This window comes from Triturus cristatus, chromosome 5_2, assembly GCF_964204655.1.
Source record: "Triturus cristatus chromosome 5_2, aTriCri1.1, whole genome shotgun sequence".
Classification (NCBI taxonomy): Eukaryota; Metazoa; Chordata; class Amphibia; order Caudata; family Salamandridae; genus Triturus; species Triturus cristatus.
In genome coordinates this window covers 416,598,833-416,743,011 of record NC_140588.1, presented here as the reverse complement: position 1 = coordinate 416,743,011, position 144,179 = coordinate 416,598,833, and the positions used below count along the sequence as shown (strand labels likewise).

Genomic DNA, 144,179 nt, shown 5'->3' with positions numbered 1-144,179 from the left:
CCTGGGGAGTTAGAACAGTTAGTTTACCCCCACCACGGGCCACCACCTTCCCTGAGGCAAGCACATAGTGGAGTTAGAATAGTAATTTTGCACCCCCAACTGACCTGCACATTCCGCGAGCCTCAGTAAGCACCCTGCAGTGTGGTGTTAGAATAGATTTTTGCACCCCACCACTGACCAGCACCTTCCCTGAGGCAAGCCCTCTACGGAGTTAGAATAGTAAGTTTACCCATCAACACTGACCTGACCAGCACCTTCACTGAGACAAGCACCCTGAGGAGTTAGAATAGTAAGTTTGCCCCCCACTACTGACCAGCAGCTTCCCTAACGCAAGCACCCAGTGGAGCTAGAAATTTTGTAGGTGCTGGTCAGACTTACACATCTGACCAGCACCTTCACTGAGGCAAACAACCGGCGGAGTTATAATAGTAATTTTGCCGCTCACCACAGACCAGCATCTGCCCTGTGGCCAACACATGGTGGATTGATAATAGTAATTTTGCCCCAGAACTGACCAGCATCTTCCCTGAGGCCAACACCCGACGGAGTTATAATACTAATTTGGCACCCTACCACTGACCAACATCTTTCCAGAGTTAAGCACCCTGCTGAGCTACAGTACTAATTTTGCCGCAGACTAGTGCCCAGCATTTTTCACAATACATATTAATTCTTTAAAAATGAAACGATCTTAATTTTTTTTAGCTTATAAAAATACTTTTGCTTAAACTTACTGATGGATTAATTTTGGTATGTCTCATCAAAATCTGTGAATGTATTAGAAAAACTAAAATACAGTGTACGTTCAAGCTTTTTTTTACTTAAAATTAAATCTGATTTATGTTAAACATTCACTTACTTTATTTAGAAGATGAGTACTGATTTGCTGTACCTGTTTCTCCAAGATTTGTGAATTTACTATATATGGAAAAATTGTTTAAGGTTTACTTTTATTCATCATTTTATGTCTATCTAGATGTGTTAAGTGCACAACTTTCACTTACTTCAGTTAATAGATGGCAGCTTTTGAAGTTGAAGCTCTCACAATTCTCCTGTACTGCAGATGGGTGTGGTCATCAGGGAAGTCAGCATACCACTGAGCACAAAATTGTGGTCGGCTGAATTTATACGTTTGTTTAGGGTTAACGAAAATGTAAAAGAAAATATATATTGAATTCTATTTTTCTGCGTCATTCAGAACCTGACAGAATGTTTATTTATTGTGTTGTGTGTAAAATGTTCTTTTCTAATGTTCTGTTTTCAGAATGGTCAAGATTTTGAGTAGATGATGGCTGGGCTGTTGTAGTGGAAATAGTGGAAGGACACATGTTGTTAATGATTTGTATGTATGTGCTTATTTTGTCAATAAATGAGCTTTTTTTAATGTGATTTATATCGAGGAAATTATTTAGTCTTTAAGATATTTTTGCGAAGTATTGATCTTTGGGGGGGGGGGGGTTTCACTACTTTTTTTCACACTGAATATCTGCCTTCATTTAAAACAGTTTAATTATTATGTGTTGTGATGGTATTCGTTGTATTGGTATATGTAGTAATAGTATGCATTGTAATGGCCCTTTTTATGTATCCTTATAGACATGCGTTATAATGGTTCTCGTTGTAAAAACGTGTTGTAATGGTAATTGCATTGTAAAATCTGTGTTGTAAAATTCTGCGTTCTAACACCATATATTCTGTCTAAGGGGTCGATTAGGATGGCGGTCGTAGGCACATCCTCGGTGCTGGCGGTGGCGGAGAATGTCCTTTTCCGCACCCCATCGGTGGTCCTTGCGTCCGCCATTTAACGATGGGCAAAGATAGCCCATTTATCGTCCACTGCAAAGTTTCGAGATACGCCAGAAAGATCCTTCAACACCGGTGGCGGACAGAGCCAATAGAGAGGGACCACCGTGCGGAATGCGGTTACGCCCGCCGGAGAAATCACGATGCCTCAAACAGTGAAATGAAATTAAATGAAATGAAAAATGGGTTTTTGTAGAGAGCGTGTTTGCAGTGGCGTCTTAGCGCTTGCTGCCATAGAGTGCAACCAGAAAATCAACCCGCCGATTAGGTGCAAGTAAATAACCAAGTTTTAAGTTCCTTCCTGAACTGTAGTAGGTTGTTTTGGGTTCTGAGGTGCAGGGGCATGGAATTCCATAGCCTTGGGGCTAAGTATCGGAAACTTCTGCCACCCCTTATCAGCGTTTTTACCCTTGGGACTTCAAGCAGGGACGCCGATGCTGAACTGAGGCATCTCTGTGGGGTATAGCGCTTAATGTATTGGCTTATCTGCACGGGTCCCACCCCGTGCAGAGTCTTGTGTAGGATACACATAGATTTAAACTCGATCCTAGCCGAAATGGGCAACCAGTGCAGTTGTTCTCAAATTATTTGACTAATGGGACTGAATTTGTGTCGTTTTATTAGTAGCCGGGCGGCCGCATTTTGCAAAGTCTGTAGTTTATGTATCACACTCTTTTTGGCTCCAAGGTAGAGTGAGTTACAATAGTCAATTTTTGACAAAATCAGAGCCGTAACGACCATTTTCCTAAGGGGCATAGGGATGAAAGGGAGGATTTTCCTAAGGATTTTCAATGTGTAGAAAGCAGGATGAGGTAATGCTGTTGACCTGGTCTGATAGAGAAATATGATCATCAATCAGAACTCCAAGGTTTTTTACCTTCCTTACGGGTTGGGGGCAAGGCCCTGCTGTCCCGGGCCACCAGTTGGAGTTCCAGAGTGAAATGTCCCTTCCAAACATGCCCACTTTCGTCTTCCCGGTGTTCAATTTTAAGCAGTTGTTCTGCATCCAGCTAATAATATGGCTCATGCAAAGATTAAAACGTTCTGCCACAATCTCTGGTTTGGCCGCTGGAGAGACAACAATTTGCGTGTCATCAGTGTAACAAATGGCCTTGAAACCAAAAGAACGAATAAGTTTAGCCAGTAGGGTAACATATATGTTAAACAGGGTAGGTGAAAGTGCTGATCCCTGAGGTACCCCACATGGCATGACGAAAGGGGGAGATTTGTGCTCATCTAGCATCACAGATTGTTGTCTGTTAGTTAAGTATGACCGAAGAATGTCTGCGGCCTTATCAATAATCCTTATTTCCGCCAACCGCTGAAGTATGCGGTGGGCCACCGTATCAAATCCGGCAGATAAATCAAGCATTATTAGTATGGCCTTCCCACCCTGATCTAATTGCGCACGTAAACTTTTGGTAGCTGCAATCAATGCAGATTCGGTGCTGTGCCGTGGCCTGAAACCAAGCTGTGCTGCATCAAGTTTGTCGTTTGATTCTATAAAAGACCGCAGTTCCTCATTTAATACTTTTTTGAGAACCTTTGACGGAAATTGTAAGCTAGTAATAGGACTGTAGTTAGCGACTTCCGAGGAATCAAGGGTTGGCTTTTTTAGGGTAGGTTTTATCAGGGAATTTTTCCAGTCAACCGGAAACTGTCCTAGGTTGAGAATGTTATTCAGAAGAGGTGTCAAGTTATTAGCGATAGTATTAGGGACCATATGATGGACAGGGATCCAGAGGAGAGCATGATTTAATCTCCAAGTTAATTTCTTCAACTCTATCCTGTGTAAGGGGACTGAACTCTTGTAAGAAAGCTTGTGTGTTAGATTTGTCCATCTCAAATTCGTCTTGTCTAGTTCCATTAGTAGCAGTAGAGAATTCATTGTATACTTTAACCACCTTGTCATGGAAAAATTTAGCAAGTTTGTCACAGAACTGTTTGGTTATGTTAAACGGTTTGGTATTACCAAAGGTGGCTAATTTAGAGACTGTCTTAAATAGCTCTCGGGGAGTGGTTTTGGACGCCATTATTTTCTCAGTAAAATAAGTAGATTTTGCCTCATTTATGGTTTCTTTGTATATAGCTAATGCCTCTCCGGAGTGTTTTTTTCCAGACTCTGAATATTCCTTCCTCCAAAGTCTTTGTTTGGCTCTACAGATATTCTTTAGGTTTTTTAACTTAGTGTTATACCATGGGGCTGATGACAATCTATTGTTTGTTCGTATACAAGTTTCAAGGGCTAGCCTTGAGACTGCCTGTTCAATCCAGCGGTTAAAATGTACTGCTGCTCGCAGTGCAGTTTCAAGATCAGGACTGCTTATTTGTTTCCAAGGGCGTGATACCCCTGTTCTGTTTGTACCAAGGGTTCTATTTAGGAATCAGTTGGTGTAAACTTCAAAAAAGACAGCACTGTGGTCTGTCCAAGGCAAGGGTAGTGTTTTAGTAAATTTTGTATGTGGGTGATTGGTAAAAATGCCATCCAAAGTATGTGTACCCGTGTGTGTATACCTAGTAACACTTTGCTTTAATCCTAAACTGAGAAGCCGATCTATTAACTTCTTGGTATCAGCATTATTGGTGGATTCTAAATGAAAATTGAAGTCACCCAGCACGGAGAAATTAGAGTGTACCATACAGGATTCCATAACAGTTGTAATGGATTCAATAAATGTGTTCCTGGGCCCAGGTGGTCTATAAACTAAAAGTCCATTAAGGACATCGGTACTGGTAACTTTGAAGCTAAACAAGATGGCCTCCTCCTTGAACTGGGGAATATCAGAAACAGTGGCTTTGATGTGTGAACGGTGAGCAATGGCCACCCCTCCCCCTCTTTGACCTTTCCTATCAATCCTAAATAAGTCATAACCCAAAGGTATGGCCACGTTTAGGTCAGGTTCAGGGGCACTGTGAGTCCATGTCTCAGTGAGGAATAGTATGTCAGGCATATGAAGTTCAAAAAAATCAGCAAGTTCGTGCCTATGCTTGGGAAGAGATCTAGTGTTCAGTAAGACTCCAGTTAAGGTACGCTTATTACCGAAACGTGTTCCAGACCGAGCAGTCGGCATTATTTGGAAGATGGAAGACAGAGTGACTGTTTCCCAAGACAAGATTACAAGTAGGACAGTGCAGGTCCTGAGAATCATTTCTCTAGAAGATAGGGTGACATTTATTGCCCTTACCGTTGCGCTGAAGGTTCATCAAGGTTGATTTGGCATAAGTAATTGCATAGTTTTGATCAGGGGGGGGTGGCGCATGGCGCAGTCTGGCCGCAGACGGGCGCAGACGGGCGCAGATGGGCGCAGACGGGCTTGCCAGTTGCGAGAGCATGCCCTCTTATGGGATAGCCTGGATGGAAATCGCTCAACTACTAGAGTGCTAACCCCACAGAAAGGCGGCCCACCCAAGATTGCGGGATCTCAGCAAAACAAAACGTGCGTCCAAGACGAGAGGTTCTTAGAACGCGAACCCCAAGTAAAATACAATTTTTCAGTTCGATCACAGTAATTCAAACAGTGTTAAAACAGAGATAAAAGATGCTCAATAAACAAGGCACATTAAATCAGGTTAAAAATATTGCTCCGTTTTAAAAGAAATTTAAATCTAGCAGATAACAGTGCCCCCGAGCTGTGTTCAATTCCCAGTTACAAGAAACTTTAGGCAGTCCATCACTGCGCAGCGGAGAATCAGGCCATTCGGGGACGGTGGAAGCACTACTGCGGATAGCGAACATCCACTTCCTCGCGTTCCTGACCGCTGGGCAAACGGCGGTTTTGGGTCTTTCCGCAGCAATTCAGACCGCAGCAGATGGATTTTCAGCTTCTCTGGACGTTCCCGGCGGTGTATCTTGATATCCAACCACTGCAGTAGGATGTTTCAGACAATGCATCCTAATCTGACCTCTGGTTTTGCCGTGGTACCTGCGGACGGTAATTTTCCGCTACCACGGCGGTTAGAATGCTTTTCCGACCGCCATCCTAATCGACCCCTAAGTCTTTTTCTGGCCCTTTTTGTAAGACCTTTTTGTGGATTGGAACAACTTGATATATTTTGCACCTGGGTTACCCCACTTGATGACAGCAGCTCTGAATGTACATTTTCAATTGCATTAAGCTGTTGGACATTGATTGTGGTTTCATTTTCTCCTGCTCGGCGTTGGATAGTCTGTTCGCTAATAAACTAATCCTGAATTTGATAGATACTTTGTCCCAAATGTGGGCCGAGAAATTGATTTCCCCCAGACTTTGCCCTCTGCAAGGTGGCCATACATTTAACGTCGTCCAAAAGGCAGCCAACTATCATTGGAAGATTTAAGACATTATCCAACATACGGTAACAGGTGAATGATACTAGTTGGTTATTTGTATCAGATTGCACTTTTACTACTAAATTATTCCGTTTTTGCAATGCGGAATCTATCCCTGCAATAAAAAAGAGCAAGAGTGTTCACTGGCGTAGCTAGGGGGGGGCGAGGGGGGCGGTCCGCCCCAGGCGGCACAATTTAGGGGGTGCCCGCGCGGCACTGATCGCCCGTTGCGGCCGCCTTTATAATTTATTTGGGTACACTGTGTCCCCAAATAAATTATAACGGCGGCCGCGGCCCAGTTTGAAAGTGTGCGCTGAGTGCACTTAGCACTCACCAGCCTGCCTCCAGGGCCGTCAATCACTCTTGTAGCGCGAGCGCTACCAATGACGGCCCTGGGCAACATAAAAAAAACATGAATTTAATTTGGCCAGCCCTGCCCTCGCGATGAGAACGACGTAGGACGTAGCAGTGATGCGTCACGCGCTTCACGCTACGCGCTCTCGCGCTCATTCTGGCCTGGGGCGGCATCAAGAGCTTTCTTTTCTATTCGCAAACAAAACACATCTGCTTCTGCTAATGAGCCTGCCTGCCTCTACTCACTGAAAACAAGGCTTGCCTCTCAGCACGGGGGCTGTCACTCACGCTGCCTATCGAGTGGAGTTACAGGCAATGCATGTTTCTGTTGGCTCAGACGACAGATCCAATATTACTGCGCTGATGTAGTTTCCACATCATCTTGCTGCTGCAATTCAAGGTAAATGAGCCACTTTCTCAGTTAAATTGCATAGCGTCCTTACCTAACAGGGAAAAACTGCACCTGTGAAACATGGCCTGACACTGCTCCAGCTTTCTTATAGCTACTTACGATCTCATTGTGCGCTCTAGATATTTTTTTTGTCCTCAGCCAGAATAATGAGCAATAAAATAAAGATTCATAAATATACTAAGCTGCCAGTAGTTTGATTAATGTGTGGGCGCTGGGAGAGAGCCTAGAATAGACTTGAGAAAGGGATCAGGAAGGAGGACAGTGGCTTAAGGAAACATCATATCTGAGAGTATGGTTTTTTTAATCTGGTTCTTTCAGTAAAAAGAAATACAAATGTTTTGCAGGACCAATCATTTTGTGCATGAATGCTGGTAGAATTAGGAGCTTTATAGATAACACAGGTCTTCCAGAGGGAGGGAGACAGGGAATAGTTGATTGTAGGTTGAGCAGTTAACCAGGGAGAATGACAATGAGGGTATTCAGGCACAGAAGAGCAGGGCAGAGCTGGGGCCTAGGTGAAGAGCCATGGCTTCACAGTGGATGAAGCTCTAATATGTAGGGTCAGGTCATTTCAGTCTTTCGGAGTGAGGTAGGAGAAGGCACAACTGCTGGCTCTTGTTCTGAGTTTTCAGGGTATCAGTGCAAGCAGGAGTTTGGCTGTGTCTGGTTGGTGTGTGGAAGTTGATGCGTCCAGTGAGGAAGGTAGTGCCAAGGGTGTGCAGGGCTTTGTATGTGTGTAAGAGAAATTTGAAGAATGAATGTTTGCGGATGGGAGTCAGTGTTGGGTGATGTGAGTGAGGGAAGGGACCCTGAGTGTGAGTCTTGCTTCTGTGTTTATGGCATGAAGTCTTCTGGTCAGTTGGGCGGTGATGCCGCCATTTCTGTAATCCAGTTTTCAGGTGATGAAGGCCAGGGTGACTGTTCTGCATGTGTTGACCAGGAGGCATTTGAAGTTTTCCTTGAAAATTTTAAGGGTGTAGAAGCAGGAGGCAGAAACTGCATTGACTTGGCAGGTCATTGTGAGTTGCTTGTCCTCCACTATTCAACAGTTCTTGGCTGGGGTGTCAGACCGGGTGTGAATCTGAGATGTGCTGTCCACTTGGTGAAGTTCCACAGTAAGGTATCTCTGCTGAAGAGTACCACATCTGTTTTATCTGTGTTGAGTTTTAGACAGTTGATCTTCAACCCCATGGTGTTTTTGGACATGCAGGAGGAGATGTTGGTCTGGGTGCTCAGTGAGAGGATAAGTTGGATGTTGCTGGTGTATGAAATTATGTTGATTCTGTGAATTTGGATGGTGTTTGCGGGTAGGACCCTGTAGGTGCTGAAGGGTGTGGGGCTGAGAGATGATCCCTGGGGTATTCCGCAGATGAGGTTGGTGGTGGACGAGGTGTGGTGAGAGAGGCTAACTGACTTGGTGCAGTCTGCGAGGAAGGAGCAAATCCAGCAGAGTGCAGGCCCTTGTATGCTGGCTTTAAAGAGACATTCAATGAGGATAGGGTGGTTTATAGTGTTGAAAGCTGCAAATAGAAGGATGAGGACTGCAGTGCCTTCTCTGTCCATGATCAGTCGTATGTATTCTGTGGTGGTGATGAGGGTGGTCTCAGTGCTGTGGTTGGGCCTAAATCTGCATTGAGTGGGGTCAAGGAGGTGGTTGTCATTGAAGAGGGTCGTTATTCACTTGTTGATGATGTTCTCCAGGACTATGGCCGGGGAGAGTAGTGGGGATATCAGGCAATAGTTGTAGAGCATCCGCTGAGGGATTTTTAGGAAGGGGAGTATCGTGGCATACTTCCAGGCATCTGGTAAGGTTGCTACGTGGATGGTGCTGTTCAGTACTGGGGTTAGGGCTGAGCTGATGGGGTTCAGTCCTTTGGTGAAGATGTGGTGAGGGCAGGTGTCCAAATGTTCTCAAGGATGCATTGATGGTATGGTTGTTGCAGTTCCTGTGTGGTGATGGTGGGCCAAGAGGTCATGGTCCATTTCAGGGGGTTTTGTCCCGATGGGTATGAGGGCTGCAAGGGTGGATGGGTCTTGCTGGGGCAGGAAGATGCACATGTTGCTGATCTTATGCCTGAAAAAAGGGAGAGCTAGGTGCAGAGGTCCTGTGATGACATGATGCTAGAGGAGCTAGCAGCAGGAGTGTCAAAATACTTCATGATGGTGAAGATTTCCTTAGCATCCTTTGTGCTGTTGTCAGTGCATTGGTTGAGAGCTGAACATTTGGTGGGTCTACTTTGTTAATTATACAATCTTAGGACTCACCTGTAGGTGCTTTTTTCGGTGTCGTTGTGGTTCTGCCTCAATCTGCATTTGAGCTACTTGCAGTGGCGTTTTGTGAGTCTGACTTATTTTGTATACCACGTTGCTAGTAGGCTAGCCGTAGTGACCAGTGGCATAGCTAGGGTGGGGCGGTGGGGGCGGTCCGCCCCAGGCGGCACTATTTTGGGGGAGCACAAGGCATTCAGATAAGGCTTGGTTTGCTTTCGTGGACGCTCGGGGACGGGCCGAGAAGGAATAGGACTCGGGCAATGTCCTCTTCTTTTTTGTGCTGGCAGCTCTCCCCCCCCCTCTCTTCCTATTATTCCCTCTCTTTCTGTCTCCCTCCTCACTTAGTAAAAACCGTGACTTGAAGAAACGGTTCACAACCTCTTTCCTTCTTTCATTTAGTTGCTTCCCTGTGAAATGGATCCAAAAAAGAAAAACACTCTTGCGAGAAATGCCCTTTTTCTGACATTTTTCTATTCCTAAGTGCAGCGGGATGGAGAGAAATAGAAGGTTTTAAATATGAAAAATAATAAATACATAACTAAATAAAGCAATACAGAGTGGTTGCAAAGTGGCCAGATTGGTTTTATTTACATCCAAATACATCACCATCACTTTACAGAGTTTGCCAGTGAAGCGCTACTTTTGTTTTCTCGTCTTTCTTTGAACAGCATTGTTGTTCCCAAAGTGTACCATTCCTGGAGGTACTGCAATACCTGGTTGATGGGTGGATTGGAAAACAAAATGTGTACCATGGCTCTGTGTTTATGGATGTGGTCTTTTTAAACCATACTGCTTACGTTTTGTAAGGATATAAGCAATGGACATTGAAACGGTTCCCTTCAGGGCCCTCTAGTCATGTCCTTAACTTTTCAGGTAAAACCACTCGCTGATTTCTGAATAGTGAGTGAGAGATCGTTAAGGTAACCATGTTGTTTCTGCTTACATTTCACATGCTTTACTTAATCTTGCATTCACTAAGAGTGGTTGCTTTTACATTTTTTTTAGGCAGCATATTACTCTTATCAAGTGCATAATTTGAATTGAGCCACATCCAAGTGTTTATAGCGGACACAATTAGGTTATAGCTGAAGACAGTGCAAGTTTCTCTTTTTTAGGAAGCATGGTGTTCAGTGGGGGAGAGGATGTGGCACTATGGCCAGAGCTGTCGAATTTGGATCTGGGGAACCGGGTTCAGCCTTCATGACCAGTCCACCAGACCACTCTACTGAGGGAGCACATTCCCATGCTAGACCTTAGAAGGCCCCACTAGACCTTAGAAGGCTTGATGTCTTAGCACAAGCAGGTGTACCCTAGTGGTGTCAATTGTGGGTTAACCTTGAAGGCCTGTCCACCACAATCCATACTGAAGTTCATCTCCAGTCTTGCGGGCAGGCCTACACAGCAGCACACCCTAGAGCAACAGTGATCTAGTCGCTGTGACTCTGTCACTGAGGTCACATGAACCTTGAGCAGGTTAGGGTGATGCGAACGGTGTGACCGCACTGGGTACCTATTTCGGGTGGGTGCGTAGTGTTTGCAAGTATATTATGGTTTAAAAAAAACTTGCTGCCTCCTTCCTGGCCTCCAGCAATTTTCAGAAACAATAAAAATGTCATGATAACTTCGGTGATTAATGTTCTTCCTAGAGAGAGATCGGAGTTTTGTCTAGTGGAAGGGTTGACTCCTGGAAAGGTAGCACAGAGGGTTAATGTGCCTCCTGCAAAGAACATGAACCATGCAGATCACAAAGAGCACAGCTGTAATGGGGGAACCATGATGAATGGTCATTTAATGTCCGCTGTAGATGATGGATCCCTGAACAGTGTCGTGTGTGCATGTTTGCATTGTGCTGAGGGGATTACCAGGTAATTATTCACGCAGCTCTCTGATGGATGTCACGTGCGTTTTTTTCTGAGTCCCCAGATAGATCATGCAGTCTGTGTGTTCTCTTTTGTACTGCCAGTCACTGGTGTATTCAACTGTGTAGCCTTGGACCGTGTCATGTATGTGCATGTAACTTGCATGATCGAGGTAACTATTAGCGGCGATACTACGTGTCTCTCGGTCCTCTTTCAAGTGCTCGCCGTCCTTTTACCCAGCAACCCCCCCTCCCCAGGGGCGGCAATCTGAGGGATAGCCCCGGGCGCCACAAGCTCTAGCTACGCCTCTGAGAGTGTTAAGCAAATTGTGCCAAGGACCTAAACAGTCCTGATGACGCTCTTTAGGGGGCTTCATAAATTCATAGTTAACTGCATCATATTTTGACATTAAGGAGAGATTAGCAGGTTTTGATTGAATTATTCATAAAATCCCAATGATCAGCCATATGATCAACCATTACTAAACTTTACTCAGTTGAAGGATGCTCATTGATTTTGGTAATATTTTTAGGAGATATATTTTCAGAGTTAATTTTCAACGGAGTTATGTTCGATTTTGAGTTCGAATTTTCCAAAACCTATGGATGGAACTGGGATAAAGAGGTCTATATCAGCCTTTTCACCACTTGAGTCCAAGCTAGGTAGATCCTGTCCATAAATGCTACTGGATATGCTTCTATGTTTCATTAACATTTTTGATACAGGCAGGACCAAAGTGGGGAACGTGTTGGCTCATTTCAATTGAAGGGAGAGAATTCTTTAATGGAAATGTTAATAAACTGAACTCCAAGTCAGAGCAATGAACTTGTGCCTTTACAACCCTCTTATGAGAGCCTAGGTCATTATTCAACCTTACTGTGCGATCTAAGATTTGCTAATTTACTGAAATGCCGAGGATCTGCTTATTTACTGGATTTTTTTTTTAATACAATATCTTGGGAGCCTGGAAGCTGGTCAGTAGAAGAAGCCAAGTTCGGGAGGCTCAAGGCCAAGGTTCCCAAATGTTTTAAGTTGGCTTGTTTTTATTTTTATTTATTTGCAGAGTTTTATATAGCGCTGGCTAGACCCGGAGGTATCAGAGCACTTTACATGAGGCTCAGTGAGTTACAAGTTAACAAAATTACCAACAGTTACAGGAGCCAAGTATAACAAATGGAAAACAGACAGTGTTACACAATTACATGAGTTACTAGCGAATGGCATAACCAAGACACACGTCCAAGAAGCACAGAAGGAAGAAGGGGGGAGGTAAAAAGGGGCAAGGAAAGCAGATCGGGTCAGGCAGACCGGCAAGGAGGAAAGTGTTTCAGGGGGTGGATTCGTCAGAGGGGGGAGGAGACACAGCGGAGAGATGAGGGAAACCATGTCCAATGTCCGGCTGGGGATGGCCAAGGGGGTGAACCAGAGCCTAATCTCCTCTATAGCCGCAAAAACAGCTCCACTGGGATTGTTCGGGCTCCTCAGTTAGCAAAATTCAGGGTCCCGCGTAAGATCACAAACCAAAATTGCGGGAATTGGAGAGTTGAAGGGCTGCCGTCCATATAACCTCATGTGCGTCCGAAGGTTCAAGGAGGGGGTAGAACTCAGGGGTTTAGAGCTGGAAAGGAAATCCCTAACCTGGGAGCTCCCGGCCGGAGCTCCTCACATGTCGGCCATCTTGACCATGGGAGCCTGCAGGTGCCTGGATGGTCTACTGCGGGAAGAGCAAATGTCCGAGCTCATGGGCGTGACCATGTGCCGGGACTCGACCTCAGGGCACAGTGAGGGTCCCCCTGCATCGAACAGAGGCAACCGGCCCAGTCCGATGTTCAGCCATGACGCCGCCTTCAAAGCCCGAGTCTGCCAGACCTCCGCCATTTTAGGGTCAGGCAAACCAGGTCTTGTATTGTTTTCCCTGATTATTTAAAGTAATCTGCAATGGTGGATTGAATAATTATGCCCTCAGGAATAATAGACTTTGTAACATTGCCCGAGAGCGAATTCACAGGGCTTGAGGATAAGGAGCCTGCTGGGTTCTTTAAAATTACTGGTGATTTGATAGTGGAATTTGGACGTTTGTTCTTCATTTTCTTCTGCTTTTTTAGTGGCACCGGAGGTCCATGAAAGCGACCAGGCCTCATTATTTACGACAGCCTCGATTAACCAAAGAGACTCATTGATGAATGAGCCAGGTGCTGGGGAGCACTCAAGGGGCTTGCAGACCACACCTGGACCTAGCCAGACCATCTCAACTTCCCCTCAGCCAAACTCTCCGGCAGCAGTGCTTCAAACTGCTGTCACGCCAGGCTACTCAAAGTTATTATGCGAACAGCCAAGTCTCTCAACTCCAATCTGCTCCACTTCATCGCTTAGCCTCTTTGCCCGGTAATATTAATGAATCAACAGTTAATTTGTGGATTGGTCAAGCATGGGGGAGCACACAAGAGTATTGCAGACCACACTTAGACCTAGCCAGGCTGTCTCCACTTCCCCCAGGCTCTACTCTCCGGCAGCAGTGCCTAGAAACTGCCACCACACTGCTTGAGCCTCAAACTCTTCACTACTACTCCTCGCAGTTAATACCGTATTCGTTTGACACACTACCAAGGGTTACCCCAAAACTACAGCCATGGCGTGATCTTTTTATACTGCATTATACTGCACGTAATCACAGTTGATTATCACCCCAGAATGGGCTACGGTCGTGAGTTCAATACATTCAATGAACAGCACCAGGTAAAGGCAATGAGTCAATGAGGTAAAGTCAATAAGGTAAAGATTGAACACAGTGCTCGCTCACTGTCTTACTGCTCCTTGCTACACTCCACATGCCCACCCAAGGGATCCCCTGCAGGGATGAAACAAGATGAAGTTAGAGGCAAAAGGATTGACACAACTTCAGCACTGACCACATCTCCACCATGAAAAAAAAAATGCAACATTTCTGGGCCACACAGTTGAGCACAGAACAGGAATTACCCGCAGCAACCGCTACAGTCACAGTTGCAACGTCATCCTGTTCCAAGCTCTAAGCCGATGCACTGCATTCCCATGCTCTGTGCGGCATGCCTCTGTACTCTGTGTTGGCCTGCCAAGCCTACAAGCCTACAAAAGGAGTGAGGGGCATGAGATGGCAAAGCGGTAAAGGGGAAAAGTGGTTTCAACCGCTCCACAGCTCAAACTCCAAGCGCCGTGTCTTCGCGCACTGCCCTCACAGCACGTATGTGTGTGCACCACTCTGTCACCGTCTCTGCCATGTGATCAGCTTACCTGCTCTGTTTCCTAGTCGTGTATAATTTGTTTGGCACCCCTATTTAATGTGCCCTAGCTTCTTCTGGCATAGCATCCCCTCTCCTTTGTTGTAACCTTGGCTGTTTCTCACACGAGATACAAGCTGCCTAGTTTAGTTAGCACTGACTCTTGGTTCCCAAGAGGGGCATAAACACACAGCACCATGAAGTGCGAGCTATCCAATGTGTCTGTGATCATTGCATAGCTATCCTATGGGAATAACTGATTAATAGTGTCACTAGTGCAGACATAAACAAGATAAACACTACATACAATATTTTGAGATGTACAAGTGGGCAGTTCATGTTGGAGCAGGACAAAGACTGATATTCATATGTTTGGTCTCTGTCTAGAGTAGCATAGTGAATGGAAAACTATGGTACGGTAGACTGCTCAAGTGATCACCAGTGTCTGACATAAAATTCAAGCTTTCCTTCCATCATTTCATTCTTTGTTGCAGTATACACTTAAAGATTGACAGATATGCCCAGATGTGGATCCTGTGCACACTGTGCCACAGACCTCAAGCTGTAACTCACTGACGAGGCCTAAGTAGGCCGAAACTGGCATGGCTTTGCTTGTGCTCCCTTCTGGAGGGCACCTGGCCTGGCTGTTTGAGCTGGAGTATTTCTATTTGATTACAAGACCAAGCCTGATTTGCATTTGGGTGGTCTCTGCCTAGTCTGACAAAGTGGGTGAAAAATGATGGTCTGAAATGCGCCCCAAGCGATCCCAGTGGCTGAGATAAATTCAAGTATTCCTCACGTAGAGCATCTATTGCAACAAAGAATGAAGTAATGGAAATAATGCTTGAATTTATGTCAGCCTTTCTCCCTATTTGTTTAGCACTATTGGATCCACTGTGATAATACAGGTTATGGTGATTTTGTTTCCAAGGTGCTTTCTTCTGCAATTTAATGGATATTTGAGTTTATGATTACACTAAAATAAGGTTTTCATGGTGGTACCGTCCATTATTAAAGCTTTTTTTGGTGCCTTATTCTGGTGACTGGTTGACACGAACTGCCTTGGCTTGGGTTTGCCTCATAGAGTAATGACTGGAATAAGGAAGTGAAAGAGGAATTAATTTCATTATCCTGAGACCTTTCTTCCTCTTTGCGGTCAACCCTCCCAGAAAGAAAGGGGGCATTGGTGGGACATGTTTTATTATGACCTTGGTTAAGTACAGGATTTCCATTAAGAGATGTGGGTTATCTTTTATCCACAGGATGAACGTGTATAGCTTTTACATTCTTAAAAGAGAAATAGGACAAGAGATATTCTTAAGGAGATAGGTATTTCTCATGAAGTAATTATTGGAACAAGGAAGAAAGGGCTGAAAGCAATGAAATTAGCGGTAAGCACGTGTAGCATTAGGCTGGAAAAACAGAGTAAAGAAAGAATCCCCTTACAGGTCAGATTTCTTCTAGGGGAGGTTATGAAACTCACCGGTATAAGACATAGACCCAAAGAGAGTGACGACGGGGAGTGCCTAACTGAGGACATTCCTTGAAATGCAGACTAAAGATGTCTTATACAGAGGGAATCTTTCTGTTTCAGACAACTACGTCTTGCTTTTTATGAAAAAGCATCTTCGACTGAGATGATATACTGAACCGAACCATGATTGAGCCTCGGATTCTGCCAAAGGAATTAACCCGATAGGCTACTTCTAAAGCATACAACACTGTCCTATATAGGATACTAGACACTTTGCTGAGACTAAGGGACTGGTGGAGCGGAGATATTGTATTGTTTGCTAAAGAGGACTGGGACAATGCACTTTCACAATCTAGGAAACTAGCCATTCAATACAACTTTACAGTCATCCAAATTAAGAATTTAGAAAGGATGCACCACCAAAGATCGACGCGTTACATGTGGCTGATTGATATATAGTGCAAAAATGGACATTAGCACTTCCTATGATATAACATTGGGCCGTGAGGTAATATGCTCATTCTAGGAAGGAACACCTATGGAACTGGTTATGATTTTAGAGGTTGAGGTAGTACCACCACCAAATGGAGCACTTACGAATGTAGACTGATACAAATAAGCCCAAATACAAATTAATCCTACACATTTTAGGCCTGACATTGGTACAAAGCTCTTCTCCTGAGAATGGGCTGGGAACCCACTCTAGATATATGGAGGAAATGATGTGTGAATTTCTGAAGAGGAAGAGTTGTATGACAGCATGGGTGCCCCACAATAGGATTTGAGCACCCTGGTGAGATGTAGAGTGTCTATAGATAAAAGATGACGGGTATGGTTGAGTGACGGGGACAGTGTAATTAGTGGAGGTTGCCATAGAGAATTAAGGTCATAGTTAAGGTTTCTTGTGTTTCCTTGACCAGATGCGTATGACTGCTCCATAGAACTACCAATTTCTGTTGCATTTCTTACACGCACCAGGCCTGGTGCTGAAACATGTCGGAACAGGTTCTAAAGGACTAAGATGTTGCTCAGGCATGCTGTTGCTACTCATATACTCTAGATGTTTGCCCCAACTATGTTGCTTATCATTTATATTAAGAAGCCCAGACTCCCCCACACCCTCTTATTTGTTGGGGCCGCATCCTTGGTGTCCTGTTAACCTGGAGCACCCGCTGTAACTCCCAGTCAAGAAGCTACAGTGAGGGCAGGGGCGTAACACAACTTTCAGGGGCCCCCATGCAGCCCAAAGCCAATGAATATCTGTGAGATATGCGAATTCAGTAGACCCCAGTCGTATTCTGCAGCAGGACCCATCATTTTCCGTTATGTCACTGGGTGAGGGTTATGGAGGACCCCTGTTAGAAGGAAAAGAGAAATCATTCCTCTATTTCCTAAATCAGTGGTTCTTAACTTAAGGTTCTAGGACCTCTGGGGGTCCATGAAGCCTACTCAGGGATCCATGAGAGGTTTACAAAGCTAAATAATATTAAAATTAATACATTAAAATTAATAAAGTATATACAAATAATGAATAAAAACTGAATATTTAAAAGCTTTTCTAAATTTAATTGTGGTATTTGAACATTTCTTTGGTGTAAACTATATGCATTATTTTGAGGTTCAAATCATAGAATTTGCTTAGGCTGGGGGTCCCCGACTACCAATGATGACAGTGGGGACCCACAGAAGTCGAAAAGTTAAGAACTGCTGCCCTAAATAAAGCTTAGCCATCAGGGTAAAAGTCAGAGGTACGCGCGGGTAGCCGGCGTCCTCCCACTATTTTTACAGGTTGAACGCCTTCCATCCTGCAAGAAGATGGACACCACTGAAATATGCTGAACTTGTCCCGGTGTAATTTCCAGGCACCAGGACATATTCAGCAGGGCCTACACATTGTCTACTTTCTTTCAGAGCAGCAACGTGCAGGCGGGAGGGAGCTTTCATATTTCAGACTCCAGCTGGGCCCATAACAAAAGTCGAATTTAAGGGGCCATCTGGCCTCCTTTTTTTCTACTAGCCTGGCTGGGAGCTATCTGAGCATTCACACCTAGATTCAGGGCAGGGGGAAGCAAAGGCTCCCAGCTTGTTATCTCTTCACAAATACTCGAGAGGAGTGCTTTTTAGGTCTCGCCTGGCTATCGCGTAAGCGATCGCACAGCGAGACTTATGTAGGGGCTTCAGAAAATGCTCCCAAAGGCTTCCCAGGCGGATCAGGTGGCGGTTACACGCACAACCACGCACATTCCATTTGCCACCAGCTACTTCCTGCACGTGCGCCGCCTCACGCTTTCAGAGAGATTTAGTAAGGGGCACAAGACCTTAGGAATGCGGTTTATGGCCAGTGCATGTGAGGCATTCAAGCGCGAAGCTGGCATCTGGCATCGGACTTGAAAGCAGCAGACTGCTTTCGCCAGCGCGCGCTCGGCCTCACTTCCTGCATCCCCTCTTACAACAATTAACTTTCGTTATAACTCACACCCCATATGCTCGTTCCCTCCCACCCTTCCTTTGATGTCTGCTTTTCTTGTTGTTTACAAACCACGCCACACACTGCTGCACGCCACACACTGCTGCACGCCACACACTGCTGCACACCGCACACTGCTGCACGCCGCACACTACCGTACACCACACACTGCTGCACACACTGCTGCATTACACACTGCTGCACGCCGCACACTGCTGCACGCCACACACTGCTGCACGCCTCACACTGCTACACGAAACACTGCTGCATGCCTCACACTGCTGCACGCCTCACACTGCTGCAAGCCACACACTGCTGCACGCCACACACTGCTGCACGCCACACACTGCTGCACGCCTCACACTGCTGCACGCCTCACACTGCTGCACACCGCACACTGCTGCACGCCTCACACTGCTGCATGCCTCACACTGCTGCACACCTCACACTGCTGCATGCCACACACTGCTGCACGCCGCACACTGCTGCATGCCACACACTGCTGCACGCCACACACTGCTGCATGCCACTCCACGCCACACACTGCTGCACGCCACACACTGCTGCATGCCACACACTGCTGCACGCAGCACTCTGCTGCACGCCACACACTGCTGCACGCCGCACACTGTTGCATGCTGCACACTGCTACACGAAACACTGCTGCACGCCACACACTGCTGCATGCCACACACTGCTGCACGCCACACACTGCTGCACGCCACATACTGCTGCACGCCGCACAATGCTACACGAAATACTGCTGCACGCCGCACACTGCTGCATGCCGCACACTGCTGCACGCCACACACTGCTGCACACTGCTGCATTAATCACTGCTGCATGCTGCACGACACTGCTGCACGCAGCACACTGCTGCACGCCGCACACTGCTGCACGCCACACAGTGCTGCATGCCTCACACTGCTACACGAAACACTGCTGCATGCCACACACTGCTGCACGCTGCACACTGCTGCACGCCACACAATGCTGCACGCCACACACTGCTGCACACCGCACACTGCTGCACGCCGCACACTGCTGCACGCCTCACACTGCTGCACGCCACTCACTGCTGCACGCCGCACACTGCTGCACGCCACACACTGCTGCACGCCGCACACTGCTGCACTCCACACACTGCTTTTATTCGAGTTTATGCTACTGACATTGTAAATGACAATGCCTTTTATTTGTTTTAAAACCAAAACATAAATAAAAGGCATTGTAATTTTACAATGCCAATAGCTCAAACTCTTATAAATGCGAGACCTATTGCATTACAAATGCTTGTTACTTTCTTCAATCCCTGCATTTAAGGGATATGCATGCCCTCTAAGAACGTCAAATTTGCTGGTCTGTCCCAGTATCTACACAAATAACATTTTAAATACCCTTATTTTATTTTTTATAGCCTCAAGATATTTAAAAATGTGGGCTTTGCATCCAATTAAGCAGAACACATTTACTGCCATGTTTCTCCTTGTTGCCAATTTCTTTGAGCCAGAGTTTTTACAAATAAATGTATAAGTGTAGGCTCAAATTTTACTTCGCGGATCTCACTTTTTTGGCACAACCCTGACTCAAAATCTCATTTATTAAACCTTGTAATGAGCTCATGGCAGACCTGCCAAACATATGTGTGAGGTGTTAGGATTTGATGTCACTTCCTGTGATGTCATGGGTGGTGATGTCACTCCATGTAAAGCCACGCCAAGATGTCGCTCTGTGATGTCATGCACCATGATGTCACTTGCATACTGCCTAACTTGATTAGTCCCCCCACCTTTTCTTTAGGTCTAGCCTGGCGATAGCAGCGCATGCGCTGCATTCGGCATCTGAAAGATGTACATGCACGCGTAGGGATGGACAAAAATGGCTGCTCTCGCCATTTATTTAAACCTAACAGTATGCGCGTGTACATATGGACAGTGGACAGTCTGACGCCATCTTGTAAAGCTTTCATTGTCATGGCAACTAAAATCCGCTTCACGTATGCAGCTTGCCGCGTATTGGTGGACAAAATTTGCACACGTATGGACCAGAGATGTGTACACACGCACGCATGGCGGCGTGCTTTCGCTTTCCCTCCCTCCCCCCATCGGGCCCCTCCTTCTTCCATTGTGTGCGTGCTTTCACTTGGCGCCGTGCATGCATGCACCGGCAGTTCGTGTGTCGCACATGCCTGGGCGCTGATGCCCACCTCCGCACGGGGGAGCCCGCCTCTCGCCGCCGGGGTCGCAGCTTTCGCCGCATGGCCGGTGCGGATATTCAGATGGTCATCCTGCTCATTGCCACCTCGGTGGTCGTGCTCATCTGCTCCATACCGCTGGTGGTGAGTACAGGGCTCCACTTGGCTCCTTCCCAACACCTCCAAGCTGTCCTGCGTCTCTTTGTACTTTCTTATCTGCTCCACGCTACTGGCGAGGATGTGCATATTATTCACCCATTATCCGATCATCCCCTGAAAAAATATAAATAAGAGAACCTTTTCCATTCCACTGTTGGTAAGAATGCATTCATTGCACCAGTGGTGCGTTCAGGCCATCTACCTTACCACTCCATATGCCTCATAGCCATAGAGCAAGCAGTGCGTCTGCCACCTCTGCAGCGCATCCTTTCCTGGATTTCAAACTTCCAAAATACTATTTAACTTAAGCATATTGCACCCATATGCGCATACGATTCTATCCAAGACACATAATTAGCAAGGATGCCTCTGACATTAACAGCCATCCCAAGACTAGAGACGGCCAACGGCGCATTCTAGCAGAATCCCAGAACCATACATACTACCCATTTTCCACAGGTGATTTTGGACCACAGAAAAGGTGGTAATGTGCTATACAAATGCACATAGTAAAACATACTGCCAGTGCTGACAGCATGACTGAACGATTATTACCCTACACTTAGCAAACTCGCACCTGGCTGATCCAGCCTCTCTTTCACCCCCTCTCTTTAATCCTCTGGTAGTTAATACATTATGTAAAGGCCGTTTTTAAAGGCAACCCTTTCTGTTTGTCAAAGGATGTTGGTTAAACAACCTGTGAAAAGTTCTCAATCTGTTCCCATATCCTCTCCAGTATTTCCTCATCCTTCCCCCCTTCTGCATATCACCTCTTATTGTGAAATGTGCAAGTTTGTAACTTCTAGTGTTCTCTCTCTATATCTTGCTGTTATAACTTAATCGTTTATGGCCTCGACACATAAATGTTATCACCCAAATCTGTTTATTTTTAAGTAATGTGAGACACGTCTATTGTGAAGGCTGCTACGCGAAACTTCATTTTTTTAAATAAGTGCCATGCATAAAGCTTTCAGAGTTGTCAAGCACCGAAGGTCTGTGTGTGAGTACCTCACCCCGACCAGGTTTGTTGCTTTGCATTCTGGGACTTAGTTCTGATTTTATAAGTGGAGGACAGAACTACAAGCCCCATGATACAAAGCAAACACCTGAGCTGTGCACGGACCTAGCAAACTCGAGAGCCCCTGGCTTTACTGAACCAGCTTTGCAACAGCGTGCAACATCATAAACTCACTCTATGCAATTCTGAAGTGTAAGCCGGCAATGTTTATGCATATTCAGCGCTTCTTGGTGTAATACATGGTAGAACTACCCTGCGGACACATCAGGAAGCGAGGCAAGGGGCTTGATTCTCTCGTGTCACATACTATCTGTCTGAGTCGCAAATAAGGGCTAGATTTCATTAAAGACTCTTGCCTAGGGGCACCCGTGTACTATGAACCTCAGGCGTCTACCCAGAACGCCCTGACGGCCGATGCTTCAGCTGCTTATCTTACCGCCAATCAACCAATCAGATTGTCTAGCCAGCGGCCTACATACAGGATTCCGCGGCACAAAAGCAACCACTAGGCTCATCTACTTTAATGCTTGGATTAGTAAAGCACTTTACATAGCAGCTATCTTGCCAAGGTCACACATGCAGGCCGCACGTCTTTTAGGTACAGCCCTTCAGGCATTGTCTGTTCTGGTCAAGCAGGCCACGCTAAACTCTGCCATATTCACTGGCAGATATATATACTGCACAGGGTGTTCTTCATGCGTGCATCCTGCTCGGAGTCTAACGCGCCATGCACAAAAAGTCCTCAACACCCCAACCAACTCCATCGTCATTGATACTGCTAGCAATAACAACAAGCATTGAAAATGCAATAGGTCTCGCCTTTGATTAAGGTCCCGCATTCAGCTGTTTTCTGCCTGTTTGCTCCGTGTGGTGGGGGCAAGCACCACGTCCCTTTGCGGCAGGAGCCGCCGCCATCCAATTGGAGCGCTCTGAGGCGCCTTAAAACTCAACGCGGGCTCCCAAAGCACGGGTCCCGCACTCAACTGTTTTCTGCCTGTTTGCTCCATGTGGTGGGGGCAAGCACCACGACCCTTCGCGGCGGGAGCCGCCGCCAGCCAATTGGAGCCCTCAGAGGTGCTTTAAAACTCACCGCGAGCTCCAGCAGCGCGGGACGCAAGCGGGTGAAGCCCATGCCAAGGGCGGGCCAGTCCTTGCCTGTCATCGCCCGGAAGAGGCTGGGCTGGGCTGGGCCCCCTCCCTAACATCTGTCTCCTGGACATAAGGTAATCACCCATTTTTCAAATTTACCCTAACAGCGCATGTGGACATTATGGGGAGAAGGAAGGCACCGGTGGAGGAGGAAGGGGGCGGGAAAGTAGTCACAACTCTCAACGCGTTTCTGTCAAGAGCTGCAAGCGTTCTCTCCCACGAGATCGAAATAACAGAGAGACGCTTATCGATGGAACCATTACTACACCCTAACAGGTCACCTTTATTGAGCACTCAAGAAAACATCTTGCAGTCCTCACTAATTTTATCGGCTCCATCTGATGATCTCCCACCTAGCTAACGGTTGTCCTCACCTTCTATTGAACCGTCCCCTGCTCTTAACGGGAGGACTGATGTGTCATCATCCCCCGTTAACCTTGCTGTTAATCTGTCAACAAGTCGATCCAGGGCACGAGGGGGTGAGAAACCCAAAGCATCTAAAGTTACCCAAGCTACAAAACCTAGGGCTGCTCGCACTAAGACGATCATGGCAAATAATCCGACAACTGCCCCGCACCCTCCAGCCAACATCTTGCCCTGTGACATAGCTTTGGACAAATCTTCATTGGCAGGAAGCAACTAAACTCATGTCCACCCTACTCGATCCTATTATGCTGAAGCTGACTCAAATTGAGGAGAGACTAGCCAGTTTAGAGACTCAAAATCTGCGAGCCCCTCCAAAAATGGCGCCCCTCAATGTTGAACATCTCCGTGCAGTCACAGATAAGCCTAAACCCACTCCGCCCCCTAGTCGGGGCGCAAACCTTTCATCGTCCTTGGGTATTCCAACATAGCCATCTGTGCAGGGGGTTTTGTTCCCCCAGCCTGTGCACCATCCATTGACCAACTTGAGGTCGGCGCCCCAACTCCTCCTTTGGGCACGGGTAGAAATGACCAACGGGCTCCAACCGGACCCGGTGAAACAATCCAGAGACCTGTTCCATCAGAATCTCAAGTTCCTCCCCGGGAAGAGGGGGTCAATCATCAACATCAACCCTTTCATCTTCCACCAGCAGCCTCACCTCTTGTGCTGGTCCTGGCAAATGCGGGTCCAGCAACGTGAATCAATGACACAGTTAATGGACAAATGTTTGCACTGGCTATCTAATCATCTTATGGACCGGGGCACGGGCGCTACCAGGTAGCAAATAAGATCATTATGGCAAGAAGGGTGTCGTGGGTTGGTAACTCTAGCAAATCCTTTGCAGGGGACTGCGTGGTAATACATTTTAATCAAGCGCACTTTGGCAGTGCGCTTCTTAAAAATTTACACAAAACATCTCTTAGGAACACACAGATAATTCCCCTGGAACTGGAGTACTTTTACAGGCAGGGTTGTAGGCAGAGTGCTTTGCCAGGATTTGTGCAGCAGGGTGAGATGAGGCCAGCGATAAACATTCCACGAGATCTTGATTATGAACACACACGCTTTGTGTCAGGGGTTGGCCTATTAAATACATATACCCCCCTCTCAGACCTGGAAGCATGCGATTGACCATTACCACCGAGTGATTGTCTGGCTCTCACCTTAGAGTAAGTAATCCCTGCTCTGCAGGTAACTCCCATGCCCCTTTTAACACAGACGCTGGTGGATGGAAATAAGATCAATTTGGCATCATGGAACGTGACAGGGATCGTTTCGAAGTTGGGCAATGCTGAGTGGCAAAACTACTGGTTAAAGCAGGATATCATTTGCTTTCAAGAGACATGGGCCAAGGACCTAGTGTATTTTAATAGGTATCGTACCTTTTATACACCAGCTGTGCCCTCTGCATCAGGTTGAGCGTAAGGGGGTTTATTAACCATTATTTCTAACACCTTACCGATTCAAATAAAGCAGATAGGCTCAACGAACAATCACTTATTGGATTTTAATTAATTCTTATAATAACGAATTTGGGGGTAACATGAAGAGACCAGTAGTCGACTTGGGCAACGAACTGGATCGCCTTAACCCACGCACCTTTAAGCCCTCCTGCAGTTTAATATGGATGGGGGATTTCAACATACACATGTGCAAGTATAATGAGGCTAGGGTGTGTGGGCTGGGGACCATCAGGGCAACCCTCTCTTGCACTTCGCACACACTGAATATGGTGACACTCTAAACCAATCACTTTTCTCGAGGCATCTGAGCGTAATTAATAGCTCAAGGACTGGTCAAATGGAGAGTACTTTTAGGAGAAACAATACAGAGTCAATAATCAACTTTGTCTTAGTTTCTCTGGCTACACGAGATAGAGTAGACCACATAGCCACTCTGTTTACTCCCTATAGTGATCACGCTATTTTACACTCCCATTTGACCCCCCCATATAAAATGAAAAGAGACCAGCAGGTAGTGGATGACATTGTAGTAGCCACGAAAAATGGTTAATAATTAAAATGGACCCAGGTTGTTAAATTAAATTTGACCGACTCTATATCCTCAGGCTGTTTAAAAAACAGTTAAAAACCCTGCTATTTAGGTAATACCATTTGGCATTTGCGCCAGGACACTTTGGAGTAGCCGTGCGCGCTATAAATGGAGGCTAACATAACATAATAGCCCAAGTAAGCGATAACATCTTATACTGCCTGGCAGAGGACTTTCCACCCTCCCAAATAGTCACACAGTTTGGAGACTTATTAATAAAATTAAAAGGTGCACTTAACCGTCTCAAACCAGCCAACGACTCCCTTCTGAGCCACTGGTTTGATACAGTTGCTCTAAAGCAAAGAGATACTTAGTAGGTGCCTTAAAATCTAACCCCAGAAACCCGGTACTAGTAAGAACACTGAGAAGTGAGTACAAGCAGGCGGGATCCAAAAACGAATAAAGGACATAAGGGAGAAGGCATGGGAGGACCTTGAACAAGCTGCTAGGTTTGAGAACAGCCGGGAGTTCTGGAAAATCATAAATACGGCCTACTTCAAAGACATACAAGATCCGTCACTAGATACGCATGTAGGGGAAGAGGCGTGGATAAAGCATTTTTAGGGCATTTTTAGTTTAAAGGCCATCACAGAATCCACGCAACCTGTCCCAGTACCTCCCCCTAGTAGCTCCTTGACTTTTTCGATCCATGAAGTAAGAATAGGTTTGGCAGCCTGCGTCCCGGGAAAAGCCCCAGTCCCAGACGGGGTTCCCATTGACCTCTTTCAGGTAAATGGAGACATGTGGGTCCCACTTTTAACAAACGTATTTAACAGCATAGCCATAGAGGGCCCCCCCCCTCCTGGAAACATAGTGTTCTAGTCCCCATCTTCAAGAGGGGAGATAGGGGCTGTCCGACCAACTATAGACCCATCTCCCTTCTGGATACAACGGCAAAATTAATGGGGTGGCTATTATTAGCCAGACTGGAGGCATGGGCACTGGAACAAAACTTCTCAATGCAGGCACAATATAGCTTCCAGAAGGGAAAGGGGACGGTGAACCAATGTCTTAATCTTTCGCTATGCATAGACAAGTACACAAAGGCCAAGGGCGGAAAGCTATACATGGCCTTCATGGACTTGTCAGCCGCGTTTGATTGTGTGTCCCATCAGAAGTTGTGGCCCATGATGGTGGAAATGGGGATCGATCCTCCAATCATTCACTTTATTTATCAGCTACACGCTAACGCCACGGCCTATGTGAGATATGGCCGAAATGGAGAATGCACACGTGTGTTTAAAATCGTGAAGGGGGTTAGGCAGGGTTGTGTCCTCACACCGTTTCTTTTTTCCATCTATACTAACTGGGTGGAGGTGTCCCTGTCTGGCTCAACTCACGACGTTCCCTGATTTGATGACTCCCCTTACCATTATTGGCTTACGCTGATGATGCAGTGCTACTAGCAAGGACAGGCGTAGCTCTCCAGAGCCTTTTAACTGCGTATGCTGCCTTTATGGCCTCGCTGGACCTCCGTGTTAATGAAGGTAAATCTTTTATCATTATAGCTGGAGCTACCCGAGGTGCAAAAGTGCCTCATTTTCATTTAGCCTCCCAAAAAATCGAAGTAGTTGATTCATTCGTATACCTGGGCATTCTGTTCGACAGCAAACAAACTTGGTCAAAATTGGTGGCAGCCAGCGCGCTGGGAATGGAAAGAAGCCTACTAGCGATAAGAGGCTTTATTAAGAAGCTGGGGGCCAGCCCCGTGGACACGGTTTAAACTATCTACCTAGCCAAAACAAAGGCGGCGGTAACCTACGGAGCTGGAGTCTGGGGGATGGCTCATATCAAGAAACTGCAGAGAATGGAAGACACCTTTTTTAAGTCTAGGGTCTCACTACCACCGACAGCATCTAATATCATCTTACAACTTGAATTAGGACTCCCTTACTTGTCTGATTGCATTAGGTTGGCACCGATCCTACTGTGGCTCTCCATCTAGCGGAGATCGGCGGTTAATTTAACCCAACGCATTATTGGCGATTGCCTCAAGTTGGAGGGTCGCAGTGGGATCGGTTGGCTCAGTTATGTAGAAGCTGAGCTAAGAGCCATCGGGCAGGAGGAGCTGTTCAAAGACCCAGCTTCCTGCAGGAACGTGTCTAAACAGAAATTGACTGATCTATACATGCAGAGGGCTGCTTTTATTCGCAGGGGGAGGATTTGTCACCAACAGGCGCATATCGCTTATGCCTCTGGTCCGCCTAGACCTGCGGGAGAGCATCACTATTTCTATCTCTCACATATTACTATAGCTCAACACAGATTTATTCTGGTGCGTTTTCGTCTAAATTGTATCTCCCTGATGCTTGGGTTCCCAGAGAGGAAGTTCAAGCATGCTGATCTCATACCGTGTCCGTGTGACAATGTCTCACCCCAAACTGACTTACATTTGGTACGGTTTTGTAAATTTTATCACAGAGAAAGAGAAGTTTTTATATTACCCATTTTAAAACTTCAAAACTTTAAACAATGCAGGGTGGCACTGTACTTTTTGAAGTCTTTACCCAATCAGTACATCTATTTTTCAGTAGCATCTTTTTTGTGGGCTTGCATGAGAAAAAGAAAGTCGATGGGCACTCTAACTTGAATCCTTGTAAAGGTCACTTAAAATCATGATCGTAAATTGTTTTATGGTTTTAATGGTTTGATATGATGAACTTGTGCTTTTATGATTTTGGTTTAATAGATTGAATAAAAGATTTTAAACGAAAAAAGAAAAAAAACGATTAAGTTAAAGCAATTTGCTTTGCTAATGGTATTGTATTCTAGCTTTGTATTATTTAGTGTATATTTGTGCTATGTGCATATATTTGCACTCCCCTCACCCCTTTCGTCTGCCTCATGCTATTATAATCCTCACTATATAAAATACACATACTATTTTTCTATTCATTCACCTCACAAATCTGAAACACTGCTCTTTTCCTACTAACGCTATGCTTTAAACAACTACACAGCTAACAAAGCAATTCTAAATACATACAACTACAACATATCACAAATATACACTAAATAATGCAAAGCTAGAAGACAATATCATTAGCAAAGCAAATGGCTTTAACTTAATCAAAGGCGAGGCCTATTGCATTTTCAGTGCTTGTTTAGGACTTGTGCCCTGTCAGCCATCTTTCCTAGGGCAGTCTCTCTGCTGCTGTATCTGTAGCTGCCCTCAGCATCCGCCCCCACTTAATTGAGGGGGAGACTTAAGCCCTGGCCCTCATACGTCAGGCTCGATGTATGCAGGTGCCACACATTGTTCAAGACAACACCCACAGCACATCCTGGTCATTCAAGAGCTTCAACAGCAGCAAGGGCGGCTTCTAATACAAATGTTTGCACACGGATCGTCTGAATTTATGTATATAAAGCTTTCCAACAGGCAGTCCACGCCCTGCAGGTAAAATAAATAAGATGAAAGCAAAGCATGGGCACAGCACACTAAAGCAATGCAATCTCAACAGTGTTAATCTGCATTCAGACCAAAAGTGACATTGCAATGTATTTGTATTGTCGAATATAAGAACAGACACTGCCCCGTAAAGTAAACCAGTGTGGTAGGTTCGGTGGGTTTATGCACTTGCCGCTGATGCCCATGTATAACCTGAAAGTCTGAGACTCGGAGGACTGATTCTTTTTTTCCTCCTGAGCATGGTAAAATATATACCAATTAGGAAATACTTAAACCTGATATTAGTGCTAAAAGACTAGTGCTTAATTTGTAAAAAAGATGAGTGCCATGGCCCAAAGTTTTGCTTAAAAGCCCCCGAAAGGCGCTATCGAAGGTGGGGGTGCCGAAGGCTGCATAGTCTGGATTCCAACAGATGCCTCTTTAACCAACCACCAGACACTGCCTGCCTTTTAATTTGACTCTTGCAAATTCCATCTTTCTTTTCCTCCTTCTCTTCTCCCTTTGTCCTTTCCTCTCTTTATCTGGATCAAAAGTTGCTGAGTATAAATAAGTGGCGATCCCCATAAATACCTCTAGGTGGGCACCGGCTCAAGTTAAGCACATGAAATCACATATTGACAGAACCTAGATTTCCGGTTTCTTAGGACTTTAAAAGCAAGATATGTAAGTAAATGCCTTTATATTGTGCTCAAAGGAAGAGGTGGGGATAAGGACAGAAGCAAGGGGATTGCCAAGTGGTGAGCTGCTGGGGCCAAAGCTACTTTACCCATTACTGTGTGTGGTGAAGTCAGAGTGCTGTAGGGAACAATGCAAAGGCTCTGGGTTGGCAATGGACTGGTGGGGGGTCCAGCGAGCAGAGCGCAGCAGCATCATGTGTTTTGATGTTAATGATCGAAGGTTGTTAGTAAGAGGTGGGCAGCCTAAGTTTCATGGTACTTGTGTTTTTGGGGACGCACACGGCAGAATTCTGACCATCCGGCATTGCTGGTTGCAGTTTCTGAGGATAGTTTCCAATAGAACAGGTCCATTGGAATCATGTGGGTCGGCAGCACAGTGCTTTCCACATAATTATGGGTTTTACCGCACTTCCTAAACAATTTACCATCTGCTGTATAATTGGGAGATTTCAACAAAAACAAATGAGCCTGGCTAAAACGGATCACACTTTACTCAAAATCTACAGCACATGATGCCACGCAGTGGCAGCGCCTTTCCAAAGGTTAACAAGTCACCTGCCAGGTGGGGATTTCTTGTATTCAAGTGGAGAACTGGTTCTAATAAAGCAAACCTTTTGCTAAAACAGCTTGAGTTGTTAAAATTGCAAAAATGGCAAATCCTGCCACGTGATTTGCTTCGATAAGCCACATAAGGTGTCTTTTCTGTCCACATAATTAGTCAGATCAGCTACTTAACTGGGCATCCATATTTGCATAATTCCATTGGCCCTGGAAAAAGAGTCATTGGTTCAGCTTTGGCCTCGTGGCTGGTGGGCGGGTGTTCCAAGGTTTTAGCCCTGTGCTCCTAGGGTTCTGATGTGATGTCTGTGTTTCAGTTTTTGGTTGACCAGTGGTCAGAACATTGCCTGTGTGGAGGCTCGTACCTACTTCTGCGTGCCTTCTCGATGCTTGTTCCAGAAAGTTCTGCCGATTGTGCATGTAAATCTGAATTTGAGTCTGGCTCCCACCCGATGACGTTGGAGTGATTTTTATGCTCTGCTTAAAGGAGTGACAGGATATTGCAGAGCAATGACAAGTGGAAGTCTGTTCACTTTGCCACAGCATCGATTGAGGGCTATATCAAAATTCTAAGACAACCATTACTTCAATAATCATCAACTTTGTGCTGTGTTTGGAGATCTTTCCAAGGTGGAGACCACGTGAATGGGATATAAAAAAACGTATCCTATGATTCTAGTGAGACACAGGAAGAGTATCTTCGAGTAATTTAGATGGTTCAATCGGTCAGTGACGTCACACTGCTTTGGTGAGTCATCCATCATGAGTTGCAGGCCGCTTTGCTAATTTAATAAGGCCAGTTTGTACATATTTATGTTAAAGAGTAGTGGCGATATGGATGAACCCTGTGGCACCCCACATGCAACCCTCCTCCTAGTGCAGCGGCCGGAGCGATTTTATTAGTCAATTTTGTTATTTTGAAGAGTGCTCACTTCTGACATATGGAAACTTCATAGGTTGCAATTGTGTTGTATGTAGGGATACGACCTACAGAATGTGTGTGTTTGTTGGCCTTACTCTATGACAATAAGAATGGCCTTTCTGGTATTGGCTTTAGCAGTATCCAACCCTGCCCTGGCCTGGCTTGGATTGATGGTCGTGTGGTGTCTTGTGTTACTTCACATAATCCTGCAGTTTTCTCATGATTTCCGCTTCGAGGATTTTGCCAGGGTGGATCACTTTTGAAAACAGTCTGAAGTTGTTTGTGCTGCAGGATTTGCCATTGGCTGCTTCGGGTTCGGAGTGACTACTTCTTGCTTGAAGTGTTCAGCTCTACCACCTAAACTAGGGAAGCATTCATGGGGTCTCTGATGAGCTGGACAAGAGTCAACCAGTACTTTTGAGGTGGTCATTATTTCTGTCAACTTCCTTATCTCCTTTATTTGTGCTCAGTCATTTGAAGGTGGACAATCATGGGTCGAAAGCAGGCAGAAGTATGTGAGCTTTCAATGAAGTTCGTAGGATTTCTTGTGAAGCTTTCGACGATTGAAAGTAGCTTATTGTATGGCTGTAGCGAGATCATGGGTGTTCCCATAACCTATGGTAAGGCAATCTCATTCATCAAGGTAGGCATTTGTGTCTTTGGACCTTCTTGGACCACATTGAACTCTATTCTGCATGTGGATTCTATATACTCTTTGAAGATATCTGACCTCTAGGCGCCTGATTACGAGTCTGGCGGTGGCGTGGCGGTGACGCTGCGGCCTTGAGACCGCAATATGCTTGGCGGGACCGACGTGGCCCAGCCAAGCATATTATGCGTTTACTCTCCTCCATGGTTTTCATATCAGTTCCACCTCCATGAAAACCGTGTTGGAGAGGAAAAAAAGGGGGCCTTATAGGGCTCCCTGGTGCCTCACGCAATGTGGATGCACACAGAGGGGCACAACATGTGCCTCCCTTGTGTGCATGCACCCCAGTTTCTGCACAGCATGGATGTTACAGGCTGTTTCATGCAAGAAACTTGAGATGCATTCCCATTGCAGTGTCTTTTACAAAGGCACGGCTGCCTTTGAAAGAGGCACCGTCGTGGGACCGCCACACTGCCGCTTGCCACCAGACTATTTTTAAGTCGTAATCTGGCGGGCGGCCTGCAGTGATTCTCGGCGGTGCGGGTTCGTGGCGGTCCGACTGCTCCAGCACCGCCAAAACTCATAAACAGACCCTTTGTGTTTTAAATGAGGATTCTCTCAAAGGCATAGGATGCTTGTCAAGTTCAAAAGATGGAAAATGATCAATGAATGGTCTGACCACATATGGGGTTGTATTATAAGGGCCTTCTAGGGTGCTATCTGCTATATTTTGATGGTTATTGTGTGCAGCACTAGAGTTATAGAACGATGTGTGTGATCTGTATGCAGTAAATGTGAGTGGTGTGGGACTCAATAGTGTGTGTAGTGTGAGTGCTGTAATGTGCCGTATGAGTGCTGTGTGGTGTACAGTAAGTGCTTGGATATAGTACGAGTGATGAGGATTGAAAGAGTGAGATATCGTTGATTTGCAGTGTATTGTCAGTAATGTGATGTCAGTGTGACAGCTGTTCTGTATTCTAAGATTGCTTTGAGATCAATTCTGAGAGCTGTGGGTTGTAGCGTGTAATTATGTTTATCTTTATGCACATCTGTACAGCACTCAGATCCAAGTATATATAAACACCATACTTGAGCGTACAAATCGGGAGGAAGCACAATAACATAATAAATAAACACATATTGGGTGTTGAACAGGGCATTTACATGCAGTACGTTACAGTGTGAGGGCAACAGTGTGCACAGTGACTACTATGAGAAGTGTATGAGAAGTTATAGATGTACCGTGTATGTGTATTTATCAGTAGATATGGAGCTTTCCAGCTCTCTCCTCATGCAGCTCAACGCAGCAGCTTTGGTTGCTACGCAGCGATGCATGACGTCTTTGTAAATCTGCTGCCAAGAGTAAGAGGGTGCAGCAAATCTTCATTTTATGCCATGAGAAGCTACAATTCACTTACAATCAATCAATCATTTGTAGAGCGCACTACATACCTGTGAAGGTCTAAAGGCGCTGGGAGGGGGGGCGCTACAGATCGAACAGCCAGGTCTTGAGTAGCCTCCTGAAGGTCAGCAGGTCTTGGGTCTGTCGTAGGCTCACATGAGGGGTTCTTGGATCATTCTAGCAAGGGCAGGCTACTTGCTGGGCACATTACACCAAAGTATCCATGGCTAGATGTGTGTAGCAGTCATACTGGCTTCCCCATATATGTTTGTCTCACATTGCACTGAGTCTGACACTTCCTGACAGTTCTCGATTCCCGCTCCTTCCAAGCAAGTCGCGCAAACCTTGCCTTCAGCAGTTATTTAAGTACATTTTAGGCGGTATTGTTAATGACTCCCATTACCATGCCTTCCCTCAAAGTCAGGAATGACATTTTAAAGGGAGAAGGTTGTAAACAAGTAACACTGTTTCTAGGGCTCTGTTCCCCTGTGACAAGAAGAGTGGTACCCTCTTTTGATGTATATATGAATGCATGTGGTATTTCTATAGTGCAAACCTAGCAAAAGTGTAGCTGAGCACTGTACAGAGTCACAGACAAGCATAAGGTAAACACGAGAAAGGACATGTACTTCTTTGTGGACAGTTAATGCCTTTTGATGTATGTAGGAAGGTGGATATCTGACTATGGTTACCCCCAACTTTTTGCCTAGTGCCTAGCAGGTTTTTCGACTTAGTTGGCCTGAGATCCTGCCATTCAGGGTCTCAGGCTGTCTGCTCTCTCTTTAAAATGGACTCCATGTACCCTAGGTACATACACAATTGGTAAGGATCACCTTATTGGACCCTGTACAGTGTACCCTAGGTACCCAGGGCATAGGTGTACCCTAGGCCTCCCAGGGGCTGCAGCATGTATTATGCCACCCCTGGCCTGGCCTTCCAATCAGACACAACTGGCTGATCCCTCAGCTGGGGCAAGGTTGTGTAATCACCCCTTCCTTAGATATAGTATACCTATATCTACCCTTAAAATAGACACATGTGTACCTATCAGCCACTCCTATAGCAGGCCTTAACAATCCTGGAGGCAGAGTGCTTGGTAACATGTGAGATGGTGCTCTAGCATGAGCTGAGCCTGTCTGCAGCTTTCGGAACCATGTCCTTATAGCTGTTCTACGATATAGCCTACCATATACTCTTAAAGTGCCTTATAATCTTAAACGGTTATGGTAACTATGGTTTGGCTTTATCAAAACATGTCGTGTAAGGTGTCTAACACTTTGGAATAATACCCCCATACCATTTCTGGTGATGAGGATATTATTCCCCCCTTCTAGAGGGAGAGACATGTTAAAATCCTACTTTGCTGTTTAACTGTAACCAAAGCCTCAGCATCACAAAATGGATGCTGCTGCCACAGACACGAGTCTGACCTCCTGCTGCTGGGAGTGATCCCGGCAAGGGAGGCTTGGACAATAGGTTTCCTGCTTGGGGAGGTGCTAGCACCTCCCCAGACAGACTTTAGTGTATTGGGGCAGGGAGGGCTGAAAGGAATGAGACATGCCTGGGGTACACAAGTTGTCCCATGCATAGTCCAGTTCAAACCGGTGCTGGGGCACTCCAGCCCCAGTCCTGGTGCGAAACTGGACAAAGGGAAGGGGGTGTAACCACCCCCCTCCCAGGTCCCACCCATAAGGCGTGACCTAGCAGGCAACCCAGCCCCCCAGATTAGTATAAGTGTGGTAGCTGGGCCCCAGGAGATTAGATTATCCTGAACCTGCAACTTGAACAGAAACTCTGGACCTTCGACATTCGACGAAAGAAGAAGACTGAAGAATCTCCCTTGTGGCCAAGGAGTGGCTACCCTGTGCAAACAGGCACCATCAAGAGACTACCCTTTGCTTTGCTGAAGTTCTACGAGGGACCGACTGCAGAGCCCGACCAGAGCCTTGACTTCCAGACTTCTTCGACCCTGATCCACATCCACAGCCGAGCTGAGATCCGTGGAGGCGACGAGAGACGTGGGACCGGCTACCTGGGAAAAGTGGCGAGTATCTTCCAGCGCAGCTTTTGAGGTACCCTCGAAGTTGTGCACCGGGGATTGAGAAGCCCCAACCCCAAGCACTATCTGCATCGAAGATCAGCCCCCCACACTCCATGAGTCCTGCGTGGGGCCCTTCTGCATTTTCCTGCTTGCCGCGTCTGTCCGGTTGCTTGCCCGTTGGCTAGCGGCCTTTGTGACGACACACCTTGAAATCTTCACTGCTGGTTTGGCTCCTCCAGACTGGCTCCCGCTTTTTTGCAAAAGAGAAGCACCCCAGACCTTCCTGGTCTGCACCAGAAGCAAGTCCTCCGTTCTTCGTGGGTTCCGCTTGCCAAGGCTTGGTGAGTCCTAGTAAGACTTCGACGCCGCCGACAGCAAGAGCCTTCGTGGGACAGCTCGCCTCCTGGTCCTAGTTGTCCTCGACGTCTCCTGGTACCCGTGGCTGCAGCGACAAGCTTCACCCTTCACCTGCAATCTTCACGACATCGCCTGGTTCCTTCCTGGTTCCACGTGGTCACTGGATAGTGACCTTGACTCTGTCCCTTCTGCTTGCAGGTACCCTTCCTTCTTGATCCCGGCCTTGGGATCCACCGGACACTCTGCACTGACTGCCTGTCAGCAACTTTCCTTCAGGCATCCATAGAAGTCCACGACGAAACCCGACGCAAGTTCACACCTATGCACCCGCAGCCCGTGGGCTAGGTAACTTGGGTACTTCGGTGCTCACAAGGGTAGTGACTATCCTAGGGTCTAGTTTCCGAGTCTCGACTCTCTAGCTGCTTCAGAAGTGTCCTTAAACTGCTTATTTCAGAACTGTACTATTTCTATCGACTATACGCATTACGCGTGAGTGTTTCCACTCTGCACCTGAATCCCGTGGGCCTCCCACTTCCTAACTGTCGGTAGTGTAGTGTAGCCCCAGCGATTCCCTAGGCCTAGGCCTTTCCTATTTCCGTGACAGTGGTCCTTATACCACTTCTTTAGTATATGGTTTGCGTGGCCCCTAGGGCTTAACTGTATTACTTACCTGTGTGACTTAATGTATGCTTAAATAAGACTGTGTTGTACTTACCTCGAATCTCATAAAGAGTGCTGAGGGTTTGACTAGAATAAATACACTTTATTTTATATATATATATGTTGTGGTGTCCTTTCATTTGGTATTCAAGGGATTATATATGGTATCACAGCTGGCTTCACATGCCATTCAGAGTTTAGCCTAAGACTGCTCTTGTCCATGCTACCACTAGGATAGCTGGTCTATAAGGTTGACTTTACAACCAATCACCATAAGGGTTGTTTGGACTGATATAAGGTGTACACTAGAATTAGTGACATCATACATCAGGCCAACTTCTCACAATGTAGTGTTCCCCCCATTCCTATCCCGGAGTGAAGCAATGAACTGGAGGAAGGTTTGTAATCAGTAGTAACCAGTGCATAATTTGTGCAGTTTGTTTACAAATGTGCTCACTTTGGGGACCAGGACTTATTTTTGTTCCTTAGACTTTTGCCCAGAGCAAGACATAGAAAGTCAGAAAAAAGAGAAAAAGACATAGAAAGGTAGTAGGACAATGACTAGGGGAGAAATCAGGCATTAAAAAGAACATGTAAGAATGAGATAGAGAGACAGGAAGTGTGGAATGGTGGAAAAAAGAGACATGAGGTGAAATCAAAGCAAGGCAGCCTTGGTATTTAGCAACCGTGGCAATCGCCAGTATTGGCAGTAGGCCCCTAAGAAAGACTCCGAGCCCCTGCATAATTTTTAGTTTTTTTTAGTAAATCAACCACTGCTGGTAGTGTTCTATAATTGTATGATTTCCACCTCTACAGCCCAAGTTTCATGTATGTGAGCTCTTATTTTGGCCCTGTCCAAACAACTGTTGTGTGCCTTGCTTAGCTTATGCTGTTGTCATGATTGCTGTGTTCCACCGGGCCCTGCAAGCATAGAGGCAGGGACGTAGCTTGGGAGTGAGGGGGTTAGGGGTTTACATCCCCCTAAAGTTCTATTTTCCAATAAATTGTTGGGTACAGGTTCTTTCAATCGGGTATCACCAGGAATTTTTACATACACACAGACAAAAATGCACACACGCTCTCTCCCTCTCTGTTTTGAAAGTCCTCAAAAATACTGGTTATTTTACAAAATATTGTGTTGTTTCTCTTAGTACTCCGACCAGTCCGATTCTTCTCCATTTGCACTGCGCCTTTGCACTCTCTAATGCACCCTGCTAGTCATATAATGTATTTAAGAATTATATGCTAGCCTGATTGTAGGAAAATCTGAAGCTCTCACCCCAACCCCAATCTTACTGACCAAGTTATGCCCCTGCTTAGCAGATGCTTACTAAATCAGAGTGGCTGGTTAATTGCCCAAACAGAGTTTTCAGAGGTCATTTGGCAAACTCAAGTATATAATGAATCACTGACATGCTTTTTCAAGGTGTGGTTTCCAGGTCTTCAAACTCTTACCTCTTCACTGGAGTGCATCCATTCCACTGTCTAGGACCTACATCTAGACAGCTGAAAAGAAATCCCTTACTTAAGCACTCACTATACTCCTGAATGTGGGTGAAGGCACCCCCTCCCCACCCAATGCTCAGCATCTGAAATAGAGTAATACAAAACACATTGGGAAATCAAACTAGTTGAAACAGCTGACACAAAAGCATGCATAGGTCAGCCACTTAAGCTACACACAAATAGGTTATACCAGACTGCATGCAGGGCTCTTGATTGCTATCGCCAGATGAGTGGCACAATAATTGAGCAGATGGAGGAATGAGTACAACCACATACATTATCATATTATGGAACAACATTATTGCTTACAGTGTAACTGGATAGTGGGGATGGTTTGTAACAACATATCTACGTGGGCATAGTTAGTAACACCATAGCTATCTCAGGGGATCAGGGTTATTGTTAAAAGCAAACTCTGTCATGAGGGCATGAGTACTTGCATCATAACAGCAGGGAGCCCAGTTCCAAACTCAGTCACAGTCTGAAGGGCACCCCTGGGTGTGACAGGCTTCACCATGCAGAAAGATCAGGCTTCAAACAGCAAAAACACATAAAGGTTACACCAATCCAAGCAGGTCAATAGCCTCATTGATTGCATCCTTTGTAAACGCAGGCTCAATTCAGCAGGGATTGTTGAGGCTTGTAGGATTGCTTGCCAGGAACCTATCTCCATTGGCTGAAAGAGCTCTGGTTAGATTTCACTTACGCCCTCTTTCGGGGTGGTAATCCTGTACCCTGTAAATACTCAAACGCAGGGTATATTATTTAGTTGAGTTTTTCCGCTCAGAATGAGGGGCGGCCTGAGACACGGAGATCAGTGCATCTCAAGTCATAGATTTTCTCTGTTCAAGCAGTTTTTCTCGATCACATTTTGGCATGGTTTTTCTCAACATAATGTGAAGTGGAATTTTTGGGGAATATCCAAATAAATGGGGATTTACACTGTGCTCAAAATGATGATCTGGTGTTTTTTCTTTCTTGGTAAGGGATCTACAGTTTCTGCAAAATGTGGTAGACTGAGCTTCAAGGCGAGAGACACGCATCGCACATGTTGGGAAGTCCTAAAGCGATATTTGCTAAAACTGTGTAAATTGTATAATACATGGTCTAGTCTTTTTAGAATGCACTTATGTAAGAATCCTCTCTGGACCACCTTATTTACCACACATTGCGAGGGATTTCTATGGATCCCCGATATCGACGGACAAGATGCTCAGGATCAGGCATTGTAACAGTCACACGGTCTGCCAAACCAAGCTTAAAACATTCGATGAGTAAACGAATTGAGTACTCTGAGCTAAAAAGGATCTTTTACAGCAACGCTTGGCTTTGGAAAATGTAAATGTGACGCTCAATGTAACATTCATCACTTGCTTTAGCATATCTGGCATTACCCTGTTTCTAAACACAGCCCATTTTGACAGGCAATTGAACAAATATATATATATATATTTTAAAGAACAAGGGAACCCAAAGGTAATGGACCAGGGACCTTGGGAGTTAATTATTCTAGACAACAATGGTCCCTAGAAGGAAGAATTTTTGAGAGCGAAATTAATATAGACTCAGTCGTTACTATATTGGCTTGACTTGCCCAGCCGGGCAGAGGTCTAATATTTACTTTTAAACAATTTTAAAAACAATTAGTACAAACAGTACATAAAGTGGGACACAAGCCTGTGTCCTACTTAGCCATGAGGTACAAGAGAGAGCGGTGAACAGCAGGAGGCTCAGGCAATGCTAATTGGTTTGTTACACATGAGTATACACAGAATTGTGAGGAACAAATCGCAAAAAACACCTTTACAAAGAAATAAATACGACGGCGTTTCGAAACGTGGAGAGAATGAGCGGTTCATCATCAGGACATAAGGTACATGCCTGTTAGGTAGAGCCTATTAGCCTAAACAGGTTTGGGTTAGGGAACAAAAGGTGCTTCTGGAGCGCTGCTGAATTGGCGGCGGTTTGGGGTGAGAGCGCTGCTACAATGGCGGCGTCCGTAGAATTCTTCGGGAATAGCCGGTAAAGGATAGGTACAATTATGTATCTTGGATGGCTCGATCGCCGATTAGAAGCTGTGGCTCGATGGCGGAATCAGTCTAACAGGCATGTACCTAATGTCCTGATGATGAACCGTTCATTCTCTCCAAGGTTCGAAACTCCGTCGACACCTTGATACACCTTATACGAAAAACTGCTATTTATTTCTTTGTAAAGGTGTTTTTTGCGATTTGTTCCTCACAATTCTGTGTATACTCATGTGTAACAAACCAATTAGCATTGCCTGAGCCTCCTGTTGTTCACCGCTCTCTCTTGTACCTCATGGCTAAGTAGGACACAGGCTTGTGTCCCACTTTATGTACAGTTTGTACTAATTGTTTTTAAAAAAAATTAAAAGTAAATATTAGAACTCTGCCCGGCTGGGCAAGTCAAGCCAATATAGTAACGACTGAGTCTATATTCATTTCGCTCTCAAAAATTCTTCCTTCTAGGGATCATTGTTGTCTAGAATAGGCAATTGAACAAAAGCTCAATGAGATTAAGTGATTTCTCAAAAATCACACAACCTGGTTGGCAGGGTAGCCATAATTACGACTTGAGTTTTGTGCTTAAATAGGAAACCGCGTATCTACTAGACCACGAGTATCATGGGAATACCAGATCCCAAAAGTTCCTTTCCTCCAAAGGCCCTGTCAAATTTAAAAACACTCTTTTTAATTCCCATGAGTTCATGTATGTTTTGTGGTATTAAAGAACAAACTGGCTCAAGGGCATTAGAGCGCTTTACATGAGCACAGATTGCTTTACAGAAGGTCAAATTACCTCTGTTTTTAGGCACGGGTAGATTAATGGGCTAATTACAAGGTAATTTATACATGTGAGTAATTTGTTACACCTATGAGTTACCTCACTGCTTTTGGCTATTCACAAAATTAAAGTGTTTACTCGCAGGTCTCCACTGCCTAAAAAAGGAAGGGTGTGAAGCCAAATGTATGAGTTATTACTAAAAAGAAAGTAGCAACTCCAGCACCACATATTGCCAACCCCTGGTACTGCAACACCCTCCGGAGAAAATAATGGAGGCAGTGGCTTAAACATAAACCTTGCAGGAAATAATGTTAATTTAAATTAAATTCTTTAAAATAGTTAAAAATATAAATAAATATAATTTCATGCAACACATATAATTACAAATAGTACATATTTAATTAGAAAAGATTGTAATAACCTTTTGCATTTAACAATTATTGTAACAAAATGCATTATTTATAATTAAATTACATTTAATCAATTTTGTACATCACTTTTGATAATTATTAATGCACACCAAACAATATTTTAATTTTTTTACTTTATGGTAGGTTGGATGTTTTTTAATAAAACTTGATAAAAAATTATTTAATATAATGCAGTATATTTACATGAAATATTTATTTTAGAATGTAGTTAATAGTGCTGATGCTTTTTTGTTTAGTTTAACATTTAAACTACCTATATAAAATTTATTAAAAATAATATTTAACATAAAATATTTCCAAAAATGTGTCAAACTTTAATAAACTTTTTACTTCTCCCTGTATTTTACCATGTGGAGATCTCCATCAACGGTGTGGAGAACTGCCTATGGTGAAGTATAAGAAACATCTCCATATATTTTGCCACACAGTGATCTCTGCCTCAACTGTGGAGAACTCCCTATGGTAAAATGTAAAGTACCTTTCCCCATAATGCACCATACATAACTCCCTACATTAAAGTATAGAGAAAAGTGAAAAAGTTTATTAAAGTTGGAAATAGTTTGTAAAAATCTTTTATGTTAAATAGTAATGTAATTTAATTGATATATTTCTTTTACATGTAGACCTAAAGAAAAAAAAATGCTACAGTACTAATAACTACATTTTGAAATAAATATTTAATTTTTGTAAATATAATAAATGATGTTCAATTTTTTTTTCTCAAGTGTAAATTAAAAAATAAATTCTTGACTAAAGTAATTTATACTTTATCATTATTAAAAGTAATGTATTGAGTTATTTAAAAGTAATTAAATTGTATTTAGTAATGTATTGTTAAATTAATTGTAAATTGAAAAGAGATTATCAAAACATTTTATACTTAAAATGTGTAACATTTGTATATATTTTTAAACATTACATTTTAACAATTTATATGTTCAACTATTTGAAATAATTTCATTCAATTTAACATTATTTCGTATGGGTTTTGATTTTAGGTCTCTTACTCCATTACTTTCTATGGGCAGAGATGAAGCACCAGTTGCTGGCCATGTGTGGTACTGGACTTACTTCATCTCTGAGCTAGGGTGATTTACTACTTTTTTGGGTCCATTTTTGCAGTAGTAATGTTAAAATGCAGTTTGTGAATAGAAATGGGCTTACTCTTTTTGGGTGGGTACAAGTCCTTAACTTAAGCCCTCCATTACCTGTATTTAACGCCTAATTATTCATCCCTATTCCCCTTCACTTTAGTAGTAAATAATCTCCATTTTCCACCACTGCCCTGTTCATCACACATTTACTACTAGACCATATACTCCACACTCAGGCGGAGATGTGAAAACACAGAAAAAGGTAGGAGAGGTGGAGGCGTAAACTCCACATGTAGGTTTGTACATAGCATTCTGTGGTGAGATTTGTAGTACTACCAAACATGCTACAAAATGCAGTTTGTGAATCAGACCCTAAGTGATTTTCCCAGAATCATAGGATGTTAGATCAACACTTGTACTTGAGACTGGTCCCCAGTTCCAAAGTTGGCAGCTCTGGACATTAGGCCACATTTCCACCATCTTGAGTAGTGTGTTTTTTATGTCAGCAACTAAAATGCTTTCAGTAGCTTGGATTTCAAGCAGCCATATTACAGGAGTCAACATACCTTTTCCTCTGAACTTCAACTCAGCTCGATGAAAGTATAACATATGTTGTTTATGTAGTAGTGGCTAAATTGTTTTTGTTGGTGTATAAATAAATCTGCTAAAAATTATATTGCAATAAAATGCAGGTCATGACACAATGCTTTGGAGTAACTAAAACAAACATGGCGGTGTGGGACACCCTAGACAGCAACTGATTCAGTCTATCAGGGATAGAAAGGCCTAGCTGTGTCCCATTTAGCGAAATATTTTAATTCAGTGGAAATCAGAGGTATTAACCCCTCCAGTGCCCACGAAGAGCTGGACTCGTTATGGAGCACAGTCGCGCTGTGCCCATGACGAGTCCAGCTCGTCATGAGGCATTCCCTGGGGAATCCCTCTGGTGCGGGCACCAGAGGGATTCCCTTTAATTAAAAATAGCCTCGGGAGCTGGGGAAGAGCTTCCCCAGCTCCCGAGGCCCCCCCCCCCCACCTTTCACTGTAATGACGATCGGCGCGCACGTCGCGCCGACGTCATTAAAGTGAAAGTGAAACTGAAATGAGCCAAGAGGCTCATTTCAGTTTCACTTTCTACGTGCTCAGGGGGCTATCTCAGCCCCCTGAGCACGTAGAAAGACGGGAGAGGTATCGTTGGAAAGGGGAGAATCTCCCCTTTCCAATGGTACCCCTCCCCAGTGGATCCCTGCTTGGGGATCGCCACAGGAGGGCGATCCCCAAGCAGGGATCCACCCACTAGACACCAGGGAGGGGGGAGCGGCCCCTTGGGCAAGGGCCCTTGCTCCCCCCTGGTTACTTTGGTGCAATTTAGCCTTTTTGCTCCCCCTGGGGGGCAGATGGGGGCATTAGCCCCCAATCTGCCCCCCCCCGGGGGGGCAAAAAGCCCACTAGACACCAGGGAATTAGAAAAAAAAAAAAATAGGGGTGGGGGCTGCCCAAAATTAGCAGGCCCATGCCCCCACCCCCCAATTACTACAGTCTTTCTGCCCCTTTAGGGGGCAGAAAGCCCACTAAATACCAGGGATTCGTTTTTAGGTTTTTTTTAGGGTGGGGGCTGCCCGCAACGGGCACGCTAATGCCCCCACCCACCCGCCACCATTACAGCCTTTCTGCCCCCCTGGGGGGCAGATTGGGCATCGGCCCCCAATCTACCCCCCCGGGGGGCAAAAAGCCCACTAGACACCAGGGAATAAAAAATAAAAGAAATAGAGGTGGGGGCTGCCCAAAACGGGCAGGCCCATGCCCCCACCCCAACCCCCAATTACTACAGTCTTTCTGCCCCCCGGGGGGCAGATGGGGCATTGGCCCCTAATATGCCCCTACGGGGGGGCAGAAAGCCCACTAAATACCAGGGATTCATTTTTAGTTTTTTTTTTAGGGTGGGGGCTGCCCGAAACGGCCACGCCAATGCTCCCACCCACCCGCCACCATTACAGCCTTTCTGCCCCCCCTTGGGGGCAGATGGGGCATTGGCCCCTAGACACAAATTTCCTACCACCCAGCGTTCCCCCGGGTCTCCTGATAAAAATGGTGCCTCACTGGTTTTGCAAGGGGGGTCACTTGGGTTTTTGGCCCGGTGCTCGGCGGCCACCTAGGGAAACCTACCAAACCCACACATTTCTGAAAACTAGACACCTGGGGGATTCCAGGGAGGTATGGTTTACGTGGATCCCCCAACGTTTTCTTACCCAGAATGCCCTGCAAACCTCAAATTTAGCTGAAAAAATAATCTTTTTCACACATTTTTGTGTGGGAAAGTTGTGGCATCACCGGGCTGACACAAATTTCCTACCACCCAGCGTTTCCCCGAGTCTCCCGATAAAAACAGTGCCTCACTCGTGTGGGAGGCCCAAGTACCCGCGACAGGCAAGGGCCCACAACTTAGTGAGGCAACATGAAAATTGCCTATCTCAAAACGACCTGGTTTTGCAAGGGGGGTCACTTGGGTTTTTGGCCCGGTGCTCGGCGGCCACCTAGGGAAACCTACCAAACCCACACATTTCTGAAAACTAGACACCTGGGGGATTCCAGGGAGGTATGGCTTGCGTGGATCCCCCAACGTTTCCTTACCCAGAATGCCTTGCAAACCTCAAATTTAGCTGAAAAAATCACCTTTTTCACACATTTTTGTGTGGGAAAGTTGTGGCATCACCAGGCTGACACAAATTTCCTACCACCCAGCGTTCCCCCGGGTCTCCCGATAAAAACGGTGCCTCAGTCGTGTGGGAGGCCCAAGTACCCGCGACAGGCAAGGGCCCACAACGTAGTGAGGCGACATGAAAATTGCCTATCTCAAAACGACCTGGTTTTGCAAGGGGGGTCACTTGGGTTTTTGGCCCGGTGCTCTGCGGCCACCTAGGAAAACCTACCAAACCCACACATTTCTGGCAAGGGTCCAAAACGTAGTGAGGTGCACTACGTTTAGGACCCTTGCCTGTTGAGGCGTAGGAAATTTGTGTCAGTCCGGTGATGCCACAACTTTCCTACACAAAAATGTGTCAAAAAGGTGATTTTTTCAGCTAAATTTAAGGTTTGCAGTGCATTCTGGGTAAGAAAACGTTGGGGGATCCACGCAAGCCATACCTCCCTGGAATCCCCCGGATGTCTAGTTTTCAGAAATGTGTGGGTTTGGTAGGTTTCCTTAGGTGGCCGCCGAGCACCAGGCCAAAACCCCAAGTGACCCCCCTTGCAAAACCAGGTCGTTTTGAGACAGGCAATTTTCATGTAGCCTCACTACGTTGTGGGCCCTTGCCTGTCGCGGGTACTTGGGCCTCCCACACATGTGAGGCACCGTTTTTATCGGGAGACCCAGGGGAACGCTGGGTGGTGGGGAATTTGTGTCAGCCCGGTGATGCCACAAGTTTCCCACACAAAAATGTGTGAAAAGGTGATTTTTTCAGCTAAATTTGAGGTTTGCAGGGCATTCTGGGTAAGGAAACGTTGGGGTATCCATGCAAGCCATACCTCCCTGGAATCCCCCGGGTGTCTAGTTTTCAGAAATGTGTAGGTTTCATAGGTTTCCCTAGGTGGCCGCCGAGCACCGGGCCAAAAACCCAAGTGACCCCCCTTGCAAAACCAGGTCGTTTTGAGGTAGGCAATTTTCATGTCGCCTCAATACGTTTTGGGGCCTTGCCTGTCACGGGTACTTGGGCCTCCCACACGAGTGAGGCACAGTTTTTATCGGGAGACCCAGGGAAACACTGGGTGGTAGGAAATTTGTGTCAGCCCGGTGATGCCACAACTTTCCCACACAAAAATGTGTGAAAAAGGTGATTTTTTCAGCTAAATTTGAGGTTTGCAGGGCATTCTGGGTAAGGAAACGTTGGGGGATCCACGCAAACCATACCTCCCTGGAATCCCCAGGGTGTCTAGTTTTCTGAAATGTGTGGGTTTAGTAGGTTTCCCTAGGTGCCGGCAGAGCTAGGTTTCAAAAACTACAGCTAGGCACTTTGCCAAAAAAAGTTCATTTTTCATTGCAAAATTGAGGTGTGTCCACAATGCGTTTTGCGCCATTACCTGTCGCGTGCACTAGGCCGACCCACACAAGTGAGGTACCATTTTTCTCGGAAGACTTTGGGGAATACGGGGTGGGTGGAAATTTGTGGATCCACGCAGATTCCAGAACTTTCTAGAACAGAAATGTGGGGAAAATGTGTATTTTTTGGCAATTTTTTAGGTTTGCAAGGGATTCTGGGTAACAGAACCTGGTGGGAGGCAGTCAAGTCACCCCATCTTAGATTCCCCTGGGTGTCTAGTTTTCAAAAATGTATAGGCTTGCTAGGTTTCCCTAGGTGCTGGCAGAGCTATGGTTCAAAAATAACAGCTAGGCACTTTGCCAAAAAAGGGTCATTTTTCACAGCGAAATTGAGGTGTGTCCACGTTGCATTTTGCGCCATTTCCTGTCACGGGCACTAGGCCGACCCACACAAGTGAGGTACCATTTTTCTCAGAAGGCTTTGGGGAACGCGGGGTGGGTGGAGATTTGTGGATCCACGCAGATTACAGAACTTTCCACCAGAGAAATGTGTGGAAAATGTGGGTCTTTTGGCAATTTTTTAGGTTTGCAAGGGATTCTGGGTAACAGAACCTGGCGGGAGGCAGTCAAGTCACCCCATCCTGGATTCCCCTGGGTGTCTAGTTTTCAAAAATGTATAGGTTTGCTAGGTTTCCCTAGGTGCCGGCAGAGATATGGTTCAAAAACTACAGCTAGGCACTTTGCCAAAAAAGGGTCATTTTTCGCTGTGAAATTGAGGTGTGTCCACGTTACGTTTTGTGCCGTTTCCTGCCGCGGGCACTAGGCCGTCCCACACAAGTGAGGTACCATTTTTCTCGGAATACTTTGGGGAACGCGGGGTGGGTGGATATTTGTGGATTCATGCAGATTCCAGAACTTTCCACCAGAGAAGTGTGGGGAAAATGTATTTGTTTTGGCAATTTTTTAGGTTTGCAAGGGATTCTGGGTCACAGAACCTGGTGGGAGGCAGTCAAGTCACCACATCTTAGATTCCCCTGGGTGTCTAGTTTTCAAAAATGTATAGGCTTGCTAGGTTTCCCTAGGTGCTGGCAGAGCTATGGTTAAAAAACTACAGCTAGGCACTTTGCCAAAAAAGGGTCATTTTTCACAGCGAAATTGAGGTGTGTCCACGTTGCGTTTTGCGCCGTTTCCTGTCGCGGGCACTAGGCCGACCCACACAAGTGAGGTAAAATTTTTCTCGGAAGACTTTGGGGAATGCGGGGTGGGTGGAAATTTGTAGATCCACGCAGATTCCAGAACTTTCCACCAGAGAAATGTGGGGAAAATGTGGGTTTTTTGGCAATTTTTTAGGTTTGCAAGGGATTCTGGGTAACAGAACCTGGTGGGAGGCAGTCAAGTCACCCCATCCTGGATTCCCCTGGGTGTCTAGTTTTCAAAACTGTATAGGTTTGCTAGGTTTCCCTAGGTGCCGGCAGAGCTATGGTCCAAAAACTACAGCTAGGCACTTTGCCAAAAAAGGGTAATTTTTCGCTGTGAAATTGAGGTGTGTCCACGTTACGTTTTGTGCCGTTTCCTGTCACGGGCACCAGGCCGACCCACACAAGTGACGTACCATTTGTCTCAGAAGACTTTGGGGAACGCGGGGTGGGTGGAAATTTGTGGATTCATGCAGATTCCAGAACTTTCCACCAGAGAAATGTGGGAAAAATGTGGGTTTTTTGGCAATTTTTTAGGTTTGCAAGGGATTCTGGGTAACAGAACCTGGTGGGAGGCAGTCACGTCACCCCATCCTGGATTGCCCTGGGTGTCTAGTTTTCAAAAATGTATAGGTTTGCTAGGTTTCCCTAGGTGCCGGCAGAGATATGGTTCAAAAACTACAGCTAGGCACTTTGCCAAAAAAGGGTCATATTTCGCTACAAAATTGAGGTGTGTCCACGTTACGTTTTGTGCCGTTTCCTGTCGCGGGCACTAGGGTGACCCACACAAGTGAGGTACCATTTTTCTCGGAAGACTTTGGGGAACGCGGGGTGGGTGGAAATTTGTGGATCCACGCAGATTCCAGAACTTTCCACCAGAGAAATGTAGGGAAAATGCATTTTTTTTGGGTTTGCAACGGATTCTGGGTAACAGAACCTGGTGGGAGGCAGTCAAGTCACCCCATCCTGGATTCCCCTGGGTGTCTAGTTTTCAAAAATGTATAGGTTTGCTAGGTTTCCCTAGGTGCCGGCAGAACTATTGTTCAAAAACTACAGCTAGGCACTTTGCCAAAAAAGGGTCATTTTTCACAGCGAAATTGAGGTGTGTCCACGTTGCGTTTTGCGCCATTTCCTGTCGCGGGCACTAGGCCGACCCACACAAGTGAGGTACCATTTTTCTCGGAAGACTTTAGGGAACACTGGGTGGGTGGAAATTTGGGGATCCAAGTAGATTCCAGAACTTTCAACCACAGAAATATGGGGAAAATTTGTTTTTTTTGGCAATTTTTGAGGTTTGCAAGGGATTCTGGGTAACGGAACCTGGTGGGAGGCAGTCAAGTCACCCCATCCTGGATTCCCCTGGGTGTCTAGTTTTCAAAAATGTATAGATTTGCTAGGTTTCCCTAGGTGCCGGCAGAGCTATGGTTCAAAAACTACAGCTAGGCACTTTGCCAAAAAAGGGTCATTTTTTCGCTACGAAATTGAGGTGTGTCCACGATGCGTTTTGCGCCATTACCTGTCGCGTGCACTAGGCCGTCCCACACAAGTGAGGTACCATTTTTCTCTGAAGACTTTGGGGAACACGGGGTGGGTGGAAATTTGTGGATCCACGCAGATTCCAGAACTTTCCAGAACAGAAATGTGGGGAAAATGTGTATTTTTTGGCATTTTTTTAGGTTTGCAAGGGATTCTGGGTAACAGAACCTGGTGGGAGGCAGTCAAGTCACCCCATCTTAGATTCCCCTGGGTGTCTAGTTTTTAAAAATGTATAGGCTTGCTAGGTTTCCCTAGGTGCTGGCAGAGCTATGGTTCAAAAACAACAGCTAGGCACTTTGCCAAAAAAGGGTCATTTTTCACAGCGAAATTGAGGTGTGTCCACGTTGCGTTTTGTGCCGTTTCCTGTCGCGGGCACTAGGCCGACCCACACAAGTGAGGTACCATTTTTCTCGGAAGACTTTGGGGAACGCGGGGTGGGTGGAAATTTGTAGATCCACGCAGATTCCAGAACTTTCCACCAGAGAAATGTGGGGGAAATGTGGGTTTTTTGGCAATTTTTTAGGTTTGCAAGGGATTCTGGGTAACAGAACCTGGTGGGAGGCAGTCAAGTCACCCCATCCTGGATTCCCCTGGGTGTCTAGTTTTCAAAAATGTATAGGTTTGCTCGGTTTCCCTAGGTGCCGGCAGGGCTATGGTTCAAAAACTGCAGCTAGGCACTTTGCCAAAAAAGGGTCATTTTTCGCTGTGAAATTGAGGTGTGTCCACGTTACGTTTTGTGCCGTTTCCTGTCGCGGGCACTAGGCCGACCCACACAAGTGAGGTACCATTGTTTTCGGAAGACTTTGGGGAACGCGGGGTTGGTGGAAATTTGTGGATTCATGCAGATTCCAGAACTTTCCACCAGAGAAATGTGGGGAAAATTTGTTTTTTTGGCAATTTTTTAGGTTTGCAAGGGATTCTGGGTAACAGAACCTGGTGGGAGGCAGTCAAGTTACCCCATCCTGGATTCCCCTGGGTGTCTAGTTTTCAAAAATGTATAGGTTTGTTAGGTTTCCCTAGGTGCCGGCAGAGCTAGGGTTAAAAAACTACAGCTAGGCACTTTGCTAAAAAAGGGTAATTTTGCATTGTGAAAATGTGGTGTGTTCACGTTGGGTTTTGAGCCATTTCCTGTCGTGGGCACTATGCCTACCCCTACAAGTGAGGTACCGTTTTTATCGGGAGACTTAGGGTAATTCAGATATGTAAAGGAACTGTTATTACCTATTGACTTTCGATGCATTTCTGCCTTCCAAATGAAAGACATTGTGTAAAAAAGAAGTCATTCTAAAAAATGACTGATAATTCTCATGCTAGTATGAGTATTCACAATTTTGGAAATGTGCAAATATCTACTGTTTCTAAACTCTATATTTTGTTCCCATTTCAGAAATACATAGGTGTCTTTCATACAGAATTTTCCATGTACACATTTTTACAGAATAATTACTATATACCCGGTACATAATAAAAAACCATTGTAAGTTGCTCAGTTTTTGGCTCTGGGTTCGTCGGGTTCTTGGTGAACCTACAAGTCTTATATATCCCCACAACCAGTAATGTCCAGCGGATGTAACGGTATATTGCTTTCAAAGAGCTGTCATAATTAGAAGAAGTTACAGGTGAAAACGTTGACACAAAAGGCTTTTTTATTCAACACATTTTTAATTTATCCTATATTTAACTGTTAGTTTCTATAAAAAAAACCTTGATGGATCTACACAAATCACCCCTTGCTGAATTCAGAATTTTGTCTACTTCTCTAAAATGTATAGCTTTCCAGGATCCATTATTGATTTTGTACCCATTTCTACCATTAACTGGAAGGAGGTTGAAAGCACAAAAAATAGCAAAAATAGGCTATGTCCCAGAAAAATTCCAAAACTGTGTAAAAAATGTTGGGTTTCTGAAAAAAGTCTGGTATCCCCTAAAAGCTGGGAAAATGGTGATTTCAGCCCCACAAACTCTTTTTTGATAACGCTTGCAGGGAAAAACCCAGAATCGTTCATTTGCAGCCCGTTTTTCCCATTTTCCCCCAAAAAACTACATTTTGCTGTATTTTGGCTCATTTCTGTGACCCCTCCAGGGGAATCCACAAACCCTGAGTACCTTCAGAAGCCCCATGTTGTTGGAAGAAAAGGACGCAAATTTGGTGTGGATACCTAATGTGGTCAAAAAGTTACAGGGGCCTCAGCGCGCACTACCCCAAATAGCCAAAAAAGGGCGTGGCACAGGAGGGGGAAAAGGCCTGGCAGCGAAGGGGTTAAAACCTCTGGAATTTGAATTTCAGATGGAACCAGAAGGTACAGTCCTTTTTTGGTCCATGAACAAATAAACTAAATAGATACTTCTGCAGTGTGGCTCTATGAACAAAATCACATTAAGGTTCCCCCTTGTTTGTGGGTGGGTTGGGATTGAATTCATTAAACATGAGTGCTTATGTTTTCTGATAGTGGAGGGGTTGGCCTTTGGTCAGTGCTTAATTTGTAAATATTAATAAGTGCAAGAGCACAGCGTTTTCTTAGAAGCATGTTGCAGGTTTTGCTAAATGCCGAGGTTGCGGAAAACCAAGGCACCCTAGTCTTAATTAATCGCCATACTACACTTCCTGGAGTCAATACACAAAGCAATATATGAGTACATGAAGTAATATCCCATAGCACTTCTACGTGTACTCTTAAATGTAGCACTCCACATTCTTTTAAACGCCTTTATGAATTGGCAGCAAACCACATAAAAAAGAAATATTCTGGGAATATTCTTATACTTTGATTTACTAACAGGGAGTTGGACATGTCAGGCCAATTTACAAAGATATTTATGAGCATGTTAAGTAGTCATTCAGGAACAGTACTACTTCAGGCACTCAAACGTACTGTCACAGAGTTTCAAACTAGTGTTCTTACTTTACTCTTGCTGGTTCCTTTTCATCCGTGCTTCCTCCCTTTGCCACTGTGTCCCTATTCTTCTTCCTTATATATTAATTTTCTGCTTTTCAAGGTCTTCCTGTATTCCATACTTTCACAAGCATTTTCCCCTTTCCTACTGGATGCTGTGTTTTCACTTTGCAATCTTGTGCTTGTGATTTGTTTGCTTCTCTGTCTCTACTGTGTTTGTCCCCCACACCCTGAGCTTTGATCTTTCACCATGTTTGTGATTGGTTTCTGTGTTGTAGCCTTCAAGCATCATGGAACTATTATTTTTTGTATTTAATTAGCACTCCAAGAGAGGCTGTTTCTTATCTTCATAGCCCAATGATGCTCTATATTTTAATCACCTCATTTCCATCCCTCCAGACTATCCCTTCTGCCTTCTCTATGACCCTCGTGGGTGCGCCAGACAGCAGCCTTCGTGATCCCTTGGATGTCCACTCAAACCCCCCAGTGTTCTGTGACCACAAGCGGCTATGTTAAAAGCCCAGAAAGCAATGAAACTTTGCATTCTGTATTTTCAAAATGGCCACCACCCTGTATAATGCAACATACATTGCCTTATCATGTGCGTTGCGACAGCATGACAACATATGTCATGCCATCTGGTGGCCATCTTGAAAGTATGGAAAGCCATGTTTTCTTTGCTTTCTAGGCTCTTAACATACCTGCTGTGGCATTGGCAAAAGCCAATTGCATGACTCTATGAACATTGGTAAAATGAGTATCAATGCCCGCCACCTGCTCAAACTGAGTACTGACCTTAGTGTATATGGACCTTTGGAACAAGCAGTTTCTGTAGTAAGGGTGCTTGGTCTACAAAGCATTCACCTCCTTTTGAAAAGCGGCGGATGGGGGTAGGGAAAGAGGTTGAACTCCAGGAAACGTTTTATAAGTGAGCATAGGGAGAATCCAGATTTCCTTCTTATCTAAAATGGGTGAATAAAATGAAAAGGACAAAAAAGTTTGAAGAGGCCTATGCCAAAAGAGTTGGGGCAATGAACAAGTTTACCAGAAACTGGAATTTTTTTAATAGTGATCAATTAATGACTGGCACCTAGCACTTTAGCACAGGACACTTTATCTATATAAGAAGTCCAGGATTAGTAAATATGCACATCTTTTTTGGGTTGGCAAAGGGAAACGATAAGAATTATAATGTAGGGTTGTCTACATATCCCATGTCTAAGTATTTTGCACCATTTGTATCTTTCTGGAATTGTGATTTTAGAAACAACTTCATGCTGCACTTTTTTACCGGCTTCCTGCTCTGTATCAACCATAATTGCTAAATGCTATTAATTAATTAAGGATTTTATTAGATCTTGTTTGATGTTTTCATAATTTTTTTCTATCCTTGTTTATTGATTATTGTACAATGTTTTTATGCCCATCTCTGTTGCTCAATAAAGAATTTTAAAAAAAAAAAGAGAATCCAGATTGTAATTTACGAATCGTGTTTTCAGATATCTTTAGATAGTAAATGCTGCGGACAGAGACTATCCGTGCATGCCTCATTCTGCTATCCCGCACCATGCAGCAGTGATATAAAATGATAAGATCATTAATCGGGAGCACAGGAAGGAAAGGTGGATACAGAGCTCTACCTCACTTTAGAGAAAAAAATAGAAAACACCTGCCTGACATCTCCATGTTGATTAAACTTAGATTTTGTGAAATTCCAAAATGAGGAAAACCATTTTCCTCAATTTGAGGAAATTTGATTGAAAAAATCATTAGCAAATGGCCACAGGGAACAAGAAACAACACAAGAAAGGATCAATACTGAGACATACTGCAAATGAATTATCACTCGTGTTGGTGTGTACACCAGTAGTGAAAGATCACTCAGAAGGAAGGAATACTTTAAGGTATCTTAAGTGAATAAGTAAAAGGGAGCGACTGATATATCGAAGTCATCAAAGGTGGATTATCAGCCAGTAGGGAGGTTGATTAGAGACTAGAGGAAATTAATGATCACAGTTACTCTTTGAGGCACCTGGAGTGAATGGTCATCGAGAGAGTATAAACGTTTGGAAATAGCAGAAATGTATGATTACCATGAAGATGTTAATGCTAATAATTCTTTGTGCTCTAAATAGGCAGGGAATGACAGGTACTGGGTACCAGCATTCCTTCATTCAAAAGGGAGAGTACCAGTGGTTAATTTGAGCTGCTGGTTTCCGGTGCTCGGCACCGGCACTTAATTGTCAGCACCAGTGCTTATGACAGTGTGCCACATGGTGGTGCTCTCTGCCTAATTTAAGTATGAGCACAACAAAATCTATACATTAACAAGCATTGGCATAGCCAATAGGTCTCACTTTTGGGACCTTATAAGTATTTAGTTATGCAGCACAATATCCTTGGTGCAATAACATCAACTGTTGCATGGCAAAAAACTTATAAGGTCCCAAAGGCGAGACCTATTGGCTATGCCAATGCATGTTTTGAACCTGGATCTAGATTGCCTGTCTTATAACAACAATATTTTACCTGGAACTACTTGATTAACCAGCCTGTTCCCCAACTTTTGGAAAAACAGAAGAACGGTAGCTTGGTGGAAATAAAATGTATTCATATAGCACATGAAATGCCAGCTTTAATTCATAACCACAAAGGAATCCCCTTCACAACTGGCATTATTTTTGCAACTGTGAAAATCAAAGCAGTGTAGAAGAGGATTTCACTATTCCATCTGGTGACAACATATATTTTTTTCTATAATTCCCATCCAATATCCCTCGTCTCCCTTTCTATGTGTAGGCAACTCTGGTTAGACAGCAACCTCTGACTCTGCTGAGTGAGAGACATGGGGGACTGGGAGACAGGAGAACGAAAGAGAGGTAATGAGAATGGCATAGTCACAAAGGTGAAGTTCATGTAGAAAGGAGGTAGATATAGAGATGGGGCAGAGGGATAGGCGAGATAGGAATAGATGCAACGTAAAGAGAAAAAGATGAGATAATGAGAATGGAAGGTGCAAAGGAGGGAGAACAAAAGAGAAGGAGTTTGAGAAAGAGAAGAAGATGGCTATGTAAGGTAGAGAGATTGTGAGAGCTAGAGATAGGTAGAAGAAAATGTAGAACAAGAGAGTGAGGAGTGGGTGGAGCAGAGAAAGCTGAGATAGAGTGTAGATACATAGAGATGCAGGTGTAGAGAAAGAGATGGGGAGGGAGAGGGGTGAGATAACAGAAATGATATGAATTAGACAAAGCAGCATGAGCAAAATAGGCAGGTGAAGCACAGAAAGAGCGATAGGGAGTGGTAAAGTGTTTATTTGTAGGTAAATGTAGTAAGAGATGCGAAGCAGACAGAAGGAAGTGTGTGAATTTAGTGAATCTTGTTGTAGCGAGGAATCGGATATAATAAAGAAAAGAGGTAGAGAGAAAAAAATGAAATAGAGAAAGGTGCAATAGAGAGAAGTGGACAAGGTAAATATGGCGATGATGTGAAAAGTGTTTACAGGGGGTTCTACAAAGAGGCATCACGGCTAAAATAGGATGTGGGTGGAAGAGAAATACGAAGATAGACAGAAAGGTATGGCGTGGTGAGGCAGTGATAGGTAGAGAAAGCCAAAAGTCAGAGGTAGCTGTCGGCAGGGAGAAAGAGAGAAGAGAAATGTGATAAAGACAGAGAGAGGTCACTTTACACGTCAGAAGGTGAGGGTGCTTTGCATTTGCCCACTTTGTCCTTGCCTAAAATCGCCTCTGCTTCCAACCCTACAGCAATATTAGTGGCAGCCTGCCTTTAGTAAATGATCTGGTAGCCAGAGGTGACGTGCTAGTCCGATCGTTGCATCTTCAACAGCTTGGCTCACATGCTCTGAAAGCGAAAGGTAATTAAAATCCTCCCACTTCGAATGACCAGCGCAATACTGAGAGGCAATGTAAAGAGGCATCGCAGGAAAATGGTGGGGACAGAATTAAGTAAATTTACACCTGGATAGTGACCATGAACCGTATTCACACTACAGGGAACGAAATGGTTGAACTGGACACAGAATTTGGGAGTTCAAATGGCTGGCGATCGACAAAAGTAGATAGATCTTCTAGCAAGTTCAACAAGCATTGGCCGCGCGATCGTAAACGCGCGGCCGCGAAAGTGAAAGTGATCGCCTTTGCGATCAAGCGCGGCGAGCGATGCACTTAATGAGCATGAGGAGGAAAGCCTCTGCTCGTAAGCGCGCGCCCGCGCACATGCATTGTAGCTCTAGGCCGGCCATGGCAGCAATTTTTTTAAGCCCTCACAAAAAGTCTCGCCAGACCAGCGCATGCGCTGGGTCAGGCGAGACCTAAAAATGACTCATACCTGCCACACAAGCTATTCTTGTAGCTTTGGGGGCCTGGAATTTAATGAATTGTCACACTTGAAAGAGTGTGATGGTTAGTAGTCATGTTAATGCTGTCACTGGCAGAGCAGGCTGGGGCAAGGGATGGGGAAAGCTGCAGTATCCTGACGAGGGCCACGGCACCTATTTGTTTTTACAAATTAAGCACTGGAGCGTTCCTCCAGTCCTCGGCAGTGATGCAATACATTTAATGGGACAGTACCTGAACTTCTCAGTGGGAACCAGATACTCTGGTCGAGTGTGCACCTGAACTTCTATATTTCCTTTTCAAGCATCGGTGATACTGGAAGTGATCAGTGACTGAAAGGAATTAATGTTCAGTGGGACTAGAAGTGAATGGTCACATGAAAGACATGGATGTCTGTAATTCACCAGTTCACTGTTTGAGCAGCAGCTGCAACCCCACCCCTGCTCAGTGCCTTGAGACCCTCACGGGTGATTAGTGCGCTATACAAATAAATGATTGATTGATTTATTGATTGACCAGAAGTATGCTGTCAGCCAGTAGGGAGGCTATACTGGAAGTTAGGGGATGTGGCTGATCACATTGCAGAGCTTAGCGCAGTGATACTCAAATTACGGCTCGGGGGCCCTTCTGACCTTTAAATGTGGCCCCTGATAAACACTGGGCTGCTGTTCACTCTACTCAGCACTAACATTAAAAAGATGTTAAATATACAAGGAAGCATTTAATTAAAGGTTAATAATTAACGTTAAAGAAAGAAAAGAAGTAGTTTGTCTTGCACCACTTAACTTCAGGAATACATTCACTAATTTTTAAAGCCATCTTGCAGCAAAAGTGTAAAAATATGATACGGTCTCTTCAAAATTCAGAAAGTGTATTTCATTAACATGCAGAACAATTTCACCTTAGTATATCAGATTATATCAGTTCATTAAGAAGTATTTTTTAGCTGATAGTTTTCTAGTATGAATTTAGAAACATTCATTCTTCCCCCTCACCCTGACAACAATGCCAATAGTGAACTAAGAAGCAAGTCAATTGCTATGTGCACTCTTAAGGTGGCCTAAGTTCCTAATATACAGGAAGAAAATTATAGTTTATTAAATCAAATACAGGAGAGGGTTTTGTAAAGCGCACGCCCTGAATTCATGTATTTCGAGATCCTCTTATATGTGATAATAAAAAAAGTGGGGAAAGTGTAATAAAACAATTGCCTAGGATCACACAATTTGGTAAAGTGGGGGAAGCTGGGATCTATCCCAGGTTTCCTGGTTTCACATTGTGCAGTTCAGCTACTAGATATACATGCTTCACTTTCCCTATACCCACTTTACTAGTCCCCATCCCCATCTGGATCTACACCCTGCTGGCATCGATGTGGCCCTCGTTCACATCACAGACCAAACGTTGTGGTCATTGGGAAAAGATTTGTGAGTACCCGTGGCTTAGGCGTGGACATTGTTGTTGGTATCACCTGGACTTTTTGTATACAAGCCTGATCTGTATTTGTATGTCCCTGAAAGAGAAAACATGTAAAAAAAAATCCTGCATTTTTACCTTTGGCACTCTAAACCTAAAACAGCAAAAAGGTGAAGAAATCACTTTAAAGGCGTTTAGAACTATCTATATTATGTCTACATGATTATTAAAGCAAACTGTGGGATAACAGACAAATTTAAAAAAGAATATTGAGGGTTTTACACAAATTCATTTTCATCTACCAACTCTTGCACATACCAGAACAGCGAAACTGAAACAAATGGCCGGTATGTTTGCCAGGGAAAGGTGGCGACCCTACCAGAATGTCTCTCTGGCATGAAGCAGAGTGTGCGCGGCCGCCCGCCCAGCCCTAGTTCCTGGGCACCGCTCGGCTGCTCATCTTCACCAAGGGATGCTGGCCCCGCCCCTCTCTGCAGGCCACGCCTCCTCCAGCTCCGTTCAAAGGGGAGATCAGAGAAGGAGCTGCAGCAAAGTGCAGCGGAGCAGCCGCCAGCGCGGGGTCTCAGCACAACCACCGCATAACAGGACAAGAGGCGGAGAGAGACTGGGGAAAGGGGCTGAAGAATAGACAGCAGGAGGCAAGAGAAGAGACAAGCGGGAGCCTGGGGAAGTCACAACAGACTGGCAGACGGGAACACGGAGGCGGCCGAACATACAGAAGAGCTGGACGAAGAGACACGAAGATCCTGGGAAAAAAGGCAGTTTATAGCAGTCGAGCAGAGCGGCTCAGGCTACCCTCTGAGCCGGCACTGACTTCCTGCCTCTGCTCTCCGGACAGCGAGCGCCTGAAGGCGCGTGTTGTGGCGCTATACGAGCCTCCTGATTTACTCTGGCACGTTGAGACAGAGAGAGCACAGGACAGAGCGAAAGCCTGGGCTGGGCTGGAGGGGAGAAGTTTGGAATACAAGGCCGGAGTGGTGCGGCTGCAACAAGGACATGCGCTCTATAAATTCGTGCGTTGTATGTATCAAAATTAAAAGGCATACGAACAATCAGTGGTCCTGATAAGCACTTGTTTCAGCTGCTGCTCGCAGGTGCATTCCTCACACGGATCGCCGGTCCGATTCCTCTGCCCCGAGGTCTCTGCGCGCTGCGCCTTTCAAAGGAGAAGGCGGCATTTTTTAAGTCTTTTTAAAGTTGTTCTTTCCTCTCAGACGAGCCTTGGCATCTAACCTCGAATACTCACCGGGCCCAGAAGCCCCCGCGCAGAAACCCCGGACTGCTTGTGTTTTTTTCTTTCACCACCTGAAGGAGTTGTGGAAAGTGGTCAGGGTTTCCCCGGAGGCCGGGAGCCGTCCCTGTCCCAAATAAAAGCCTCGAGAGGCCGCGACGCCTTCACCATGCCATCGCACTACGTCCGTCTGGTCCAGTGCCTGCTGCCTGCCCTCTTCCTGCACGGTAAGCATGCTCGCACTCACGTGTTTGTGTGTGTCTGTTGAACACTCGTACAGCTGGCTGCAGTGCCCGGTGGAGTTTTACAACTCATGGGATGAAAGGGTGAGGCAAGAAAGGAGGAGCAGGACCTCTAGGGGTGCAGACCGCTGCCCTGCAGATCTCTTTAAGCGATGCACTGTCCCATTTGGCTGCCTTGGATGTATTTTTGCAGGGTTCTTGTCTCGCCAATAAACACCTTCCTTCGCCCCGAGTTATCCCCGCTAGGGCCGCACACTGGCTCCGGGGCTGTCTCACTAGAAGGGTCAGCGAGGCACGTCGGCGCGTCTTTCATCCGGGATTCGATGACCTGAGCCTGGATAGCGGCGATAGGATGGGGCCTCCCATGGGAGCCCGGCGGGGGTTAGTGCCACGAGCCGCTACGGGCATCCACAAAGAGATGTAGTTGATATGAGAGCGACTCGTGCGCTGACGTTTCTCCCACTCCCTCGGGTCCTTTCCACACCCGACGCCCCGGGCCTGGCAGGCAGGCGCCCGTTTCTTTTTGTGACTCCCCCGGGACTGTTGTTTTCCTTCTCCATTCTAATATTTCAAAACAGCGCTTGGGAAGACATTCCCCGACGCCGCACTTGACATACCAACGGCAGGTTGTGGGCTATGCTCTGCACGTGGTAATTCTCCCTTATTCTACCGTCCCTCTTGTGAAATTGGGAAACAGCTGCCTTTGAAATGTGTCAAGAGGCGATGTAAGTGGGCGCTATCTGCAAAAGATAAACAAACACGCAATGCAGGCTTACCTTCAGCCTTATGCAAAAAAAAACCAGCAGATGTGGTGACAGCATGCTTCCCATTTCACAGAGACTTGAAGCATTCATAGACGCCTTCCAGCAACCCTCGGAGCGCTAGACATCGGTGGCTGTAGGTTTCCAAATTATAATTAAAAGCTTTCTTTCGCAATCCTCGCTGTACAATTTGTTCTAACTTGGCTGTCCTCGCGGCACCGCAGGAACACATTTCTGCGCTCAGGTGTGTGCGCGCGGGGAGGAGCAGGTTGCGTGCGGCAGAAGGCATTCTTGGCCAGCGGAGACCAGCTGCGGCTCGCCAAGTGCTGTGCGGGGGGAGGGGGGGGGGGGTCGACAACTGCACAGACGGATCAGACAACGAAACGTAAAGTCTGATTTTATTAATGTGGCTTATTTGCCACATAATGCATATCTCATGCCGAGTGGGAAGTTGGGAAATAGCACAGTACTGTAATGTGGACCTTTTCCGTAGATATAATTATCTGGTTTTCCAGATAACAAGTACATCTCTTGGGTCAGTTTCTCGGGTCACAGGGTCTAATCATGATCACGATGGACGGAGAGAAGGGAGAAGCTTTCTATGGAGTGTTACCTGCACCTGTTGTTCATAGCGCTGCAACGACGATCGGCTGCACCCAAAGCGCTATCTAAGAAATGCACTACAATTTAAAGAGTCTGTTTGAGGGTCGTGGACGATGCCTGTCGTCGCTGCTCTTTGCAGATTTACCCTGTTAATGCTCTGGGTGGTCCCCAGCTCAGGCACAGGGCTGGCAAGGAAGCCGCCGCCCTCTGCCCCGATGAGCCCTTTTCATCTCGTGTGCCTCCATGCTAGACTGAGTTAGGTAGCGCAGGAGGTCTGTACACTGCTGTCTTAACAACAAGAAGCAGTGGCACCGCCAAGAACGCGTCTGCACTGAATACATTAAGGGGTGAATCTGGCGGGCATTTACGGCCTGTAATTAGAGGGACGAAGTCAGGCAGGCAGGTAGCAACCTCGTTACCCCCGACTTCTCTCCATCCGGAAGTCAAACAAAACTGAATATATTTGTTTATTCGACGTTTTATATAGCGCGAAATCGACACATAGGTATTGGGGCGCCCTACATGAGCAGCAGTTACACAAGGACATACTCGTTTATTGTAGGCAAGGGGAGATGACGTGATTTGTCCAGAATCACAGGATGTTGAGGCGACGCCGAAACTCGAACCCGATTCCCCTATTCCAGTGTGGGCAGCTCTGGTTGCTATGCCACATTCTCAGCACCTTGCGACACTGTCATGGTGTTAGGATGCCGAGCATCAAAGAAACGACACAGCAATTGATACCCAGAGGCACGTTTTATTTCTCACAGTATGTGCGGGGGGGGCGGGCAGGGGGCAAAGCTGCACGCCTTTACAGCAAAGGGCTGTTGTTAATAGCGGTTACAACAGCCATCAAAATGGCAATCACATTGTCAACACAGCATAGAGAATGGGAGCATAAAGATTGTGCTACTGAATATGGAGCTATGCATAGGTGGTGCAAGAATACCACGGACAAAGTATCGAAGGCCAAAATATCAAAAGGTATGTGCATAAAGAGGAAGATATATATATATGGTCAAGGTACATCGACGTGGTATTATGTATAGAACATCTCTATTTACTTACCTTTCGATATTTTGGGCTCAATATTTTATCCTCGACTCTTGCCTCACTCGATATTATGTCTTTGATATTTAGGGTGCACACCGAGCATAAGCCACCGCGGAGAGCCGTCTTTTTCAGTGGAAATAGATCCATTATGTGAAGAAAAACAACCCTTGCACGTAAACATTGGTCTGGTGTTCTTCCTGATAAATTGTATTAAAAAGCATACAGTGCATGTGGCTTGTTTATGTAGAGTTTTCTGTAAGGTTCAGAAAACTCTTGAGACTGAAGTTTCCAGGCGGAGCTTTATTTGAGCTTGTCTCGAAGCAAGGGTCGTGGTGGAGTAAATTTGACACGGTGTCCCCATGGACGCTAACCGACCATTTCAACCAATCAAACGTTACCTTGCACCTTCGAGAGTTCACACACTATAAACTGACTCGATCACATGTAGCACACACTGAAAACTGATTCGCCTCTAAGCTCTACCTCTCGAAGTACTGATCACAGGGACAGCACACACTGCAAACTAACTCGCCTCTAAGCGCTATCTCAGGAAGTACTAATCACATATAGCACACGCTGCAAACGGATTCGCCTCTAAGTGCTATCTAAGGAAGTACTAATCCCACTCATAGTACACACTGAAAACGGACTCGCCTCTAAACTCTACCTCTCGAAGTACTGATCACATATAGCACACACTAAAAACTAACTCGCCTCTAAGCGCTATTTCAGGAAGTACTAATCACATATAGCACACGCTGCAAACTGATTCGCCTCTAAGCGCTATCTAAGGAAGTACTAATCCTACGCATAGCACACGCTGAAAGCTGAAAACTGACTCGCCTCTAAACTCTACCTCTTGAAGTACTAATCCCATAAAGCACACGCTGCAAACTAACTCGCCTCTAAGCTCTTCCAGCGGGAGTACTAATCACACAGATCTCAGTCGCACTACAAACTGACTCGCCTCTAAGCGCTACCTCTGGAAGTATTGATCACACAGTTCGCAGTCGCACTACAAGCTGACTCGCCTCTAAGCGCTACCTCTGAAAGTATTGATCACACAGATCGCAGTCGCACTACAAGCTGACTCGCCTCTAAGCGCTACCCCTGAAAGTATTGATCACACAGGCAGCACACACGTCAAACTGACTCGACTATAATCGCTACCTCCCGAAGTAATGATCACTCAGATCGCAGACTCACTGCAAACTGACTCTCCTCGAAGTACTACCTATGGAAGTATTAATCACACGCATAGTACACACTGCAACCAGAATCGCCTCTAAACTCTACCTGTGGAAGTACTCAGAAGAGAGCTATCATTAGCCTCAGATTAAGCGGGATCTTGTTGGAAATTCCAATTGACCAGTTACAAATGTTTTTTCTGGCTCGCTGTGGCGTATGAGATTTTGAAAACTGGGTTCTGTATGTCAAGCAAAATAAAAAGGCCAATTTAACTGGTGAAATATATCAACCGAGAACCAACATACACAATTAAACTGGAATAACTAGTTCCGAGAAACCAGTGGAGTAACCTGGACATTTCTTAACAGCGACTCAGATGTTGAACAAAAAGCTGAATTTCAGTAACCAAGTGTAATGTAAGTCCTTTCAAAATGGTCAGTCCGCTATGGAGGCTGCATGGACCCACTGGCATTTAAAGCTGAGAACGAGTTTTAAAGCAGATATCGGCAGCGCCAAACCCACTGAACTATCTTACCCATCGCCACCAATGTAAGTCAGATCATTGCTAACTGAAAGTAAAGTCCACTGGCGTGGACCGAGGTTTGTGTCTCTTACAATTCTCCAAAACACACATGCCCTGAAATCTGAAAAAGTCCCGAACATGTCTGACATGCATCTCCACCATTTTATTCATCAATACATTCACAAATCACAGTTTCTATAAATCCAAGGCCCAGATACCGATGATAGTCGGTCTTATGGTACTCCTTTTATCCATCTCGAAGGGTAGACCGACGAAATTTAGCATTTGTCTCATTGTGGTTACGCATTTATCACAGCAGTGAGTGCATTAACCCATTGAGCAATCAGACATGGTTAGTGAAGCAATGCATGTTTGAACGACTCCTAACCATAGGGTTGGATGTGCCAGAGACTGCATGCATATAAATAGAATTTTCTTTTTTCACATGTTTTACTTTTCCTTAGGTGCACCAAGCCTCAGAACCCTGAGGTTATAGGCAGGAGAGCTCAGAAGCAGGGGCACTTTCAAGCACTGAATCCTAATTCTAGATAGAACTGAGGAAATCACCAACAGGGTCATATTGCCAGAGCCACAGCGGAAATGACTTCACATGCCCTTGTGATCACATGACATGACATTGCAGGAAGTCACGTCATACAACCATCAACCCTCAATTACAGACCACTGAACACTTTATCGTCATTCTTTACTGACACAGTGACACACAGCGTGCACAAAATACTTAAAAACAAATAGCAATTAGAACTGGCAGAAGTTGAAGGCCTGTTTCCTCAGATTGGTTAATATACATTTTGGTGACATGACCTGTTATTTTTCTTAATGTTTGCTCTAAACAAGAAGGTATTCTCTGGGGCTCTAATGATGATATCAAACATAAGGATCCACCCCTGGAGGAAGAGAGTGAAAGGAAACAGATAACCTGGGTTCAAAACACCAAGGTAGTGATGTGTGCGTATCCCACTATGGTTGGACACACACTGCATTACACATAGCACTTTATCATCAGTGCTCCCGCGTAGTCGCAGGTCGTAGCACGTCCCGTCCCGCAGCGGGGCGGGAAGACCCCTATGATGAAGCATGACACCATGGGCCATTCTTGGTGTGTGAGGGGTATTTAAACAACACAGTGTGTGTCCAACCATAGTGGGATACGCACACATCACTACCTTAGTGTTTTGAACCCAGGTTATCTGTTTCCTTTCACTTTCTTCCTCCAGGGGTGGATCCTTATGTTTGATAACTAATTTCATATGGAGGATGTATCCACCTCCAGTGCCCGTGTAGGGCTTTCCCTCTGCACTCCCTAATCCTGTTATTATAAGCTCTAATGATGATGCCATTTTGTGCAGCTTATTTGAACGTAGGTTCACCACAAAAAATATTAGTGAGTGTAAAGTCACATGAATGTTTCACAGTCATACATGTTGAGTGTTTTTCTGCAAATGTTATTATGCAATATGAATATTCAATCAATATGGTGGATTTTCCTGATTTTAAAATCCGGGGTTAGGGAAGGGGTTGTTGGCGTTTCTAGGTGGGTGGAAAATCACAAACACTGTGCAGGTGGTTCTACATCATGAAAAACCAAAAGTCCTACAGCTGTGGAGGAGAGGAGAAAATGGGGAGGGAACACGCCCACAGTTATGAGTGTGCAGCGAAGGGTTTTCTCCTCCAGCAACAATATGTTCTCCATGGAGAAACAGAAAAGAAATACGTTTGCTAATGTACATTTGCGCTCAATGTAAGCATGTAAAACCCAACAACTTTCAATTGCAGAAACATACATAAGCATTCAAATATTCAAGGGAATCTATGACTGTCATAGCTGTCACTCACGCTAGAATCATTTGAGAATGCTGAAAAAGTCAGAAATGTGCTTCCAAGTTAATCGTAAACTCACTGAAACAGATTTCTGACTTTCCATAATCATTTGTGAATCACACCTTGGCTGCCTTCGACTGTATTTTTATGTTTAGTGGTAGCCAAGACCTTTTGATTTTACGAAAATGTTGTGTATAATGTATGTATAGGGGTTTCAGCCAGCCCTCTTCACCCATTGGTCTGCTGTAATGCCACTCACATTCTTCTTCTGCCCACTACAGCATACAGTAAGGTGCAATGAGACGGCTAACGTCAGCCATTGGCTATTTTCACTGTGAATGACCATTATTCCCTCCAGTCACAAGGAGCATATCTGCACATCATGCAGTTTCCTTCAGTACCAAAGACGTCTGTGGAAATGAGTGTTTTTTGAGACCCAAAAAGTATTTTTGCTTTTGCCGTTTTTTTTATTTTTTAGACTGACAGAGAGCCCAGCAGCATCCACAACAATACAGTTTTGCAAACCCATGGCAAAATGAAACAAGCATCGACAGATACAAACAACTGTTGACCAATGCCAGACCCTTTGACTTAGCCAATGCTTGTTCTGTTGTGTGAACTGAGCTGCTTAATCGAATCCATCCTTGGCCCAATTAACTGGGTCTTCAGTGCTTTTCATTCATGATGCTGGGCATTGCGTCATTTTAATGTTCTGCATCATATAATGCTCATTGGTATCTACACAACAGTATTCTGTTTTCTCGCCCATATTCACATACTTGCAGTAAGAGCTTTTTTTCTAATTGTTGTGATTTAACCAGGAAAGAGAACCGAGGCTCTGGCAGATGAAGTGATTAGCACAAAATTACATAATTTATTTAGAGGAATAAGCTGGTGGCAAATGTTAGATAACACTATAACCCCTAGACAGTATCTTCTCCCCCAAACTTCTGCCCTGCAAGAGTGAACCCGAAGTGTTAAGAAATTCAGTTAATGAATACATTTGCAAGTACTGAGCACTTGCTTGGGACACTAAACTATTGCCTTTGACATCCTTTCAGTTCTGCAACCGGTCCAGCCCTTATACATTTCACTGGGAAGGGGTTAGGCAGGATGCTGAGCAGTGAGTGGGTGAACACGTGCATACCCTTGCATGTCACAGTATTAAAAGTCGGGTTCCTGGTGATACCTGGAAGGAGAGCTGGTCTGGACCAAGGGAGGGATACTCACGAGAAAAGACAAGTATTCGGTGAGAAAGAGCTATGTGTTATCAATCAATCAATCAGGATTTATAGAGTGCGGCTGCTTCACCCGTGAGGGTCTTGAAGCGCTGTTGGATAACTCTGCCTGTTGGGCTAGGGGTTACAATCAGTCAATCAGGATTTGTAGACACGGCTGCTTCACCCGTGAGGGTTTCGAGGCACTGTAGGATAAATTCTACTTGTTCTCCTATCAATTGCAATAAATCAGGATTTAATAGAGTGTGGCTGCTTCACCTGTGAGGGTCTCGAGGCGCTGTAGGACAAATTCTGCCTGTTCTCCTATCCATTGCAGTCAATCAGAATTTGTAGAGCGCGGCTGCTTCACCTGTGAGGGTCTCGAGGCACTGTAGGACAAATTCAGCCTGTTCTCCTATCCATTGCAATCAATCAGGGTTTGAAGAGCGTGGCTACTTCCCCGTGAGGGTCTCGAGGCGCTGTAGGATAAATTCTGCCTGTTCTCCTATCCATTGCAGTCAATCAGGATTTGTAGAGCGCGGCTGCTTCACCTGTTAGGGTCTTGAGGCGCTGTAGGACAAATTCTGCCTGTTTTCCTATCGATTGCAATCAATCAGGGTTTGAAGAGCGCGGCTACTTCACCCATGAGGGTCTCGAGGCACTGTAGGACAAATTCTGCCTGTTCTCCTATCCATTGCAGTCAATCAGGATTTGTAGAGCTTGGCTGCTTCACCCGTGAGGGTCTCGAGGCGCTGTCAGATAATTCTACCTGTTGTCCTATCGATTGCAATCCATCAGGATTTGTAGAGCGCGGCTGCTTCACCTGTGAGGGTCTCGAGGCACTGTAGGACAAATTCAGCCTGTTCTCCTATCCATTGCAATCAATCAGGGTTTGAAGAGCGCGGCTACTTCACCCGTGAGTGTCTCGAGGCGCTGTAGGACACATTTTGCCTGTTCTCCTATCCATTGCAGTCAATCAGGATTTGTAGAGCGCGGCTGCTTCACCTGTGCTGGTCTCGAGGCGCTGTAGGACAAATTCTGCCTGTTCTCCTATCGATTGCAATCAATCAGGGTTTGAAGAGCGCGGCTACTTCACCTGTGAGGGTCTTGAGGCACTGTAGGACAAATTCTGTCTGTTCTATCGTTTACAATCAATCAGGATTTGTAGAGCTTGGCTGCTTCACGCGTGAGGGTCTCGAGGCGCTGTCAGATAATTCTACCTGTTCTCCTATCGATTGCAATCAATCAGGATTTGTAGAGCTTGGCTGCTTCACCCGTGAGGGTCTCGAGGCGCTGTCGGATAATTCTACCTGTTCTCCTATAGATTGCAATCAATCAGGATTTGTAGAGCGCGGCTGCTTCACCCGTGAGAGTCTCGAGGGGCTGCTGGGTAATCCTGCCTGTTCTTCCCTGTTACTGTAGCAAACTACCACATGAGGACTGTTCTGATGTTCTCACCCGAGGGCTTGAAGCCCTGGTCGCCCCAGAAGACGAAGCATGTTTTGGGTAAAGAAAGTAATGCAGCTGTGTTTAGGCCTCAGAACTTCAGACCCTGAACTCGCCTGGAGTCAAACAATGTTTTGGGTACAGATAGTAATCCCGCAGTAGTTTGACAGCACCACTACCCTAAGGGAAGAATGCTTGTTTTATATACAAAAAGTAGTTCTGCTTTAGTGTTTAGGACGCATCTCTTCAGGCCTTGAACTCCCCTCGAGGTACCGCTTGGAGGTAGTTGTGCGGTAGTGTTTAGACCTCAGGCCTGCGCTTATCTTGTGCAGTCAGAGAGCCCGTGCTCTGCCAAGGCTATTATGAAGGTCAAATAGGTAGCAATTGTGTCTTGAGAATCGCAAGAATGGGGTAGCATGTCACTGTGGTACTGAAAACTACCTGAGAGGGGAAATATGGGTAATGGGTAGATCGTGGTCTTCTTACCATTCATGCAAGTGGCTAATATCATGTCAGGACTAAAAATGTACAGATTGTGAAGCGTATCTACCAATACCTGAAAACTCAGGCCTCAGTCGATGTAGCCTGCGAATGGCAACGGTGTGTGCTACTGAAGGCCTGGTTACAAGTGGACTGGTAACACTGTTTAAACGAAAGAAGAGCCTTTACAGGTGAAATGGGACTATATGTGTTGCGGTATTCCCGGGTACATGTTCCCCTGCAGAAAGCAAATGGAGACATTCCCACAAAACAGTTCCAGAATAGAGGAAAAGCATGAATAAACTGGTGCTTTCCCGTGTTATTCCTCATTCCAGATGTGAAGACTCGGAATCCCTCGGCGCAGGTGCGATGATACCACTGGGCATCGTTAACTGCACCAGGCCACTCAAAACGGGGCACTTTTCGGGGGTGCTGATTAGGCACCTGCCACAGGTGGAAACAAACGTGTGAGTACACCTGCCTAGTGAGCTATCCTCCCAGCTGCCAGGCCCCCCACAACTCTTTTCTATGTATAGATTTAGCAGCAGTGCAACGTAAAATGATGCCCCTCCCACAAAATGTCACGAAGGGCCCGAGTCCTCCGTATCTCACAGACAGATATCCGCCTTGAAGGATTGGGGGCGCCCTGAAGGACTGGGCGCCTCTCTTCGCCCCAGGGGCTGCAGGGGCCTGGGTTATAGCCCTAGCATTGAGACACAGAGTCAATAGACAAACATTTTACCCCAATAAGTGTGAGCTGTGCCCGAGAAAAAAAGGAACATTGTACACTGAGCTCAATGTACACAAGAAGTGCATATATAATTGGGATTCGTGTGTTGGCAGAGTATCCATCGTTTTCATACATTATGCGCAGCTTTGATTTGATGGTCAGTTACACGGAGAGGAGCGGCTTGCGAAATTCATTTCAAATGAGGGTACCACTACTACAGGTGCACAAAATGAAACTTTCATCCGCGAACTCCTGCAGTTTCGGCAAACTTCGCACTCAGCGAAGTTTGCAGACAGTTTGCCTATGACATGTAATTTACACCCAAATATGCCAGGTGTAAGTTGTGTAGAAAGTGCGAGGAAATACAGTCATTAGAGAGTATTTACAGGATTGCATAGGAAGCGATCCCTTGTGTAGTAGTCACTGCACCTTACCTGCCAGCCGATTGCCTACAGCCTACATATGTAGGAGTACTGAAGTTAGCTCAAGTTTCTTCTAATACACCTGACAACTATCCATATGTGCACGTACGTACTCCCCAACATGCATACTTTGCACATGGTTGGGAAGGGACTGGGTGGCAATATCTAAACAGCAGTAAACTAAGCTCATACCTAGGCGTACTTCATGGCGCTCTTGATGGTACACGCATGGGCCCCGCCTGTCCCTTTTTGGGGCTCGGTGAAGAGAGCACGAGAGGGCCTCGTGCACCAGGATGTACAGGAAGGCCTCCTACCCTCCAAACCCTGTGACCCGGAAGTCCTGCAGATAGAGGACAGGCCAGGCAGGGAACGGGAGAATGTATAATTGCAGACTGCCGCCCCAGGTTCATCTGCTTCGAATTATAGTGCAAACTTCGTCTCTGGCAGTATTCAGGAGTAGCTACTGGGCGAGTGGAGGTTTAAACGGGAAATTATCGATTTCTGATCTGAAAACGTACCTGGTGAAGGACAAACGGCTACACAAGCAACCAACAAGATACCGTGCTCTCTCTCTCTCTCTTGCTCGCTCTTTTGACATCTCTCCCCTCTTCCTTTCTCTTAGCAGCATTTGAAAACAAAGACAGTTCTAACCAACGCGGATTGTTTTCATGCAGCCCATGCTTTCTCTGTAGCTGGTAATTTATATAATTCGGAATATATACTTTTCAGTTTGAAAGCCCTCGGAAGATCAAGCAGCGGAAGCAGTAGAGCGCCCCCTTGTGGCACATCACTGCTAACGTCACGGATCTGGACTTGCCAGCCAGACAGCGCCCGTGGAGGCTTGGGTAGACCCCATCGTATGCTTTACACTCTCTCTGTTTTATACTTTTTCGCGTATTTTCTTGGTAATGTAAACCAGCATAGCATTAAAGTGTCCATTCCTTCCTGCTCTCTCGACTTCCCTGTAATCTTCTGATCCCCAGCAGTGTGATGGAGCAGCCATAAGGCTCCGTGAGTACCAGAAACAGTCAACATAGTGTCACAGCGTGTTCCGCCCTTCCCACGTGCTCATATTTCCTCTTCCCTGCCTGCTAATGCCACCATGTTCCCTCCTTCCCTTAACTGTTTACACAAAAGCATCGGAAGGGTTATATATAGGGTGATATATAAAGGGTAGCCACTAAAAAACAGCACCACTTCTGTTTCAAGGCGCAGTTTAACAGTGTAAGCACCACAACCAACCATCATGGCACGCCCCTATCTTTCCACTTTCCTGCCACCTCTTTCTTTATCTCTCGTCCTTTATCCCTCTTTCCTTCTCTTGTTTCCCTTCTCCTCTCAGCGCTCTGAAGCAGCCTCAGAGTTGCATGGGCGCTATACACACAGCCAGTAAAACTACACAGACAAGCTGCATTATTGCATGGCTATTTCACGGACGCACACAACTTTTAAGACACGTCAACGGTTCTCATTTTCCACAGAAGAATTTCCAGAACAAGTTTTATGTTTTTCTTAACTCGGTTTCACCTCCTGATATGACCCACCTTTTTACAAGACTTAAACAAAAGTTCCTTGGCGCTAAAATGAAGCCTGCGGAATGTCAAAGTCGTTTGCAGCTGGACGTTGTCTGTTGTCATCAGAGATTTCTGTGTTTGTGCTGGAAGAAAGAAGCCCACGGCTTTGCAGGGGCATGGGTACCGTGGGACAAAATCTCCCCAGAGCTCTGCGAAAGACTGGTCTCCTGCCATTACTTTACATGTGCTTGACATGTGCTTGACATGACCAGTGTCTGACCAAGAAACTGGCTTAATACCAGTGCCCAGGACTGTGGTAGCATCGGTCATTCCCAGCACCACCCTCAAAGCGCATATCATAGAGTCTGTAGTTTTAGCTGCAGCATTTCATTCTATATTTTATTCAACATTACTTAAAAATATAGGGGGCTCAGCGGGCTGAACGCCCATTCGCAGCCATGCAGGTCACATGATCAAGCCTCAGAAGTGCTGGCTTAGGGCCTTATTTAGAGTTTGGGTGATGGCCCGCCCTGTATATTTAGAGTGCACAGCAGTCCAATATACTCTACACTGAGTGGATGGGACATCCGCCATATTCCTCCAAAATTCTAAATAAGGCCTTGGACTGTTATCATGCTTCTGAGGTCGATAAAATAAGCATCATCAATATAGGTACTAAAAGTTTGTCTTGTGTTTTGTATGAACAGTTGTATTACAAATACTTTTGTGTTTGTTGGTGCTGGTATTTACATCCAATACTTATATTATATTTTAGCATATATTGTAACCGACCTACTGCTTCCTTCTGGAGCCTTAATTATTGCTTGCGATGACTCTTACTTTATGTCGAGGATGGTTTTCACTGGGACTATACTTTCATCATGTTAACAGTAGACTGTATTAGTTCATACTGCGGCACCTCCATGTGTTAAATCCACTTGTGGGGTAATTACCAGTTGGTAAACGCTATTCTCCAATGGTGGACCTGAGCAGAGGCTGCATATTTAGGGGATGACTCCTGTGGATCTATTATCAAAAGTGCTCAAAGGCTGTAACAAGCATGTGCAACAGGCGTTTGTGCCCCTGTGGCACTTTGGTTTTACAGAAGGGGGCACAGATGCTTGCAGGGCCCCTTCTGTAATACACATCGCACCAGCACACATGTAGGGCTTTCACGATCTCAATGGGGCGCTTCCTCATTTGCTTTGGGTTGTATGGGAAGCTTGGGGCTTGCCTCGCCCTGATCTGTATTATAGCTGTAGCTGCAGAGGCAAAGGAGCTGTCACTGGGCGCACTGACCATGCACCATGAAGAAGTGGTGCCCCTCAGGAGGTGGTAACTGGAGACTTATGGACCCTCCAAGCAACACCCTGCATGAAGGAGCAATCAATCACTGCACCCACCTGCAGGGGGATCTCTGCCCCTGTCAACAGCAGTCTGCGTAGCCGCCTGCACGGTGGAAGGCAGACCAGCGGCTTAAAACAGCAAATCTGCCTTTCATTAATACGCTACCTCCAGGGCTGGCATTAATTTGCAGCTGCGCTGGTGGCATTGCATTCATTGTGACAGGGCACACTGGCATGGTCTGCGCCCTGCGCACCAAGTTTAAGTTGTGCCACAGCGCAGGCCAAGGCAGTGCAACTTATTTGCAATATGGGCCCAGGGTGCATGTGGGCTTGAAGGCTATTAGCACATGTTCCACACAATTTAACCTCCTACAGATCGACATACAGTCTGTCCCAGAATGCTTCAGACATGTACTGCACTTAAAAGCAGGTTAGCAACATTAGTTAATGGCAGCATTTTAAGCAAGCAGACCAGTTGAACCAGTCTGATTACTATACAGAGTGCTAAATTTGGCTTCATGTTTATTTGCCTTTCCAGGGTAACTCCTTATCCAGTGACGGCTGGTGACATTTGAAAGTGGTGAGGTGTAAAAGTTGGGTATGACTTTTATGTAGAGAGCGAAGCAAGCAAGCTTAATAGACAATTTGGAGCCTGAGGGGTTCCTCCTCCTGAAAAAAGATTGGTTAATGTTTTTTTTTAAAGCAAATGAATTTAGTGAGAAAGCAAGGTTTATAAAGCAGTGGGAACGTATAGTCTTGAAATATTAAACACATTAAAACAGTACATATATCTTATATAGTTAATATGTTTAACAGTTACTGTAATGTGCACATTGTACAGCACAACAACTTCAGGTCCTTTAAAATGTATGCTTGCCCAGTGTCTTGCACTGCATGCTGCATCGAACTTGAAAGGAAATGCTCTAACCAGGCCTCGGGAAATACCCACAGCTGCTGGCTCAAGTATGAAGTATAGAAGTATGTGCAGGCAGGTGCAGACAGGTCTTTAAATGAAATGAGAAAAGTGGGGGTTCTCTAAAAGGGAACATGTAAAATAAATTTCAGTAAATCCCACATTGTGCCATTCGACTGGTATTTTGCTTTCTCTCTGAGATGTTATTGCATCCAGATATATTAAACAACAACTGACTTACATCTATGGGGTGGCACAGTGAGCAAAAGAGCGATGGATTAACCTCAGATTTCTTGACTGGGGGTGAGTGATTGAAAGGTTTCAGCACTCCGTCCATCATCTTGTTGTGTTTGCTATACACCTAAAACCCGTCAGTACTATTGGCTTTGCCAGTGCTTGTTAGCTGCTTAAAAACATGAGTAACAACAATGATTTGTTATAAATATTTAACATTGGAAATGTTTCAATTGTGAAATTGTGAGACTATTAGTTAAATATTAATTGAGACCTGTGGAATGCGTATTGGCCTTCAGTTATGTGCACTTTATGTTTGATTTGTATGCCCATTTTTCTCAGAACATCTTGTCCACCTGCACATCTTTAATTGCAACTCTTTCCTCTTCGATCCCCTCTTTTAACTTTCCCCTGAATGCACTTCCTCACATCTCTCTCACTTCACCACCCCCAAACATAGACTGCACTCACTCACATTTAAGCAAAAGTGTTTTATCTCAGTTAAACTTAAGACCAAAACTTACGTTTTACTGAGTCAAAAGTTTAACTTTACTACTCTTAAATTCCCTTTGTGAATTCCGAAAGTCATAAAGTTAGACTTTCATCTCAGTTTACCTTTGTGAATCATGCCCAATATGTTAAGTGGCCAGCAATGGAGATTTCGAATCCAGCATCCTCTAATTTGAATTCGACCCCAGACAGCATCAAAGTGAGGTATGCATGAAAAAACCTGAGACAGTCAGAACCCCTGGTACCTACTCTCTGTGCATTCAATTCCATCTTTCTGGGCTCATTTCTGCCCTTCCGGTGCTGGTGCACCCACATGTAAATCATTCCTACCACCACCCCGAAACTGAACTCCTTGACTGGACACTATCAGGCTCATAAAAGTCTCCAACACTTACTTACTTTTTTCAACAGTTTAGTTGATTTTTCTACGCAGCATATAGAGATGGAAGGAATGTGAGTCTCTTGCTATATAAATGCTGTTTTCCGTTCTATTCAAATAGTCCTTTGAATGTATTCAGATTTAGAAAAGGATGACAGATCGCTTGCCCTAAGTCTAGTGTTCATATTGGCAAAGGCAATTCAGGAATGACTTCACTCCTGCTAAATTGGGGGGAAATCCGAGTTCAAATGCTTCTGCACTATAGCTCATATCTTGCTTCATGCATGCAGTATCCAATTACTCCCATGGGGTCTTCTGTCACACCATACTTCTTACATACATGTGGTTATGGACAGCCTTGACCGACTCAACGAGATCTGGAGCAAAAACAGATAAAATATGCATTATGAGGATAAACAGCCCTTTAGTCCAAATTAAACGCTCCCGGGCTTCTTTATATTATCTGACCTTTGGAAATTGTTACGTTTTGTCCATACATGTGTCTGCAGCCCGCCCTCTGCTGCCTCCATATGGAACTGCCTGGTTTAGCAACTGTCTTAAAAGCAGACAGTTGCGGCTGGAAAAGTATTAAAATGGTGGGCGCAAAAATCAATTTAACAATAAGGTTACTAAAATGACCTTACTTTTCCTGCAGCTTGGCAGACCACTGGGAGTTTGGACATGCCAATGTCCCTTTTGTCTGCGTCCTCCGTCCTTGTGGGTTAGGTCTCCTGTGTGGAGGCGTTGAAGAGCTGTGAGGTGCTAGAAACATAGCCAATCACAACGCTGCTTTCATGCTCTGCATTTTAACACAAAGCTAGAAAGCAGCATCACAATCGGTTGGGTGGGCCAACCAGGTGCTCCCTTAGAGAATAGGGGGACGGTGTCTCTATTACCATAGCGCTCTCATACAGCGCAGATACAGAGGACAAATGTACGCATGTCAAGATGGCCGCATTGGAGCTAGCGGTCAGTCGGACATGCACACTACACGACAGTAGGCAACCATATGATGGATCATGTCACATGGTGCTTTGTGACAGGGCCACGCCTCCTCCCCCTACAATACTGTGTGCATTCCGCTCTAAAGTCAGCTAAATGGGTCATTTAGTCATCATGGCTTATATATTTCACCTGCAATGTGTGACAGCTCACTTTGGGGGAGGGGCAGCGTCCCTTACGCTTCTTAAGAGAAACAGCCCCTGAATGCAGAATGTCTGCAATCTAATTTTGTCTGCCCAGACAAATACCTGTTTTAAATAAAAATCTGATTAGAGAAAAGCAGTACCTTTAGGGGGGAGAAGTCATAGCAATAATCTTGGGGCGAGCAGGTTAACCATCGCCACTGTAATTACCATGACGAAGCAGAAGGGGAGGTGGTAATAGGCAGACTTGGTGAACACTGTGCTTCTTATCTGCTTTCAATAGCTATGTAACTATAAAGCTCACTTCTTGTTTCTCAAACCATATATAAGTGGAAATCTGAATCTAAAATAAAGGTTGCTATACTCCAATAATTATGTAGTAATGGCTGAATGTTGTATATAAAAATATAAATGTAATTCTCTTGTAAAATTAAATGTACCCCTATTTTACTGTGGACACGATTTGCATGTAACATGTATGGAACCATTGCATTGTGCCGCTCAGTTGTACATATACCCACCAGAGTGAAGGATAACACACTATCACAGCATGAGATAAAATTGTGAAAAAATGGTCATTCGGACAGCGTATCTTGGAACAAATAGGTTCTAGACCCCTTACAAGAATCCACCCTGAAGTCCTTCTTTACCTTCATAAATCATTTCCTCTGATGTCATCAGGGTCAAAGGGCATGCAATGCCTCTGCTTCACCCCTGGAATTTTGGATGTCACAGCCAGAGAGTATATCTGTTATTATGTTAACTGTGTTCTCTGGTGACATGGAAGGAAACAAAAACAGATCAAAACCACAGAGCAGGTACTAAACCCAAGTGCTGTTTCACATGAAGGGCCTGATTCACAAAGGGTCTTTGCACTCGTGGCGGAGTCCCCGCAGTTGTGGGTGGAGTCTACGACTCAGGTCAGAATCTCCGCAATGAGAATTCTCAAGTGCAGAGGCGCTTTGTGAATCAGGCTTTAAGCGTAGCGAGCAGACTGCTAATTACAGGGCCGGACTGGCCGTAGCAGGCACTGGGCATTTTCGGGTGGGCCAGAAGGTAGGGGCCAGCTTTTCACCCATGGGGGCCGCTTTTGTTACAGGGGGACGGCTGTGCAGCCCCGGGCCGGAGTTTCTCGGAAGCAACCCGCCACCCCCCCACCCCCCCCTCGAACACCCTCTGGGCCGGTCAAGCAGAATTGCCTGGTTTCTGGTCCCAGTCTGGGCAGGGCTAATTCAGTCACATTAAAATCATATGAAAACATGGAAGCAAAAAAAAAGGTTGGTATATTAAAGTATAAATATGGTCCTTAATAAAAATGGGTTAATTTTGGTACCTAAGCTGGCACACCTCCTGACTCTTGACCGCAAAATATTTTCTTATATTTCAGCATTTCGAAGGTCAGCCGTTGAAAAATTAAATGTGTACCTCAGATAGGGTCTCCATTTGTGGATACAGATCCCCCAAGTGTTAAATGAATCATCATGTTTCAGAGACCATTCATTATTGGCTATGCATATTGGTGCCATAGTGCTAAATGCTTGGTACCACCGACCTGCACAATAGCAGCCGCAGGTAGGCGAAGTAAGCTGAGCCCTCATCGCTGAGACATGTAGTGGATCCAGAGGTCATTTGTCTGAATCCAGCGGCACAGACTTAGCTTTTCATCCTTCTGAGGTTGATACATTAATACAATAAATTGGGTAATACCTTGGCATGATGTGATCCAAGTTGCACCCTAAGAGACTTCCAGGCCCTTGTGAGTCGAAAAATGTTTGAATGCTCTATTTAGAGGATTTTCTAAATCTTCATTACTAGGTTAATTGACGGGATTGATAAATTCAGGGTATTCATTCAGATGGATACCTTGCAGAGGCGTTTTAAGATATTGGCAAAGTGAGCAATTGCCTGTGCCTCCACATTCCGAGGGACTCCCTAGGAAAGTGACATTTCTCTTTATTTGACCTCTATCTACCCTATTTCTCTAAATCTCTCTGTCTGCCTCGACCTCTGACTCCACCTCTCTGTGTCTTTTTAAGTATTTTCAGGGTCCTGTGCAAGACATTTACAGCAGTTTTTGTGCAACCTGGTTAACTTTTAACATATAATTCAGTATTGTTTGACATCATGCAGGTGTGAATTATCAGAAAATGGCAATAACATTTAAATTTGTTCCATACAGGGGCCTCCAAATATATCTTGCCTGGGCCCCCAAAATATTTCAAATGACACTGATACCATGCACAAATATATCCATGTGGTAATACTGTGGAATAAAATCTAGTGGTGTAACAAAAACCCCCACTGTGTGGGGGGGCCGAGCTCCAGGGAGCAGGGCCGGACTGGCCGTAGCGGGCACCGGGCATTCCCCCGGTGGGCCGGATGGGTGGGGGCCGGTTTTGGGCCCCTGGGGGCCGTTTTTGTTTCAGGGCCGTTTTTGCAGCATTAGCTGCAAAATCGGCTCTGAAATATAATCGGCCGAAAACCGGCCCTGGCAAAAAGCTCGGCGGCACCCCCAATCCGGGGGGGGGGGGGCACTTTGCCAGGGCCGGTTTTGGTTCCCAGTCCGGCCCTGCCAGGGAGCCTCCTCAGCACAGTTCTCTGGCCCAGAGAGGGGCCCCTCCATGTACTTTGTAGGGGGACCCAATCAGGTTTTGTTACGCCACTGATGATGTGCCGCACTCAGCAGATGTTACTCAGAAGAAAATCCAAGACGAGGGCTGGGGAGTGGGCATTACAAGAGGTGGTGCGTCTTGAAAGTTTGTGAATACCCATGAGGAAGTCAGTTTGTGGGCTATCACAAATTTCCTGCCGACCCTTTCCCAGTCTAAAAATAGTTGTAGATTTACTCCTTCCAACGGCTGGAGTAAATCCATGTACAACAAAAATAAAAAGGAAAAAAGAAAAATGATGCCTCTCCTACGTCTGACTGTCATATGCTCGCCAAAATTGTGAATAAAGAAGTTCACTTTTGGTGACTGTTTTAATTGTCCTGTTTTTTAATTAGCAAGCCTTTCGGCCTCGCTATCCTGTTTATTATTACTATTTGTGAAGGAGACAAGAATACATCACTACCTAACCAAGGATTCAAATGTCAGGCAGCAAAGTTGTTTCAAAGTCCCTTGAGGACTTTAGAACAACAAGGATAAAAATAAGATGGACAAAAATACCACCTAACTGGGCTCCCAAAATACAGGCAAAATAAATAGCTGGTATTTAAAGTTAACATAAAAGGAACATCAAACAACACTCGTTAAACCACTTTTGTCAACGAAGAGAAATTAAGTAATTTTAGGCAGATGTGAAGAACGTGGACAGGTTTTTGCAGTCACTCAAAGTGAAGGAAACCATTGGGAAAAGTGGGGTGACCCACTGCCGTGTGCTGTATGCTGTGGTGGGCAGAAGCAAAATGAGAAAGGCAGTTTCACAGACCAGTGGTTGTAGTTCACTGGCCAAAAGCTCTGCTACATATGTGTATTAAATAAATATGTTTTGAAAAACTATAGGGGCATATTATCAAGGACGGTGTTAAAATTATCGCCGCTTTAGCGGCAGGAAACTGCCGCTCAAGCGGCGATAATGGACTCGATAATATGCCACAGAGAATTCCCATAGAAGCCCATGTTCTGGTGTCAACATGGGCTTCTATGGGAATCCTCTGCGGCATATTATCAAGCCCATTATCGTCGCTTAAGCGGCAGTTTCCTGCCGCTAAAGCTGCGATAATTTTAAAGCCGGTCTTGATAATATGCACCCCAGTCTGGGGAGAGAGCTAAAACTGTCTCAAAAGCCAGACCTAAAAAATGCACATTGAGCCCTGCAACTGAATTCCTAAAAAGAGTAAAACTATGTTCAAGCAGGACAAGAGGTCTCCAAACGTAATCCCACACTCTTTTGGGGATTGAGGCTCAGGGTGTGCAAAGAGAATCCCGGCCGCAGCAGTAGCCTGTAATGGGAAATAACAAAAAGGCCAGGGAGCGACTCGTTCTACCAATGGCATAGGTAAGGCAGGACCTCAGTGACACAGGAGCAGGTCAAACTCTGGTTTCAAGCAGGAAGTGTTTGTAATTGTGTATGAAGCCTGTTTTTTAATTTTTTTAATAAAGGCTGTCACATGAAGGAGGGTAGACGGATGAGCAAAGATTTGGACGTGTTACTTGAGGTTGCATATCTTGCTGCAGGTGCTTCACCCCGCTGAGCTACCGTGTGAGGACAATCATTAAAGTCATACAGAAGATTGGGATGTAGGGATGGTACCCAAGGCCTTTCCATGCATCCAGTCTCTTTGCCATTGCTGTGTGAGAGTGACTACACACAAGCACTGACGACGCTAATAGGTCTGCTTTGCCGAATGTTTTTATGTTTTTTGCAAACATATGCAAATAAACTGAAGAAATAAAAAAAGAACAAATGAGTGCTCTGAGATTAAACCTAGTTTTGAAGTTCACTCCTTTTCAAGTGCTGCGCACATGCGATCAAAGGGGCATATTTACAAGGGGATTATGCCACCGGAACGTCACTTTTTCGATGTTCCGGTGGCGTTAGAATGGCGCAATGAGGAGAAAGACTTTTATTTCTCCTCGTTTTTGCTCTTTGTATGTGTGCCGGATTCTGCATCACACATAGAAAGAGCAAATTACCTTCAAAGATTGTTTATGTGCAGGAAGATGTCCCTTCCTGCACATGAACAATCATTCCCTGCACTGCAGGCACCCCTGCGCTATGGCACAAGGGTGTCTGTGTTGGCACTAGGGAGCTATTTTTAGTGCCAGCGCAAGGGAAAACACAGGGGTGCACCGTATTCTTGCGAATAACGCACATCCGTGCATTTTTTAAATGACGCGGCGCTTCTAAATGTGCCGCAGCACCACACTGCGCCATTTCCATGTGACCATACCTCAAAATGTCACATTTCAAAGTGAAAAGGCGCCAGTGGATGAAGTGAGCTGACCCATAGCTCCCTCGTTTATGCTGTGGTGGACAGAAGCAAAATGTGAACGATACTTGAACCGTTCAATAGATGTGAAGAGCTGTCTCAAAGCCACTGTTTCTATGTATATTTATTATGATTGTTTTTAGAAAAAAACACAAGGATGCAAAACAGCTAAAGTCCTCTGTTGGCCAGACCAAAAAGAGAGGGAGAGAGATAGAGAGAGGGAGATGGGAGAGAGAGAGAGAGAGAGAGAGAGGGAGAGAGAGAGAGCGAGAGGGAGGGAGGGAGGGTGTGTGTGTGTGTGTATCAATCACACCCTGTCCCAATATATTTTCCTACCAGACCAGTGGATTTAGTACAGTCTAAAAACTCTAATTCCTGGTTGTTGTGGCCACTTTGCGTTAGTCATGCCTCGGGCTCGGTTCCGGGAAAAACAGCTGTGCGTTTAGAATTCGAGTACTCAGTTCCTTGGATTGGTTATTTTCAGAAGCTTAAAGTGGATTGACCCCACCCCCTGTTAATAATCCCCAAAATGCCTGTTTTGTTTGGTTCACCGCCCCCATCCCATCTGTCGGGAATCCAAAAATGCCTATTTCATTAAAAAAAGCATTTCATCATCCTGCTAACAGATCTGAGCGCTACAGCCTAATGTATGTATGAACACATTCTTACCAACCTAGCAACTTCCTGATTTTCAGTGGGGGCGAATTTCGATTTTTGGTTGTTTCTCTGAACCAGTTCCCAGGCCTGAAAATAAATGTGGGGGACAGTCCAGTGCTTTAAATGGGCCGGTACTGTCCGGTACGGAGTACCGGCAGTTTTTTATTTTGAGAGGGAGAGTACCAGCACTTCTAAAGAGAAATGCTATACTTTTAATAAGAGAGTACCGGCACTTCTCAGAAACAAGCAGGTACTTTGGTAGAGTACCTGCACCTCTATTTTTCCATTTCAAGCACAGGGACAGGCACAATAAAGGGGTTTCCATTAATCTCCCTGGCATTAACCCCTTTAGTTCCCTCAGCTCCTTGAACTGAATGTGTTTAGACTCAGCACTACATAGCGCTCCGAAGGTCAGAGATCCTTCACCTAATTACCTGGCTACATTAAGGGGCAGAGGATTCCCCGCCGCCCATTGCTGATCATTTCTGTTATTTTATTGTTTTAATAAAGTGTGCATGTTGATATATGTCAGCTCCAGAGCTCTCTACCTCATGCCAGACAGACAGATCACCGTGTTAGGCACCTGTGGTGATGTCTGAAGTGAACTGCGGGTCACAATTTTAGCCCCAGCAGGGACAGCTCTGCTTTTCTTTCTTCCAAGGTTCATAAATTGAGTGCTATTAATTTTGGTAACAGTAGCATTTGCTATTCACATCGCTTAGAAACTGTCATAGTGATACGTTTAAAAAAAAAGTTATTAAAGTAAAGGTTAATGAGCAGATTGGCCAAGTACAGTGCTGCATTAATAATTCCAGAATCATTCCTTGCTACAATCACTGTCCCTATCTAGGACGAAATGGATTGGTTTATATCTCTCACTATGAAGGTGCTGTTGAAGGGATAGTGGAATTTGGAAACTGGCAAGTGACAGAATCTTGTGACAAAGCATTGACACTTGTCTGGGAGTTGCCACGGTTTGTTTTGAGAGGTTGAGCAGACACCTGGAAGGCTCATACAGATAAAATAACCTAGGTAGCTGTCGGGGAACTGAGAAATGTGCATAGTACATGTACCAGGCATAAAGTTGTGAGAGCGAAAATTTCAACCCAGTGCTTAATTTCATCCAGTGGTTTCCTGTGCTCAGGATTGGCACTTAATAGGTTTCAACTTAATTGTCAACACCACACCTATGACAGTCTGCCACATGGTGGCGCTGCTCATCTAATTTAGAGAGGAGCAGAATAACGGTTGTTTATGAATACAATAAAAAATTACTAATACCTAGCTCCCCAGTCATTCCTTTAGCTTTGGGGATCTGGACTAATCTTAACTGTCGCACTTGCAGGTGAGAGAGATGGTTAGTAGTTGTTTTGATACCTCCATTGGCAGCGATGTCAGGGGAAATGGGTGGTGCAAGCTGCAGTTGCCTCTGCTCAGGGCCCTGGCACTTATTATTTTATAAATTAGGCACTGGCTCTGCCTTTCAATTACTGTCGCTCAAAGGCTCAGGACCCTTTTCCACGCCAATATCTACTCTCTTAGATGATGAATCTTTGCCACTGTATTTTAATTAAAAGAGCTACTTCATCATCAAAAGCAATTTTAAATGCAATTCCGAATTTCAGTCAATAATTAGAGTTGTGAGTAGTTCAAAGGGTTTTATTTTCTAATAAAATGTTTAGGAATTCTGAGTTTTTATTCATTAGTCAAATAGCAATCAGGTTACAGAGTTGATCAGAAGAGATCGTATTTAAAATAATGCATTCAGTGTGTTCCATAAAGGAATAAATACCCTATTCTAAGAAAAGTGGGCACAAATAGTGTCAGCCAGAGCCCATGAAGAGTTCAAAAGTAAAGGAAAGAGTAAGATTAGCATGTAGCTAAACTCAACTTTTTAAACTTGGGCCTCCATGGATACAGATGGCTTGTTTCCTAAAATCATCAGCTTGGTTTTATCTCCGTTCCATTTAAGTGAGCAGTTAGCCATCCACCATGCAACTTTCTCTAGACAAGGGGCCAATTGTAATTAAACCTGTCCCAGGGGAGAGAGACAACCAGTTGGGTGTCATCCACATAACAGACAATCAGTACCCAAATTCCTTGACTATGTCTGCCAATGGGCACAGATAAATGTTAAAAAGTGTGGGGCTCAATGCAGATCTCTGTGGAACCCCACACTTCAAAGAAATACATCTGAATAGCAGGGAGGTTTGCAAATTTAAAACAACCTTTTTTAGGAATAAGGAGAGACAGTTCAGAGCACCATTTTTGATTCCTATTTCACTCATCCTGGGCACCAGAAGGATAATGGCTGCGGAACCTTGAACCTTCTTTTTCTAGAAATATTTTCACCTCCTCTGTTTTTGCTAATAATGTGGTTTCCATACTATGTTGTGGATGGACACCAGTCTGAGTGGGGTTAAGAAGCGAGTTCTCCAGGAACAGGGAGAGGTTTCGATTGCCCTTCCCCGTGGCTGGACGCAAGGAGATAGATCTTTAGTTTTCCAGGACGTGAGGGGTCAAGGTTGGGTTTCTTTAGCAGAGGTTCAACCACTGCATGTGTCCAAGCTCTGGAGCTACTCCAATGGAAATGGATCGATTAAGGAGATCCAGAAGTGTGCTGAGAATCTCTTGTGCTCCTTGTAGCAGAATGTATGGTGGTGCCCGGTCCTGAAGGGATCCCTATTAACTATTCTAAATAATGCTGGGAGTGACTCCCTTGTGATTGGGGGAAGCTTGAGATACAGGTCGTCCATTCATGTAGAACAAGTGTGTCTCCAGCTGAATAGAGAAGGCTTTTTTTGTCTGTTGTAAGTTACTGTAGATAACAGAAACTTTATCTTGGAAGTACGCTGCACGTTTATTGCAGCATGCTACAGTAGGGGTAGCGAGCGTATTTTCAGCTATTGAAGTGGTGAGTGACTTAACAATACTGAAAAGTTCCCACTGGACATTGGCGGCATTATCATTACAGTTTCATAATATGATGCCAATGCTTTTTTAATTTCCTGATAGTCATCTGGTAACAGATTTTTAGGTTTGGCGCTGGCTTAGGATGGTGACTAACCCCATGACAGTACTAAGCCAGCTGTTTTCCCTTTTTCATCACATCTACAATGTGCATTAGGTATCTCCTAGCCACATCCTGCCATTTTTAACTTGATTGCATCAAAAGCATATATGGGTATTGTGGTAGTGTAGTAATGTGGAGGTATTGGAGGCGCTGGGATATCTCCTGGGAGTTACACCTATACCTCCACCGTACCTTAAGAAGAAGAGCAGAAGGCAGATGGGGTGTTTGTAGCAGGAGGCTGAGGGCATGGTTCTATAACTGTTGATACATTTGAAGCTTTATGGTTGGATTTGTCCGGTTGCTAGGCTTGCCATGGTTAATTCAATATCTGGCAGATGCTCGCCTAGCTACTCTCTCCCCACATCTGAACCTGCACCCTACCAGTACTCTGAGGCAAATAAGGTCTACGCTCCTGACTTAGAAGTAGACTATTCAAAACGTCTAAATTCATGATATACTATGTAAGCCCTAGATAAAGTTGCTATAGTTCAGAATGTAGTCCACCAGGAGATTGCAAGCAAGGTCATTAATTCTTTGAATTAGTATGAGCAATTCATTATTCAAATTGCTGATTGTTTCACAAAAAGTTGAATGGTCAAAAATTATTTCTTTCAGTTACAACATAAATAGGCAAAACACCTGATTTAATGAAGAGTGTAGAGTTCTAAAAAAGAGCAAGGAAGCAAGGTTTAGGGGCTTTAAGAAGTGAAAACAATTCTGAATTTCAGAGCCTTTAAGGGAAAACACCAAGGTTACCATCAAACTGTAAAAGAGAAAAGAAATGGATTCTATTACACAAATTGGGAAAAAATGTTGACTATTATCCAGGTGGGGGATCGTAGTATGTCAGGGCGGAAGAAAAACATGTAATGCAAATATTTCAGTGATCACCAGCGTACTATCTCTGAGTCAGCCTATTGGGTTCCATAACTACTCAAGCGGATGGGTACTGTTAGTGTTGATGATATGCTCTCGGAATCAGTAACTGTGGAAGCCATCCAGTCCTAGAACCTTTCCAGCTCAGGAGGCCTAGCTAGCCTGCTTGCGTCTATGCTATAATCCCTGATTTGTGGGCACAACATCTATAAATACTTTGTTAAATGAATTAACTTGAATGGAAAACTTCCCCATTCTTGAAAAGGGGGAGGACAATCCTGCATGCTATCATTTTATCTCAATAGAGGACATAGATCAAAAGAATTACCTTACATTTTTTGTTGTGTTGGATAAATACTGGGTGAGCCTAAAAGGGTTCGATACCTTTTCTGCAAACTAGCTTCCAACATGGTCGAGGTACAATGGATCAGACGTTTGTACCATGCGAGGGGTTAATAAGTGTTACCCATTACTGAGACACTGAAAGAGTTTTGCTCAATAACTAGTTCCACTGTAACCGGAGTTGTTCTTGTTTATACTGTCGCTCATTCCTGCCTCCAGTTCCCAGTCTGATGCATTCTCCATTTTGTCCCACAGGTTTAGGAGAGGGTTCTGCTCTTCTGCACACAGACAGCCGGTCCCACCCTCGGTCGATGGAGAAGAGCGCCTGGAGGGCCTTCAAGGAGTCCCAGTGCCACCACATGCTCAAGCACCTTCACAATGGGGCCAGGATTACCGTGCAAATGCCTCCCAACATAGAGGGGCACTGGGTGTCCACAGGGTAAGAGACCCCGAAGCATGCATGTGTGTACATCATCAGGCACAGACAGGCTGACCATTAACGCAATCCGGTCAATGTCCAATGAACTTGCTTCATTAATGGCTTTGAGGCCGGTTCCTTGCTGGTTTAGGGCCACTCCACTGTATATGTTCACATTCCTCATTACTTTCCCTAAAGATAATAATGTGTTTCTAAAGCTGTGTTGTGCAAGGCACCTTCTGTGCTGCATCTGCTCCTCCAATATCTTTTAACAAACATTTTCCTACTCAGTAGCACCTCTTCATTGCTGATGCGGCTGCTCGAGGTTTTGTAGTCCACCTATTGATGCAGAGGCATACAGTGGATTACTGGACTGTTTTGTGTGGTGTGTTGCATGAATGTATCTGTACTCCTTAATTAGGAGTATTGCACAAAGGTCCAGTCATATGGGCACATGCATCAAGCTAAATACCGGTCTCAAATGGGCAGATTCTCAGAATCTGCCCCTTTGCGACCGGTATTTTTGCATCTGGGATGCATCAACCCAAATGCAAAACTCGCAATATAAGGAATCGCTAAATAGCGATTCCTTAAATTGCGATAGCATTTAAGGAATCTCAAATTGAGATTCCTTAAATGCTATGCATGATTGTGAAAATAATAGCGATTTCGCTAATTGCGGCAGCAAATTACCATGAAGTAGACTTCATGGTAATTTGCTAAAACTTTGAAAAAAGCACTTTTATGCTTTATTCAAAATTTCATGTTGCGCACACACATGCCCTTAGGGCATGTGTGTGTGCAACATGTGTGCACACATCATTTCAGGGGTGCAAAAGGGTGTCGTGTTGACACCCTTGCACCCTTGAAATTGCGGGAGCTATTTGCGAGTACCTACTGGTACTCGCAAATAGCGCTTGCAATTTCCTATTCATTCCTATGGGCCTGTAGGCCCATAGGAATGATTGGGAAGCTAATCCTTATTTGCGACTCGCTATTTGTGAGTCGCAAATAAGGAATGTGTAGGAATCGCAATTAATATTGCGATTCCTACATGCATAGGTTTTTGCGAGTTCTTAATAGCGAATCCTTAATATTCGCTATTAAGGACTCGCAAAATCCTATATTGATGCATGTGCCAGAGCTATCAGTCAGGCTTCTCAGCTTGTAGGAAATTCTGTAAATCAGTGCTTAATTTGTGAATAATTAAGTGCCAGGGCTCTTGTCAAGAGGCCACTTCAGCCTCCACCATGCCATTCCCCCTGCTGGTGCTGTTAATAACAGCACCACCACAGCTACCAACCATCACACTCCTGCAAGTGTGAAATTTCAGACTAATCCATGCCCCTAAACCTATGAGAATGGCTTGGGTGGCACATATTAGTCATTTTTTAATGTTTACTGAATTAATAAATAACTGTTGTGCTCATCCCTAATTTAGACAGATAGTGCCACCATGTGGCCGACTGTCATAAGTTCCGGTGTTTACAATTAAGTGCCAGTGACAAGCATTGGAAAGATCCGGCGCAAATTAAGCACTGCTGTAAAGCTTATTAGCAGACCTCAATGTTTATTGTTTCCAGAAACAGACACAATGTCCCTGCACATTTTCTTTGAGATAATTGTGTTTAGTTTTGATGACTTTTCACTGGGAGAAACCATTAGTGGTATTTTCATTACAGGTAGATGTCAGTGAAAGGATTTTGCACATCTTTACAAATCTTTACAACTTTTTTCTTGATTTTAATTGTATTTTGTTTAAGCTGATAGTAAGTTGCAGCAACAATAGGCAGCTTTTCATAACCAGCTGCTCTAGTCAATATAATTCCGTTTAATTGGTGAAGACGTGAAATTGTATACGAATGTATGAGCAGTGCATATCGTCTCAGTGAGTGTTTCCAAATGTCATTAAGTTGTTGTATGTCAGAATCTCCTGGTTCTATCGCAATAATTAGAAAGTACTTGAATAGCAGTGAAAAAAGTGCATTTGGGAATTGATATCATTATGAGTTTTGGGGTTGTGTGCCACCCTGTCAAGGCATGATGAGTTCAGTGACCAGGAGCCGCCACATTGCGCCACTTCTGCAGCCAGATTTTTGCTGAGGGTCCCTCTCCTGCTAAGGCCACCTAATCTTTCTATTATGCACAAGGTCCCTGCATAGACACACTGGAGCCCTCATAAAACAGACAGCTCTTTCGCCTTAAGGGTTTTCAGTGCTCCAGGCAAAATAGCATTTTGCCAGCTTAAAAGTTCCCCAAAAAGGGAAAAAGCATTTTGGGCCATTTTTGTTGTGAGTTTGCACCACCCAGTAGGGAATTCATTGCATCGCCTTTTAGAAAAGATGGCTATCCTTTCCCCCTCTCTGTCACTGTCCGAAGTGCTGCTCAGAGTACCATCCTAATGCCCTGCTATGTGCCAGCATTCCCAGCTGTAGAAAGCTGCCTAATTTCCCCCACAGTGATACTGGATGTGTGATCCTACCCTTACTGTACACACTATTGATCAGCATTCAATGTTGGCGATACTGAGAGGTGTGGCGCCGCGGCCAGGGCGACTGACTCCGGAGTCTGGGGATCACGGTTCGATCACCGGCAGCAGATTAGACCAGCACCATGTGACTCTGGGCAATAGCTTGCTTAATCTTCCCCTCGGCCCCCTGCGCCTAGAGACCCTTACGGGTGATTGTTCGCGCTTTACAAATGTGGATTAATATTGAAGATCCCATACAGCTGCTTCCATTTAGGGGGAGGATCAGCTGTTGTAAGCATTTAGGTGTGTTTTCCATCCAATCCAAGCATGCCATGAATGTCTCATTGAAGGTCACAATGGTTGGGTACACATTGAAGGTGAAACGTTTGGATGGAGCAGCAATTATTATGGTGTAAACAGCGAAGTCTTGGCTTTCAGCGACCTCTAGATAGCTGTGGTTGCTATACAAAGTGGCAGCAGCAGCAGGATATTGAATTCCACGCCCTTGTTCATGGTTAAGCCTTCTTCATAAGTGGTTACGCCCCTTAATGGTAAGAAAAGAAAAGCAGTACTTTGCTATGGTTTGCGTTGCTTTTCCTTACAAATCAACGCAAATTCCAATTTGCGTAAGTTTATAAATCTCAAAAAAGGTTTTGCGTCGGGTTTGCGTTAAAAAAAGTAGCTCAGACCCTACGAAAAACCTTTGTAAATCTTGGCCTAGATGTCGCTGCCTTAGCAGCCTGTTATTGTATTAGGTGTCATGAAAAGCTGTCTCCTCCATGGCTCTATCATCTATTACAGCCTCCTTTTCTATTAGCCTTACCTTCATTCTCAGTTTCACCACCTCATCATCTAGCTCTCTTTGCTCCATCTGATTTGATTGATCGTTTTCAGACTTGCGGTAAAAGCTGGAGGAAATATAGCAGACATTTTATTTGTCGCTCTTGATTTATTCTTATCCGCAGCCCGATTAACCCATCGACTGCCTCGTAATTTCTCGGCACCCTGCGCTTCGTTATTTACTATGAACCGCCGCCGCTTGTTCCTCGACAATTGCTAATGCCCAGGTCCAACGCGCCTTCTTCTCCTCCTTGACCAAGTCGGAATTCGTTTATCTTTCCAGTACAATACACAGCGACCGCTAATTTGATTTCTACTTGTCGCATCCTTGAACAGTGATTACTTCACTTTGCGTTACCAGCACTACTTAAGAAATTTGTAACCAAAGTCCTGATGATTTGACCACAAGTTAGACTGGTCGAAACGCCGTCGACTTAACAGCGCTAACCGTGGCCTCCACAGGGTCATTTGCAACTAATATTGAAACTGTATTTACATTTATCCCAATTGTATATATCTTTTGACCCCTTATAATTATTTGTGTTTCATTGTTTTTCGCCGTCCCACGCTGTCCATATCACTCGAGTCACTGTGCCATTCACTATCACTAGCACGTCCAGTGCACATTTGGTTATTTTGGTTACCTCAATCCATTTGTAATGTAGTGCTGTTTAACTACCTGCAAATAGCAAACCACTTTTTCTAAATCTTTTGGTCTCCCTCCTTTTGTTTTCCCCTCCCCTGATAAGACTGAAGCACTTTCTTTAACGGTCTTTTTAAATGATTACCGATTGAGACATTGTTGTTTTGATATAGGAGGAAATATAGGGGCATATTTACAATATTTTGGTGTAGGGCAACGCCGTAAGCCTTAAAGCTGTGTTGCCCTATGTCAAAAGAAAGGGGCAGGAATGCGCTGTATCTACTAGATACGGCGCATTACTGTCCTTTCAGCCTGCGCACAAACTGTAGGCGAGCGCACACACAAGCACCCTTGCACCATGGTCAAACGATCAAAGGAGGCATTTTCTTTGTTCTATGTGTGCTTTTGCAGCTCACGTGGAAAGGGGAAAAAATGAGGAGAAATGTAAACATTTCTCCTCTTTATGCCTGCTTTTGGAAGGCATTAGTTTTAGCTCTGTCCCAGATTTACGCTATGTTGTAAATCTAAGGCAGTGTCAAAAACCATGGGTGTTGCATGTGAACACTCGCAGCCACACCCATGAAACCTCCCTTCCAGACAGAGTAGGGCATTACAAGGCCTTGAAAAGTCATACATGGTGGCTTTGTAAATATGGGCCACGCACTGCGCTTCCTGAGCATCACAAAAGTGCTTATCTGACAGAGCAAAAGTGTAAATATGCCCCTTTGAGATACCCACTACATCTTAACCAATCCCCTACAACCAGTGCTTGAAATGGAAAAATAGTAGTTCAGGTACTCTGTAACACAGTACCTGATTGTTTCTGAGAAGTGCCAGTACTCTCCAATTAAAAGTATTAAGTCCCTCTTGAGAAGTGCCAGTACTCTCCCTCTCAAAATAAAAAAGTGCCGGTACTCAGTACCGGGCAGTACCGGCCCATTTAGAGCACTGCCTACAACCACTTATTGTATCATCCCTGTCTAGCAGCTTTCTCATTGGTGAAGGCACTACTACCACCTGGCGTTGATTGGCTAGTGCAAAGGCATCCATAAGCCACCCTCCAACACAGTTGCAACGATCGCATGGCCAGTGTTAAATAAGACCCTGCTAAGAGTGCAACGTTTAAACAGGCTATCTAGAATGTCTGCACCACCGCTCGCCATAATCTGATTTAATCCCCATAAGGGTCTTGATATTTGCTATGAAAATATCCCCAAGAATGAGAAGTGCACACAAATGTAGTTTCCGACAGTCGCGGACCGTGCAGGTAAGCGTGGTGCGGCGGTGGGATGGGGGGTTGTAAGTCGGCATACGAAGGGTTAGTGAACATAAAATAAATAAATGAATAAAACCACTTACCTTGCGCTTGCCGCATCGCCGGTTTAATTCACTTATTTATTTATTTTATGTTTAATATCCCATCCTATGTCGACTTCCACCCCGTCACCCCCACCCTACCCCCGCCTCACCGCGCTTACCTGCATGGGCCGCCACTGGTTTCCAAAGACACACAGAGCGCTCAGAAAAGATGATGGCTGACACCTAGCCCCCTCCTAAGATATCTTCGTCCCTTCGGATTCTTCATAGGCTGAAGGATTCCATATCTCTTTACTGCTTTGAGTTGTCCATGCTGAGAAAGCGGAAATGTATTGTCTGTAAAGAAAGATTGAAATATTTCCCTCCTGCTGCCCCAGGCCTTATTCTTTCCAATGTTGCTTCTTACTGATGGTGAAACATTTGTCATAGACTGCTGAAAAGTATCAAGCCCTGGCGAGCTAAACTTAATCCTCATTGATCACACAATAATAACTTTTAACAATTTGCACAAAGACACCACAAAGCGTCAGTCCAGCAAAATGTGAAAAGTTAAGCAAGACAACAGCTAGTTTCATTTTTAATGCAATTTACGGTAACCAGGGAGCTTCACTACTGGCATTTATTTGCTGTGTCAAACTGCACTCGGCACACTGTGTACTAGTCATTCAAGTGGCTCTGTGTCTAGGACTAAGGACAGAATCATTTCTAAATGAGCCTCTGAAATCCTTTTATGAGCTAACTCTGAAGTCATACTTTGTAGTCTTTCATCGACACTTCAAAGTATGCATGCTTCCACAACGTTTGATTGTGCTACAAAACCATGAATTATTGAAACCGAGCACTTATTAAGAAATTAGGTGATTGTGCTGTAGATTACACAGGGCTTTTGAATGCATCCTTGTTCCCCGGTCTATGAAATTTACATGAAAAATGTCATTATACAGGGAAATATGAGAAGCTTTGTTTCAACCCCTGGAATGAGTACAACTGTTTGTCTGTAGATCCAGGAGCGGCCCGTGCAAGTAAGAGTGGTGGGGCGATAGGGCCGGGTTGGGGGGCGGGGGGGATTCGACACGCGACTACGAGGGGAAATTCAATAAATAATTCATTTTCCCTCATTGTCATCTGCCGAAATCCCCCATCCAGCCCCACCGCTCTTACCTGCACGGGCCGCGGCTGTGTAAACCACTCTGACCATCAGTAGCAGGGCCATAGCTATCATTAGAGCAGTCAGTCCAATATACCGAGGTAACAGGGGTGAGAGTGAGCCACTTCACCACAATTCTGGCCGTCTTTTACAAACCAACTAGTGATCATAAGGAGACCTTTTCTCTGCATGAGTTAGTTGCGCGTGCTATGGATCATAGTCCAAACCATAGCTTTCGATTTTCATTGTCTTTTGGGTTTTAATTGGTAACGATAATTGCCCTGTAACTGTGATTGTTTAGGTGAATTTCTCAATTTTTTAAACAGGTTTTGGTCTATTCTAACAATGTTAACCATAATTTCACTTTAACATTAGGTTTTTCTTCAGGGAATTTGGGGGATTTGTTTGATCATATACAATAGCTAAGATATCCTTGCATCGTATCTTCAGAAAGGAATGGCCGCAGGGCCTGGTCTCCAACTGGACCCCGCGCCCAATACTCCATAGATGGCTGACACTCCCATCACAGATCTTTCTTTGGCTGTGCGGAGCAGGGGTTGGCCAAAGGTCCTGGCCTCTGTCTAGGGCCTACGTCCAACACTCAATGGGCGGACAACCACGCAGTGCATGGCCTTGTGCCACAGAGTTGTTCACTGGGCCTGACCTACTGGCCTTCGATTGCGGGCAGTGTGGATGGCTGCACGGACAGGACTGCGGCCAAGCACTTGCTTCTAGCTAGTACTTGATTTTTTCTCAGTTATTGCAGTATTCACAGATCCTATGGTGGGTTCCCAAAACCAGATGCCAAAGGGCTACGTAAGACACAGGGAAGGTCAAGAATCTGCTTATCCAGGCTAGGATTTGTGAATTCTGTGACTAAAATCTTTTTTTCATATTTTTATTGTGGATGCCCTAGGGACCCCCACACCTGGGCCTCGGGGCCAGGATAGCTTCAAACTTCCCCTTATATGCATTTTCTTTTTTCCCCCCCCAACATGGTGCTCAGTCTCTGTATTGGGTTTTGTGATGGCCATCCAATTAGAACACGCCAGATTTGTGAACCCGGAACAGAATTTGCAAATTCAAAATGTATGATAGGAGAGAAATCTCCCTTGTCCAATTAGGTGCCTTTATATTTTTTTAAAAGAGTCGTAAATCCTTAGTGTATTTGAAAATTAACACTCCAGATATCTTTAAATGTAACCATTTCATGTACAGTCCAAATACCTTTCTCAAGAAAAATAATGGATTTACACCACACCAACAAAAACACAATCTTCAGGTAAAGTTCTACCTTGTTGCCAAATGTGGTATATTTCTGTTAATTTGATTTGTTCTGTATCTGTAAAGTTTCATGCAGAAGAACGATGACAAAGTTGTGAAGACAACAAAAATGCCTCTCCTGAAAACTGTGACTTAACGATCACTATGCTGTCTCTCTCTCTCTCTCTCTCTCTCTCTCTCTCTCTCTCTCTCTCTCTCTATATATATATATATATATATATATATATATATATATATATATATATATATATATATATATATATATATAATTGTTTGCCTGAAACTTCAGTTATGTTTGGCAATTTTATGAGAAATGTGTATTTTTGTTGGGGATAAGGTGCTAAAATTTAAAATGAGTTTTATGCAACCATGTATATTAGAAATCACATTTTAAATGCAAAGCACATTGTAAGGAAATAAAAACATGCAATCCAAAATGTGCTTTTCTTTAGCAGTATATTGGCATTATAGATTAGGTATAACAAGGCCTGGTTCTGTCCTTTCAATGTTATTTTTTCATAATGGGGAGGATTCATTGGTAGATGGTTGCCTATAGAATTTGCCTGCAAGGGTGAGCCTGTCAGGTGTGCTGATAAATGTTTTAAGAGCAACGTCGTTAGTGTGAAAGCATTATTTTAGCCAGCACTGAAAGAAAGACTAAATGCTCTATTTAACAATTTTATTTGTATAGGGACGGTAAATATCCTGCGAATGTATTCCGCACTGTGATTTTGACAATTGCACCAGTCTGAGAAAAATGAGTTTTGAAATCACTATCAAATATTCGATAAGGCTTAACCATGAATATATATATAGAGATAGATAGATAGATAGATAGATAGATAGATAGATAGATAGATAGATAGATAGATAGATAGATAGATAGATAGATAGATAGATAGATAGATAGATAGATAGATAGATAGATAGATAGATAGATAGATAGATAGATAGATAGATAGATAGATAGATAGATACAGTGAACTGGGAAGGTGGTCAAAGTACATTTTGTCTGTACATTGCAGCAATTGAAGTGACATCAACGACATACCCTCAGTTTCATTGACTTTGTCTTTTTCAATTTTTTTCTTCAGCTGTGAAGTCCGATCTGGTCCCGAATTCATCACTAGGTCATATCGGTTTTACCACAACAACACGTTCAAAGCCTACCAGTTCTATTATGGCGGCAACCACTGTACGCACCCCACCTATACCCTGGTGATACGAGGCAAAGTCCGTCTCCGCCAGGCTTCGTGGATCATTCGAGGGGGCACCGAGGCTGACTACCAACTCCACAACGTGAAGATCATTTTCCACAGTGAGGCGGTGGCCGAGAAAATGCTCCAGCTCGTAAATGGAACTTGCCCAGGCTTTGTTCCAGGTGACAGCGTGTGGGAGCCTAATGTGGCATATGACTTATGGAGAGAAGAAAATGGCTGCGAGTGCGCTAGGGCGTTAAATTTTGCTATGCATGAACTTCAACTAATCCGAGTGGAGAAGCAGTACCTGCACCACAACCAGGATCATTTGGTGGAGGAACTCTTTCTTGGAGACATCCACACTGATGCCTCGCAGAGGATGTACTATCGGCCATCAAGTTACCAACCTCCACTGCAGAATGCTAAGGTATGTTGCTGCGGGTGGGGTCGTATAGCAGTGTGATGTTAGGGTCCCTGCACAGGGGTACAACAAAATCACCTCAAGAATTTCTGGGTTGCACAGACCAGGAAATTGGGCCTGAGAACTAAAATAAATTACATAATGAAGTGTTTTTGAAAAACAGGCGCCTGAGGATTACATAATTACACAGGTACAGGCATGTTGCACCAGTATTACGTGGTTTGCCACTGGTGTTTTGCAATTTTGCACCAATATTCACATCAATAACCCACTGCAAATACAGCAAACACAACATTTGTATTGACTGACCAGCACTGTGCAACAATTGTATTATGCATTAACCAGTCAGCCAAAATGTTGTTTTCTGGTGTTTTTGCTCTGAAAGTGTGGTAGAAATAAGATGCACTGGTCACATAGCATTTTTTCAGTTCTCCCTACGTTGACGTGTCCTTGATCACAGATGGTACTCTTGGGCTCTTCCATGGGGCTTAGCGACGCAGCACTTCTTGGGGAATTCTTCTAATCGAAAATCGGACTGAAATGTGTGTGCACAGCGTTTTTTTGTAAAGAAAAAATAAGAATGCATTCACTTGCTACTTTATGTGATATAATTGCAGTCTATGGGCTACAGAACGATGGAAGAGTTTATGATACAAATTCAGCGTAATTGGAATTTATGTGTGCCAAAAAATTGATCCGAAATTTGGAGGTTGTTTTGAACGATGTTGATAGCACACGACAGCAGAAATGGGTGGCCACTGGCCACGTTTGACGGGACACGTCAGAAGGATGTTTACAGTTTAGTAGACTCGGTATAACTCTTGAATACCTGTATTAAGGCAGCATTGCACTGGTGACAAATATGGGGACATCACTATGCACCAATTTTGCAGCTATGTGCTAGTAGGTGAAACAAGGAGTGTTTATATCAAACTATAGTTTTGAATCTCGTTACAACATGATGCAAACTAATATTACACTTTTTGCTGCGTCTAGATAAGAAGAGAACATTAACATATGAAACATTAGACTAAAAATGCACTTTATTCCATGTTTATTTCACACGTAGAAACCTACTGCAAACTCAGTTTTGTTATTGAAGTCCCAAGTTTATATTGTTAAACATTCTATTATTACACGTACAATTACATTTATAAGAAATGTATACGTTATACGTGTTTACCATACATGTTGCTGTAGAGCCAACATCTTTCTGTAACATGGAATGGGGCAAAAACGGTTTACTTTGTTAACTCTTATCAATGCAGCAACATTATGCCACACAGGTTTGCCCTTTTTATGGGACTGGTTCAAAGTTTCTCTTTTATGGGAAAAGTCCACTGAGCCAAATCCATCGACTTTGTTGAATTTGTATAGATTGATGAGTGTTTGGAGAGAGGCATCAAATCCTTCCAAGCACTTTGTCCGAGTTGGGAAGCCTGTGCCAATGACAACACTATCACTTCCTGCTTTTAAATGTGCCTAGGTGAGGCCTACCCGCCATGCTGCAGAGCCGCGTGCGGCGTTGCCATGGAAAACAAAAGCGTGGCCAACGGTCTCAACGGATTTGGAGTCATGCAGGTTACTGATGATCTACAATTTATTAAAAACATACACCGAAAGGAAATATTAATATGCCACAGCATTCAAAAATATTTGTACTGAAACACTTGGCCTCATTTGCCATATTGAAATAACAGCCTTAGCAGCCAGGCATACCTCGGAATGCATAGAATAATTGAATAGTCACACCGATGAAAGACTGCCATAAACAACCTCTTGACTGTGCTTATGACACCACTGCAGCTAGTATTTCACAGCTGGTGTTTTTTCTCTTTCCAGTTGCAAAGAGGGAAAGCACATTTGATACTTTAAAAGTGTGTTTAAATGATATGGGCTATGATTCACTTATTATAATTTTTTTTAGGTCTGGCCTATATACAGCTTTACCTCTTCAAAATAAACTATAACTATAAAAACTATATGCGTACACAGAGGGACTTTGGGTCAGCCTATTGTCTGTTGCGCTGCCATTCTCATTTTACTACCAACCACTCTAACATACATCTTGGAAAAATGGGTAACCCTATTTAAAGCATTGGATCTTTTAAACTATGAGTGATGGCATTTTCCTTGATCACATATGCACACTTACAGAGAAAGAAGAGCGTTTCAGTGCCAGGGCTGGTTAGCTAATACTTTACTTTGCCAATGTTTTTATGTTTAAATTGTTATCATTTTTGTGTTTAAAACAGTGCCTTCATGTTACAGTTATTAGAAGCCAACAGTACCTTTTCGTTGCACCAATATTAATCATATGTTCTTGGGCTGATCTGAGTACACCTGCCAGCTAAAAAACACTCATATTTTTCTATTAAAATGTTATGCATGATCGATTCATTTTAAAATGTAACATTTTATTGAAACCATATGCCTGCCACGTTTAAACAGCAACAATCGTTTTTTTGTTTGTCGCAAACACTGCCTGGGGACCACATGGTGACTGGTGGAGGAAGCTTTAAACATTGCGTTATGATATAACAGTTCATTTAAAAAAAATAGTGTGTTTCCCTCCTAATGAGTTGATGTGAATGGTAAACAACGTTTACTACGAATCTTTTTCCCCGCAGGGAATCACAACGCATACCATTACTCCGCAAGTCGGAACAACGACTTGCAGAGGGGGGAAGGTGTTGGATTTGAAATCCAACACCTTCCCTATTGTCCGCACAGACTGGAGTTGGAATAGTAAATGATACTATTCCAACATCCAGTGCCCCCCCCTCCGCAAGTTGTTGGTCCGACTTGCGGAGTAATGGTATGCGGAATCACAACGCGGTCGTAGAAACGAACGCGTTGTGATTACCTGCGGGGGAAAAAGACTGTGGGATAAGAACGTACATTCGATGTGAATCATCCCCACGGACTTTAGTAAACCCTGCACTTTCAGACCCTTATCCCCTCTTAGCACTATGGGGCATATTAGCAAGACCGGCGATAAAATTATCGCAGTTTTAGCAGCACGAAACTGCCGCTAAAACGGCGATAATGGGCTTGCTAATATGCGTTATAGAATTCCAATAGAAGCCCAGGTTAGATGTGCAGGACATCTAACCTGGACTTCTATTTGAATTCTATAACGCATATTAGCAAGCCCATTATCGCCATTTTAGCGGCAGTTTCCTGCCGCTAAAACGGCGATAATTTTATCGCCGCTCTTGCTAATATGCCCCCTAGTCTTCCTCAGAGGCTTCAACATTTTCAATAGCTGGCCACAGTTTGTAGGCCTTGGGCTCCTGTGTGTCTGAGGTTCTTCAAACTCTCTTGGCTAGTGCCCTACGACTCGCTGAACTGATAAAGTCAATGTGCATGTTTTATAAAGCATGCAATTACCTAAGGCAGTGCTTAATTTGTAAAATAATAAGTGTCAGTGCCCACAGTTTTTCTTAGAAGCCTGCAGCCGGTACTGATGAATGACGGGGCTGCCGAATACCAAGGCTGCGTAGTCATGATAACACCTCATGCCACTTCCATTCACCACCATACACTTCCAGCCCCTCTATTACAGTCTTGCAGGGACTTTTTCATCCCTGCTTTCTCCCTTTTGTCACTGTTTTTCTGTCTTTCTCTTCCTCCTCCTGTCTTCCTTTTGGGTTTTTCTCTTCTGCTCTGGGTCAAAGTCTGATGAAGAAAAGTGAGTGTTTGTCCCCACAAATGAGTGCAAGTGGGCCCGACCTGCAACTATCGGCTCATTGCACTGCCTATGGGCTTTCCTAGCATTAAAAGAATAACAAAGAAAGGTCATAAAGAAGTGAAAGTAGAGGTATTTTTTTTAAGTTGTAGCAGCAACAGTTTTAATAGTGCCTTTTATTGTTGAGAGTGCCTCGGGTAATTGGCAGGCTTTGTTCTGTTATTGTTCAAGGTTGGCAGTGCCAAAGAAATAGCACAATTTTTTTTTTTTTAAAGCGGAAATAGTGCATGCCAAATTGTCCATAATTGAGAAAGAATTAAATGGAAGACAACATTCAGTGAAGAAGTGTCGGTATTTGATATTCATGGAGCAGGGGAGTGTAGTACCTGGAGGGTCCCACCAGGCCCAGAAATGTGTGCAAAAATGCGAGGCCGCTGTCTTTTAAAAATAAAGGGCGCCAGTGCAGGGTGAAGATGACAGATGACTGAAGGGTCAATCCCAGGTTCAGAATCCTGCCCCCTGATCTGATGAGGATGAGAGGGCCTTTGTTATTCCCACATCATGAAGCACCAACGCCCATCTCTGTGGCTATAATCTGCTACGAAGTACCAGGGAGAGCAACATATATGTGTGAATCAGTTTACTTGAAAGCAAAGATTTTTGTTTTGATAATCGTCAAACTTAGGACATCTATTTAGCTTTTAGTACATCTATTTAGCTTTTCAATGCAGAATTATTGTTTTATTATTTTACTACAAAATTCACTTTTTTATGATTTCGATTTTCCTTTATACACCTCAGTGTGTTTGGTATTGAAGGCGTGTTTTTTTTATTTTTTTTATTCCAAGTGAATCCTTCCCATTTTACTTTGACCCTGATAACAACTGGACTTCTGATCCCATTTCGGGCAGAAACTCCGGTTTGCAGATGAAACCGTGTCTGGTGGGTCAGTGGACTAATGCAGCCACCTCAGCAAGCTGTGTTGACCTCATGGTGGCAGGTTCAAGTCAGGGTGGGTCCACTCAGACTTTGAGGTCAATAAATGAGTACTATTGACTTGGGTAACAATAAACATCTGCTATTCAGTGCCAATGATGCCCCTAGAGCTCAAAATGGGCTTTGCAAATCCGAATATTATGTTACAGCTCAGGCAAAATTGTACTTTCCATGGGAGTGTGGCCTCCCAATATTTGCCAGTAGAATCTGGCAAAAATCAGGGGTGGGGGCAATAGCACAAAATTAAGTTTAGTGCTGCTCGGAACACGTGATGACGTGAAATTTGCTAAGCCCTATTTTGAGGTCTGTGACTTTGAACCGGGTGCCGATTGCAAACACACATTAATAACTGCATCCAGCACAACTGGTAATTAGCGGGTGCACTATCTGTGGCCATAGCTGTGCCCACATTGTAATCAGCACCTTTTTCATTCTGTTGGTGATTTCCTATCACAATTGCTGGTTTCCTTTTTTGGGCACAAATTTTCAGATAACAAGAGCATTCCTTGTAAGGTTAGTTTTCCCTACGCTACTGTACAAGCGCAAATGAAAATGCAAACTAGAACTACTTGGAAAAGTGCAAGTTCAAGTTATTTTTGAAGTGTTAAAAGTTTTTTGTCTGAATAGCCGAACTAAAAGCAAACTTGCCTTAACACAGTATGGTCCTACCTGTCTAGATCTGTGAAGGTGACATGGCTTGTGGTTGCAGACTGACGCTATGTTATTGTTTCATGTTATAAGCATTTGAACAGTTTATTTCTACCATTGTATGGCCACATAACGCCTTGTGTTTCAGGATGACATTTACCATACATGACATTTACTTTACTGTGATTCTCTTTTACTGGAGTCAAGATGGTCTGTTATCATTGTGATTGCTTAGAGACGATCAGTCTGTCCAATGCACTCTTCAGTAATGCATCCTACGGTTATCCAGCTGTGTCTGATCCATTCAGGGATCCTCGTAGTGCTTTTTTCGGTGCAGTTAGTGTGGATGAGTGTTGTGTCAATTGGCCTTTTATCGTCCCTTTTGTAAATTTTATGGGGCATATTTACAAGCCCCTACCGCCACCGGAATGTCACTTTTTCCAACGTTTCTGTGGCGATAGGGGCTTCCCCTTATTCACAAGGTGGCCTTAAGCCACATAAAGTGGCTTAACGCGCCTTGTGAATAAAGACCCCGTTCATGCAACACATAACGTGAAAGGGGAGGGCAGTAGGTGTTGCGGTGGGCGTTCCACTGCAACATCCATTGATTTTGATGCTGCCCCATAAATATGGGGCACCGCCAAAATTAAGACCAGGGGAAACCTGGTCTGAACATGCTGAAACGAGGAGAAATGCTTTATTTCTCCTCGTTTTTGCTGTTTCTATGTGTGCCGTATGTTGCATACATCTTTACAGAATATGGGTCTGATGCCTGTTTGCAACTAAGAAGATTGCAAAGTTGCCAAATAATTAATGGGGGATCTTACCCATAAACTGTACAAGACAACAAAAGAGAGGTTAGAACATGTTATCTGACATTTACAGATGTGAAGCAGAGTGACCCAATCGAAGAAACATTAAGACCCAGAGGTAGTTCGGTCACATTAAACTCTGTCCAGAATATTGAAAAGTTAGTTAGAAAATGACATTATTTTCCTATTGAAAAGGCAATGCGTTGTGATCCTTTTTCCTGCAAACATGCTTTTGGCAGACCTCCATGTTAGAAGAACAGGTTCTCATATATCTGAATGTGTTACAAACTCAGCAGACGCAGGACGCCATTTCAATTTACAAACTAATGTACTGGCAGAAGATATACAGGGAAGAGTATCAAACAGTTGTCCTTTCTTTGTGTTGACCGAAAAAAAAAATACTGTATTCATTATATCTGGGTTGAAATTCTGTTTGTCCTGTAGTATATATTTGTGCAGCTTTCAAGCACCACCTGCATCGTTTTAATGTTAAATATGTTATTAGACATATATGAATTATTTCTAGGAAAGAGTGAAGCAGCTGGTCCAGTGTTAACTGATTCAGTCATTGATAATGCAATAATCATAAGGGGATTAGATGAATTTCTGAACCATCAGAGAAGACATTTACCAGTTAATGGATAATATTGAAGATATGGGTAACTGTGCAAGGGGACGTAGACCAATGGCTTGAGACTACATCGGTTGGCACAAGAATTTGCTCTTGTTGCAGCTGGTGTGTTAATGGAATTTACACTACGTTTTGCTGCTACATAAATTAGAAAACTCAATAAAGTGTTATATTAAAAAAAAGAAAGATCCGCAAAAGTTATGTATGTAGTAATATTTCTGTAACCATGATACCATGCATGCTAAAAGAGCTGTATCTATTTACTTATTTTGTTTAATTATTTACTGTTACTTATTTTACGTTACTTCATTATCAGTATATATGTATATTTGTATATTTTATCCAATCCTAATTTGATGCGACCTGTCTTGGTCTGACATCTGATTACTACTGTTTAGTTCCCCCCACCAAACCTATACATGTATACCAACTCTAGGCTTTTCCCTATGCATAATCTGTATTGGGGTTTTCCCCCATGTTCCTCTTACTTTGAAAAAAAAAATTTCAATACATTTCTTTGAAATAAAAAAAAGAAAGAAGATGCAATAATCCGTGTGAAAACTTCCCCTGAATTAGTTGGTTGAAGAATCCTGTCACCACTAACTGTAAACCTAAGTTCCCCTTCGTGGAAAGAGGTGTTGCAGACGCTACAGCTCCCAGAAGCCCTCCTGTCCCACAAAGCTTGGCTGCCCTTGTGAGATCAGCCCCTCGCCTTCCCTAATTGTCGATCCCTGGAGGGCAGAACTGAAAATGAGTTTAATCTCTAAACGTAGTTTGAAACCACGAGTTGTGGACTTGCTTGAAAATTTTGATACCGCGGAAAATAGCAACATTAAATAAACTTGTTTTCCTAGTGTCTCAGCGCGCGCGCTGCAGGTGGTGGTAAAGGATGGAAAAAAGATGGCAGGCATAGGGAGCTAGGTGAAGCAAGTGGAGTCTTTCTTTTCTTGACAAGACGACAACTAGTGTATATTCCAATCAAGAGTTGTTCTTTGGGTTTAATTAAGAATTAGACCACCAATAAAGATATGTTCCTCTCCCCCATCAAAGAACACGCTTTATCTAAATGTTGAATGTGTTGGCCACGGTCATTCTTTGCAGAGATGTAATTGAACTGTAATTAAAAGCACAAGATATCTAGATGGCTGAGCGAAGCCAAAGCCACAGGGGCAGACTTAAAAGAAATGTCATTGGTTTTCTTCCAAACTGCTGCAGAGATGCTGCCACAAAATTGCAAAATCAAATTTGTTGCCTAAAAATACTACATATGCAGGCAGCTCCGAGCCCAGCTACAAGTCTGAACGTGTGTGGAGGTTCTGCATGAAAAAGACATGTGCTACAGATCAAAGGATTCTTTTTTGGAAAAAAAATACAGTTGTGCTCAAATAATTAAAGGAAAACTAAACTTCACTTTTCAGCGCATGGACAATACAAATTGCCTGTAGAAAGGTGATTTAAAACTGCAATCACATCAAGGCATGGGTTGCCCATTCTTCCCTCCCACGCGTCAGACGGTGCTATTGTCTACATATGTGTGATAGATTGGAACAGCATAAACTGATAACCTACCCTCATGTTTTACAAGTAATTTCCCTCCCAATAAATTAGAGAAGAGATATTTTGCCTCCCTGCAGAGTTGGTGATTCACCTGTTGACCAGCATATATCTAAATGCAGCCAGAGTGGCAATTGCTATCCCAGCTCCTTTCTGTGTCTATGAAGTTGATATTATAGTCAGGCAGGTGGTTTGTGGTTCATCAACCACATCCTGTCAGCAGTCTACAAACAACCCATCCTGTAGTTTAAAACGCACTCCTCATTTGCCTTTTGATGTGAGGAACAAGCACAATAAGTATTCTCTCTGTAGTAAATGTCCAGAAACTTGGGCATCTGCAATACATTACCCATGTGACTGGTTCATCCATTGAATGCCTAGACTTGTCTCTCATTACAGCGATTGCAAACCAAACATGCATATCACACACACATAAAACAATAGCAGGGAAATTTCCTAGCATTTTATTTCAATTGGACTTTCTCCCTATTCTCTTAAATTCACCATTATTCTAGGCTGGGATGAGTAAAATAACTAAAAATAATTAAAATTGTAACACCGAGACATAAAGGGGTGTCATATTGGCAAAACTGTGTACAGGTGCAAAAAAGATACAAAACACATTTCACACCTTTTATGATACTTGCATCAATGCATATTATACAAAGATGTATGCCATGGGGGAACACGGAGCAAACACTGGGTTGTGCTGCCTACATAACAAGACATTGCGAAACCTGAATGTGCCTTTGGAAAATAGAGAAAACGTGCTTGTTCTGTTTGATATTTCTTACATAACAAAATAGTGCAAAATCAGTTTGTTTCATATTGTTGCCTTAATGCAAACTGTTATATAATACAACCCAAAATAAATCTGGAATGTTGACTGTTTTCCCAACTCCCTATTGTTCAAGACCAATTTGCTTAATTTTTGTCTTTTCGCAAATGTATTTATATGCTATGGAATGGTGTGTACCTATATACCCTGATAGCTTCATACTATTTTACATAAATAGCAAAAGTAGTGCAAAATGGATTAGCTTGCTTTTTTGCACTAGTGCAGTCTTAGTGTAATTTGGAGACATTTATCATAAAATATAATTGCATAAATACAAACAAGTAGCATTCTATTGGTTAGACTACATATTACGTAGATCAGGATGTTAGATCCATAAGACTCTTCACAGTGCTAGAACTATTCTGTAAATATTCCTGGTAAATACTGCATCAAAGATAATTACTGGATAAGACGTGGGCCAAACTGAGCACTTCGTACATGGCCCTGATGGATGCACCCAAGTCATGTTAATGCAAAGTGTTGCAAAGCTACAAACACACTTGTAGTTTCAGAGACGTGAAAATGCATGGTGAAGTCCCAGAGTGAAAACATATGCGTGCAATAAAAATCTAATAATGTAAAAAAAAAAGCTCCCATAACATTTACTAAGGTGGTAACCATCTAAACTTGAAAGAAATAAAATGGGAATGTGAACGAGGCTCAGAGGCATGTCAAATTTCACACTTGGCAAGTAAGCCAAGTTTGGAGCCGCAAACAATAAGAAATTAAATTGCTATTCTTGTATATTAAGTCAATGCTAAAATATGCCAGGAAATGCATGGTACACACACCTCTTTCCATACGAAATCACTGTTTGTCTATCTAATGTACTCTTGTCCAAAGCAAGCAAACATGGGAAATGTACGGCAGTTACATTTAAAACGTCTTATTCCATCCTCAGTCATTTTGCAATATCACAGGATGTCCAGAATCCAACAAATTATTTAACAGTGATTTACAAAAAGTACTTGCACCTAGCTAGTAAACTAGACTCGGTGACAGACATACATTTCACATACTAGAAGTCAAATAGGTGAAATCAGAGGGGTAAACAAACAGCAGCATGGGTATATTGCTACCTCTAAGTGATAACTTTGGATCTAGGAAAATTCCTCTGCAAGACTCTCTCCAAGTGACATTAGTGACCCTAGAGCCTTGAATGCACATCAGGGAAGTTTTAATGTGATTAAACAATTTTAGCTATCAGCAGAGGAGAGCACAATCTAATTTCGAAATCATCGGAGTAGAGCACGTTCTACCATCAGTCTTAACACAAAGAAATGTCTGACAAAGCATCACTCATTACGCAGAACATAATGTTACCACCATTAGCCAAATGAATTACGAGGCGAGAAAGACAGAAGAAAACACCCACTTTAATGTTCAGCAGCAATAAGAATGGCCGACATACCACGCACCCCAAACTTGCAGATCTTAGTCAAGAGTTCCCACCCCGGAATCAAGGCACGGGGTCTAGGTGTGGTGGGAACCTTTTCAATGAGCCATAGCCTCAGGATCGGGGAACAAACGCTCAGGGAGTCAAGAAGGCTGCTTAAAATACAACAGTCACCCTCCCGGGTGGAAGCGTGCAATACAAATACTTATAGCATAACACGGCTAAGGGTCGGCAGCAAACTCTATTGCCTCATGTGTCCCACATCTCCCCTTTCTTCCTAGAAGAACTTTAAAACTATTGCAAAGTGGTGGGAGCACTGCGCAAAATCTCAAAATGTAATAAATAAATAACGAAATAAAGAAACAGAAGGCACCCAACTGCTTAAGTAAGTAGGTAAATAACCTCTATAGAGCAGCCTGGTTTTACCATAGCAGTTTACGAGGTGGCTATTTCTACTAGGGTTGGCACTTTTACATATCTGTGGCAAGCGGCACTGTAATACCCTGCACGGGACAGTGGGCTCTATGATATAGAAATGAACAAAAAAATAATTGATCAATGGTTTAGAATGTTTTCTTACTTAGACTAATTAATGTTAAAACTACCCAGGTGTGTCAGTTAAGAAATCATACTGTTTCTGTAGTTTGCATTGTCTCTAGGACATGAAGCCTTTTTGGGGGTTAAAAGCTCAGCTCACTGAGACTGTTTGCAGACATGCATTGAGGTGCAAAACATCTGTTCTCTCGCACATGGATGGCCCCTAGGAGGATCAGCATAGCCAAGGAGACAGGCAGCTGATTTATAAATCCCAAGAATTGGGTACAGATTACAAGAAGCAACTGCAGCCTCTATTTCCAAAGTGGAATACCACCGCTGACATGATGAAACCCTATGGACCGGATTACTCGGACTGCACCGCTGCAGGTGCCGTTTTACAGCACATTTCCAAATTATATAAACCAAGCATGCGTGTGTGAAATATTATTTTTACAGTAGTCACTGGACAAAAATGGTTGCTTTTGCACTTGTCAAGCAGTGGAAATGTCAGACCAAAATTGCAACATCATTTTTGTAATCCATAAAGTCAATATTATTTAAAGGAAACTCCATACAGCTATGCTTTCTAGCCAAGCATGTTTTGAAATTTTGCAGAGAGACAGTAAAGGTTTGGTTAACAATATTTATACAGAACAATAAATTCACCAGTTAGTGGCTCTAAAGTAAGGAATAGAAGACGGAAACAATAGTTTACTGTTGTGGCTCATACATAACACTATTCAGAGCCATGACAAGAGCAGTGGAATTCAAAGCTGACCCCTCTTGTGTTTCAGAGAGTCAGCCTGCTCTCAGCCCATCAACAAAGGCCTTAGTTATGCGTTAATTCAGCTAGATGAGAGGCGACAGACCAAGGCTTACATCATAACAAACAGCACAGGGCAAACAGTGGGGATTTCTAATGCTTCTTCCACCTTTGAAACCTTGTGCTAGACAATGAATTCGTGATATTGAAACATTAGCAACTCATAGTATGGGGATACCTTCAACTGTTGGCTTTAATACAAGAGTTAGCAGTTTCTCAGTATCTCATGAGTTTATTGTCGCTTGCGGGCATGAAGTTATGCCCTACATGGGACCAGGATACAATGCTTGATTTGTGCCACTGGTTCAGGTGGTGAGCACCTGCACCCTTTCTTGGGTCATCAATTAAGCGCTGATCCAGCACAAGAGACAGAAATGCAGACAATGGGGGACCAAAGGAGAGGTAGAAAATATAGGAAAACAGTGACAAAAGGAGAACGCATGAAGAAAGAAGAACCTGCATAAATGAGACGAAGAAGACAGGAAGTGTAGGGTGGTGGAAACAGAGGCATGACAAAGAATCGAGGGTTTGCAGCCGTGGTATTCAGCAACCCTAATACTCGGCAGCTTCAGTGGTGGGCTCCTAAAACTGTTGGGCCCCTGCACGTTTTTTATGAGGAATTTAATCATTGGGCAACCTAGGTATTGCACGTACTCCAACAGGCCTCAACTTCTGCTAGCCGATGTCTAAAGGCTGCCTGTTGCTTATAGAGATTAAACTATCTTGACCTGTTGAATGCTCTTTCGTCTACGCCTATTGTATTTTGTTTGTGGAAGAAGCATCTGAATTTACTCCAGCAGCATCTCGGTTTGGCCTGTTACTAAAACAGCCCCTCGCCATGATACTCCCTCTGCCACTCACCGTCTTTGCAGGTTCCCTGTATGTTTCATCTTGAGATCTGCAGACATTCCAAAACACAAAGGTAGTTAACCCCTTCAGCGCTGCGCGGATTTCCGCGCAGTGCTGAAGGTTCTGAGCGCGGGCGGGGCCATGACGGAACGGTTCCGTCATAAGCACAGCCCAACCGACGTGCATGACGGAACCGTTCCGTCATAAGCGTCGAAGGGGTTAAACACTCAGCCCTACTCCATAGCAGTAAACATCTCCACAGGTTACTGCTCAATCTTTAAAAACTTTTGGGATAAAACTTATCCACCCCAGATTGCAATAAGTGAATGACTCAGATCTTTGCCTTATTTCGAATGATGCTCTAAAGAAGGTGTGCCCCTATCTTATTATTTCTTATCTGAGTTTCTAAAATGTTCAACTTAATTTTTTAAATGAGCAAATGCTATAGCAATAATAAACAACATGTTTTTATAACACATCATGGTAGCCTCAAAGCATTGCCAATCGAATGTGTCATTGTCATCTCAACCCGATGGCCTTGGCAAACTGGGAATGATGAAAACCTAAATAGATGAGTAATGCCTTCCGCTTACATCTTGTAAGATGGCGCCTAGACCTCAAACCACTGAGTTACAATTTATGGCTTTTCTACAGTAACAGATGCGAAAGAGAGGAGGAGAGAACAGAGAGACAAAGGGCCCGATTCACAGAACTAACTTAAGACAAAATCCTAAACTTACTACCATTTTGGTATTCACAGAAGGCACTTACTCATTTTGGTATTCACAGAAGGCACTTACTCATTTCGGTATTCACAGAAGGCACTTACTCATTTCGGTATTCACAGAAGTTAGGAGTCCTAACTTTAGGACTCCTAAATGCCTTCTGTGAATACCGAAGGTCTTAAAGTTAGGATTTTTCTCAGTTTAGGAGTAGTAAAGTTAGGAGTCCTAACTTTAGGACTCCTAAATGCCTTCTGTGAATACCGAAAGTCTTAAAGTTAGGATTTTTCGCAGTTTAGGAGTAGTAAAGTTAGGAGTCCTAACTTTACTACTCCTAAACTGAAAAAAATCCTAACTTTAAGACTTTCCATATTCACAGAAGGCATTAAGAAGTCCTAAAGTTAGGACTCCTAACTTCTGTGAATACCAAAATGAGTAAGTGCCTTCTGTGAATACCAAAATGGTAGTAAGTTTAGGATTTTATCTTAAGTTAGTTCTGTGAATCGGGCCCACAGAGAGGGGAGGAGAGAGACAGAAAGATGATGAGAGTGTGGGAAAGAGAGAGAGAGAGAGAATTTCTGTCTGTTAGTCTCACTAGGGAGTTCTGTCCTGGATGGTAAAATTCTTTATACTATCTCCTCACCATTTTCTTTTGGGCCCTTTTAACTGGTCAGAGTCCCGGAGAGGAGGACTGTCAACACAGCCTGCTAGCTGTCATCTTGTAAAGCTAGGCCCATCTCCCTCACCTACAATCCTCATAAACTGCAGGAGGAAGAGATGAGCAACAGAAGATGATCCCCGAACTGCAGTGTGCCCAGATATTGAAAACCAAAAACTGGGACATTTTACAAACATAAAGGTAGGACTATAATTTTGCTTGGACAGAGGGGCTAAAAATGAATAAATTGATCAAGCTCACAAAAATAAAAAACACAGACAATGCGGAGAATTACATTAAACTTTTACACACAGTATCGCCTGCTAAGAGCTGCTTACTAATCCTGCACTAGGATACATGGCATCATGTTTTCCTTTGGGTTCAGTCGACCCTCCTTGAAAACCCGGACATGCTGAAATTTAGTGAATTTATTAATATATTCCGGGAGAGATGATTTAAACAAAATCAGGACTGTCCCAGGATATGCATATTCTCACCCTACCTAACAGCCAAATATCTCTTCCAGCTTCTATTGAATCCATCAAGTCACTGGGGCCTGAACATCTTGTAAAAAGGGCTTGGGAGGGGTGCAGCATATGAAGAAAATTTAAGGCACTGGAAAATATTTGGTGGGCCTGCTCCTTTAACCGCTTTGGTTGTTCCTAAAAGCAGATGAGTCTGGCTTCTTGGAAGTAAGATTGTTTTGCCTGTTTGGCTGGAGCTCATTATTATGCCTCAGGAGAAGAATGGAGGAACACACAGGAGTGTGCAGACCACACCCACCATAAAGGCATATGTGCGAGTCTGTGGTTTCAATGAAAGCTCTGGAATGCACAGCCTCTTGGCAGAGCACCAGCACCAGGAACGGCACACAACTGCCACTGCTAAAAGAAAACAGGCAGGGCATAATTTGGCAGCACGGCAACTGGAGATGAGATGTAATTGAGTTTGAAAAAGGGCTTTATACATTTCTACTCTCTGTTTTAGCCCAGATAGGCAGCTATTTGAAGATTCGCTGGGAAAGAATTGCAGTTGGGCAGGCAGGAGTTACATTGTTACCAAAAGAAGACATAAGCTAAAAAAAAAAAAAGTATGTTTTATTTTCCCTGCCAACTGTTTTGCTCATTCTTTTCCAATTTAAGAAACTTTTTGATGCACAGAAAGCGTTCAATGTTACAAGTTGTTCATCTTAGTAAAGATTCTCGGAAGCCTGCGTTCTTCGTGAGTGTTTCAGCATTGTGTTCTACACATGGATTGGACACATAACTACCAACATTGTAATGTTCAAGCGAGAATCATATTTGAATGCATTGGGGGACAGTGATTAGATTAGATTAAAATACTTATGAAGCGCATGGCTGCCTAGGCAAAAGAGGCGTCCCAGCGCTGAAGCAAGACTAGGCAGGTGACAGGATCAAGGGGTTAGACCTGAGAAAAGAGCCAGGTCTTCGCAAGACGTCTGAAGGGCTGATAGTCAGGGTTACTGCGAATGTTTAGGGGAAGAGAATTCCAAAGAGCGGGGGTCAGACGTCTAAAAGAGCGGCCACCTGATCTAATTCTACGTATACGAGGGACACTGGTTCGCCGAATGCTGTGCACGCGATGGGGTGTACAGAGTGCACAGATCGCCTGGAATGTCTGGGGCGATTCCTGTCAGTATCTTGTGCGTGATGCAAGGCGTCTTAAAGCAAACACGCTGTTCGATGGGACAGTGGGCCTGAGTAAGAAACTGTTTGCTAAATGCTAATTTAACTTACTCTTGCAGTATTTCTGGCTTACTCCTAGAATTCAGGAGTAAGCTGTGAGTACTACAAGAGTAACTCATTGCAAATCTTTTTGAAACTGGCCTAGAACGTGTTTTTTAAGATGAGTAAAAGTACGAAACCTCACTATGCACTGAAAGTGTTAGTCCCAGAAGGAAAATGAAAACCCATTAGGAAAGGAAAGGTATTTTCATGTTTTTACACGGTTTTACTGAACTAATGGAAAGGAAATTGTAAGGAAATAAGCGCACGGCTGCCTCGGCAAAAGAGGCGTCCCAGCGCTGAAGCAAGACTAGGCAGGTGACAGGATCAAGGGGTTAGACCTGAGAAAAGAGCCAGGTCTTCGCAAGACGTCTGAAGGGCTGCTAGTCGGGGTTACTGCGAATGTTTAGGGGGAGAGAATTCCAAAGAGCGGGGGTCAGACGTCTAAAAGAGCAGCCACCCGATCTAATTCTACGTATACGAGGGATACGTGCAAGACACTGGTTCGCCGAATGCTGTGCACGCGATGGGGTGTACAGAGTGCACAGATCGCCTAGAATGTCTCGGGCGATTCCTGTCAGTATCTTGTGCGTGATGCAAAGCGTCTTAAAGCAAACACGCTGTTCGATGGGACAGTGGGCCTGAGTAAGAAACTGTTTGCTAAATGCTAATTTAACTTACTCTTGCAGTATTTCTGGCTTACTCCTAGAATTCAGGAGTAAGCTGTGAGTACTACAAGAGTAACTCATTGCAAATCTTTTTGAAACTGGCCTAGAAAGTGTTTTTTAAGATGAGTAAAAGTACGAAACCTCACTATGCACTGAAAGTGTTAGTCCCAGAAGGAAAATGAAAACCCATTAGGAAAGGAAAGGTATTTTTATGTTTTTACACGGTTTTACTGAACTAATGGAAAGGAAATTGTAACATTGTTTTTACTGGCAGAAAGGGTAAAAAGTGACATGTTTATTTCCATGGAAAGAGATGGCCAAACTCGGCCAACGTGGACGTCTTGGTTGGGGAGCATGTTGGTGATCACGCACCTGCATTGGCATCTCAAATACATCCAACCCTTGCCTCGGAGTCACTGAATTATATGTGGAAGTCACACAGCTTAACACCGGAAGTGAATGCTGGACAAGCTTGGAACAGGCTGAGACCGCACAGGAAGTAGAAAGCTTGGCTGTGGCTGCCAAATGCTGTAAAGATGGATTTACACTGATTTAGGGTAGGTCTCTAGTGACAGAGTTACACGCGGACGATTGTGAGCTCGGAGATTAGTGGGGTTATGAATATACAGACTGCACGTAAAACGTTTTTAGAGCTGGCCAAGATCCATGTAACTAGTACCTGGGTGAGAAATGAAAGGACTACTGAGAGGGTTTCTAAAACAAAACTTTCCTGCAGCTGAATTAAATTCCTCACAAGTGTGAAGGTTTCGATCCATAAGTGTGGCTTTCAGTCCCTTTGCAGCTAGTGTAGGAATGACTGAGGTTGGCATGGTGCGTTCAGGGGGTTGGTATTTTGACATGGTGGGATTTACCAATGTGCCAAATACAGAGATATTAGCAGGCACCTCTTGTTAGATCATTGTTGTTGTCAGGCTCACCGTTGGAGCGACTGACCAGATTATCAACTGTTTGGTGCAAATTAATACAAGTTAATACAAGTTAGGTGCACAAAACAGGCATTTATAAAAACAAAATTCAACCCAGATTTACAGAATGAGAAATGCGGCAATTTTGCTTTTGTATGTGACACTTAAGAATTCGGAAAGGAAGTCCGCCTGGCAGTGTTGTTGCATTTGTAAATGTTAGGGGCTAAAAATGGGAATTCGGGGAGGGCGGCTGTCATTGCAAAATAGAGTGAACACCCACAAGTTTGTGGGTAGACCGAACTATTTTGCAAGCTGTTCCCCACCAGGGAAACACACAAACCTACTTCTATCAAGGGAAGGAGTAAGTACATTTCCTAGTAGGAAATGAGCAAAGACTGAATGGTCTTATCTACAGGGCAAATTATTTTCCCTTTTGAACAAAAATAAGTTACACATGATAATGAGCAGATGTATTCTATGTAGGTATGTGTAGTGTCGCGATACTCGTCCCTGACGTGATACGCGATGGTGTTCACGTCAGGGCACGTTCGTTGTACGTACTGCAATAAATATGACGTCACGCAGCAACGTAGGCAGAAGCGCCACGGCTGCGGAGACGGCAAGCAAGCACCACAAGTGTCCCGAGTCTTTATTGACCCCCACGTGCTAGGCCTGTACACAGAGCCCACCTGCTAAGGCCCCCCAGCGACACCACAAATTGGCGACGAGGGTGCGATCGTGCCCCCGCTCAGGATCAGCGCGTCCGGTTGGTGTGGCGGCCGTTAGCGCTCCTCGCTTGCGGTGCTCGTGCCCCGCCGGAGCGCGCTGCAGTCCCCGCGCTGCTAGCGTGCCCAGGACGTGCGCGGAAGCGCCGGAGTGTTCCGTTGTGTGTGGCTGCTCGCGCTGGGGCCGTCTCTGACATCGGCGCCCCAGCGCGTTTCACGGACCTCACGTGCCCTGCCCCCCTGCCCTGGAGAGCGCGCAGCATCTGCCGTGCCCAGCATCCATGCACCAGAAGCCAGACAGTGAAATACACACAGCGTCGTCCTGCTCACCGGAGGCCCAGGAAGGTAGGGTCAAGAGCCCCCGAGCTTGAATGAACCCTCAGTGTCGCAGGACAAGGGAGGGGCTGTCACACACACGCCCCCTGGGGGAATCTGAGCTGCCCAAGGGAAAAGGGGTCTCGCCTAGCGCCAGCAACACACGTGCCAGAAGGTCTCGCCCAGGGGAATCTGAACTGCCCAAGGGAGAAGAGGTCTCGCATCGCGCCAGCCGCACACGTGCCAGAAGGTCTCGCCCAGTGTGAGGGCACACGAGAGAGGGAGGTCCAACCTTGCGCAAGCCACGCACGCGCAACATGGCGACAATCCCGCCAATAGAGCCGTTCTCCGTCGAGGGGTCCCCATCGACAGTAGCAGCCCGGTGGAGAGACTGGGAGGACAGAGTGCGCATCTTCTTCGAGGCCACGAAGGTCAACAGAGATCAAAAGCGTGCAATGATAATTCACCTAGGTGGAAAAGAAATTCACAACATAGTGAAGACGCTCGCGGAAGCCACCCCCAAGACGCACACGACGCTTATAGCAGCTCTCAACGAATACTTTGAGCCAATGGCAAACCGCGACTATGAACGCTTCATATTTCGCCAAGCGCGCCAATCGCCGGAGGAGTCGCTCGACAAATTCTACGCTCGTCTAAAGAACTTAGCGGCCACCTGTGGGTTCCGAGACGAGACGGAGGAGATAAGGGGCCAGATAATACAAGAGTGTGCATCCGCCAAGCTCAGGGAGAGAATCTTGGAGGAGTCCGGTAAGCCCCTGGCGGACATCCTGACGATGGGCCGAACGAAGGAGCTGTCCAAGGCGCGCGCTGCGCACATGGAGGCAGCACTGCAAGTGCCAGTGAAGGTCGAGCCGGTCAATGCCGTGGCAGTCAAGCCGAAACAGAGGTGGCCCCGATGAAAGCCAGCCCCGGCTGCTCAAGAACAGCAAAAGTCCTGTGGATATTGCGGTGGCTCACCCCACGCCCCGTCGGAGTGCCCAGCAAGAGGGACCAAATGCAGAGGGTGTGGACGCTTCAACCACTTTGAGAAAGTGTGCCGATCGAAGGGTTTCCGAAAGCCCCGCCAGGCCGTGCACACGGTCGAGGAAGGAGGTCCGGGAGCCAGCGATATGGACGACGATGAAGAGGAGGAAAAAGTCATACACCGGGTGCACATGATAGGCACGGCGGCCTGCCGGACTAGGAGACTGCCGCAATGTAGCATCCGAGTAGGGTCAGAGGAAGTTACAACGGTGGTAGACACAGGAGCCAGCATCAACATCATGGCTGCCGCCATGCACAAGTCCATGCGTCCACAGCCCCCACTACAGCCCTCGACTATCACAGTGTTCGCCTATGGACAGGAAGAGCCGTTAAAGGTACGAGGAAAGTTCAGAACGGTGTTATCCCATGGGACAAGGTCCATCACGTCGAATGTCTACGTCACCGAAGACGGGCAAGGCATGCTCCTGGGCTGTCGAGCGGCGGAAGATCTGGGAGTAGTAACCTTCGCGTTTGGGGTACACCAAGAGTCAGTACACCACACTCTGGAGGAGTTCGAGGAAATCTTTCAAGGGATAGGCAAGTTCCGGGGGAAAGAAGTTCACCTACATATCGATCCCACGGTCCAGCCGATAGCACTCCGGCATCGCCGCATAGTGTTCCACCTCAGGCCACTGGTGGAAGCGGAATTGAAGAAGCTTGAGGCAGCGGGGATCATTGAGAAAGTATCCGGACCGACCCCGTGGGTGTCGCCAATTGTCGTGGCGAAGAAACCCAAGCAGCCAGGCGCTGTCCGTATATGTGTGGACATGAGGCTCCCGAACGTTGCCATCAAACGGGAGCGACACATCACCCCGACTATCGATGACATCGTTGGGGAAATGGCCGGCGCCAAGTGGTTCTCAAAGCTGGACCTACGCTCGGGATATCACCAGCTAGTTCTGGATGAAGAATCCCGGAACATATCAACGTTCTCCACCCATGTAGGTCTGAGGCGTTACACGAGGCTGAGCTTCGGGGTATCGAGCGCTGCGGAGGTATTCCAGAATGTAATACAAGAGCTGATCGCTGGAATCCCCGGGGCGCTCAACGTCAGCGATGACATCATGATACACGCCACGACGGTAGCGGAACACAACGAGAGGCTGGTGCAGGTGCTACGACGAATACGAGACGCAGGCCTCACGCTACATCGGGAGAAGTGCGAATTCCTGTGCCGGAAGATCCAGTTCTTCGGCTACATCTTCTCAGCTGATGGCGTCAACCCCGATCCGGACAAGGTCAAGGATATCAAGGAGGCAGCCGCTCCTGCGAACGTCACGGAGGTGAGGAGTTTTCTAGGAATGGTGAATTACTGTGGCAGGTTCATCAAGGATCTAGCGAACCTCACAGCGCCACTGAGAGAACTCACAAAGGAATCAACACCCTGGACATGGAACAGTGACCAGAGTAGAGCATTTGAAGAAGTCAAACACGCACTCTCAGAAGCCACGACGCTGGCCTTCTTCGATCCGGCCAAGCTGACACAGATTGCTGTCGATGCCGGTCCAGTCGGGCTGGGCGCAGTCCTGCTGCAGCGGAAGACGAATGCCGAAGAATGGGCCCCGGTGGCCTTCGCCAGCCGGTCACTCACGGAGACGGAGCAGAGATACTCCCAAATAGAAAAGGAGGCGATCGCCATTCATTGGGGGTGTCGTCACTTCCACTTGTACGTCTATGGCAAACCCTTTGTTGTGACCACCGACCATAAGCCATTGGTCTCCCTGTTCGCAGGCACCTCAACGAAGCCGCCGTCAAGGATAGAGAAGTGGATGTTGCAACTGCAGGACTACAACTGCAAGATTGAGTATCAGCCGGGTGCGCGAAACCCGGCAGACTACCTATCTCGCCACCCCCGCACAGCAACTCTAAGAGAAATAAAAGAGGCGGCAGAAACAGAAGAGTACGTCCGGTGCATCACGGCGCGGTCATGCCCCCGGCCAGTGTCCATGGCCAGCCTGTCCCAGGCAACCAGTGAAGACGAGTGCCTACAAAGAGCGAGAATGGCGGTCCGAGACAACAGCTGGACCCGCGCCCGGGAGGAGTGGAAGAGCCTGACGCCTCAGGCGAAACAGATAATGGAGAGCTTATACCACGTGAGGACAGAACTGACGGAAGACGAGACTGGATGCCTGCTGAGGGGCCACCGGCTGGTTATACCGATGTCCCTCACCCAGAGAGTGGTGGATCTAGCCCATATCGGTCACCAAGGCATGGTCAAGACTAAGTCACGGCTCCGAACCAAAGTATGGTTCCCTCTCATGGAGGCTACCGTTCGAGAGTGCCAGGCGTGTCAGCTAACCGGTGAAATGCCCCGGCCGGCCCCTGTGGTGATGGAGCCTCGCCCGAGGAGGCCCTGGTCAAAGATCAGCATCGATTTCGGCAGCCTGCCAGACGGACGGCACACCTTGGTGGCCATAGATGATCACTCCAAGTATCCGGAGGTTGAGATACTGACTGTTCTGAGTGCTCAGGAAGTAATCCCGAAGCTCGAGAAAATCATGGCAACCCATGGCATTGTTAAAGAGATCAGAACCGAATATGGATCACCGTTTCAGAGCCAAGACTTCGCGGTGTACCTACAGGCTCTCGGGATTCACCACCGGCGAATCACCCCCCGATGGCCTCAGGCGAACGGAGAAGCGGAACGCTTCATGAGGACCCTCAACAAAGTGATACGGATCGCCCACGAAAAAAACCAGTCTGTAGAACTTGCCATTTTCACATTCCTCCGTAGCTATCGCCAAACGCCCCATTCCATCACGGGAGTGGCTCCCGCGCACTTACTAATGGGGCGAGTTGTCACTGATTCAATTCCACATCACCCAGAATGGCAGCCCGAAACTCCCAATGACAGTGCCATTGATGCGCATCGACGTGGAGCGTTTGCCCAAGCCGACGCCCGCCGGAGAGCGGTGTCCTCACCGATAGCCCCAGGTGACCATGTACTAATTCGTAATCGGGTGCCAGGGGGCAAGTTTCGTTTGAACTTCGAACCTCAGCCCTGGATGGTGGAGAACGTCCGAGGCACATGCGTGACAGCCCGGAAGGGTGCTGAAAGAATAACGAGGAACGTCTCATTCTTCAAGAAAATTCCCGTGCCCTCTGGAGGGGATGAACGACGCCAGGACAGGGTCACGAGGGACATGCCACGAGAGGAAGGACTCTCAGAACCCGAGGGCCAGGCGGGTGTGAGAGTAGAGCCCACAAGTCCAGGACATGACACTACGCAGCACCGGCCAGAGTCCTTGTTGCCTGGAGTAGCGGGCGTGCCCGAGGGTGGAGAGAACGACGCAGCAGATGACTCTGGGAGCGGAGGTCAGGATGCTGCTGTGGAACGTGGCGGAGTGCGATATGACCTGAGGCCGCACCCCGCGCCTTCTTGCCGGTTACGAGACTACGTAAAGTAAGACTGTTTAAGTTTTATTGTTGGGACTGTAAGCTGCAGAGTGAGGGACACTCTGAAACTGGTTGTCCATGCCTGGGGGGTTGTATCATGGGTTTTTTGTTTTTGTGTGTTGGGGAGGAATGTAGTGTCGCGATACTCGTCCCTGACTTGATACGCGATGGTGTTCACGTCAGGGCACGTTCGTTGTACGTACTGCAATAAATATGACGTCACGCAGCAACGTAGGCAGAAGCGCCACGGCTGCGGAGACGGCAAGCAAGCACCACAAGTGTCCCGAGTCTTTATTGACCCCCACGTGCTAGGCCTGTACACAGAGCCCACCTGCTAAGGCCCCCCAGCGACACCACAGGTATGGAGAAATGTAGACCCGATTCCTGCCCACTAGTGAAAATATTACATGTGAGTACTCCTGGACACCCACAGCTTGAGCAGCGGTTCAAGAGTGCTCTTGGGATTCTTTGAGAATTAAAAAGAAGTCATGCATCTACTCCAAACTATAGAGGTGAAAAGCATTGGATATAATAGTGGCAAAAGGAAATGCACCAAGACTTTTAAGAAAAAAAACGGTGAAATGATTGAGTCAAACTGAGGAAACAGTGAAAGGAGGTGACAAGTAGGAGAGTGGTTAAAGTAAAACGATGGCTGAGGTTTTCAGTAGCTCTTTCTGCTCACTGTGCCGCTACCCATAGGGACCAATCACATCGTCATATCGCCCTGGTAGGTCACGCCCCCTCAGAACAGGAACTTTAGAGGAGACGTAGCCTAGCGGTTGGACCCGGACTGTACCTATTGGATCAGGACTGAGAGCGGTTTGAACACTGGTTGATCCCTGTCTGTAGTGGTCCAGTGCGCAAGAAACTGATGATTGGACATTTTTTGTCTTGGCACTGATTGACAAAAATTGTGGGTGCACTGATTGACACACACTGTGGGAGGACGAACGTCGAGTGGCTCCTTTCAGATATAATTCGGAATAAAAATGCCCAAAAAGCGTAAATCCTACCTACCTCATGATACAATGCACTTCACTCTGATTTCATTTGCATCCTGTTTTTTCTTTCTACACTATTGTTATGCTATTGATAATTTAAGGTACGTGTGTAACACTCTTACATTATGCTTTGTGGGTAGGTTGGTGTTTCCACCTTGAATAATGCACAGCTACCTATGTGGCTCAGATTTTATAACATCTAAAACGTAAATAAAATACTTATGAAGTGAGAAAACTGAGCTGACGCTTTGCAATAAAGCACTGTATTCAGGATTTCAAATGTAAAATGTTCTACTGACACCAAAGTCCTTATCAAAGCATGTGGTCCACCTCTCACTGGGATTCAGAAAGTCCCATAATGCAACAGCTAGAAAAACACTGGTCTGCAGGGCATTATCAGCGTCTTCACAGCCTCAGATACCATACCACGAGGTTACAAGCAATATGGGATTATTCATAACTCCCATAAAGCACTCTGAGGTCATTTCTTCAGAGCCCCCCTCGGTGAGAGAGGCCGGCGCATGCACAGCCAGAGGGGGGAGTATGCAGGCCCGCGCCATAAATCCCACCAGGGAGAGTGCTGATGAAACCAAGCTGCGCGCCATGGTGAGAATGGGGTGGTTCACGCGAGGCCTTGTCAGACTTTCTGCAGGCCCTCAGTACATGAGCAGTCATAAATGCTGTATTTTCTCTTTGTTGTAACAAATACCAGTATGCCGGCCTAACCATCTCCAAATGTTCCACTTTTATAATCCCAGCCAAGAGTTGCAAAATAAGAGTGCTCATCAGTGGAGCTTTAGTGTCGCTGTTCCAGATGTTTCTGTGGTGCAAAGGTGAGGGAGCACTAAATCTATTTTTAAAACTCCCAACCTTCAAAATAGGTTTTTTGTTGGTGGTGGAAGAGGGCTGAGAAGTGTTTTTGGATTCGCTGCCTATTCATTTTTTATCAGCAGCACTTTCCAACTCCTAAAATCTGCCCTTCCCTTTTCCGCATCCAAACAAATGAGTCAAACTGTTAATGACTTTAATCCTATTGATTCCTCCGAGATTTAGTCAATTCTGAGGTTATAAATAATAATACAAATAATAATAACTTAGTTTAAGTTTGACATGCACCATTCGTCACAATCTATATTTTACCTTTACTTCAAAGCACCTTGGGTCTATGTCCTTCAATCACTGGATTCTTTTGCTTTGGAGCTTTAAGCCTTTGGCTTGTGACTTTCCCAACCATATAGTGAGCCTGCCCAAAGCAGTATTTTGGTTTTACCGTGTTTCTATTGGTTGCATCAAGAGTACCCTGCCCCCTCCAGTGGAAGGCATGAGAGGGTATTTTCAGTATGTGAGCAGCCCAGTTGAGCATCCCTTTGGCACTGGGGAGCGAGGGTGGAGAAAAGCATCTGACAAATGGATGCTACAGAAAAGAAAGCAAGCATTTTTAGATCTTGCCTACAGACATCTTTAGCTGTGGGTTGTCAAAGACCTATTGTGGACAAAACCTATATTTACAATGGGCTTTGGGGCATTCCATTGCTCATCACCTACTTGCTTTCTTGACAGTTTCATTTGATTGCTTCTTGTGCAATGGCTTTCAGTCACCTCCTTGTGCTTGTACCTCCTATGAAACCTAGCTTCTTCTTATTATTATTCTTTTGATTGGATGACTTGCATCGTTTCACTGCTTACATTCAGGCGACTACTTTTACATTTTGTTTTAGGACTCCATTGAAGTGCATGTGCTTGCTTCCTCTCACCCCTGTTACTGCTTCTCATTTCACACTATTCCCCCATGCTCTCAGTGTTGTTCTCCCACCCAAGCTCATCTGTTTCTTTTCTCCCCTCAACGCATCCCACTCTGTTTTTTTTCATAACACCCACTCCTGCCCTTTCCCGTTCACTGCTACAGCTACACATCAGCTGTGTTTACTTGATATCTCTCCTTGTCTGCTCATTCGTTGCTCTCAAGCCCTTCCCCCTTTTTGTTTTTAGGTCTTGCCTAGTCAGCGCTTAGGTCTTGCCTAGTCAGCGCTTGGTCCTGTCACTGTCCGTTGTAAATGATGGCTTTTTATTGGTCAATAGGCTTCATAGTCCCCCCTTAGTACCGCCTTTTCTCTTCTTGTAACCTCCCATGCGGTTACATGTGTTGTTACTCTAAATGGTTTAATTACAGCTTTCAGCACTATTTTCTTAAATGGTTTTCACCTGCCTGCTCTGGTGTTCATAGCCCTTCTCTCCTTTCGCTGTCTCTCATGTTGCTTGCTAACCAATCCACCGTTGTCCGTGTTGGTCCATACGACCCGTTATTACAAACAATTCACCATGATGCACTCAAGCTTTTGACAACTTTTATTTGCCCGTCTTAAAATGCAGTGAAAGAAGGGCACACATTTGCTTTCATGTGAAACGCTGTTTGGTGTATGTCTTCCGTAGAGTATCCAGGAGGGGCTGCAGTCTTGATCTCTCAGCTCACTGGTTTTGAAGCAGTCAGATCACAGTGGTAATGGAGGATTCTGAGGCATTGGGTTCCTCCATTTGGTGTGAGTGTCCCACGCCAGCACAACGGACGCTGCGGCTCCCTCCCCTCACAGGAACTTAAAGAGATGTCTCACCGGCCTCGGAGACACACCACTCACCCTTTCACCCGACTCACACAGTGTCCTTCTTCTTCATCACTGCACAATGTGTGTGCCCCTCCTAGAGAGAGACATGCAAAGAGAGTGCAAGAGACCACCAATGAGCTAAAGTGACCAAAGAGGTGTCTTCTCCAGCTTGGGTGACAGCACCCCCTTCAATCCCACTTCACAGATACCAGATTTCTGTGTCTTCCTTACTGAACAGTGCATGTGCTAAGCCTGGAGAGAGACACATGTATAGACAGTGCAAGGGACTAACAATGAGCAGACAAGTGACTGAAGTGATGTCTTCGCTAACCTCAATGACAGCCCTTTCCTAATCCCTCACTCTACACACACACAACACCCTCCATCCTCATCACCGCTCAGTGCTTGAGCCACTCCTTGTGAGAAGCATGCAGGCGACCACCAATGAGCTGACAAGTCTCGAAAAGATGTCCTCATCAGCCTCAATGGCAGTCGCTTCCTATCCCTCATGCTCCATTCCGGGCAGACAATATTTCCTGCTTCTTTACCACTGCATCGCACATATGCCATTTCAAGAGAGAGAGAGAGAGAGAGAGAGAGGGAGAGAGAGAGAGGCACCAGTACAAGTGCATTATGACCACTAACGAGCAGACAAGTCACCGAAGAGATGTATTCACTAGCCTCAGTGACAGCCCTTCTAAACCTCCATTCCAGGCAAACTCTATTTCCTGGTTGTCTGTCTCTGCACTCACCGTGTGTATGTCTCTTCTAGCATAAGACTTGTATAGAAAATTCAAGTGACCGGCAAGTCATATGCCATAGGAGCCTTGCGAACGGTAAACACGTATAGCACTTTAACAGCCGTCAATGCTGGCCATTGTCATAATGTTTTGTTAACTTTCAGCCATGCTGCACAGCAGTCACACTACCTTTTGAGCAGAGAAGGACAGCTTATGATATGACACATTCAGTTCCGGAAACTTTCCTCAAAGGCAATCCACTAATGGTTAATGATGATCAACTAGCTCCACTGGTTCCAGTTTCGCAGAATTCTACAAGTTGGCCATGATACTGTACAGGAGAACCTGTGAACAGTAGTCAAATATACTGCTGATGCCAAAATATGGTTTTGGTCTTTCACGATAGGTCTCACATAGTGGGCTCACCTGTGACTTTGACTTCTGCAGTGGGTTCCCTACTGCCATATGTCTTCTTCAAAGCATAGACGAAACCTTTAGGCTTTGCCAATGCTTGTTTTTCTTTTTGTCAATACTGAACGCCATTGACACAAAGCATTGGCAAAGCCAAACGGCAAGATCTGTTGGGTGTGCCAATGCTTGTTTTTTGTAGCATCAATGGTTCCGGTGCGGTTGTCTGTTCTCAATACGCAGTATACAAGTAAGCACTCGTAAAGCCAATAGCATGCAGTACAAATGTAAAACCTATTGGCGAAGCCAGTAGTTGTTTATATAGTGCTCGTACCACACTTCTTCAATTTCTAACAACAGCAATAAAGGGCTCTTATTGTACCCCACTTATTTCACTAATCTCGAAAGAGAGTGTTATTGATTTAGCCAGGCCGGGATACAACTTGTGATCTGCTGATCAATTTGGTGAGCACTTAACTCAATGAACCCTGCTGTTAGCTAATCGCATACAGACCCTTCATTTTACCCAAATACATCATATCATCATCTAGTTGCACATTTTGTAATGAACTTGTTTTAATCTGCTGCTGCATTGAACTAAATTGTGTCACAGGTGGCTAGAAGGTAAGTATCACGATTTACCAAAATACAGCAGAATACCTGAAAAGAATCAGTATTTTTATTTGCTGCCAGGGGTACCAATAAGTTTAATTTGCATGACTACAATAAACAGTAGGAGCCAGAGAAGACAAATGTATGTCTGGAGATACTGTAGTCATTAAAAACTCAGGCTAACCTATCAAAGTATTTTTCAGTACTGAGAGTCATATTCTCAATGAGTGTGTTGAATCATTTTGGAATATCCAATGTTCAGCACAAGTACTATTCACTTCAAAGCAATGCAGCCATGGTAGGATCAAAAGTGAATAAATACTCTTAATAATAACTTGTATGTATGTGGCGCTTCATAACACTGTTTTTGATAAGCGCTTTAAAGAACAAGTTTTACTCTAATGAGTAATTTGACTTAAATGTCTCCAAAAATCTCATATAAATGATTTGGCCTCACCTTTAATGCTAATTGATGTTTAGGAAGTTCTGGTTTATCCACAATTATTTCATCTGTTGACTTTTCCAGTTCTATAATATAAATAGGAAAACGTTGATTCCAGGTTACAACAACAAGTTTGATTAAAAAAAATGTAACTGAGTTCATCAGGGTTACAAGCTTTGCCTACTTTCAAAAACAGAATCAGCAAGATCTGGTAAAATTAAAATGTATATTTTTGGCCTTGCAGAAGACAACATAAAGGAGAATGTGACAGGTGCTGAGATCCTTTTGAAGATGGCAGTGTGCAGGGCTGGACACGCCTTTTATTCCACTTGGCGTTTTCTCTGTGGGCTGGAGGCCTTGGAGGTCGGCATTGAAAGCACAGGGCTGCTCCTGGTGCCTCTGTCACTTTCCCCAGCTCCCAATGTTAATTGCAGTAGACACGTGGAGGCTTCAGAAGAGCTAGAAAGAGAGGAAGGAAAGAAGGAAGGAAAACATAGAGAAAGCAATCAGAGAGGAATAAGAGAGAGAGGAGGGATGGAGAGAGAGTGAGAGAGAATGGATGGATGGAAAGAGAGATTTGCCAAGGCGGCTTTCAGTTCCCCAGTCCATCCTTGGCAGTAGATCACACTTTAGGAAATATTTTTAACGTTCTCTGACTACCCCCTTCAGGCATTTTTTAAACGAAATCATTTACTCCATTCTGAAAGTCAGAAATAAATAGAGTTGTTTGAATTCTTTTCTTTGAGTCCACATACATTTTCCAACTAGAAATTGATTGCTAATGTTCATGCCATTGCCAGGTCACTGGAGAGCTAGTTGTATGCCAACTAAAATTTCCTTTGGATTATCACTACCTCTTGAACAGAGTAGTATAGCTCTTGATATGAAATACTTAGTTCTGGAAAGTTTCCTCAAAGACATTCCACAATTAGTTGGTTATGATCAGTTAACGGCACTGGTTCTAGTTTTGCAGAATTTTGCAAGCTGGCTGTGATAGTGCACTGGAGAACCTGAGAACAGTGGACAAATCTACAGCTGATGCCAGAAAATAGTTTTGGTCTTTCATGACATGCCACACACAATGGGTTGCTCTGTGACTTTGACTTCTGCAGGGGGTTCTCTATTGCCACCGGTCTTCTTCACCACCTGCCCAAGGCCATTCTTAATGGTCGTGAGAACCAATTGCATTATCTTGCCTCTCATGCTGGCAATGTTGACATATATTTATGTATTTCAGAAAGAAGGGGGAGAGCCTATATCAAGCTCTCTAGAGCCTAGATTACTCAAATGTGATCCGACAGCATAAACATATCTCGAGTGGGATAGATTCAATAACCAAGTACATTGCACGAAGGTTTGCCTTTTCACAAATTATGAATGGTCTTTATGAGTTCCTACATGATTTAGAGAATTTGATGGCACTCAGTTAAAAACTGGAAAACCATGGATGGTTGAAACGTAGACTGTAAAGCACTGACCCTCCAAAAACATTATTCTATATAAATCTAGATTTGCACTTAAACCAGCTATCAAGAACATGCCCCATTTATGCTAGTTTCATTAGTATCTTATAATGGCTGGGAAGTGAGTGTGGATGGACTTAGGAATTTAAAAACAGCCAATTTCTTTAAAGGGAGTTATTTGTGCATGATTTAAATTTAGTTTTTGCAGTCTATGTTCTTTTAAAGTTTATTCTTGCAAAAAACCATTCAATTAACTGAAGCTCACTGGTTTACAAATAGATTGTTTTTCTTGGCCCACATCTGGTTATTAGTGATGTCCGCTGTTGCAAGCAGTAAACAGCACTACACTAGCAGATTTATCTTTGCATCCCTATAGAAAGAACACCCACATAAATTCGGAATTCTGCAACCCTGTTCCAGTCATGTGAAAACCCCAAGTAATATGTGAGATATGCTTAAACAAAGGTGCCTTGGTTGCAGAAAAGGAGCCCCCTGTAGGGTTCCACTACAGTTCAGAGACCAGGCTAACTCACCGGCCCACTGACCCTGAGTGATCTGTCCTGATTGCACACTCCTCCTCACCATCTTAGGTCTGTGTCCTGGAAGTTCCAGAAGCCTTCTTTGCGCGCTATTCCATCAAACTATTGCCAAGATCTAGAATAATCCATTTAAAAACCTGAGACAATTGAAAAGAACTGTTCATTTCAATAGCTCTTGGGATCCACTACTTCAACTAGCCCCATCTCTGCAGCTGCAAGCCCAGTTATCCAGAACTTTCAAGAACCTTCTGGCAAATTGTATCGCAAGGTGACCTTTACATATGTTCTCCTCCCCGTGTGACCCTTTGGGCTCCTCTTCCCCCTACAGAGAGGAGTTACTCTGCTCTTTGCAAGAGTGCCTACGCTAAAGTATGGTCATTTAGTTCCATAATATACTTTTCCATCATGCAAGAGAGGCCTTACCTGTCTTCATTTGCCGCTTTCTGACACTAAGAAGTCAACAAACCCTCACAAAAAGAGCACAGAAGCTTGTTTGAAAAGCAAATTTTTTCGGAAAGGACTTAAACCTCTGTATGAGTTTCTTGGACAATATTTGGAAGACTGGGCCATGGTATAGCAGCAGCTGCTTTCCAAAAGGTTATTATCATGGTGTTAATGTGCAGATAGAAAGAAGGACAGGTACGGGGTGGGGAGTGTCTGATACTATCTTTGAAGACTGTCACTTCACTCACAGCTGAGTTGAATTGTTTTTGTCGTTGTGCCCTTTTATCACTACAGCTGCTATTATGATTATGAGAGGGTGTGGACAGTATTCTCCCTATGGCAGGCCTTTCGTGGTAGACCGCCGCACTGTGTTAAGTGCCACTTAAGCAGCGGCGCATATGCAAATATCAAGGAAGTCTAGTATGTGATATGATTGGAGACTCTTAGCATCCATTTTCTCCAGTTTCTCTCCAGATCTAAGTGGCTGGGGGCTTCGAGTGTACAAAGGCATGCCTTACCCTCATCAGCTCTGAATACAGTATCACTTTCATGTTCCACACCAATGTACGTAAACAGGGCTCGATAGCGAATGGAAAACACAAAACAAGCTGTTGTGTTGTGGCGAAGGGCTTTTCTTTCATCCTAGAGAGCTGCTTTCAGCCTCGTTTGATCCCATTGTGTGCAGCTGCCCACACAATCTGCAGAGGGTTTCTATAACAAGAAGCCTCACAACATCTGCGAAGATTGACGGACTGCCTCAGAGTGGCGACTCGCTTCCCAACGGGGCAAGTGTTTTGTGTTTCTTAATATGCCATCAGCTCCTTTGTTCATTCACAGACTAAAGAGCGCTCTCTGATCCGAATGAAGTGATTCCGCCGAGTGCCGGCGAGCCTTTGTGGTGCTTGTGTCAAACGTAGTGATTATGGCAACAAACCCATGGGTGGGATTGTGGGCTATAGGAGGCTAGAGCAGTAAGCCAGGTCTTTGTAGAGGAAAGATACAATCTCAAAGCTGGATAAAGCTGGATTAAGTTTAAGTTTGATACACCTGACTGCAAAGTGGTTTTGTTGGCTGACTGATGGAGGATGCCACCCCTCTTGTGGAGGTTCACAGAACCATATGCATCTGAAACCAAACTGTGGATTGGTTTCAAGATCTCAAAAGTGCATTCCGCAGACCGTTTCCCCTACAAAACTGGGCATGGAATCCGTGGCTTTGTGGAATAAATGAAAATTGGTGCAGTACGAAACCACTCGCATTTGATACAATGCTGAAAGTGATGTGTGTAAAGTGTCAACAGCTATTGAGCTTTATGCCCCTCACCATCCTCTCTATATTGCGCACAAGGACAATTTTAACATTTAGATAGTTTTATTGCACAGTAACCTTCCTATCGAAGAGCTGAAATAGTAGCCATCTTGGTATGGTTTCCATTCAAGACCTCTGCTTGCTAACCTTCTACCCATCTTAGCGGGATCATTTTATTGCTGTGACCAACAGAGGGGAATTACGGACCATATACCCCCCAGGGTCATTGGGGTTCCAGTATTCTAGTGGGATAAAGTGCCTAACACAAGGGTTCAAGACCAAAGATGACTCAAATTTATAAATATCGCTTCATACTGCATGCCGAATGTCGTGTGCATTTGCTCTAGTAAACTTGTCATTGCAGATTTTGGTTGCATCCAAGTTAGTGAGTTTATTCAATCTAACCATCATTGTCCGTTGCTTATGGAGTACCTCAAAGGAACTGTCTATTATTCAATGTTCATGTGGTTATTAGAGTGGGGATTCCCGTTCTTCATGAAAAAGTAAGTGCGGAGCAATAGTTTAATACATTAATAAAGGGATAAAAGAATTAGGCAAATTAGGCTGTTTATCACTAAAATCCGTTTGATAAACATAAAAGGACCATGGAAGGTTGCGAAGTTCCCAAACAATAAAGAAAATTCATGCTCGTCTTCTCAAATCACTTGTTACATACAATGGATCTGATTATCATGAAATGTTTGTTGTTTTTGATCAGCTTCCAAAGAGCTTTGGGATGGTAAGGTTTGGTATGTCAACAAACTGCAGGAACCATTAATAGGAATTTGGCACCTGTTGTCACTTACAGAAGCATAATGAATTGGAGGTGGGAGAGACCAATATGGGATCACAATCCTCATCTAACTCATGGTCCTTATATCCTATGACTTTCAGTCTTATTTATGCCAAGGGTCCTTTCTATCTTGTGAATATTATCTGAGACAGAACAATATTTGCATTGAGTATTGGCTGCCTTATTATAAAATGTGTGGCTCACCTCTAACTTTGATGCTCAGCTGTATGAATAACTGAATGCATCCCTCAGTCACGAACAGGCGTTGTACCTCTTGCCAACACCAGCTGACTAGTGTCACACACCACCTGTGACATTAGGCTGTGGGAAGCTGGTGCGATGCAACCACAACCACCGGCATGGCTTCTAATTAAAGGACTCAGAGTGGTCTATACATGTGGCTCAGATTATAATCAAACTTGTCCAGCTCACCTTCCCTTGAATATTAACACAGTCTCGTCCATGGGCACCAAGCTGAGGAGCCGGAACCTTTTCTGCAGAGGAACCAAAGACAATCCTTGGATCTCAGGTTCTTTGGGCTCTGCCGCGACCTAGACCCCGGTTTGCAATGTATGATCGGAAACCCAAACTATATCCTGCACCTTTTCCACCATATTTGAAATCTAATTCTTGCAGTCGTTTTCTATGATTTTTAAAAAGATTTGCCCCGAGGAACTGGTAACATATAGCTATAGACAGCAACTCTGCAAACACCGCCCACCACAGAATTTGACAAAATGGATTACTCCGTCTTCAGATTGTCTTTGAAGTACAAGTTCATGTTCTGTTAAAACTACACAGCCTAATACTGAGAATTAGTGACAGGGTTCGGAAAGGCATTCTTTGAGTGGCTTACCTGGGCACTTCAAGCAATATAGTTTGTTTATGTTCACAGGAATTTTCGCATTCCTACACTGACAATGAACCACCTTGCTAAAAACAAGAGAACCATTCCTAACTCCACTAGAGAAATGTATAATTGCATTATTCTGCACTTTTGCTTACAGTCATTGAAGCAAAAAAGTGGATGTTACTCATTTGCATAAGTACTGCTTCTGTCTGAGCCTTAAATCCCACATTATATAAATGTCAGTCGGAGATCTGGATTTGAGGCTGAATGTGGGCGTAATGTTACGACTGTAAATTACATTAGAAGTTTGTATCCTTTTACTTTACAAAGCGTATCATTGAAATTGTCTGGTGTTTTTCAGAATCACGACCACAGCTGCATTGCTTGCCGAATCATTTACCGCTCCGATGAGCACCACCCGCCCATCCTACCACCGAAGGCCGACCTTACCATTGGGTTGCATGGAGAGTGGGTGAGCCAACGATGTGAGGTGCGCCCAGAGGTCCTCTTTCTGACCCGGCACTTCATCTTCCATGACAACAACAACACTTGGGAAGGACACTACTATCACTACTCAGACCCCATCTGCAAGCACCCCACCTTCACCATTTATGCCAAGGGTCGCTACAGCAGAGGCGTCCACTCGTCCAAGGTGATGGGTGGGACCGAATTCGTTTTTAAAGGTATGACATGTTTTCTATACAAATATACAGATGAACCCTTAATCAAACTCAAATATAATTGCCATCAATATATGAAATGAAATTGCTCCCCTTTTTTATTACATTTTTATTGTGAACAGGTAATAGTTTTCTGAAAGCAGCAGTGATATCTAAATGGAGAAATGATAACTCCTACCTCCTCCTTACAGCCCTGATTCTAACCTCGAAGCACTTAAATATGCACCAACTCATAAGCACCATCATCCCAGTGTCATCCTTTGGCACAATCGTTTGTGCTCAGACAGCAAACGCCCAGGTATCCCAGACAGGCACTCTGTCACTTTGTACATCTTTACCAAGTACCAGCCATATCAAAGCGTTAGAATAAGGATCGCGGGCATGTATCACCCTGGGCACCCCCTAGAGAAGTGTTCACAGTGCATTTTAGGAAATCCCACCCTCACTGTATGCAAACTGAATGTCTTAACCCACAGGATTCTCAGAGATGTACAATCAATCCTTTAAAGTCTTTTGATACTAGTCTCACAAGCACGTCTAGCCATTTCCAAGGGTCTCAAGGGGGGTTTACTGAAGCAAAAGAACATTTTTTTAGAAAAAATTGGCAAAATGATTCAGTTTACAGCTTCATTCCCCATGTACTTTTGCTAAACATTCACGTCTTACATGCCTTTAGGAAGAAAAACTCAATAAGGAATATTATTTCTCAATAGCAGCAAAGCGTCATGTGTACTTTATGGGCAGTCCAACAAAAGTTGATCTGAAGAAATTTAGGAGCATATTTACAACGAAGGTCTCCCTTCCTGCACATAAACAATCTTTAAATGACGATGTGTAACTTTTATTTGTGCTGCTTATTGCAACACACATAGAAGTTGCAAAATGTAATTTCTTTCTTTTGATTGTTTATGTGCAGGAAGGGACACCTTCTTGCACATAAACAATCAATGGCAGTTTGGTGTTTCTGTGTGTGCTGCACAACGCAGCACACACAGAAACAGCAACAACAGGAGAAATAAAGCATTTCTCCTCGTTTCGCCTGTTTAAGACCAGGTTTTCCCTGGTCTTAATTTTGGCACTGCCTCCTATTTACGCCACCCTTGTAAATTGGGGGGTAGCATCCAAATCAATGGGTGTTGCGGTGGAACACCCACCGCAACACCCACTGCCCTCCCCTTTCACGCTAAGTACGGCGTGAAAGGGTGCCTTATCTACAAGGCAGCATTAAGCCACGTTAAGTGGCTTAACGCTGCCTTGTAAATAAGACGAAACCCCTATCATTGTGGTGGCGATACAGGCTTGTAAATATGCTCTCTAGTTTTTTTGTTGTTGTTCCTGTACAAGTCTCAGAAGTTCGAATTCCTCAGGAGATATTTAGTTGACACGTGGGTATCGGAATCACTTCTGCCATTTTGTGGTGGTGGGATTGATAAACAGGAATAGGCTATTTGTCACATCTAATAATGAACCTTTGAATAAACTGTTCGACTGATTTTCAAAGCAAACATTTTAGTCCTTTAAGTGGCTCTTTGGGGATTTTCAGAATAGCAAACATGGCTACGGTGCACTACATTGGTGCAGTAACTTATTTTTATCTTTATGGTTGTTTATAAGCCCCTGGGAAGCTCTTTCTTGCTTTGAATAATTTTGTAGAAGACCATGCTCACAAATCACAAGACGGATAATTATGACAAGAAGACTGAGAGACGCTAGTAAGGCATGTAGGGTTAAATGAGGTACATTAAAATACTCCTAGGAGTCCGCTGGCGAGATTTACAGATTAGTTGCTGATGCCATGGAGGGTCTCACGCTACTAGACCTGCTGGGAGAAGCCCCTGAGACATTGAGGGTGATATCCGAAGCCACGACCAGATGTTCAAAAGCCTGAGGAATCACTTAGGGGTCGATTAGGATGGCGGAAGGACCGCCACCACTGGGCTGGCGGTGGCGGTCCTTCCGCTAACGCACAGGATTTACCCACCGCCCAATTAGGATGGCGTGGGTACTGCAACAGAGGGAAAGTCCGGCCGCCGCTCTTCCGCTGGTAGCAATCATCACGATTGCCCGGCGGAGTGGTCAGCATGCTCACAATGGCGGCAGAGCCAAGCAGGCTCCGCTGGCACAATAATGCGGCCAGCGGAAGCTAGCCTTTCCATGGCGGTTGAACCGCCATTGAAAGGCTGGCGGAGAATGTCTTCCGGGGCCTGTTGTGGGCCCCCCTTGTGTTGGGGGGAGATGTGGGTGCACTGGGGGGGTACCCATGGTACCCCCTACATTTCACTGCACCAAGTGGCAGGCACAGTGTAGTGCCTGCCACGTAGTGCAGTGAAATGCACAACATGCTCTTTTTAACATCACGGCGGTGCTGCTGTCAGCAGCCACCACCGCAATGTTAAGGGTGTGGAATCCGACCGCATCAGTGGTGGTCCCATCATAATTGGATGGGTGGGACCGGACCCAATCACCGCTACGGTGGCGAGCGGATTAAATCCGCCCGCCATCCTAATGAGCCCCTTAGTGGTCAAAACAGGGTAAATATTGGGGAGGAAGCACCCACAATCTTTGTACAATAAATCATGTAGAGACGCATAGGGGCTCATTAGGATGGCAGGCGGATTTGATCCGCCTGCCACCATAGCTGTGATTGGGTCTGACTGCCATGCGTGCGGTGGTCCTGCCCATCCAATTGTGATGGGACCGCCACTGCTGCGGTCGGATTCCACACCCTTAACATTGCGGCAGTGGCTGCTGACAGCAGCACCGCAGCGATGTTAAAAAGAGCATGTAGTGCATTTCACTGAACTACATGGCAGGCACTACACTGTGTCTGCCACTTGGTGCAGTGAAATGGTACTCCCCAGTGCACCCACACCTCCCCCCAACACAAGGGGGGCTCGCAGCGGGCCCCAGAAGACATTCTCCACCAGCCTTTCAATGGCGATTCAACCGCCACGGAAAGGCTGGCTTCCGCCGGCATCATAATTGTGCTGGCGGAGCCATGCAGGCTTCTGTGAGCATGCTGACCGATCCGCCGGGCAATCGTGACGATTGCTACCGGCAGAAAAGCGGCAGCCGGACTTTCCCTCCACTGCGGTACCCACCGCCATCCTAATTGGACGGTGGGTAAATCCTGTGCGATTGCAGAAGGACCACCACCGCCGTCCCGACGGTGGCAGTCCTTCTGCCATCCTAATCAACCCCTAAGTCGGAACTGGTACTGGCAATTTTAAAAGGAAACGCAGACCCTCGATCCAAGCCACCAGACGGTTTTACAAGAAAGTGCTTTTTGAGGCTAAAAAGGACTGAGAGCGGGGAATATGGGAGGTGCTTTTGGACGCTGCCAGATTGAACGATCACCGCTCCTTCTGGAACCTGGTGAACTCTGGTAGCAGGGATGGGTTTTGATCCATAGAAAATAACATGGGTGCCAGTGACTGGGAGTAGCATTTTTTTAGTTTATATTCCCAGGAGGGAGGTCAGCAGATCATGATAAGTAATTTACTGGGTTCTGGGGAACAACTAACACAACTGGTGTTAAGCAATAAAGGGGAGGAAGATGTAAATCCAAAGGATGTCCCCCCAGGGTGTACCCCATGTATGCAAGATCTTAGAGCCCTGGAAATCACTGTGCCGGAATTAAGCTCAGCAATTAGAGGAATTGTTCCCAATAAAGTCCCCGGATTAGATCAAAATCCATTGTGATTTATTTGTGAGTGAGCTAAGTATTTGTTGTGCTTATTTTTCAGTGTTTTTCACAGTTATCATGAAAGGGGCACCTATACCACTTACATGGGCTTGGGCTGATATCATCTCTATTTTTTTAAAAGGGTTCACATGACCCTGCAAACTACAGACCTATAAGTCTCTTAGACAGTTTGCAAAAACTATTTAGCAAGGTGGTCTGGAGCAGACTTCAAGATTGGTTATCTGACAAAGGAATATCTGCTCCTCTCCAGCTAAGTTTTAGAGAGTCAACCAGCACTATTGACCAAGTGTTCCATCTACAGATGCTGTATTGGAAGATTGTCACATTGGGTGGAGGATGTCTATACGTCATTTTTGTTGATATGCGCACGGCCTTTGACCTACTACCCAAGCCAATGCTATTGTGGGTTCCTTCTGAGATGGGGTGCCACGTTACCTGTTTGACATTATAATAAGACTGCATTACAAGAACTACACGCAGGTTAGGTTTGGTAGGTAAGGCGAGCTAACTGATTCCTTCCCTGTGACTAGAGGAGTTAGGCAGGGGTGCGTGTTGACGCCTATGTTGTCCACACTTTATGCTAATGGCCTTATAAATATTTTAGACCAGGGTGACAAAATGCACCTAGATTGGCAACCATGAGGGTCCCAGCCAGTGACAGTCGCCACAAACAAAGGAGGGTGGGGCGATTGGAAGGAGTGGGAGGGGAAGTAATGCGAGGGGTGTTAGAAATAATATATATTTTTTAAAACGTACCTTTAGCCGCCGGCCGCTTCCAGCGTCACGTCGTACCGCATCTCCTCTTCCTGGTCTTAGCAGCCCCTGAGATATACTCCCTTCCAATCACTGTGCTGCTGAGGAGCGCTGGGATTGGCCTCAGTGGGCTAGAAAGACGCTCCGCTCAGGCCAGGGAGTCTGTGGTGGTTTCTCCTACCCGGCTGCTCAATGCAAATCAAGTCCTAGACCTCAACCCAGTAACTCCCTGAACAACCCTTCCTCCAAACAACCCTTTCCTATCTCCACGCCCTCACCCCCCTCACCAAGCAGAAAACTGACAAGCAGCACCTGCCCACAGAAACCTCAACCTTTCATTAACCCTCACCCTAATCATAGCCAAGAAACCACAAGCATACATTCTGATCTCGTACCCTATACCGATCTGCACTGGGAAAGAAACACGTGGCAATGTGACTCACACTCCTAATGACCTACAACACCCACGTATTGAACAACAGGCACTTGCCAACTAGCACCTTAACATCCCCAATCTCTCTCTATCAAACCCCATGTCCGCGATCGACTTAACCGAAGGTCTAACTTACATAGAAAGGCATCTCGAATCACTCTCTACATTGAACCGTATGCCCACGAATGGTGTAACTGAATATCTAACTCACCTGGAAAGACAACTCGACATAATAACGCAGGGCTTCAACAACATCCTTATGAGCCTTAAAACCTATTCAGACTACACTCAACACTCTCACCTCCACTCTTCCAACACCATCATACCTCACCTACGGCTATACACAGCTGAACAGCTGGCACACAACCCCTCTCAACAACCATTCCCATAGGCCGAAAAGAATGAGCCCCAAGATGTCCCAGAGCAAGTTAACAGAGCTAGTGAAAATGTACAATCCTATGACAACCCTGAACCTTCCCTCCTCTAACATCCAGGTAATCACCGGAATTAGCAAAGACATTAACCCTAATCCGGCTACCAGGTCACCATCACAGCTCATCGTATTACCTATGGAACCCCCCTCCCAGAAGCTACCTAAATATCACCTCCTCTATCACCCACCAGAAAATGCTCTCACCTTCGGTGAACACCTGTCAGACCTGATAACGCACTGCTCTCTCTCTAACACTAGCAACATAATCCTTGGTGACTTCAACCTCCATTGGAATAACGAGAAGGACACACTAATCCAATCCTTAAGCAAACTCTTACTCCTCAACGATCTCACTCAACATTGCAAGTGGGAAACCCACACCAAAGGTTCAACCTTAGACGCCATTATAGCCCAAAATGAAGTGATAAGCAAAGATGACATACTTTCAGTTGACTGGTCACATCACCACATCATTATGTTCCACATCAACCAAGCAGAAGCACCTCTGAACCGATCTAAAAAAATCCTCCAATGGTCTAGAAACCTCATCCAGATTCCCTTAACCACCCTGGAAGAAAGAATGTCTTCTCTACTCCCTCTCCTTCCGACAACCTCACAACAGAGGAGCTTACAACTCGACAATGAAAACCACCCTGGACCAGATAGCCTACCTGAAATTAAAAGGGTCAGAGACACTCCCTCAAGATCCTGGTTCAACGATGACCTTAGCTCAGAAAGAAGACAAGTAAGATTTGCCGAAAGACTCTGGAGACCTAACCGATTCAAAAGCCACCTCTACCAGCTCAGAAGAGAATGCAAGTAATGCAAAAATCACATCATAAAAGAAAAATCCACCTTCTTCGACAATACACTAGACAAAGCAAGAAACCACACCAAAGAACTTTTTAACATTATCAAACAACAAAGCACCAAACCAACCATAGATGCTCCCCCCGTCTCAAAGAGACACTGCAACAATTTTGCCAAATTCTTCAATGACAAAATCATGAAGATAGAACTGTCCCTGGACCATCACACGTAGGCTTCCACTAGCAACTCTTCCCCCACAACGTAGGTTAACATAACCTCAGCACACTCCTCAATCCCCAAAAAAGAGGACTCTCTCCCCAAGGCCCTCCATAACACCAAAGAGTAAAAAGGCATTCAACTCACTCACAGAGGAGGACATATCAATGGTGATTGCAGGTTCCAAGCCCTTCTCCCACTACGCAGGCCCACTCCCAGCCTCCCCCGGCAAAAAGACACAACTACACCTTAACCCCTTTTTGGACCAAGGAAATAAACAGCTCCCTGAGCAATGGGATTATGCCTGACTGCCTCAACAGGAACCAATCACACCCCGTTAAAAAAAACAGGCGTAGACCCAGAGGACCTCAACAATTTCAGACCTGTCTCCAATCTTCCCTTCCCGGCAAAAATCCTCAAGAAATATAGCCTCTCCCAACTCAGCCAACACATTGACACCAATAACCTACTAGATTCACACCAGCCGGGTTTCTGGAAGGGATGCAGCATGGAAACAGCTAAACTGAATATAGCAGATGGCATTCACGAATCCCTAGACACAAACAGATGCTGCTGGCTCATTCTCCTAGACTTATCAGCAGCCTCCGACATGGTCGACCATAACCTACTTTTGGATGCCCTGCAACCACAAATCGGAGCAGATGGCACAGTTCTCCTGTGGTTCACCTCATTTCTTCAAAACCTCTACCAACTAATCAAATTAAACAACTAAACGTCCGATATCCCCAAGGCTCCGTCCTCTCACCGACTCTCTTCAACATCTACATGGAGCCCCTCACCACAATACTCAGATAAGCAAACATTGCCTCCTACCTTTATGTGGAGGACACACAGCTTTACCTGGAAATATCTCTTAGAACGACATTTGCCGGCTTAATGCCATGCTCATGAAAGTTCAAAACTGGCTTTGCGCAACTACCTCAAACTCAACCAAGAAAAGACTAGAATTCTCATCTTGTCCAACCACGGCCAATTTCCATAGACCCAAGAATGGCTAAATAACCTGATCGCTCTGAACTGCAAACTGACTCTGGTGGACTCTGCCAAATCTCTGGGGATATCCCTTGACTCAAGTTTAAACATGAGTACACACATAAGGTCTACAGTGAAGGGCACCTTTTATGACCTAAAACTCCTCAAAAACATTACGCCCTTCCTCCCACCAAATGACTTAAAAATCGCATGCAAGCACTTGTTCTATCCAGACTGGACTATGGGAATGCCACCCTCACAGATATACCAAAAGCATATTTAGCCCCCCGGAGAGCCACTCTAAATGCAGTGCCAAGGATTGTTACGGGAGCTAAGAGATATGATCACATCACCCCCTCACTGAAAATCTTAAAATGGCTACCAATCAAAGCAGGCTGCCACTTCAAACCTGCTCGTTTCACCCACAAAGCTCTACACACTGGTAAACCAGACTACCTCACATAAAAGCTCACTAAAGCATGCCAAACTAGAAATCTAAAAAGCTCCAACACACTTCTTTTCATCCCCCTAGAAAACAAACAAAAAGCGCTTGTTCGCTGTTTCTTGGGCAATGCATCCAAAATCTGGAACTCTCTCCCAGAACATATCAGAACTAACCCTTCTTTTGTGACCTTCAAGAGACAATTAAAAGAGTTCCTCCTAAATCAGCACCTTCACCCTCGGGGAAATAACTCCGAACGCACACTGAAAAAATATCACGTTATATGCATATCTCCCCCAAGGTCTTTAAATATCATTTTACACTTGTCACTACAATGGTACTGTATCGTTTTTGATTGATAATGATTGGACTCTCGACTCTACAATCGTACTGTATTATGAATGTCTGTTAATGCTTTCCAAGGCAGTAAAGCGCTCTGATAAGCTCAGGTCTTGCCAGCGCTATATAAAACTTTCTAAATAAAATAAAAATAAATAAGAAACCACATTGGCGGAAAAAAGTTATCAATGGCCAAAGCAGGTGCAAAGTTTGTGTCTGCAAATGTGTACTAAAAGTGTAAGTACATTGTGAGTTGCCCACGTGCTAGCCTACCTAATAATATTGTGGGTCTTTACAACATCTTAGAGACACTATCTATCTGGTCCCGATGGTTTGCCACTATTTGCATGTCGTCCTTTCATGTGATCTACTCTGCCAGACATGGTGAAAGACCACTCATCCCAGAAAGGGAAACTGAACCGACACCATATCTGAAGAGTTAACAGTAGATCGTGATGGAGCTAATATTGGAGCGGAAAGAGTCTCTTTCGGTGGCATGTTCACTACCTCGAGTTTACTAAATATGTCAGCTAGGCACTAAAAGGCGTGGGTAGTGAATCTTCCTTTTTTTGTCACATTTTCTGTTACTGCTCTCTTTAAAATCAGGCTACATGCGTTCATAAGCATCACAACAGTTGTAAAAAAAATCTCTTAGAAACAAAAGGAGTGTTTTCTTCCAATATGACATTTTAAGTACTCAAACAACATGAAATTAATTTTCAGTAACATATTCAAACAAAGTGGGCAATTTATCACTTGCATGGTAAACTTTATGACCCTGATTCCTTGTTGGTCAGAGGATTAGATTATATTTTTCACACCTGCTAAATAACAATAGCGTGGATTACTTTATCAGGTGCGAAATTCACCCCTGTTCTAGGTTTTTGGGGAATAACATGCAGATTTTAGTGCCCAAGTCACGAAAATCTTTATGGTACGATAAACACTGTACACTTTTCCCTTGTTAAATACGGGTTCTGTTGATAGGCGAAATTTAATGAAAGGTGAGTAATGCTCAGAATTCCCACCCCTGAGCAAACAGGAGTTTGCAAAAGTGTCAGAAAACACCAATAAACTTAGAGCCAGATGCAATGTCTTCGTACTGCAAATAAGAAACATGAAGGAGAATCCATGTGTAAATAAATGTAAGTATGTATAAAACACAAATTTTGATTTGGTAACATGTTACCGAATCGCAATTTGTGTTTGCGATTCGGTATTTGGAAGTGGGTGTTTAGGGTGTCCCTTCCAAATACCGAATCTGAATGGTATCTATGAATGTTTTCTGATCGAATTACAGTCGCAAACCATTCATATTTTACTGATTCCTTGAAGTAGGTGGTAACCCATTTGCAAACGGGAAGGAGTCCCCTTTGAGAATGGAAAAAAAATATTTTTCAAGAGCAGGCAAGGGTCCCACGGACCTCTGCCGACTCTTAAAAAAAGAAACTGCAAAGTTTCATTTCTTCTTTTTAAATGCATCTTGTTTTCCTTTAAGGAAAACGGGCTGCATTTAAAAAAATAAAAAGACTGCTTTATTTAAAAGCAATCACAGACATGGTGGTCTGCTGACCTCAGCTAGCCACTATCCCTGTGATAGCGTAGATTCCTAATGGGTCACAAATTGCGACCTATCTTATTAATATGCATGAGGTAGGTCTATTTGCGACCCGTTAGGAATCGCTAATGAAACTCAAAAGACTTTCATTCATTAAGAATAGCGATTACCTAACTGCGATTCGGAGAAAATCGCAATTAGGCAATCGCTACTTAAAATAATGATACATGTGGCCCTATATCTTAGAAGACTACACTTTTTAGGTTTTCTTCTGCTACTGAAAATATTAAAGCTTTTATTCTTCGCAAAATTGTGAATTTTCTGTAACAGAAAGCATTTTGTACTTGATTTTTATTTTTACCATTGGCCTTTACATTTTTTTACAAATAAACTACAGGAAGCATGTTTTTAGATTTGGGTTTGTTTAACCAAAAAAGGACAATTCAGTGCTGCCTTGAAGCACAGTTGGATACTATGTTGCATATGTTTGCTGTTTCCCCTTGTGCAGTGGTTGTGCCTATATTTACCTTTATACAAACATCCCGCAGATGGCTGAGTTTCAGGCCCCCTGATGATCCTGCTTTCATCAAAGCTCATTCAAGCTTCCTCCTCTTTGGTGATGAAGAGGAAGCCATTAGGGCTGCAGTGCAAGGCTTTTAAAAACACAATTGGATTTGCTTGAAGTCCAAGGCTGCCTCAGTATGTTATTGAGGCCGCAATGGCTAAGACTGCCCTTGAACTGCTTCCAACCAAAACATCTCAGTTTATACCCTGGCACAGATGTAGACCAACAAGACAAGGCAGTGTAAAACCAACAGCAACCGGCGATGCAACCAGATGCATCGAGTCGGGAGTGTGGATCCAAAATAACCCCAATCTTTGTCTTCTGCGTTGCGTTATGTCTCAGCACCGCAGAACGGTGGGTTGTGTATCTCTTTAATTTAACTGCTATTCCTTAAGGTGGACTTCCCAGATAGGTGTGGCAGGGTCCACATGGTGGATTGACCTGTTGGAGGTCAACGCAGGATTCAGCCTCGACGAGCAGTCATTAAGGAAAGCAAAATGAGGGACACCGTATTTGTCAGGGTCTCAGATTCCGCTGGGAGTTTTCAAGTCCGGTGATAGACCAAAACATTGCCTTTTCTGATGACAGTGAGCATGCAGGCCACGACATTGCCTTTTCTGATGATGATGAGTGTGGCAGGGAGATAACGGGATTGAAATGCTGCCACTATCCCTTACTGTTTTAATGGGTCTTCATAAGGTTTTAAATACAGAAGTGTGTGGCTGCTCTCACAGACATCTAAAGTGAAGCCACGTGATGCACACCATTGTCCGCAGGTTCCTTCAATCGCCATATACCCACTAAGGGGGGCTTCTTTAGATCGTGTCAATAAACCCTCGCAGGTATAAGTACACCTGCCTCAGGGAGCTTGTTACCCGCTCCAGCTTCAAGCCTAGTCCTCACCAACGTCTAAGAAGCGACTTCCATTCACTTTCATTCTCAGACGTCATATTCCACAGGAGAATAGTGACATCTCCATAGTAGTTTCTGGTTCTGAGTCAAAAATTCACATGGTTCTGATATTAGATGTCCACATTCCCAGGGAAAACTCTGGGCCCTTGTTTGACTCCCAAACCAGGTTATCCTCTTGAGCTGGCTGCTTGATTTGTGTGTGCACAGTCAACCAACACAAAATGTGTATATTTCGAACTCGGGGACCTGCCCCATTTATGAATGTTTATATGCAGCCATTCCTTTTCCCGGCAAATGGCGGCGATAAATGTTTTGGGCCTGATGTAGAGTATGGCTAATGTCCCATCCACGCTTTTTTTAAAATATGGATGTTCATGCATTCTAAATAGGGCAGCTGGGACATTCTTTGCCCATCGGCAGATCTTCCCCACATCCCCAAACTGTAAATGAGTAAATGAGGCTTTAAGCATTTTGGACCTCAGAGTATGAGTAGTATAGGCGTAGAACAGGTGCACCAATGGCAGTGAGGGACATAGGCACAACATTCTCTGTGCGTGGCATAAGTAGACATCTCTCGACCATCTGAAGTGTGATTATGACTTAATCTTCCTTGCTACCTTTTTCCCCATTAACCAAATCAAGCCTTATCCATGCAAGTGTTTCCTTTAATTTGCACAATTTCCAGAGTGCCCACTCTAGTGCACATAGCAAACTGTATTTGTGACTGCCAAACAGTTTGATCTGTGCACTATTGATGAGAAATGGCACAATACATCGACTACCATAGATTTAGTGATGCTGTGCAAAGTCACTTTCAGGCATAGTGTTTTTATCACAGTGCTACTTACCCAGCTCCATATTTTGCACAGTCATACGGTTTGCATTTTGAATGTGCTTCGTGGCCCAGAGCCCATGCATTCATCTTGACTTGCAGCTCGCTCCTACATCTAATCCATGGATTTACAACAACTAGTAAAATAGAAGAGATCTTAGTTTCACGAACAAGCACACGTTGAAGATGCCGCTGACTGCAATAGTGAAGATTACTGGCGACCATCAACTTCCCCTTCCTCCTGTGTCCCCACATGGCCCCAGAGCACATAGTCAGTGGGTGGTCAGACGCCCTGCAGTGATTGCTATTCCATTACCATAATGGCGGACTAACCACACAGTGAATATCCTGCAATCTTTGCCTCCCCAGCCCAACCTTTACGTAGTTCACAATGCTTTAGCTCGAGTTCCTGACAATTTGGCACATAGCTAAGGGGAAAGCACAAAGGTGTTCCCTGATTACCTGCATTTGTAGCTTTTCTGATCGGTTCTAACTTGAAACCTGTTGTCTTTTAATCAGTACTTATTGTATCCTCAGCTGTAATCTCGAAATTTCCATTGTGTGCAGCTTTGAACATGAAATCTCAATTTACTTTATTTGTTATTATCATTACATTGAAAAGACTAGTAAGGAAGCTCTGTGGGTTGAGTGCCCATTGCAGAAAACTGTGTGTAAATTGCAGGTTACCATATCAGATCTAAGCCTGGGCGGAGTTCGTGGAATTCCGTTATGCGGAACTCCGCAAAGTGACCCAAAAATGTTGCCGCGCTACGCGGAGTTCTGCAAGCGGCGGAGTGTGTTAGGTCGTGCCAGTTTGTGCTGATTTTTAGTGATGGGTGTTTGTCCCTCACTGAAAAATCAGCACAAACAGAACCATGCGCCGTGCAAGAGGCCGCTGCTTCTTTCTGCTGCTCGAGTAGATGTGCTACTCGAGCGACAGCTTCTTCAACACAAACGGAAGATTTCTCAATGTGAGCAGTAGCGGCCATCCATGGTCAACCGCGTTGAGAAATCTCACCGGGACGTGGTCTGGAGTAAGATTTTCCTCGCTCGTGCTCGTCAGCTTAATGTTGGCGAGTGGAATTTCACACCCAGACCTAATCAGATCCCAGTAGGTCGAGACAAGCCTTTTATCATCGAGAGGTCGATGATATGAGTACCATTGAGATAAGTAATGATAAATTATGTTGTCTAAACACGAGAGACATTTTAGTGTGCGGCATGTGAATAGTCAAAGATATTAATAAATTGCAAAATGGATTTGAAATGTTTTTCTCACTGCCTGTAATTATGAATATTGTGGAGGATAGTGTCTACAAATAAATTATTTCCTTGTCCATTTACTTCTAGTCAACCACATGAAGGTAACACCCATGGACCTGGCCACGGCTTCTCTCCTGAACGTCTTCAATGGGAACGAGTGTGGGGCAGAGGGTTCTTGGCAGGTCGGAGTGGAACAAGACGTCACCCACACCAACGGCTGCATTGCATTGGGGATCCGGCTCCCCCACATGGAGTACGAGCTCTTCAAGATGGAGCTGGACGCGCGGGGGAGGTACCTGCTGTTCAACGGCCAGCGGCCCAGTGACGGGTCCAGCCCTGACCGGCCTGAGAAAAGAGCCACCTCTTATCAGATGTCCCTGGTTCAGTGCGCTTCATCAGCACCAAGAGTTGTTGAGTCAATTGAGGAGCGCCATAGAGGCTCGGACAGGAACGCTGCCACCGACAACCAATCCCGACTCCTCGTCATGAGCACTATGACTCTGTTTATTTGTACTGTTTCACATTGGAACATTCTCAGTTAAAAATAGAGGAGTTTAGAAGAAAGACTATCCTTGCCTTGACTGGTCAAACAGGATACCGCGTCACTGAAGACTTTTGTTCCTTGAAGAAGGAACGTGTATTTACTTGATGCACTTGGAAGACAGAGCAGTTGCCCCTTTTTCGTTCCCTCGCCTTCTCCTTCCACCGTGAATATCACTCGCTTGATGCCTGTACTTTGAACTTAGCCCGTTCTGATCGCAGCCTGACATGACTGCGCAGCAGTAATTGCACTTTAGGACTGCAGAAAGAACTTTTTTGTATTATTATTTTTATTGGTATATGTTTCAGGCAAGACATTGCTAAAGAAGATCCCTTTAAGGAATTTTCTTCACCCTAGCCCAATTTTTACTTGCCCTTTTTCCTCCCCTTCACCCTGGCGCCCAGTATTCCTTTCCTTTTGTGGGTCAAATGACCAGGAATTTTTTTTTTAAGTCGTATTTCATACAAATAACATTATTGTACATATGTATATACAAAAGACACATGGATTTTATCAAGACATAACCTTTCAGGTATGAAACCAAAGAGAAGAAAAACAAAATATACATTTTTTTTGTTGCTATTGAGATGCTCAGTGGTAAACATCTAAATTAAAAAATGTAAATTAATTTAAAAACGGTGTTATAACTAATTTTGTAAGCTGTTTATAAAATGTAAAGATTTAGTGGGGACTGCAGCCCAGCTTTTTCTGTCTTGCTTTGTCTTTTGTTGGTATCTGTTGAAGGGGTAATGGTTTCCACATCACTTCATATATCGAACATGCGCGGAGCTTTGGAGGACCAATGGACACTGACCTCATCTCTGTGCTCTTTAGCTGTGAGAAATTGTTCAGTTGTTAATAATCAATGAGAACTAGCTCTTGTTTAAATTGTTTGTATGTCTGCGAGTGGGGGAAAACCATTAGGTTTTTATGACGGCCCTCACCCACCAACCTAGTTGG

At 44.7% G+C, this 144,179-nt stretch overlaps 1 protein-coding gene across 1 annotated transcript; it reads left to right on the top strand.

Moving 5' to 3' along the window:
* The first annotated feature begins 57,696 nt into the window (after positions 1 to 57,696).
* On the top strand, positions 57,697 to 143,919 carry APCDD1 (APC down-regulated 1). The gene is made up of 5 exons (XM_085607338.1): positions 57,697 to 58,628; positions 85,086 to 85,269; positions 94,044 to 94,575; positions 129,105 to 129,426; positions 142,766 to 143,919. The coding sequence occupies exons 1-5, from the start codon at positions 58,571 to 58,573 to the stop codon at positions 143,218 to 143,220; spliced, it is 1,551 nt and encodes a 516-aa protein (XP_085463464.1). The 5' UTR covers positions 57,697 to 58,570; the 3' UTR covers positions 143,221 to 143,919.
* Positions 143,920 to 144,179: the final 260 nt, after the last annotated feature.

Coding starts and splice junctions, on each gene's coding strand:
- APCDD1 (XM_085607338.1), top strand. CDS start 58,571: ATGCCATCGCACTACGTCCGTCTGGTCCAGTGCCTGCTGCCTGCCCTC. Junction 85,270..94,043: donor GGGCACTGGGTGTCCACAGG/GTAAGAGACCCC, acceptor TTTTTTCTTCAG/CTGTGAAGTCCGATCTGGTC. Junction 94,576..129,104: donor CTCCACTGCAGAATGCTAAG/GTATGTTGCTGC, acceptor GGTGTTTTTCAG/AATCACGACCACAGCTGCAT.